We start from the raw sequence: 144,179 nt of genomic DNA on the forward strand, positions 1-144,179 counted from the left end.
TAATTCAACTCAAGTCATGTTTTTGATGTGTTTTAACAAAGTCAGTTTTGCATAATTTAACACCTAAACCTAATACTAGTTATGAATATTATTATTTCCTGACACTTTCCTTACTTTCCTTATTTTCACTGCATTATAATCCACTTAAAATTACACGGGCTCAGCAGCCACCACCTTCTCCTCCAGATCCAACTTAAAATGAGATTAATCACAGGAAACGAGCGCATCGACATGCCTGGTCCACCTGCCATCCGAAATGTGCTGTATCAATCAAACACGCCTCGCTAATGATCAACCCCCCCTGCTGCGGTGGAGGGGAATTGCCATACCCTTAACGCAGTCATTTGCCCCAGAGCCTCCTGCGCTCGCTCTAATGGCTGCGCCGCTTTGTCGCCCGTCACTCAGATGAACTCTGTGCAGCGCTGGTGAGAGCCTGACAGTGTTCACGAGGAGTCCGTTCCCAAATGAGTTGCAGCTAGAGATAGGAAAGTCAAAAGGAGCACTTGAGACTGGATGAGAGGGAGTGGGCTTCATTTCACTGCACACAACAACTGCTTTGCCCTAAACGTGTGAATACAGTGAGACTGCATAGTTCAACCCATGTAAATGTACACTATGTAACTTTTCTGGTGGTCCCAATATAAATTCGAAGGTGCACACTGCTCACTGTAAATAATAAAATATAAAACACCCATAAGGAATAAATGCGGACAGACACAATTAATGCCATACTGTGGAATATTCCAGTCAAAGCAATGGTCAAAATCAGGTGGCAGGTCCTCACCAATGGGTTAGAGAACGCTCCTTTATGGTGGTGTGAAGTTGTTTGAGCAAAGTTTAGATTTTAAATGTAAAGCAGTTTTTGAGCAAGTTTGCTGACCTTTGACTATTATGAGGGTATAAATATTGAGAGGCTGGGACCTCCCCTGTGTGTCGCAGCACATTTTTCGGACTAAATGTTTTGTTTCTCTACGTTTTGGGTCATACAATTTTTAAGATTCCCAGTCCCAAATTGTAACCTTATTAAACCTACTGTCATACCATGGGGCTAGTGGGAGAGTCATTAACTCTCTAGCCTGGACTCTACAGCTCTGCTGCCAGCTGCCACGTGTGTTCATGTTTCTTATAGTTATTGAACATGAAACATTAATGCAAGTGTGCACATAATTATGTTCCAAGACATAGAAATAGAATTAAGTATTCAAAAGGTTAATGTGTAATCAGTCATGGAAATAATTGGTATTTTTATTACAGCTAGGAAACATTTATGTAAAAAAAAGTCCACACAAGAACTCAAAATGACCAGTTTATTAACACCGCAAGCCCATTTGAACACTTCACAAGGCCTGATTGAACTCCCAATGCTGATTTCTGCTGCAGCTTTTATTTTATTTTTTAGAAATGCCTGTAAGCAGCTGCTGGTCTGCTGCCAAAGTGAAGGATGCAAAGGAACTTTATCAGTCTTTCTGCTAACAGCGGGAGCCAGCGGAAGTAGCTTAACTGTGCAGGGCTTGACAGTTCCTCACTTCTCTTTCTTGTTCCACTGAAGCTTCAGTTAGGCACATTTGTAAGGCTGTTCAGCTCACATTTCTCTTTCTGTCTTGCTGCACTTACAGTATAATCTTTTCAATTGTCAGTGCGGTCAAAAGGTACTATATAAAGATCAATAACCATCAAGGAAAATTCAAATTTTTAAGTGTGCAACTTAATGTGCATTTTCTGTACCTAGGCATTATTTTAAGTTCTAAAACATGAGATGTTGAAATAAAGGTAGACAAGAGCTTGCCTTAAGGTGACACAACATTACAAAAAGTACACAATTAGTAGATAACTAGGCTATGTACATTGACAAGTAAGTGCCGAAAACAAATACACATTAATCTAAATATCAGTATTGCCATAAAGTACATTTAATACTGATGTTTCTCCATACAAAACACAACTACTGCCAACAGAGGGCGCATAGACTCACTGTGTGATGAGTAAACGGTCACATTTACATAGCACTTTTCTACCGTCAAGGCACTCAAAGTGCTTTCCATCAAGGAACCAGTCACCCATTCACACACACCAGTGTTCGCAGACACAGAGGGTGAGTCAGGTTAAGTGTCTTGCCCAAGGACACAACAGCAGTATACACATGAGGCAACTGCGATCACACCGCCAACCTGCGGGCCAGTGGATCTGACCGCTCTGATCAAGCGGGTGTCGTACCGCTGACCTTTCAGAAGAAAAGAAAATGCACAAACAAGGCTAAAATAATAGCTTCTAGCTTTGGTGTAGCCATTAGCAAGAGATATGTTGTGGACTGAGGGCGTTTCTGAAATGGTCATGAGTCTTTTGAAACAACTTTGTCTTGGATTTGAAAAACAGCTGGAGGAGCTCGTTATAAAGAACATGACATGAGAACGCCAGAGGCTTGGTCTAGCTAATTCAGAAAGTGCACTTTACAATTTTTCCTATTTACATCCTATCACTTTCCCCTTTGACCAAGGTGAAAGGACACTGCTTTAAATATCCAGCAAATTATACCATAAACTATTTCCATTTTTCACTATTTCTGTTCAAAGAGGGATTTTCTTTTTTTTTTTATGCCTTCTTCACCCCTCTTCCACATCATCATTCTCCCTGCTTAGAATTTGCGCCTCACTGTCTGATTTGTGGCTTAGATGGACAGCCCAGTGTGAACCTGAATTTGCATGCCTTCTGTGTTAATAGTCATTTGTGAAGTGGTTGTTTAGTCACACTTATGTAACGCTCAGTGTTGCCTTCTTCACTTCAAAGCATTGAATGAACTACATGCATTTGCTCTGTTTTTATGTGAGTCCTTAGGTTTGACCAGTTTCTTCCTTAGTGTGTCACCCAGTTTCAAATACACAGGAATTTCATGCTGTATAAAAGTTCTTAGCAGTTTTTGACACGGCCCAGATACACAAGGGATAGAAACCCCATTCCTCCTCAGTTCTGTTTCCATTTGGTCCTTTTTGACGTTGTTTTGAATTGTTGAGAGCCCATTTCGGGTATCCACAGACTGAGAGAGCATTCTGGATATGGTTTATTACTTCTTCATTCCCTCTGAGCTTGTGGAAACACCTTGGCAACATCCTTGGGGTGATTAGGACATTACAGCACACCAACAGACCAAGTTGAAATTGTTGTTTTGTTTGAGTTGACAGGGAGGATTGAGGAGGGATCAGAGAACATGATGGATGATCTGTTATTAGGCTTCACACTGGCAGATTTGTCACACCCACTTTGAAAATCTAGCCAATCACAGCTTAGTTGTTTGACAGCACTGCCAAATGTGAATTGGACTTAAACAAGGACTAAACCAAGTCAAAAAAGATATATTCCAGTACCAGAACCACTGGCACAGAAACCCTACCATGTTTTTGATGAGATTTGACAGAATACAGTTTTGTTCTACTACAGGGGTGGCCAACCAGTCAGAGACGAAGAGCCATATTTTTTACTGTGTTACCGCATGCCATGTGTATGATGCCACATCATACACATGGGCACACATGAACATCACCCCATCCCTTCCTCTTACACACACACCTCTGCTCAGCCAAATTATTATTATTATTAACAATATCATGTCACACACAACCATGATAATGACAGAAATTGACTCCTACAGTACTAAGACTACAAGCCAGTCATTTTCAACAACGAACATTGTGTCTCCCACACACAAACTCTCAGTTCAACAAAGTCCAAAACCAAAAATAATTTACATACCATGTTGATGACCAATATTGCTGGTTTTCTTTTAGATGAGGGCCGTCTTCCCGTATTTTGGACGGGGTATTTTGAAATGTGGACAGGCATTTTCGAGTGTAAGGACGGGGTCAATTTTATTAATAAATCTGAGAAAAAAGGGAATATTATCATTAAATCGGGCCGGGAAGCGTTTGATTAAAGTCCTCCTCGGCCCGCGCCATGACAGTTTATAAGTGAAAATTTGCATGCTGCGCGCTGATTGGCCGACAAAGTTTGTGTGCTTGGCTCTGATTGGCTGCCGAGCTGTGGTCCGGAGAATGCTGAAGCTCCACTTCCACAGCGGCGCACATACTCAGCAACTACTCTTCGTGTTCTGGCGGGAAATCGTCATGCGTGTTGGCCCAGCGGTTAGCGACACGGCTTTGCCGGTTTCAGCACGGCGCCCGTGGCCAGGACCCTGTGGGCGCCTCCGCATACGCAGAGCGCCGTCTGGTACAACACAAACACAAATGTTGATATGAACGTAAAAGAGCCGCATGAAGCCAGGCAAAGAGCCGCATGCGGCTCGCGAGCCGCGGGTTCGCCACCCCTGTTCTAGCACATCTCAAGCCTGAGCTCATATGTTGGGGCGAGTGTAGAGTGTTGGTTCGTGGAGGCTGTCCAGACTGAACAGCTGCAGATAAAAGAGTGTGCTCTCTCTGGCTGCTGCTGCTGCTGCTGCTGCTGCTGCTGCTGCTGCTGCTGCTGCTGCTGCTGCTGCTGCTGCTGCTGCTGCTGCTGCTGCTGCTGGGTCAGGCCTCAGCACGTCCGAGGACAGCTTAAGGCGATGCTTGTTTGTGTGCCGCTCTAAAGTGTTTCACATTTCACACTTCTAAAGTACTTTTCTTCCCCTGCTCCTTAGACTCTTCCATCAGACAAATGCTGGACTCACACTCCACAATGGACGAATAACATATTTACACACAAACCGCAGAGTTTAAAGGGAATGTTTAAAAGGAGATGGTCAAAGCTAGCAAAAATCACATCTCTGCTCGTTATGAGGTAAGGCCAGGGAGCGCTGTCTGCTGGTGAGCATGCTTAGAGAGTGACTTCACGTTGAGCTAACATTATACAAACGGATGTACTGTAGAGCTGGGTGGCCTTCAGCAGTCATTACACCCATTCATAATTAAACTAGGAGTGTAATTGGTGCTTTTCTCTAAACTTCATCAGTAGCAACCTCAATCTTGGTTCCTTTGACTACATCTGAACCAGTGGCCTTCTAACCATCTAATCCCACTGAAAACCACACTAAAACTACATTCATATTCACTGTTGTTTTTATGACTCTTTATGACTCACGTAGGAATGTGTTTTGTCAGTGTGAATTATTTGTAAGTAATTGTTTCTCCTTCTTTGTCTTAAGACAAAGGCAATACATTGCTAAATTATCAATGTACAAATATTCAATGTTAAATGTAACTTTAAAGTTAAGTCATCTTTTCAATTTTTATTTTTTTTATTACTTTTCTTGACCATTTGTTTATTTTTTGTCCTCCAAGTATTCATTTAGTCTATTCGTGGTAGGAGTGTTGAGGCCAAAATACATAGTTCTGAGGTCAAATTTACCTGGCATTTGGCCACATCAGGGACATGAGCCAGAATCTATTCCCCTGCATTTTTGATCTGGCAATGTCCCTGGTAATTTACTAAGAGTAATGTGTGAATAAATCTAGAAAATTGCCAGTATCATTGCTCATTTCTTTGGTTATGAGCTTGGTTTCACAGCTTACACTATGCAGTTAAATTCCATTTTCATTTAATTGAAATGATGCGGCACATTGCTATAGTGACAGAACAGTGAGAGACAAATGCAGGTGAAGGGTGAACAGAACAAACCTGTCAATGTTCTGGGACTGATGCCTGAGTGAATGAGGGTCAGAGCTGAGTGTTCTTAACATGACAATTTACTGGGAATTATGGCTTTGTTTAAAAGTTTAGAAAGAAAGTTAGTGTGGGGGTTTTATCACTAGCTTTGTCAGTGGGTTTCAGAATGATGAGAAATTAGGACTGTTGCACTAGCGATGAACACTTTAAGATAAAATATCCTATCTTTTGGAATGGGAAAAGACTTCCAGATGTTGCAACAGGAAGATGAAACCCATGAATGTGACGGTAAACATATCTGTTTCCATGGAGACCAGTGGGCTGAGTCACAAGGTCTGATCTGTGGAGAGGCAAGCCCGCTCAGATTTTTTTTCAAGGTAGTTCAAGGCAGTTAATTATTTGAATAGGAAGCCCTGTAATTGAAAAAAATGAAGATAAGCAAGTGGTAGACCACACCAGAAAAGGTACATAGTGCCCCTTTAAACAAGCTTGACCCATTTTTATGGAGTTGTATGGTCCACTGTGTCTGTCATTCTGTTTTGTTTTATTTATTGTATTACTTGTTTATTTTTTACACACCTTGTACTATATTTATATTAAAAAATGTTTTTTTTTTTTTTATCATTATTGCTATTTTTTGTTGTCATGGTAAAAGTGTAATTCTCCACAGAGCTCATCCATTATGTCCAACAGATGTTGATGAGCACATATTTGCATATTTCCAACTCTAGCTTATTTAAGGTCTTCATCTAAATTGGGGTCATGCCTTTGCCATGTGTTTTTCTTCAGCCTCCTGTCAGTTCTGCTGCTCTGTGCAACTAAACCCCGGCTGTTCAATCAATGTCTTTGAGCTCAGAGAAAGAAGGAGGAGGCAATCAGGTAGTATGTTGAAGGGCTGTCAAAAAATAAAATCAATACCCAGATACTAATCGCTAGAAAACTACCATCAAAACTAGGTCCTCATTTAATCGATACTGAAAAAATGACAAAATAAAAGAGTTATTTTATTTTGTGTTAAAGATTATGTTCGATCTCAAAATAGGTAAAGAGTGTCAAATCTACAGTGAGTCATTAACTCGTTCCTGCTTTTTTTAGGTGAAATCGATGGCTCTGGTTTGGGATTCACTGTTTCGTAGTTTAATGTAGCTCAATACATCAGGAGCCCTGTTGTAGGCAAACATCGCAAAGCTGTGAACGAATTCCAATGTCAACCAGTAAAGCTATAAACCGTAAACTCTGCTGATTGGAGACTTCTTTCAAGTGTTTTCTCGATTGTGGTTGTGGGCAAAGACAATAGGGTCTTGGGTTAAGCATTTTAGGAAGTTTTAGGGGATTTTCAACACTCAAACTCACTTCCTTTATTATCACTGAATTAATTTAGATAGCACAGCCAAGCACAGCACAGCATCACATCAGCATTTATCAGATTGTGCAATTAACAATGGCGCTAAGATTAAACTATTAATATCTTGACAGACACCAGACTCTGCTCCATTTAAAACTAGCAAGTTATGCCAGTCTGACTGCTTTATTTTAGTCCGGTTTAGATAGGCTTCGTTCTCATAGTTCCATGTTTAAGCCTATTGTAAGTTTCCTTAAAATAATAATTTCAGTGGCCTCTGACAATGAGGAGTAATGTGAATCTGCTGCATTAAATATTGGAGTCATATGAGGCTCGTTTATCTACTGACTAACTTGCATTTTTTTTTTCTTCAAACCTTTTTGCTACAATCCCAGAGACAAAGTGTAAGTGACATACTTTATTGTATAAAACATCAACCGTGGTCAATCTGTGGCCCTGAATTTGTGTGCCTTCTATGCTGGTAAAGCCTCTTGTGCTCTTTCCTCACTGCATTGGATTGATTACACCGAATTGCTCTGTTTTTTGTGTAGGCTGTATACATTTTGCCCAGTTTAAAAAAACAGGGTTTTGTTTTCTGTTTTCCTTTTGTCCTATTTTTTGGTTGTTTTAACTTTGTTAGGAGCCTAAGCGGAGTAACCACAGGCTGAGAGAGCATTCTGGACATTTAAGCGACCTTGAAGAGGCAGATATCAAGAAATCCTACCAATGGCGGGACTGAAGGACCGCACAGAGGCAATCATTGTGGTTGTGGGATCTACCATACCAGACAAGGCTCAAGGTGTAGGCTGTGCAAAGAGGCCCCTGAGACAATCCAGCACATAACTGCAGGGTGCAAGATGCTGGCAGGGACAGCATACATGGAGCGCCATAACCAAGGGGCTGGCATAGTGTACAGAAACATCTGTGCAGAGTACGGGCTGGAGACCCCAAGGACAAGGTGGGAAACACCTCCAAAAGAGGTAGAGAATGGCTGAGCCAATATCTTGTGGGACTTCCAGATACAGACAGGATGGTAATGGCAAAACCAGACATTGTGGTGGTGGATAGACAGAGGAAAGCCGTAGTGGTTAACAAGTGATGACAACATCAGGAAAATGGAACAAGAGAAGTTCTAAACCCCTGTCAATAAAAAGTATGATTACTTTTCTGCATCATCGGCTGAAACTATTTAATCACCTCTCATCGTGTGGGAAGCTCAGACATCTCATTCCGAGCGGACTGTTTAGAAGCCGTCAGCCTGTCCCTAATTAGGTTTTAGCTGAGCCTTTGGTCCATGTCAGTGTGTGGGTATTACATGTTACTGCTCATTTGGAGAGTTGACAGACTTCTGTAGCCACCATGGACACTCATAGGAGCTGCCATGCTTGCATGCATTTTTCAAACTGGTCCATTTCTATTATAAGTTTTCCAGGGACACAAATGGAACATAGTTTTTTATCGTTAGAAAAAACTGCGAGCTACTATAGGTTAAAAGTAAAAGAAGAAAAAAATGTAAAAGCTTTGTGGCAAAAGAATATATATATGTGACTCGCCACCGGAATTGTCGGACCATGTCGGCCTCGGTGAAACTGAGAAAAACAGCATTTTACTTTTTTTTCCCCAAATTTGTGATTTTCGTTTTTTTGCAGAATGTGCTAGTTGAAGATATGGACCAGCCATTCGATGTATCAGATAACAGTATTTGCAGCATTAAAAGCATAAATAAAGCCGTTTAAAATGTGGTGTTTTCGGGCGCTCTCTGGACGTGCAGAGGGGTGTGACCGCATTTCCATATGAACAGCTGCGCTATTGTAGTCAGCCAATGGGCTGAGCCGCCAGCCGCATGGCTACTTGATAAGCAGCAACACAGGGAGCAACACGCGCTGTGTAACATCAGTTGAAAAATGGATCCTTCTGCTATCGCTCCGTAACTTTGACTGCAAATGTTACTCAAGAAGAAAAGAAAATTCTCTACTCTCAAGCAAATCGTGTAGCGGGAAACTCACTCCAGAACTCATTAGCAGCAGAAAGAGAGTGGCAGGATATGAGGATTATCGGACATATGGAAGCAAACAGACGTTCTGTCGTAACTTCTGAGCTGACGACGTCCACGAAAAAGCCCCAGAAGAAGCGCAAGTTTGCCCGGACAAGCTTTTTCATAGGAGGCACGGAAGACTGCAGAAGTACTTTCCTGTTCCTCATGGCGTAAGTAATGATTAATATTAAATACGCCTGTTTTAGTGTGCTGTTGTGGTCGTGTTTGTGTTGTGAGTGCCTGTTTTGTTGAGCCATCACAAGCTAGCTAGCCACGTAGCGCCACTAGCCCCGGCCGTGTCCCGCTCCTCCGCATTTTAAGTCTTAAATACGACGTAAACGTCAGAATGTGAATAATGCAGAATAAATGGCATCACAAACACGCTTGAAAGTTATGTTTTGGTGTGCTGTTGTGGTCGTGTTTGTGTTGTGAGTGCCTGTTTTGTTGAGCCATCACAAGCTAGCTAGCCACGTAGCGCCGCTAGCCCCGGCCGTGTCCCGCTCCTCCGCGTTTTAAGTCTTAAATACAACGTAAACGTCAGAATGTGAATAATGCAGAATAAATGGCATCACAAACACGCTTGAAAGTTATGTTTTGGTGTGCTGTTGTGGTCGTGTTTGTGTTGTGAGTGCCTGTTTTGTTGAGCCATCACAAGCTAGCTAGCCACGTAGCGCCGCTAGCCCCGGCCGTGTCCCGCTCCTCCGCGTTTTAAGTCTTAAATACGACGTAAACGTCAGAATGTGAATAATGCAGAATAAATGGCATCACAAACACGCTTGAAAGTTATGTTTTGGTGTGCTGTTGTGGTCGTGTTTGTGTTGTGAGTGCCTGTTTTGGTCTAAACCTGGTGAGCCATGATATCACAAGCTAGCTAGCCACGTGAAGCGTGTTATTCCCATATTACTGTCAACCCTAATCCTTTTTTCCCCCTTTTCAGAATTGGCAAAGACACCCTGACTGACATAATTAAACACTATGATGAAAATGGAGCAACACCACGGTTGAGGAAGAAGCGCGCACAGCCACAGCCACGTTCACGCAGGTTCATCAGCCATGAAGTCATCCACACCGTTGTAGAGTTTATCAAAAACTATGCAGAAGTCCATTCCATAATGCTACCTGGTCGACATCCTGGCCATAAGGACTGGCATGTGAAGTTGCTCCCAACCCATGTGACTAAGGCCTCAGTTTGGCGTCTCTACGTGAAGTCTGCTAAGGAGCTTGGTAAGTGTAAAACATTATTTTGGTGATTTTCATGTTTTAATGATTAGAGTATAATTAACCATAAGCAACATCTGTTTTTTAGGTGAGCCTGCAGTTTATAAATCAAGCTTCAGATCACTGTGGAAACAGCTTCTCCCACACATCAGAAGCTGCAGGCCATTCACAGATCTCTGTTGGCAGTGTCAGAGCAACAACGAGCAGCTGATACGAAGTGTAAATGTCCCAGATGAAAGAAAATCTGAAGTTGTCCAGAAGCAAGTGCATCATCTTGCCCTTGTGCAAAGTGAGAGGACTTTTTACAACACTTTGATTGCTGCCTGCAGACTGACAACAGAATCTAATGTGCTGTCTTTCGGACCCTCACCGCCAGCAAGCAAAGACATCAGGATGCATTACAGCTTCGACTTTGCACAGCAGGTACTACTAATAGTGCAAATGCAGAATAGCAATTATAGAGACATATACGTCTTAATCAAATGTCATATGTATTAATCTACTCTCTTTTCTCTCTCTCTGTCAACTACAGATACACTTTCCCTCAAACCCTCTGCAGCCGGGGCCAATGTATTTCCTGACTCCACGAAAATGTGGCCTTTTTGGTGTCTCCTGTGAAGGGATGCAGAAGCAGGTCAATTTCCTGATTGACGAAGGCATGTCGTCAAGTAAGGGAAGCAATGAAGTCATAAGCTACATGCATCATTTCTTCAACAACTTCGGGGTTGGAGAAAAATACGTGGATCTTCATTGTGACAACTGCAGTGGCCAAAACAAAAACAATTTCATGTTGTGGTATGCTGCCTGGCGTGTTGGACACAAGCTTCACCACACAATGGACATCCACTTCCTCATTGCTGGCCACACGAAATTCTCCCCTGATTGTGGCTTTGGACTTATCAAGCAAGCATACATGAAGACCAGGGTTGACACTTTGGAAGACATCGCTGAGGTTAGTTTATGTTATCTTCTGTTCTAATTTTTTTTACATTGTCGCCCTTGTCATCAGGTAGTGGAAAACAGCTCTCCTGAGAGTCACCTCAATATCCCACAGCTTGTTGGAACGGCGGATGGCAAAGTGTTCGTCAAGAACTTCGACTAGCAGAAGCATCTGAGTCCCTTCTTCAGACGGCTTCCAAAGATCAAGAGCTATCAGCACTTCAGGTATTTATATTCAAACAAAAAAAATTAGTTAATGAGTGTTTCATGTGAAATAGTTAGCCATTTCTTAAATGTTCTGTTATTTGCTTACAGCTTTGATGCCAAGAGACCAGGTGTGGTGCTTGCGAAAGTCACTGTGGAGCAGAACCAGTGGAATTTCAGCTACTACGCACTACAGCTGTTCTGCCTCCGGTTGACAATCTCCATGTCCTGGTCCCACCTGGATTGAACATTGACAGGCAGACCTACCTGCATGAAAAAATCAGGCCTTTCTGTGCTGACGAGGCAAAAGACATCACATGCCCAGCGCCGAGAGTCACAGCACAGAAGACGAATGTGCAAAAGAGGCTGCGGACGTAATTGGACTCTGATGGTGTACCTATGATGTCTATTATCTCATATGTTGCAGTTAGTATACCTGGCCCTGGCATCTGTTTATAAGAGTTCTTCTATTGAGGGTGTTTTTTAAACTTCCTATAAATTATCTGTCCTTTCCCCCTGTATCTACTGCGTTGTAACATTAAAGGCTATCTTATCTTATCTTTTGTTGTTTGTGTTGAATCATTCAGTGCACCATTGTTGGTGAATCACCTGTGAATTATGTTTACCGACAAATGCAATGAACCCTATTCTCATTCTTATTCTTTGATTCTATTCAGGGCCTTTTGTAATCCAAGTATTTCCATTTTAATATAGTAACTTCTAATTCTGATTCAAGTCCAGTTACCATCAATAACAACACTCCTCTTGAGTCTTCAGTGACAGCTGTAGGGGAAGGTGGTGTCAGTGTGACAGGGGGGAGGGCTTATCTCAATGAGATGCAAATGAGCCCCCCTGTGACTCTGGGCTCACTCCGGTGAGAAACTTTGGAAGCCGTTTTCTCAGTGAATGGGTTTGAGAGTTGTATACATTCAAATGACCACAACTTACTCAAATATTATCAGATCTACATGAGTGAGACATCATTGGAAAGCTTTGAATTCACACTTTCAGAATCTGTGAATAACTCAAAATGTCTCCGGGTAGACATGTAACTGGATTGGCCACGTTCAGTCACATATGTGGCGGCGCAGCCTAAATGCCGGTACATGTCGGCCTCTGTGAAAAAAAGATTTTTTTTTCAAATGTGTGATTTTCATTTTTTTGCAGAATGTGCTAGTTGAAGTTATGAATAAGCCCCTGTGTGCTTCAGATAACACTATTGGTTGTCTTAAACGTATACATTAAGCTGTTAAAAATGTGGAGTTTTCGGGTATTTTTCCTGCTCTCCTGGGGGGCGTCACCTTTTTCTAGCCAACGTGTTGTTTACATTTTCGACCAATCAGCTGTGATCCGCATGGCAGCAGCTGCTCCGTGTTTTCCTCTCATTACTCCAGACCATCTGCAGCGCACAGTCTTCAGAGCTTACATTTCCTGGACTACATTGCAACGGAACTGTTTACTCAGGTACACTTTTACTTTACTACTAAATTATTGCTTTAACGCTGTGTTTTAAGGCGGTCTCGTGATCACTTTAGAATCTTACTTGTCTGCTCCGGTGGAGCTAATGCTAAGCTAAAATGTTGCTTCAGTGCACTCTGCAATACGGGCTTAATGTGACTACTTGCTGTTATCACCATGTTATCGGGTTATTTTTCGGCGTGGGTTGGCCCGTGGGTTGTGTGGGCCGTGCTTTGTGTGTATTTTATGGTGCTAAACCGGCTGTTAGCCCCACAGCCTGGAGCTAAACGCAGCTATTCGGAGCTAAGTTGTAAGCTAAACTTTGCTATGTTATCGGGTTACTTTTTGGCGTTTTGTCTGTACAAATTATATACTTATGTAGTATTTCTTGACCCGTAGGTTGTGTGGGTTGTGCTTTGTGTGTGTTTTATGGTGTTTTGCGTTAGTTTTAGAAAATAAAAAAACTAGAAATAGAAAAAAACTACAATTCCTGATACCACTTCTGGTCACGTGGCTTACGTACGTTGCACGTCACGCACGCACTGCGTCACTTGAACCAATCACGCGCTTGCCTGGCCATTATCAGCTTCCTGTGTGTCTCTCTGTGCACGGTGTTGGGAGAGACAACAGGATGGCTGAACCAGCTAAGCTTTGCGACTATAACACCCGTTTTTAATCACTTTAATGTGCGCCGGTTTTAAACTCGAGTGTATGTTCATGTTTTGTGTGCTGTTCTGCAAGTGTTTTGCTTTTAGCCGAGGGCAGATGTCCCAATATCTCCGCGTTTTGCATCTTAAATACACCGTTAACGTCACAATGTGAACTGTTATCTGTGAAGCGTGTTATTCCCATATTACTGTTAACCCTAATCCTTTTTTTCTCCTTTTCAGAATTGGCACCCTGACTGACATAATCAAACACTATGACGAAAATGGAGCAACACCACGGTTGAGGAAGAAGCGCGCACAGCCACAGCCACATTCACGTAGGTTCATCAGTTGTGGAGTTTATCAAAAACTATACAGAAGTCCATTCCGTAATGCTACCTGGTCGACATCCTGGCCATAGGGACTGGCATGTGAAGTTGCTCCCAACCCATGTGACTAAGGTCTCTACGTGAAGTCTGCTAAGGAGCTTGTTAAGTGTAAAACATTATTTTGGTGATTTTCATGTTTTAATGATTAGAGTATAATTAACCATAAGCAACATCTGTTTTTCAGGTGAGCCTGCAGTTTGTAAATCAAGCTTCAGATCACTGTGGAAACAGCTTCTCCAACACATCAGAAGCTGCAGGCCACGCACAGATCTCTACAACAGAATCTAATGTGCTTTCTTTGGACCCAAGCAAAGACATCAGGATGCATTACAGCTTTGACTTTGCACAGCAGGTACTAATAATAGTGCAAATGCAGAATAGCAATTATAGAGACATATACGTCTTAATCAAATGTCATATGTATTAATCTAATCTCCTTTCTCTCTCTGTCTACTACAGATACACTTTCCGTCCAACCCTCTGCAGACGGGGCCAAGCTTCACTACACAATCGACATCCACTTCCTCATTGCTGGCCACACCAAATTCTCCCCTGATTGCGGCTTTGGACTTATCAAGCGAGCATACATGAAGACCAAGGTTGACACTTTGGAAGACATCGCTGAGGTTAGTTTATATTATTTGACTACTGTAATGTGTAAACATTAGCCTGGCAAAACTTCAGTGCTGCTCTCTGCTTAAGATATGTTTCTTCTGTTCTAATTTTTTTTACATTGTCGCCCTTGTCATCAGGTAGTGGAAAACAGCTCTCCTGAGTCTCGCCTCAATATCCCACAGCTTGTTGGAACGGCGGATGGCAAAGTGTTTGTCAAGAACTTCGACTGGCAGAAGCATCTGAGTCCCTTCTTCAGACGGCTTCCAAAGATCAAAAGTTATCAGCACTTCCGGGATTTATATTTAAACTCTCACATTGTGTTAAAAAAAAAAAAAAAAAGTTAATGAGTGTTTTATGTGAAATAGTTAGCCATTTCTTAAATGTCCTGTTATTTGTTTACAGCTTTGATGCCAAGAGCCGAGAGTCACAGCACAGAAGAGTGCACAGACGAAGAAGAGGATGAGGATGTGATCTCTGATGTAATTGGACTCTGGTGGTGTACATATCATATCTATTATCTCATATCTCATATTCAAAGCCATGGACCCGTTGCAGTTCGTATACCTGGCCCTGGCATCTGTTTATAAGAGTTCTTCTATTAAGAGTGTTTTTTAAACTTCCTATAAGTTATCTGTCCTTTCCCCCTGTATCTACTGCGTTGTAACATTAAAGGCTATCTTATATTATCTTTTGTTTGTGTTGAATCATTCAGTGCACCATTGTTGGTGCACTGAATCACCTGTGAATTATGTTTATCGACAAATGCAATGAACCCTATTCTGATTCTTTGATTCTATTCAGGGCCTTTTGTAATCCAAGTATTTCCATTTTAATATAGTAACTTCTAATTCTGATTCAAGTCCAGTTACCATCAATAACAACACTCCTGAGTCTTCAGTGACAGCTGTAGGGGAAGGTGGTGTCAGTGTGACAGGGGGGAGGGCTTATCTCAATGAGATGCAAATGAGCCCCCCTGTGACTCTGGGCTCTCAGGTGAGAAACTTTGAGCCCTGTTTTCTCAGTGAAAGGTTTTGAGAGTTGTATACATTCAAATGACCACAACTTATTCAAATATTATCAGATCTACATGAGTGAGACATCATTGGAAAGCTTTGAATTCACACTTTCAGAATCTGCGAATAACTCAATGTCTCCGGGTAGACATGTACGTGCTTTATCCACGGTCAGACACACACATATATATATATATATATATATATATATATATATATATATATATATATATGTATTTATTTATTTGTCTATAGGAGTTTTTATTTATTTATGGGAGATCTTCTACTGAAAGTGTTTTTCAGACTTCCTATAAGTGATCTGTTCTTCTGTATATACCTCTGTATCTTTTTGCATTGCACCAATGAAATTTCCCCATGTGGGACAATAAAGGAATATCTTATCTTTTATATATATATATATATATATATATATATATATATATATATATATATAATTTATACAGTACAGACTCATTCAAAGAGTTTTCTTTATTTCCATGACTATGAAAATTGTAGATTCACACTGAAGGCATCAAAACACATGTGGAATTATATACTTTTAAAAAAAGTGTGAAACAACTGAAAATATGTCTTATATTCTAGGTTCTTCAAAGTAGCCACCTTTAGCTTTGATTACTGCTTCGCACACTCTTGGCATTCTCTTGATGAGCTTCAAGAGCTTCAACCGCAACACCAAATAAAAAAAATAATACATATCTTTTTTTTTTTTTTTAACAATCTTGCTTTAGTTTTTGTTTCATTTTACCACTTGTAATGCATTTGCATCTCATATTTGCAGATAATAACATTGAACAAAAGGCAATCAAGGGTGCACGGTGGCAAAGGCGGTTAGCGCTCTTGCCTCCCAAGAAGGAGATCATGGGTTCGATTCCCAGACCAGACCAACATCACATGATCTCTCTGGGTGGAGTCTGCATGTTCTCCCCGTGTTACCGTGGGTTCTCTCCGGGTTCTCCGGCTTCCTCCCACCGTCCAAAGACATGCATGTGTTAGGTAAAATTGGTGACTCTAAATTGGCCCTAGTGAATGAATGTAAGAGTGAACTGTCTGTAATGTCTATGTCTCTGTGTCAGCCCTGCGATAAGTTGGCCACTGTCCAGGGTGTACCCCGCCTAAGGCCCGAAGTCACTGGGATAGGCTCCAGTCACCCGCGACCTCGAAAGGGAACAAGCGGTAGAAAATGGATGGATGGATGGATGGAAAAGGCAATCAAGTTCTATAAACAATATTGGCCCATGCCTTGCTTTGAGATATTCTCCATTGTTAGTTCAGTTCCATTCCATTCCCCCACCTCCCCAACCACATCGCTGCACACAGCAGAGAATCACCCAATGAGGCCGACATCGCAAGCTGAGAAAGTCTTCACAATCGGACTGGGGTCCACCTGTCATCTCTCCCCCACGAGGAGGCAGAAGCGCTGGGGTGTTCTGTGAAAAGGGTCAGCCCCTCATGGAAGTGCAGACGTACACCCATTTACAGCTTCCACAAACGCCAGTGGTACAGGGAAAGGCTGTCACACAAGATTAATCCCACTGCAGTGGTGTACAAAGCGTCATCCACTGCTGATAGAGAACCCATGCCGAGGCCTACGAATGGAATCACAAAGAGAAAAATAGCTGAAGTGTCTTGGATCATGATGACTACTTGGTGTTGTTTTTGGGATATTCTTTTGGCTGATTTGGTCAGGCTGTTCAAAATACATTAGTTACTCTCATCTACGTACATCCGAATCAGAAAAGGTTTGTTGCCATTGTCATTGAACACAGCTCGCAAACATAGGAATTTGTCTTGGCTTTAAGGTCTAACATAAAACATACATTAATTTTCTAGCACTTGTTCCCATTAGGGGTTACAGGTAACTGGAGCCTATTCCAGTGACTTTGGGCCTTAGGTGGGGTACCTTAGGTGGACCATTTAATCGCAGGGTTAACACAGAAGGGTCAGAGTTGCCAATTTTATCCAACACATGGACATCTTTGGACAGAGGAAGCCAGAGAACCCGAACACGAAGCGGACATGCAGACTCCACTCAGATAGGTCATGTGACGATCTCCTATTTGGGAGGCAAGAGCGCTAACTGCTCTGCCACCTTGCACCCGTGGTTTCAGTATGTACACACAGATGATTGGAAATAGTAAGCGAATAGTATTGGTTGACTATTGTTAAAGACGCAGGTGATAAGGGATCTTCTCAAAATAGGTTCAAGCTGAAAAATATGAATTGTTTTTAGTCTCTCTCTTAGTTCCCCCCCTCAAAAGACTAAAAACTAAAATGTCTGGCATCACATAACATTTTACGATCGGGAAATTTCACTTGCTGCAGTATGACGTACACGTTGATAAAACAATGGTAATTTGATAGACCTTGCTCACCTCTAGTCCCTAAACATCCTTTGTTATGTTTATCAGTAGAAGTTATGAACTCTCCAAATAATGTCACCAGTTGCGGCATGTTTGTTTACTCAATCCACATGGTCCACGGGCCCTACAGCACATCATACATACCGGGTTGCATTTTCCTCCAAGGATGGTTTAACGTACCTTCATTATTTCCAAATGTACATGCACCATAAACATACTATTACATGGTGTATTGGCCTACACATACTATTACATGGTGTATAAGCCTAAACATACTATTACATGGTGTATAAGCCTAAACATACTATTACATGGTGTATAAGTCTAAACATACTATTACATGGTGTATAAGCCTAAACATACTATTACATGGTGTATAAGTCTAAACATACTATTACATGGTGTATAAGCCTAAACATACTATTACATGGTGTATAAGTCTAAACATACTATTACATGGTGTATAAGCCTAAACACACTATTACATGGTGTATAGGCCTAAACATACTATTACATGGTGTATAGGCCTAAACATACTATTGCATGGTGTATAGGCTTATCCACCATTAAGAAATTTGAATATTGGCTACTCAAAACTTAATGGAAATGATAAATAAACAGAAAGACATAGTCATTTAAATGTATTACCAATGGACACTGTATAATACACAATCATGAAAGTGTGTACAGTTTTAGCTAATGGCAGTCAGAGCCATGACATTCTAAATATCAGGGGCTTAGCCCAAAAAAAAGGGAGGGGGTTCATTCGGGCCAATATGATGTGGTTTTAGTGCTCCCAATACTGTATTTTCTGTACATACAGTAACCCTCCAAAGGCAAAGACAGACCATGGCCTTTTCTTGGTGTTCTGATTTAAAACAATCAGTGACCAAACAAACATGAAAAAACCTTTCTCCCGATAGGACTCGAACTCACAACCGTGTTGTTTAAATAGTTTGTTCTACCGACTGAGCTAGCCGAACCAATGTGGAGCAATGACTTTTTTTTTTGTAGAAACTAAAACCTTTAGCAGCCACCTGCCTAAATGAGCTGTTTATATATATATATATATATATATATATATATATATATATGTAAATACATGGAACCAGAGACCTACTGATCCTAGAAGGGCCTCCGGTGGTACCATCGGGTATGAGTGGATCCCTGATTATGCAGGCAGCCCAAGGCCATGGAAGACTCAAACTGGAGCACAAACTTCCTGGTTTGGAGCAAAGTGATCCCATTGGTTGCTGAACACCACATGACCTGGATTCAATGGCTTGTGGTTTAGTGTGATATCTAGTGGCAAAAATACTATAAATATATTATAAAATAATGCATAAGTAACTCACTGCAAGGCAAGATTAATATTCTGAATTCAAAATGTTTAAAGAAGATACATCTTAATTATAGCAAAGGTTTATATTAAAAAACAAATATTACCATATTTATTTGTTTGGGGAGTGATTTATGGGAGGTAATTAGTTCTGATTAAAAACTATATTTATGAATGAGAATATGTGTGTACAATTTCTGTATGACAGATTTTGCATACTTCCAAAGCGGGCACAGATCTTTCTCATAATGTGTAAAGTTTGTCTCACAAAGTGCTGCCCAGTGGTCCATGCAGCAGCACGGATCCCCCAGGCTCTGTGTGGCTAGCCTCGGCATCATAAAATCAATTCCTGTGTCCTACATGTGCTGAATGTCTGTTCTTCTCTCCCATTCCATGCTATACTGTCCTATCCAATAAAGCCTGCAGGCCAGAATAATAAGCACATGAACAGAAGTGAAGTTTGCAACATTTTGTGATTTACACACACACACACACACACACACACACACACACGCATGCATGCACGCACACGCACACGCACACGCACACACACACACAAATACTTATTTGCAAATTACAATTTATGAGTTGATGGCACTGCTGAAGATACAATAAGTGGTTTTCTGAAAATAAAAAGAGTTTGCCTACTTTTCTTGAATTGTTTTTTTTTATATACAGCTTAAAATACAGACAGCACAACAAATACACTGGTTTATTTCTCATCATGCCAAGGCTGGTGAACTTGAAATTGTCCTCACCAACACATATCATCTTTGCACACAATCCCCTCAGGCCAAAGTGCTAAACAATGAATACATTTATAAATTATTGTTTCCTGAGAGTGGTGCTTCTCCAGCTGGGTGCACAAATAGTCGTGGAGGTGTCAGCCGCTGTCTGGACATGACGCACTGCACTGGTCCCTGTGTGCTTCAGGTTGTGAATAATGTTTTCTGAGTGGCTGCTGTGACTGCACCAGCCTTATCTAGGCTTTAGTTTCATTTACAAATCATTTGGCGCTAAGACAGAGGGGCATGGGAGAAATACTTCTTAAATGTGTGAAACTGACTATTTGAGCTTACTGCTCTGAACTTTTTTCAGTTAAGCTCACTAATTTAACACTATGCATTGGTTGGCTGGAGTCTCGTGAGACATTGGCAAAAATGTCGTTGATTCACGCTTATGTCTTGCGAGACTCCAAAAACGGCAGATTATTCGACAAAACATTTTATTGGTCGAGCCCTAATTATAACTATATAGCAGACAAAAGCATAATTGATTGATTAAACACTTGAACACATTAATAAAGTATATTTAAAAACATATTGTGAACCAAACACACACAAACTACTCCAATGCTACGCTCTATGGCATGTTTGCCCCTGATTTGAACCCTCAAACTTGGAAGCAGGACCTAGAACGACCCTGTCAGCCAGATGCCACCCTCTGCCGTGGTTATCCCCGCAGCTCAGCTATATTTGCACATTTACGTTGCTGTACTCTCACATTCTGGCAGCCGCTTATTCTTCCAAGTGTTCCATCATGAGGTGATTATTGCCCACACCTGATTGATGGAGCAGCTGACAAAGACTCCTTTTGTTATTGCAGGCCTGGAGACAGTAGCAGTTGGACAATGGTTTTGCTTGCCCAGAGCGGTATCAGTGTGCCAGGCTGGGCTGGAGGAGAGAGAGGGTGGATGGTGGTGGTGTTTTGGCCCGGCACGGCGCTCCACGCAGGCAGTACTCTGGCAGAACGCCTCACTGCTCACTCCCCACCTGCTGCAAGCCCGCTGCAGACAAACATGGCTTTCCTCGGTGGATTTGTGGAGCTGTGAAATGTTCTGTCCTCAGTCACTGCTGACAAAAGGGCCATTGTGACACATGATAGGGAGTGATAACATAATAACGAGGATAATGGTGTTTTTCAGACTAGATAATGGGTGATTACAGGGATGAGGTGTGAATTGAATCCGTCTGACTAATGACTAAACTCTTGACTCATTTTGGGCTACTACGGCTACGGTCCATACGGACCAGAACCTCCCGCCACAAGAACACTTTCTTTCCCTCTACCTTTGGATTTATGTACACTTCAAAGTACCTGAAAAACACCTGTTAATTTAATAATTCTTGTAAATACCTATTCCACTGTTTTGCACTATTGATCTGATCCTGTTGTTGTACATATATCATATTTGAATGTCTTAGCACAGTCTAAACTTTTTCTAATTCTAATTCTAATTCTATGTTTCACCTTGGCGCTGAAACAAGTTTCTAGTTTGTGAATTGGACGATGGAAATACATTTGATTCTGATTCTGATTCTAAAAGTACTGAGAGGAGCTCTTACTGCACATCGTGTACTGCGGTTGAGCCTGCGCAGGTGCCACGGTGCTCTGGAATCTTTCCTTTGGATTTAATTTGTGCCAGACTCCAGAGCCCACCGCAAGCCCTTTCCCTGTACTGATGATAAGTTCCTAGGTGAGCACATAGTCTCAAAAATGTCTTTAACTGCTCCAATACAGCAGTGCAGTATGAGCGAGGCGTCAGCATCGTTATGGGTCATTCTTATAGTTCTCTGTTGTCCTCAGCCTATACAACCTTTAACCTGCTTTACAGGGTTTTAACCTGCTAGCCTAGCATCGGGTCATTCTAACGCCTAGGTGTCCCGCAAGCCAACTCTGGACCAGCAAACAATATGGTCTGGCCTGCGGCCCAGTTTCTCATAATTAAAATATATATATGACATTATTTTTTTGCACAGTGTTTGTTCTTAATGGACTAAATGGGCAAAGTTAGCTCTGTTTGCACCCTACTGTAGGCTACTGGGCTTTTAGTAAGTAATTTGAACCAAATGTTGTAACGAAATATACTTTTATGATATTCCATTAATGCTTTTTAGACCTGGTTTAGACAAGCTTTGTGTGGTTTAAGCCTGACGTTGGCTTTGTTCTAATTTAGACCAATTCTAGACTAGGCCTGATAATCCAAGACCTGCTTTAGTCCATCTTTAGTCCTGCTTTAGTCCTTCTTTAGTCCTGCTTTAGGCCCGCTTTAGTCCTTCTTTAGTCCTGCTTTAGTCCTTCTTTAGGCCCGCTTTAGTCCTGCTTTAGTCCTTCTTTAGTCCTGCTTTAGTCCTTCTTTAGTCCTGCTTTAGTCCTGCTATAGTCCTGCTTTAGTCCTGCTATAGTCCTTCTTTAGTCCTGCTTTAGTCCTGCTATAGTCCTGCTTTAGTCCTGCTATAGTCCTGCTTTAGTTCTGCTTTAGAACTGCTTTGGTCCTGCTTTAGTAATTCTTTAGTGCTGCTTTAGTCCTTATTTAGTCCTGCTTTAGTCCTGTTTTAGTCTTTCTTTAGTCCTGCTTTAGTCCTTCTTTAGTCCTTCTTTAGTCCTGCTTTAGGCCCGCTTTAGTCCTTGTTGTTGTTGTTGTTGTTGTTTTATGGCGGTTGGCATCCGAGTGTTGCATTACCGCCAGACTTTATTCCTCAGACTTTTCGTCCTTCTTTAGTCCTGCTTTAGTCCTTCTTTAGGCCCGCTTTAGTCCTGCTTTAGTCCTTCTTTAGTCCTGCTTTAGTCCTTCTTTAGTCCTGCTTTAGTCCTTCTTTAGTCCTTCTTTAGGCCCACTTTAGTCCTGCTTTAGTCCTTCTTTTGTCCTGCTTTAGTCCTTCTTTAGGCCCGCTTTAGTCCTTCTTAAGTCCTGCTTTAGTCCTGCTTTAGAACTGCTTTGGTCCTTCTTTAGTCCTGCTTTAGTCCTTCTTTAGACCTGCTTTAGTCCTTCTTTAGTCCTGCTTTAGTCCTGCTTTAGAACTGCTTTAGTCCTGCTTTAGTAATAGTCCTGCTTTAGTCCTTCTTTAGTCCTGCTTTAGTCCTGCTTTAGAACTGCTTTAGTCCTGCTTTAGTAATAGTCCTGCTTTAGTCCTGCTTTAGTCCTTCTTTAGTCCTGCTTTAGTCCTTATTTAGGCCCGCTTTAGTCCTTCTTTAGTCCTGCTTTAGTCCTGCTTTAGAATTGCTTTAGTCCTGTTTTAGTCTTTCTTTAGTCCTGCTTTAGTCCAACTTTAGAACTGTTTTATAGTTTATCCATGTTTTTTTCTGGTAGAAATGCTTTGTTTGGTCTTGGTTTAAACCTGGTCTTGTCTTAGGTCAGCTTTGCCCTAGTCAAGTCAGGTTTCTGGGTTTTAGTGAGGTCAGGTAATATTGTTGTATTGTAATATTATCTGAAAGTAAAGTCGATGTGTGTTGTTGAATTGAGCCACTCTGAGTTGTTTGAGGATCTTTAGAGATACAACATTAAATTGTGGTGTGATTTTATAATCCGGGCCCTGGGCCTTAGCCTTCCAGAGAATCTGACCCCCTGGAAAATATACCGGTAATTGGAGACCTCTGTTCTAACCCATCGTTCTTTGCCAGTCTCCCCTAACAGCTGTTAAGTGCTTTAATAGCATTTGACTGGCTTAATATCTCACTTCACCAAGTGGGATAAAAACAGATGAACAAACGTAGATCAGTTTTGGATTGGAACTTCTCCTTTAGGGCAGAATCTAGCACTAACTCATGAATACATTCATGAAATTGTCAAAATACAAGCAAAAGTGCAAAGCAATTATAAGAAAAATTCAGTCTTAATTGAAATTTGAGGATTTAACCTTTCTAACCGTTTCTCCACCTGTGGCTCTGTTTAGGCCTGGTTCAGTCCTGTGTGAGTCCTGGTTTGGGTCAGACCTGGCTCAGTCCTGTGTGAGTCCTGGTTTTGGTTAGACCTGGTTCCGTCCTGTGTGAGTCCTGGTTTGGGTCAGACCTGGTTCAGTCCTGTGTGAGTCCTGGTTTGGGTCAGACCTGGTTCAGTCCTGTGTGAGTCCTGGTTTGGGTTGGACCTGGTTCCGTCCTGTGTGAGTCCTGGTTTGGGTTGGACCTGGTTCAGTCCTGTGTGAGTCCTGGTTTGGGTTGGACCTGGTTCAGTCCTGTGTGAGTCCTGGTTTGGGTCAGACCTGGCTCAGTCCTGTGTGAGTCCTGGTTTTGGTTAGACCTGGTTCCGTCCTGTGTGAGTCCTGGTTTGGGTCAGACCTGGTTCAGTCCTGTGTGAGTCCTGGTTTGGGTCAGACCTGGTTCAGTCCTGTGTGAGTCCTGGTTTGGGTTGGACCTGGTTCCGTCCTGTGTGAGTCCTGGTTTGGGTTGGACCTGGTTCAGTCCTGTGTGAGTCCTGGTTTGGGTTGGACCTGGTTCAGTCCTGTGTGAGTCCTGGTTTGGGTCAGACCTGGTTCAGTCCTGTGTGAGTCCTGGTTTGGGTTGGACCTGGTTCAGTCCTGTGTGAGTCCTGGTTTGGGTCAGACCTGGTTCAGTCCTGTGTGAGTCCTGGTTTGGATTAGACCTGGTTCAGTCCTGTGTGAGCCCTGGTTTGGATTAGACCTGGTTCAGTCCTGTGTGAGTTCTGGTTTGGGTCAGACCTGGTTCAGTCCTGTGTGAGCCCTGGTTTGGATTAGACCTGGTTCAGTCCTGTGTGAGTCCTGGTTTGGGTCAGACCTGGTTCAGTCCTGTGTGAGTCCTGGTTTTGGTTAGACCTGGTTCAGTCCTGTGTGAGTCCTGGTTTGGGTCAGACCTGGTTCAGTCCTGTGTGAGTCCTGGTTTTGGTTAGACCTGGTTCAGTCCTGTGTGAGTCCTGGTTTGGGTCAGACCTGGTTCAGTCCTGTGTGAGTCCTGGTTTTGGTTAGACTTGGCTCAGTCCTGTGTGAGTCCTGGTTTGGGTTGGACCTGGTTCAGTCCTGTGTGAGTTCTGGTTTAAACTTCAGCCCTGATGAGTTAGATCTGGGTTGTTCTGGCTTGGTCCTGGTCTAGGCGCCTACAGCTCACCCTCTGCTCTCTGTAACAGCCTACTCCTGACATTCTCAAAAGAACTGCGCCTCATTTGTCTCCTTTTTGCTTGTCTTTAAATTAAATCAAAATATATACGTCTTTCCCCCCACAGATCTAGCGCAGTCTGCTTTCACCTACAAGATGACTGGGTATATGTAGAAAAAATAAATATTGACATGGAGCTTGTTAACTCGTCTGTTGCCGTCTCTACATGTCCAGCGCTCATGTGAACTGACGTAAGTGGTGGGCATTTTTGGCGAAACGAGAATGCTTTGGCTCAACTGTTCTAAATTTAGAACAGGTCCACACGGGAGACTGAAAGAGGCCCATAGGGCGCCTGGGTGCCCGTGGTCACCGCATTGGTGACCCCTGCGTTAAAGTGTCATACGCAGGCTGAGAAATAGATTTTCAAAGTTAGGGGCCAGGGGGGCCCCCTACCTTAAAAAGTTAGGGACCCCCAAGCAATTTCAGGGGCCCAAAAGCGCGCTCGGCATCGCGGCGTCATAAGAACAAGATAAATGTGTTGTTTTAAACCTCGTTATTAGCACGTAAAACAATTCAAAGTACTTTTATCTTTTATTTGATATGAAGAGCACAAATACTGAATTCCTATAAACCAGAGATCATGATCTTTCAATACTGTTTAATTCATTATAATGTTTCTTAGATACAAAATAAATATTGTATACAACATTTGACACAAGGAGATCTTGTGGAATATATGAAATCACAGCCTACAAAATAAACTACTAACATATATACATTGCCCCAATGCTAACAACTCCAATGGGGGGGGGGCTTGGAGGATGCGGTTGGGGATGGGGGATTTAGCCACAATCCTCCTGCTCAGAGTCTGAGGCCAGCTGCTCCAGTCTCTTCATTGCCAGCTGAACATACTCCTCCACAGGATCATCCTCCTCCTCCTGATCCGACTCTGTGTCAGGGTTGTCAGGCACGGACTCAATGAACCTTCTTGCTCCTCCCTCGTTCCAGAGGTGAATGGCAGGTAGTGGATCAAACAGGGGTACAGAGGGTGTCTCCAACCTGATGGTGATGGAATCTGTCACGCTCTCATCTGTAAGGTTGGTCCTGTAGATGGTCTTCACTAGCTTGAGGTGGCTGAATGCCCGTTCACAATCTGCTGAATGTGCTGGAAGAATGAGGAGCAGGTCGACCAGCCGCAAGAAGTTGGGGAAGAGGTCTCCATAGAGAGCCCAGACTGTGTCCCACTTGAGGGATGTCCTGTCACCGCGCTTGGCCAGCAGGTCCTTGAGCTGGTCAAACTCCCATGAACCCTCGAGCACCCGATTGAGGGTATAGAGCTGGTCCAGTGTTCCACGACCGGGACGAAAACCACTCTGCTCCTCCTGAATCCGTTGTTAAATACCAAAGCTTGTCAAATAAATACCTGTGCCTTGTTGAATTTCTTTTGAGGAAATGCCAAACACACCGTGCAATACAACAATCCAGCCTCCTTGTCGTAGTGATGCCATGGGAAAGGTGTGTCCCAGGACTCCATGTATTGTTCGTCCCTTTCAGTCTTCACATAATCTTGTTTCTTTTTTTTTCTTCTGTTCTTCCGTGACTTTTTGTCTTTTGGGTGGTGGGGGCTTTCCCCCTTCAAGGTATTTCCACATCGAGTTTTTATTTTAAACAACTTAAGTCCGCAATTCAGTCTTCACTTTTGCCGCAAAATTAGACTGGGCATTTCCGAAGACACATGAACGCGACATGAACGCAGCGGCCAATCAGAAGCCTGCTTTCACGGACACCGCTCGGCCAATGAGAAGCGAGAAGACGTGCGAAGTGGGCATGTCTGTCAAAACGAAACTTAAGCGAGGAATTTAGATATGGGGGCACGGCGGGCCCCCTCCTTTTTCAAACCGCGGACCCGCCGGAGATTTGACTGCTTGCGGGCCCTGGGCCCCCGTCTATTTCGCAGCCTGCATACGCTTTAACAAACCAATGTGTAAACAAAAATGTAAAAAGGTAGCAGACAATTAATTTTTTCCTAATTTTACACGTGGTAACTACTGCACCACATGCACATTCATGTTTTGGTTTGGTGGCTGAATTATTTGAAACAAATCAGTGTAAATGTATAACAATGTAATTGATAGAGAATATTTTTTATGTGATCCAGGGTTCAGAATAAGTGGTATCGCATCGCAAAATGCGACACAATTTCTCTCAAATGCGATGCATACGTCAGAAAAAAGTATGTTTGTATCGCAGCTTTTGCGATACAAAAATGTTTTCAATTGCATCACCAAAGCCTAAAAGTACGGATCACTCGTCAATCGATCGTCAATAACAGCTTGACACAATGTAGGACGCTATGTTGACGTGACAAGTCCCGCTGCTGTCTCAGATCGCGAGTCTGAAAGTGGGAGGAGCCACGTGCGGTAAAGTTAGCGTCACAGATACAGACTTCCGAGGTCAATAGCTCCTAAACGCAAAAGCCTTTGCGGATCATACACATGCCAAAATACTCATATTTACACTGCCAAGTGACCACATCCTCGTTTTAAAAATCAGATGCGCATTTTGGGCGCAGCAAATTACACGGCTCCAAATGTGCAGCAGGAGCTGAGACGAGTGCTTAGGGACCGTCATCAAATATGCAGACGGAGCCGAGACGAGAGTACTTAGGGACCGTTATCAAATAGCAAAACGAAAAATGGAATGGGACGTCAAATAGAGCGGTACAATTTGAATAACACATAAAATACACCATGATGGACGCCACAGCAACCTTTATTTTTCCATCAGAAGCTTAATACTCCTGCAAATAGTCATCTGATTGATGATGATATGGTAGAAAGTTGTAAATAAGATAAGATAAGATATTCCTTTATTGTCCCACATGGGGAAATTTCATTGATGCAACGCAGGTAGATACAGAGGTAGATACAGAAGAAAATAACAGATCACTTATAGGAAGTTTGAAAAACACTCTCAGTAGAAGATCTATAAACAAAAACTCCCATAGACAAAACCTCCCATTACCCAACAAGGGATGGAGGGGAAAATAATAAAGATTAAATAAATAAATAAATACATATATAAATACCATTGCATGTGATCACGACAGTAATTGCATATGAATATGTGTCACGACGGCACATGGATTGCACATGAATTTCACAGTAATTGCACATGAATCACGACAGTAATTGCACATATGACGGAACTGCACATGGTTAGGTCTGTATTGCGAGTGTTCAGGACTAACAGTTTTTGTTATAAAGTCTGACAGCAGCAGGAAGGAAAGACCTGCGAAACCTTTCCTTCACACAGCGAGGGTGGATCAGTCTCTCACTGAAGCTGCTCTCCAGAGCGGACAGAGTGTCCTACAGGGGGTGACACTCATGGTCCAGCATAGATGTGAATCTAGCCAGGACCCTTCTGTCCCCCACCTCCTGCACCGAGTCCAGAGCGCAGCCCAGGACGGAGCTGGACTTCTTGATGACTTTGTCCAGCCTCCTCCTCTCCCTCTCTGTGATGCTGCTGCTCCGGCAGGCCACACCATACAGAAGAGCTGATGCCGCCACAGAGTCATAGAAGGTCTTCAGGAGTGGCCCTGTCACTCCAAAAGACCTGAGTCTCCTCAGGAGGTAGAGCCGACTCTGGCTCTTCCTGTACAGTGCGTCCAGTCCAGTTTGTGGTTCAGATGAACACCCAGGTACTTGTATGAGTCCACTCTCTCAATGTCCAGTCCCTGGATGTTCACTGGTAAGGGGGCAGCAGAGTGGCGTCTGCGGAAATCCACCACCATCTCCTTGGTCTTCCCCGCGTTGATGAGGAGGTGGTTCCGCTGACACCAGTCCACAAAGTACTGCGCCAGTCCCCTGTACTCCGCATCATCGTCGTCCGTGATGAGTCCGATGATGGCAGAGTCATCAGAGAACTTCTGCAGGACACAGCTGTCCGTGTCGCGTCTGAAGTCTGCAGTGTAAAGGGTGAAGAGAAAGGGCACGAGGACAGTGCCCTGGGGCGCCCCCACACTGCAGGTCCGAGTGTCAGACACACAGTCCCGTGCTCTCACAAACTGGGGTCGGTCCGTGAGGTAGTCCAGGATCCACTCTGCCAGGTCATACTCCACACCAGCAGTCTCCAGCTTGTCCCTCAGGAGCAGTGGGTGGATGGTGTTGAAGGCACTGGAAAGATCGAAGAACAGGATCCTCACAGAGCTGCCAGGCTTTTCCAGGTGAGAGTGAGAGCGGTGCAGCAGGGAGATGACGGCGTCCTCCACTCCGATGCCAGGCCGGTATGCAAACTGCAGCGGGTCCATGGCTGGGCTCACAGTGGAGCGGAGGTGGTCCAGGACCAGCCGTTCCAATGTCTTCATCAGGTGGGACGTGAGAGTCACCGGCCTGAAGCTGTTGAGGTCTTTGGCGGGTCTGTCTTGGGCACAGGTAACAGACAGGAGGTCTTCCAGACCTGCGGTACCACCCTCAGCTTCAGGCTCATGTTGAAGACATGCTCCATAACTCCACACAGTTCATCTGCGCAGGACTTAAGGAGCCTGGGGCTGATGCCGTCAGGTCCTGCTGCCTTCCTCACGTTAATCCTCTTCAGCTCACTCCTCACCTGTGCTGCTGTGTCAGTGGTTGGCAGGGGGACTGTGTGCTGGGGGGATGGGTGAGTCCAGGCCTGATGGTCCGGGGCGGAGAAATGAAGAGGAACGGATGCAGGGCATTGTCCAGCTGTGGAAGAGGGAGCATGCAGCTGTGCAGGGGGAGGGGCGGGTAACCGATCAAATCTCAAGAAGTGAGCATTTAAATCATTCACCCACTGTAGATCCCCCTCTGTCTGGGCAGGGGGGATTTTGAAGCCCGAGATGGTTTTCAGGCTTCTCCACACTCCCTGAATGTTCTTCTGCTGCAGCTGCTCCTCCATCCTCCTCTTGTAGCCGGCCTCAGCCTGCCTGATCTTCCTCCTCAGCTCTTTCTGCACAGTCCTCAGCTCCTCCTTGTTCCCTGACCTGAAGGCTCTCTTCTTCTCCTTCAGCAGAGCCTTCAGTTCACGGTTAATCCATGGCTCGTTGTTTGGAAAACACTGCACCGTCCGGGAGGGAACAATGTTCTCAAAACAGAAGTTGATGTAGTCCGTGATGCACTCTGTGATGGTGTTGATGTCCTTCCCATGGCCGTAAAGCTCAGTCCAGACAGTGGTGCTGAAGCAGTCCCTCAGAGCCTCCTCGCTCTCAGCAGACCACATCCTCACCACACGGGACACCACAGGCTGCCTGCGCACGATGGGTTCATACACAGGCCTCAGATGTACAAGGTTGTGGTCCGAGCTGCCCAGGGGAGGGAGGGGGGAAGAGGAATAAGCCTCTTTGATGTTGGCAAAAAACAAGTCCAATGTTCTATTGTTTCTGGTGGGGCAGGTAACATACTGGGTGTATGTTGGTAGAACAGAAGAGGGCGAAGCGTGGTTAAAGTCACCAGAGATGAGGACGAGAGCCTGTGGGTGCTGTGTTTGCAGCCTACAAGTGCAGGAGAGCAGTGCTTCACAAGCATATTCAGCATTGGCAGACGGGGCCACATAGACTGCGATCAAAATCACATGTGAGAACTCCCGGGGCAGATAATATGGCCTCATGCCAATAGCCAATAGTTCAATATCCTTGTTACATAGCTGCTCCTTCACTGTGCAGTGTTTGGATTTGCACCAGCTCGTGTTCACATACACAGCCAGACCTCCACCTCTTTTCTTCCCGCATTCTCTCGTTCTGTCCGCCCGCAGCAGATGAAAATTGTCCAAACCTACAATAGAGTCGGGCATTTCTGCTGTTAACCAGGTCTCTGTAAAAATCAAGACGCTGCTGTCCCTATAAATCCTCTGGGACCGCATGAGGCTTGCTATTTCCGTCATTTTATTTTGAAGGGACCTCACGTTACCCATGATTACGGCGGGAACCGACTTTCTATTTCCTCCTCTCTTCTCTCGGAGTTTACATCCAGCCCTTCTGCTTCTTTGCGTTTTCCTTAGGATGTCCGCCGGGATAATTTGACGATCTCCGGGTAAGACGACGGTTCTCCGCAGTTTCATGAGTTTTTCCTTTGTGTAAACACGCACCGGCCGAGGGGGCTCGGAGCCGAGGCACATCGCGACGACACGACGAAAACACTCAATCCAGCCGACCAAAGTCAAAACAAGTTAATTTAAAGCGATTCCAGTGCGTGTAGTTCCTCTTTTATATAAACGTGTACCGCGGCACACCGTACGTCAGCTGCGACCAGAGGGCGCGGGGGGGCCGGGAGCTAGCTCAGAGCTAGCTCACATCACGACGACACGACGAAAAACACTCTATATCCCAGCCGAAAAAGTCAAAAACAGTTGAAATCGTACCGTAAAATAGAAAAAAATATTTACAAAATATAGAAGATGAAGCACAATAAGTGTGAAAAAAGTGGGAGAAAAGAGTGGGGCGTTTACACCGGGCTGCCAGCTGTACCAGCGCCTTTGTAACAAATAAGGCCATCCGTCTGTGTTGATTAATATGTTCAACAACTAATTTTATTTGCAAGTTTTCTGTTATCTTTTTTTTTTTAATGTTTTTAAGTGTTTAAAAGTTAATTTGTTAAGAGTTGTTTTTTTTTTAAAATAGAATGTTTAAAAATACAATTTAAATAAATAATTGTGTTATATCAATGGAAAATATTGATTGTTAGTCACTTTTGTGTTTTGCTATGCAATTATCAAATTGCTATACAAATTAAAAAAAAATAACGGATTGTTTAGCAGCACCGCTATACAAGTGAAAATCCTTAATCTGAGTCCTGTGATCTCATTTTGTTTGGAAACTACTGCGGAGAATGTGATTATTCCCTGTTCTGCACTATACGTGCAGACTGTTTATAATGGTCCCAGACCCAGTGAGAACTCTTGACGAATCCTGTGGCCAAATGCTCGGGTCTCTGGAAAAGACCTCCAGGCCTGACCACATTCAATCTTTAGATCCCAGATAAGAAACAACCAATACACATTGTTTCAAAAGAAAAAAAACCTGGAAAAGACATTCTCAAATATAAAATATCTCAAGATAAACTGAAAGACATTCAAACATTCCTACTTTTATTTAATTTTGAAAAGAGCTCAATACCTTTGTCAATTGCACTGGTTTATGCTGCCATTGTTCAATTGTAATACATCTGCTGACTGTTAAACTTGAAATTCTCTCCCAGACTACAAACTTAAATAAACTAAGCAGGTGTTCCACATAGGAGGAGCTCATTTATTACAAGATAAAACTACTCTCACTGTGCCGGCCCAAGCCTTTAGGGGGCCCTTCACAAATTTTGTCTTGGGGGCCCTTGTCACTTCACGGCCGCTCAGGGTTTGGCATACAGCTATAATCCACCAACTGTTTGTATTGGATTTTTTTTGTAAATAGTGACAGAGAAATAAGACAAAATAGAACAAAGTTGTCTTGCTCAAAGTGAATATTTATTTTAGCAGTGCACAGCCAAAACACTGCCCTTAACAGAGTTGTCTCTGCCTTCCTGGTCTGACTCCAGAACAAAAAAAAGTCCAAACTTATAAAGGCAGACAACAAGTAAAAGCATGCACAAAACCATGTAAAACAAGATGAAAGAATGAACTGAATGTTTACTGCATGTGTCGCATCCTCCAGGTTATCACGCTGATCTCCCAAGGATGATTCCATGTAGAGCCATAAAAAGGCTCCTGTTTATGCCTCTAACTATAAAACCCTGTTTTATTATTAATCCTACCATTAGCAAAAATGTCAACAGTAAATCAATCAATATGAGCAAGTTAACATCTTCAAAATTGGGAGCTGTAAGCCCCAAGTCACAATTAAATGTTTTGCTGTAGTAACCTGAATATCATCTGAAGTAGAGATGAGACAATGACCAAACTGCACATCAGATCTTTTCCAAGAAGACTGACAGTGCATGAGTGAGAATAGAGGGATGCATGTTTGAATGATTAACTACTGGCATTGGAGCATGTTAAAGGTGCCATATTATGCTTTTTTCCCATTTCGTAGTCTATCCTAGGGGCATATTTGATAATAATAAGGGTTGTGCAACACCCATAACATAATAGTTATGAAATATCACCCATATCTTGGACCCGGCTCACAAACTGGAAATGCAGACAGCTTAGTTTGAGATTCGCCCCCACCCTTGCGAAGAGCGATCTGGCTCCCCAACCTGTGACGTAGTCTCAGCGGGAGCATATGTCCCCCGCCCACCCCGTGACGTAGTCTCAGCGTGGAGATGGTGTATGTACAGCTCTTGCGCTCCATCGTTTGTACCAACACTCAAATGTAACTTTGATGTAAGTTCTACAACACAAGTCTAAAGATTCACAGCGCACCAACGTGAATCTAGCCGCGTGGCTCTCTTCCTCATTCACCCGGGGAGCAACTGAACCTCGCGACAGCACTCACCCTCCCTCCTGCTTTCCCCCTCGGCGCAGTCGGGAGAAGAGGGAGGGAGAAGTGGGAATGGTGAGGCGCGGTTGTGGTGATGACGATGTTGTAGCTACCCCCCGTCAATGTGCAGATTCAACGAGGATATAGTCTGTTCTGTAGCTAAAAACTGTGGGAATCAATCAAAAAAACACATTGGGCATACATATGAGGCACAAATAGCACTGTAAGAAGGTTAAAAGTTCTGAAAAGTCAATATTGCACAATATGGGACCTTTAATGGAGATGTTAAGTGTTCCTTTAATGTCTCACCAGACACTGCTAATGAATATTTGTTGCGACCACTTAGCTTGGGCTTTTGTTTGAGTGCTCTAATTCTAGCCATAGAATGTGTGGCCCCTAGGTGGGATCCCTCTCCTTACAGTCAGTCTCACCCGAAATCCCCTCCACGCTGTTGATGTGACTCGAAGGCGAGGTGCTGCTGGCGCACCGCTGCGCACTGCTGCTGGGGCACCGGATATACCTGCTGCTGGGGCACTGGATATACCTGCTGCTGTGGCGCCAGATATGCCTGCTGCTGGCGCACCGGATATGCCGGCTGCTGGCGCACCGGATATGCCTGCTGCTGGCGCACCGGATATGCCTGCTGCTGTGGTGCCGAAACACGTTCCAGTTTGTGCAGTCTGGCGCAAAGAGTCCAATTTGTCCACAGTCATAGCATGCATCTCCCTGCCCGTTCCGCCCTCACGTCCACGGCTATGTTGATTGTTTTGCTGTTGTTGTTGTTGCTGCTTTGGGGTGGCACTTGTGTTGGAAAAGAGCGTCAAGATGGCGTTATGTTTTTCTTTTGCCTTTACCTGTTGTTGTTGTTCTTCTTCTTGCTCGAGCAGCCACGCATGGCGCACGAGACGGTTCAGCCCCTCGAGTTTGGGCTGGTCTTTTGTATGCTCTGAATTATGGACGGCTTCCGGCCTGCGATGATGGCCTGGCAGAGGAATGTCTCATATGGGTGGTTGGGCAGCTGTTTCATGCCTGTTTGCTCCTTGAACAGAACAGTGACTCATCTTTGGACTCAACTGTTTGTGTACAGTTGGCTCACTGCCAGGTCATATTTTAGTGGGGAATCACAGGTGATGGCTGCGCCCAGCCCGGGCATGGCATCTATATATCCAATGTTGTCACTGTATTTGGGATTCTCTGCCTGAAGGTGATTGTCTGGGATGCCGTTTCTTATTCTTGCAGTCACTTGCTGACATGGTCATGCGTTCCAGCCCGGAGGGTCTATATTCGATGCAGAACTCCTTAAGTCTCTCAAAAATCTGCTCCCATCTATTGTTGGGCTGGGCATGGATTTGGCCATAAACATTACATCTTACACTGGACTAGGACCTGTACATGTATATCTGCACCTCCGGTCCGGCCACTTCAACCATTGGCGCTGTTTGCACGGTCTCTGGCTGTACGTTGCTCCGCAAGGTGCGTTTTTCTAGCTCAGTTTTTGGTGCTGTCTCTGTCTCACACACTCACTCACTCTCCCTCTCTTTCACAGTCACTCGCATGTGTGATTTGTTTACACATTCTCTTTCTCTCACGTGATTCCGCCTCAGTCTCCCGTAGTTCGATCTATTTCTCATGCCTCTCCATGTCTCTTACAACCTTGGTTGACACTTTTTTCATTTTTATTAAACATCCCCTCTTTTGCTTCTTCTAATTTTGTTTTTAGTTTTGCTTAGTGATCCTCCGGATGGAAATACAAATTTATTGGACTACATTTACAGGCATTCTGTCCCACACTCTTTCCCATGTTTATTTGACATTGCCATCGTGACAGGTGTCTCCAGGATGGGCACATCGCTCTTAAATGGATTCTTCCCCATGTTTGATCGTTCCCTGGAACGACAGCAGGTTTTTTCTGCCCTGACACACGTCTGCATCGTGCATATGTATCTTTTTCAATGACTCTCTCATCCACTTTTACAGTATGTGTGGGGCTTTTGTATCTTTAATCGACTGACCTAGGCTCGTCTAAACGCTCCTTAGATTTAGGCCCAGCTAAAAACTCATTGTTCCAAACAAACTCAACCAAAGACTTTAGTTTTAAAATTTGCTTGTGGTCAGTGAATGTGTGAGCCAGTGACACCATGCACTGACAATCCAACCAGCGTGTGGTCTAATCGTGACTCTCCTCTCCCCAAGAACCTGCTACGAGGCTGCGTTTGGACACCGGCCCAATGGGCTATGTTTGTTGAGCAGACTTATTTATACGTTCAATTGTAATTGTGCCTAACTAGTAATTTTAGAATTGTAAGAAATGTTTTTGAAGAAAAACCTTTCAGTTTTCAATTACAAAGGTGCTATTTCAAGCTATCTGTCAAATTTAAAGGTGCAGGTTCTATACTTCTTTATAAAGTGTCTAGTCTTAAGGGGCCAAGCTTTCATACAGACTCTTATGTATTTTGAATTGTCAAGAGAGGTTAAAATGACCTTTTGGCTATTCCAATGCTTAGCTTCACAGACTCAAAAACAAAGTCACAACTTATAAAAACCATACAGTAGATGTATATAGATATCAAGTACAAATGTCAGTCCCTAGTTCATACAAATGAATTAACAGTACAATGCCAGTTTTCTCGCCAATAACTTGGCATCCTAAAACAGTTATATATTACTCGGCTGTCTCATTGCTAAAATACTGATTACTGCTGTGCCAAATACAGACGTCTGTGTTTCGAGTTAAGCCGAATACATTTGAACAGCGTCCAGTGCACAAGTTTGTTATTGTCATTTAACCGCGGCTTGGTAGGAGTGATTGTTTTGTCCCCTGCTATCCCTCAGTCTAATCCACGCGAGACATTTCTCCAACAATCAATACAGCAGTGGAACTAAAGGGGTTTTCTGCCTTTGCACCGGCTCTGGGATTAAACCCAAAAATGTCCGCTAAACCACAGACGTCTTTAAAGCGCTCGGAGACACGCAGCCTCCCAGCTTCAGACTCACTTTGAAGTCAAACTCATTTACATGAATTGTTTTCTGGGGACTAACTCTTCCTGTCGTATCAGCCTAATAATTATTGCTTGACATAATTCCTTTGTTCTTTCTTTTTGCAAGTGTTTTTAAGATGTAAACAAGGGCACTTTAGTACAGAGACATGTAAAAAACTCATTTACATTGAACAATGTTGTATTACGCTTATGTAGTGTTGGAGTATACATATTTTAAAGAGTCGTTAACAAAATAAATAATCAACATTTATTCTGCAATTGGGTGGTTTGCACTCTTGTTTCACAGGTTTAAAGACTGGTCTGGGTGGGTCCTGTGGAGTTTGTGTGTTTCATGTAGATTCCATGTGTGTTCTCTGGTCTTCATCACCACTTTATCAAACCAAATCAAACAATGAGAATAGTCTGCTGACAAGACTCATTAAAGAAACATTTCTGAACCCTGCATGTATGCTCCGGGGTCTTCTCCTTTTCCTGTTCTTTTTTAAATAATCACAACTACGCGCAGAGAAGTGGGTGCAGATAGGGGGCACTCAAATGCAGGACACATTTTCATGTCCCATTTTTACAACTTTATTTTCTTGATTCAGAAACTGTATTTTCTCATTTTAACATGAACATTTAACTGTAAAGGGCAAGTCACCGGAGAGCAATTTGTTTGCATCTGCAAGAAAAAAACAGTCGCTTTTCATTTTACGTGTGTTTAGTGAGGCACTTTTACTCAGCTTGTGTCACAAGCTGAGTAAAAGTGCATGTGTACACTCATAAGCCTTGTGAGTTCTGTATCTGGTTATCAGCCACAATTCCTCTGGTGAACAATCTGCGGGGGGGAAAGCCATGCCTGTTGTCACTCCCCGAGAGTGCGCATGGAGATGAGCATTGGGACATCTTTGAGCAAGATCAAGTGTTCAACTGTGCGCTCTAGAAAAACCCTGGTCCACAGGCCTGCGCAGTAGACTCGAACTGAGACAGCGGGCGAGGAATTTGCAGCGTCTTCCAGAGGTAGGTTTCAGTGCAGCGGAATCAGCCCGTCAATCAAAAGAAAATGATGAGGGAACGCAGTTACAACGTGGTGAGAAACTCGAAGTAATTTTCTAATAATATGTCCCCTATAATAGAAAAACACCAAACTAAACTAAAAACGGCTCAGTTTTTGAAAATGTACATTAGCTGAGCTTAAAGGTCCCATAACATGCAAAATCGACTTTTCAGAGCTTTTAACCTTCTTACATTGCTATTTGTGCTTCATATATGTACCCAGAGTGTTTTTTTGATTGATTCCCGCAGTTTTTAGCTATATTATAGACTATCTCCTTTCCACGAATCTCCAAACTGATGGGGGGTGTCTACAAGGCCGCGTCATAACCACAGGCACGCGTCATCATCCCCCGTACCCCTGTAGAATTAACACCAGTTTTATTTAGTCTCAAAGTAGACTCTTTCTCACTCACTCACTCGAGTCCATGGCGGGGGAGCCATATCGCTCTTCGCAAGGGTGGGGGCGAATATCAAATCAAGCCGTCTGCATTTCCGGGTTGGTGAGGGGGTCCACGGTATGGGTGATATTTCTTAACTATTATGTTAAGGGTGTTGCACAACCCTTATTATTATCAATTATACACTTAGGATAGACTACGAAACGTGAAAAAAAAAGCATGTTATGGCACCTTTAATAATGAATTAATGAATAAGAGAATTATTAAGGAAAATGTATATAGTTCTAATCTATGACACCCGTGGATCATTATGTTGTATTTTGGACATTTTAAATTGTAATATTGATGTGTCAAAATCAAATTGCATAGAGCACAGATCAGTGGGCGGGACAAGGGCAGCAGTGAGCATGGGGACTGAGCAATGACGTCTTGTCCACAGAAGAATAACAATTACTTAAATATGCATGAATCACTCTGAATACAACTTTGAGTGGTTTAAAGAAAAGGGGGGACAATTACCATATGCGACGAGTTGGCCACTGTCCAGAGTGTACCCCGCCTAAGGCCCGAAGTCACTGGGATAGGCTCCAGTCACCCGCGCCCCCGAAAGGGAACAAGCGGTAGAAAATGGATGGATGGATGGAATTACCATATGGTCAAAAGCCTTAAATTCTTTAATAAAAATACTCAATCAAAAGAGTTAATAAGAATATAAAAAAATTATCCGGATTCAAGCAGAAAAGTCCCACTAAGATTGAGCCTGTGTTTCAGATTCCTGGGCCCAAACGGGAGGAGCTTGTTGTGCATGTTTTTAGTGCATTGCATCCATAGGTTTCAGTTTGATGAAAATTGGATTGTAATTTTGTAATCAAATGATTTTATCTTTTGTATGGTCAGAATGGACCATACAAACAGGATCTTTTCACTGTTAGGTGGACACAATCATCTGTACAAGAGCTCTCTGCAGACCTGTGTCTCTGCTGAGGGGAAGTCTAGATCACTGGAGAGAAGAGTACAGCTTGAACCTGTTGAACTTTAGTGGTTTTATCTTGTTATATTTTTATCTGTGGAAATAGTCAGTCCCATTTAGAGTCAAAGACAGTTCCTCCTTCGAGTATTTCGGTTCAAGCCGGCTCTCTGTGCACATTTTTCACACAACTTAATGCAACTATAGGGGTCGGCGATACTAACAAAAAAGTGATTATATTTTAATACGCATGTATAAATGCATATTTATATAATCAAATTAACTGTTAAGATAATATTCAAATCGATCACAAATTTGCCAATATAGATGCACTGTGTGACTGTGAAGAAGTATTCACATGCTTTTTTTACGGCTTTGCCAAGATTCTTCCACAGTTTGGCATTCAATGTATCTATCTCCATGGAGACAGCAGGCCAAGTTACAGGCCAGGGGTCTCATCTATAAAAATGTACATGGAAATCTGACTAAAATAGAGTGTACAAAACCCAAACTTCATCTAAGGAGAAAAGTATTCCCATTTAAAAACCCCTCCATTGTCCCCGCCTACCCATTTGAACTAGCGTCTGTTTCTACGTCTTGAAATATGCAAAGGTGGATATGAATATGTTTTTAGTCTTAGTGGACCACTTCACACGTTTTGCTCAGGCCTACCCCTGCAGCATAAGAGCAACCCACACAGTGAGGACTTTGTGCTCAAGTTTGGTTTCCCCAACCGTCTTCACAATGACAGGGGAAAAGAGTTACAAAATAAAGAAGGAAATGGGCAGGTGGTACTTTGTTAGCTATGCTCAGAAACTTGCCAGAAGCAACAAAGGTGGACTGGAAATCCTCACTTGCTAAGGTGGTCCATTCCTATACCTACATGCGCTGTGACGATACAGGTGTAGCAGTGTGTCCATCACGCCGGCAGATGGCGCACATCTGAACTATAAAAACTCCCTAGCTCTTGCGTTCCTCCTCTGCCACTTTTGCCTTCCGGGTCAGTGCGAGGGTTGTCTCGTGAGGGCAAGGTAAACATCTTTCTCAATCTCCCGCAAAATCTATGTATGGTTTAGGATTTTGCACAGCATCGATAATAAGTACTGTTTTGAGCTATTGTGTGTAACTTTTATCACAATATAGTACGTATGGAACGTACTATATTAGTGACCTCATTGTCCTCCCTCAAACCCCTATATTGTCAGATCATTTCCTAATTACCTTTCAGTTTATTCTTAAAGATCATCCAGTCCCACAAAATAAAGTTATAATGAAAAGGACAATATCTGAAAAATCTATCTCAAAATTCTAAGAAATAATAGAGCCAATACTTAGTGACATGTCATGTGATCCTGCTGAGAATAGTTTTAGTCCCAGTATAAGTGATCAATTTGTCGACTTGACCATGAATTCTCTGAAGTCTGCTCTTGACGTTGTAGCGCCGTTAAAACAGAAGGTCATTAGGCCAAAGCGCGCCTCCCCATGGTACAACCAAGAACTGCGTTCACATAAACAAAGAGTTAGAAAGTTAGATGGATTATTTCGTCGCTCTCACACCGAAGAATCCCTAAAAGCATGGAAAAGTTGCCTGCTGTCCTATAAGCAGGCTCTGCGTAAGGCCCAAACCAGATATTATTCAAATCTAATAGAAGTCAACAAAAGTAACACTAAATTCCTTTTCAGCACTGTAGCTAGGCTAACAAACTGTCACAGTGCAGTAGAGCCCTCAATCCCAGCTACACTTAGCTCTGATGATTTCCTCCTATTTTTTAACAATAAAATAAAAACAATCAGAGATAAATTAGATGAAATTACCCCCGCTATTAGCCCTGAAATAGCCCAAGCTGTAAATCTAATGTCCCAGATAAATCCACCTGTAAACTTAGAAAGGTTCACAGCTGTTGATCAAGCAGAGATAACTTCAGCCATTATGTCCTCTAAAAGCTCAACTTGTGTCCTAGACCCCATTCCAAGCAGACTCCTCAAAGACATTCTCCCCCTAATTATAGACCCTATTCTTAATATAATAAATAATTCACTCGAAAGTGGCTATGTTCCACAGTCCTTCAAACATGCAGTCATTAAACCTCTTCTGAAAAAGCCTAATCTAGATCCCGACCTATTGGTAAACTACAGACCTATTTCAAATCTTCCCTTCGTCTCTAAAATCCTTGAAAAAGTTGTAGTAAAACAGCTTTGTCGCCACCTGCAGGATAATAACTTATTTGAAGTTTTCCAGTCAGGGTTCAGAGCCCACCACAGCACTGAAACTGCACTAGTTAAAGTCACAAATGATTTGTTATTAGCCGCTGACGATGGACTGGTCTCAATCCTGGTTCTGTTGGACCTCAGCGCAGCGTTTGACACCATTGACCACAACATTCTACTGCAGAGGTTAGAATGTGATGTAGGTGTTGGAGGAACAGCCCTCAGCTGGTTTAAATCCTATCTATCTGATAGGTACCAATTTGTTAATGTAAACCAGAGCTACTCACCTTGCTCTAAAGTAATTTACGGTGTGCCACAGGGTTCGGTACTCGGTCCAATTCTGTTTACTCTTTATATGCTGCCATTAGGCAACATTATCAGAAAGCATGGCATTAACTTCCACTGCTATGCAGACGACACTCAGCTGTATTTATCAATGAAACCTGATCAGAGCGATCAAGTAGACAGACTTAGTACTTGTGTGAAGGAGATAAAAACCTGGATGACACTAAACTACCTGCATCTTAACCCTGAAAAAACCGAGGTCATTGTGCTTGGCCCTAAGCATCTACGAGATGCTCTATCTGAGCAGATAGTCACACTGGACAATGTCAGTGTAGCCTCCAGTTCTACTGTAAGAAACCTTGGAGTCTTATTTGACCAGGAGCTCTCATTTAAAGCTCATATAAACCAAGCTTGTAAAACAGCCTATTTCCATTTGCGCAACAAGAGCCAAAATCAGAAGAATCCTGCCTAAAAGTGATGCCGAAAAACTTATCCATGCATTTGTAACGACTAGATTAGACTACTGTAACTCCCTGCTTGCAGCGTGTCCTAAAAGCTCCATAAAAAGCTTTCAACTGGTTCAAAATGCAGCAGCAAGATTACTAACAGGAACAAAAAGAAGAGAGCACATTACGCCAGTGCTGAAGTCTCTTCACTGGCTCCCCGTCGAGTCCAGAATCAAATTCAAAATTCTACTCTTGACCTACAAAGCCATAAATGACATGGCCCCATCCTACCTCAAAGATGCTATAGAACCATATCATCCAAACAGAGCTCTTCGCTCTCAGAATGCCGGCCTTCTGGTGGTCCCAAGAGTCTCTAAAAGTACTGTAGGAGGTAGAGCGTTTAGCTACCAAGCTCCTGTGTTATGGAATCAGCTCCCGACCCATGTTAAATATGCTGACACAGTCTCTTCATTTAAGTCCAGGCTTAAAACGTTCCTCTTCGAAATCGCTTATGGTCAGAGTAGTTAGGAACAGAAACATAAACCCACAGCTTTAGCTACGCTGCCCTAGGAGTAACTGTGCTGGGGGAAGTATGACAGCTTGAGCACTATCCTCTTCTTCTGACTACTTATGCTATCAAACAATATTTATTTTTTGATTCCACTTGCAAACTGTTCACCGCCTTCTTTTTCTTTCTTTCACTCCTGAGGACCTGTGGACCCAGATGCCCCTCCCCTGGTGAAGTGGTCCCTGCCCTGTGTGGACGGTCCCTCATCTGCCTGAGGAGTGGGTCCAGCTCGCCTCCGACGGTCCCTCATCTGCCTGAAGAGTGGGTCCAGTTCGCCTCAGTCGGTCCCTCGTCTGCCTGAAGAGTGGGTCCAGTTCACCTCAGTCGGTCCCTCATCTGCCTGAAGAGTGGGTCCAGTTCGCCTCAGTCGGTCCCTCATCTGCCTGAAGAGTGGGTCCAGTTCGCCTCAGTCGGTCCCTCATCTGCCTGAAGAGTGGGTCCAGCTCCAGTCTCCCTCGTGTCCGTCTGTCCGTCTGTGAGAGTCGGATCTCTCCTTCACTGGAACTCCTCCAGGTTTCTACGCTTTTTTCCCAAAGAGGTTTTTTTGTAGTTTTTCCTGGCCGAGAAGGAGAGTCTAAGGACAGAGGACCCTGGGACATCGTCCCTCGCCACCACAGACATTGTTTGACTCCCTCGCCACCACAGACATTGTCTGACTCCCTCGCCACCACAGACATTGTTGATTCATTTCTCCCTGTGGCCCTCAGAGGCAACTGTTGTTATGATTTTGGGCCTTACAAAAATAAATTGATTTGATTTGAGTACCACCCGATTGCCACACAGGGTATGTGCCGTATTTCCTGCCCGTAGTCCATAGCTGCCGATTGACGTAATGTTTGACCTTGAGACAAAAGAACAGAGTTCCTCTCACCAGGACTATGCTGGATAGTGAAGGCCAAATCTGACTGAAGCTTACAAACTGGCCTTAAATTCAACATATGAAGTGGGGATGAAAGGCAAAAAACCTTTGAGTATGCCCTGGATCCAGAGTACTTGTTAGAAACTTAACAGAGAATGGTTGGAAGATCTGGGAAGATCGTGTGTATGTTGTAACTGAGAGGAAACAAAAAGGCAGCCCAGTATATGAAATCAAATCTGAAAATTGCAAAGGACACATCCAAATAATGCATAGAAACTTGCTGATTTCATGTGACCTTTCTCCCTGTGGAACCAGTAGTGCATCCCGATTAAGACACAAAGAAAACTGACGAGATACAAGGAAATTAAGTCATGTTGACACACAGACTGAAGAGCTGAAGCACCTGAGTTTTTACAATTACACGACTCAAAAATGAGTTACAACGAGACTGATGACAACACAGGCGCGCGGCTGGCACCGGTGATGCAGAGGCTGGTGATGCGGAGGCCAGTGATGCGGAGGCCAGAGACAGACGGTGATGGGCCAGGGTGATGTGTTGTCAGAGTCTGGCTCCAGTGACCTGGAGGCTCCTGCCCAAACCCCAGCAGGGACATTATACTTTCAGACAAAGAGGGGAAAAAAGGTGATATTTACCTGGTATGATAGGTTAGGCCACCCTAGTACTTCACATGTTTAGAGATTAAAACATACATTTATACATAGTGATAGTTGTTGCTGAGAGATGATAGATTTGAAGTAAATTAGCAGTGGCTACTAAATTATTTTCCAGTATATGTTACCATTATAGACAGATTCAGATGACATCTTCTGCAGACATGTGGCATGCAAAAGAAGGTACATGCTGTTCTGTGGACTGTAAACAGTTTTGCATCTTTATTGACTTAAATGTGCTCTTGACTCCTGCTAAATTACTATCCTGCTTACATCGAATATATAGCTGTAAACAGGATGTGCTTTACAAGTAGTCTTGTTAGTCTCTCTAAATCTGGTTTTGACACTATATTTTTGATTTTGGCAATGTTTTTTAGACGGTAAAAAGCTGCTGATGTTATTGATTTGACGTGGCTATTAAAGTTCAAGTCTGAGTCCATTATTACCCCCAGATTTCTAATTTGGTTTGTAGGTTTTAGAGCGAGACTCTGGAGGTGACCGCTAACACTTTCTCTTTGTTTCTGTGGGCCAAAAACGATTATTTCAGTCTTGTCTGAGTTCAGCTGGAGAAAGTTGTTTTGCATCCACAAACTGATCTGTTGGATGCAGTGACAGAGTGAATCTACTGGTCCATAGTCACCTGCCGATAGTGAAACATAGATCTGAGTGTCGTCTGCATAATTGTGATAGGACACATTTTCACTGCGTATTAACTGACCCAACGGCAGCATGTAGAGGTTGAACAGAAGGGGACCCAGGACTGACCCTTGGGGCACTCCACAGGTCAGGGTCATGTGGTCTGAGACACAGCTACCAATTTCAACAAAGTACTTCCTGTCTTCCAGATAGGACCTTAACCAGTTTAGGGCAGTGCCAGTGATGCCCACCCAGTCCTCTAGTCTCTGTAAGAGGATCCCATGATCGACAGTGTCAAAAGCAGCACTCAGATCTAACAGAATTAAGACTGAGGCTTTGCCCGTGTCAGTGTTCAGGCGGATGTCATTTGTCACCTTGACAAGAGCAGTCTCAGTGCTGTGATGAGGTCTAAAACCTGACTGAAAAACATCAAATGAGTTGTTTATTAAGAGGAAATCTGTGAGCTGTTGGTAAACAACCTTTTCAAGGATTTTGCCCCAAAATGGCAGATTAGAGATGGGCCGGTAATGACTCAGTACTGCGGCATCAAGACTGCTCTTCTTTAGGAGAGGCTTTATGACCGCAGTTTTCAAAGACATTGGGAATGTTCCAGATTGAAGCGACATGTTAACTATGTGAGTGAGTGGTGCTAACAAACTGTTCAGCACAGACTTTAGAAATTTGGTGGGTAACACATCAAGGCAGCATGTAGATGAACTCAGACTGGTGATGATCTCATGGACAGTTTTGTCAGTTACTGGTGCAAAGTGAGTTAGCTCTAAGTGTCTTGGTGGTTTTAGGGTAATTTTTTGCATTGTGGGATTTATAGCATTTTTAATGCCCTGAACTTTGTCATTAAAGAATAATGCAAACTCATTACACTTGGATGTGGAAATGAGTTCTAACGGCAGCTGAGCTGGAGGGTTTGTTAATCTGTTTACTGTGGCAAACAGGACACGCGAGTTGTTACTGCAGCTTCCAATTATTTCAGAAAAATATCTTTCCCTAGTTCTACATAAGATTAGGTTGTACATGTTCAGCTTTTCTTTGTAAATCTCTTTTTGAACCTGGAGCTTTGACTTGCGCCATTTCCGTTCGGCCCTGCGGCACTCCCTTTTCTGTGCCCTGACCAAATCATCATTTCTCCACGGCGCCTTCTGCTTATTTTTAACCATTTTAGCCTTTATAGGGGCGATGGTGTCCAGAACATTCAAAACACTAGATGTAACAGAGTTCAACAAATCATTTACATTAGAACATGAGACATTTTCAAAGTTTATCATTTCCATAAACAGTGCACCTGTGCCATCACTTATGTGTCTCCTCTGAACAACTGCAGGACCAACCGGAGGTTTGAGAGAAATAGACAGGTCAAAGAAGACACAGAAATGATCAGACAGAGCAACATCGATCACATTAACATTTGAAATATTTACCCCCTTTGTAATTATGAGATCTAGAGTGTGTCCTTTGCTGTGGGTGGGGCCTCTCACATGCTGAGTAAGACTGAAGGTTTCAAGGACAGCATCAAGCTCTTTAGCGTTTCTGTCACAAATATTATCAACATGCACATTGAAATCACCTGTAATGACCAAACCATCAAAGTCTGTGCATATGACTGAAAGCATCTCAGTAAAATCATCAATAAAACTTTGGCAGTGCTGGGGAGGCTTGTATAAAACAATGAAGAGAATGGATGGAGACCGTTTTAGCTCCATTTTAAAGGATGCATACTCAAATGATGAAAACACCCCAAAAGACAACCTGCGGGTAATTATTTCATCTCTAAAGACAGCACAGACTCCACCCCCTTTTTTGTTTTCTCGTGTTTCAGATTCAAACTTAAAGTTGGGTGGAGCAGATTCTATCAGAACTACATTTCCTGTGTTTTTGTCAAGCCATGTTTCAGTTAAAAACATAAAATCAAGATTATAAGAAGAAATACAATTATTAATTAAGAGAGATTTGTTACATAAGGATCTGACATTTAGCACAGCAAGTTTCAGACTAGTTTTAGTGAGACTGGGCTTTATCTTTTCACAGGGAATATGAATCACATTTCTCAGATTGGGCCTGACTCGCATTTTGTTTTTCCATCTGTGTGATGATGTGACTACAGAAATAGCACTAGGGGGGGCTCTTTTTACATAGGGCCCCGGGTTGGTTTGATTTTTAATGTGACAATAAGTCCCGGCAACGCTGAGACCCAGTGCATCCTAGCTATGGGAGATACCAGGTGAAAGGCGAGGTTGGATGGGTGGTGGGGCTTTTGTAGCCAAGGAGAGTTTGGGACCAGGTGAGAGGCGAGGGGGGATGGGTGGTGGGGCTTTTGTTGGTGTAGTCGGCATAGCCCTTGCTATATTGGGCGTGAGTGGAGCCATCTTAATGCCTGATTTGATCAGACTTTCAAAATGGCTGGGAAGGCCCATGGGTGAGAGTGGAGATGAGAAGGAGAATGATGAATCTTTAGTGGGAGTAGATGTTGCAGGGGGAACCCAGGGCTGGTGTGAAGGCAGGGGCGATGACAGGGATGTTGTTGGGCTTGTCACAGATGGGTCCAAGGCCTTTGAAGATTGGAGGTGAATGTGGAGCAGCTGGAGCTGAATCCTTTGCTGATGGTGGTGGAGCAGCTGCTGATGAATCCTTTGGTGGAGGCTGAGGTTGTGGTGCTTTTGATGTTGAAACATTGGCTCGGTCTCTGGCTGATGGAGCAGGAATTCTTCTCTCATTCCTCTCTTCTCTAACTATCTGCTCAGGACCCTGTCCAGGCCCAGTCCAATGCCTCAGAGCGTGGAGCAGGTTCTCTGTCAGCACCCTCACTCCACCTCTGCATAGGTGGGGGCCATTTCTCTTAAACAGGTCCTCTCGTTTCCAGAATAGATAGAAGTTCTCAATGTAGTGTAGTCCTCTAGGGGTACACTCTTTGGACAGCCATGTGTTCAGCTGAAGAAGCCGGCTAAACTTGTTTATCCTCCTGTCGATGTTTGGAAGAGGTCCACTTATGAATGTTTTGATTTCCATTTTATCAAGCACGTCGAATAACTTCAAGAAGTCTTTTTTCAAAACTTCAGTCTGTTCCCGCCGCATGTCCACTGCACCCACGTGCACAATCAGCTGTTTAGCTCCTCCATGCTTAGCCATAATATTTGGAAGGAGTGACGTTATCTCAGAAACAGTGGCGCTTGGAAAAGAATGTGTGTTTATCTTTTCATGCGTCACGTGACTTATCGCGCCGTCCCCAACTAAAACAATCTTCGTGACCTTGGCTTGTGGCACAGATCCTCCTCGCTGTATTTTGGCCACGTCATCTTTCCTTTTTTCATTTAATTCCATCTCTGAAAGTGGTAAAAATCTGTTGGTGAGCTGTATTTTAGGTGACTTCACGTTATCTTTGTATCGTTTAGGCTTTGCTCCAAGTTTGTTCCAAGAAACAGCCTGGTCTTTCTGGTTTTTAGACAGTTTTGGAAACGACACAGAGTCACTGCGGTTTAGGTTGAAAGTAGCAGTTTTTCTTGTAAAAAGTGTGCTCTTCTTACCGTCGGTTGACACAGGAATGGTATCGTGAAGAACTTTTTCAGATTCCAAAACAAATATCCGTGTTTTCAGCTCATTAATTTCTTGTTGATATTTCCGACAGCGTTCACAGTTCTCCCTTCTTCTCACGGACATGTCGCTGGCGTCAGATATGTCGTTAAAACTGGAAAAATGTTCTTAAAATCCTTGGTTTACTTAAAAAAGTCTAAAGCAAAATGTTTGGAAGACAAAAACTGATTAAAAAGCAAAATAAATAAGGAAAGCAGCGATAGCAAGCGGAGCGAGCAAAAAAGCGTGTGCACTCTTCGGAAGCAGGAAACAGCAGGTGTGTGTGCAGCTGGGGGGCACAGAGACACACGATGCAGTGTGTGTGACGGATGTGTGACACCTGTGATGTTTGTGTGGGGCAGAATAAGACCGGGGACAGAGCTTCACTACCGGTCCGGCCTGTGACAGCAGTGTATTTGACGGCTAGACACTGCTTTAGATGAACTTCAGCTTCTGCTTGAATAAAAGAAAATGAGCCCTCACCTCACGCGTTCCTGTGCACTGTCTGAGTGGCTTGTATACAAGTCTCTCCATGGCCTAGCACCAAAGTACATCTCGGACATGTTAGTGCCATATCAACCATCTCGGATTCTGAGGACCTCAGGGACCGGCTTCCTGCTGGTGCCCAGAGTCGGGACTAAACATGGACCGGCCTCCCTGCGTTTTAGTTTTATGCAGCTAAAATCTGGAACAGTCTTCCTGAAGATGTGAGGCAGGGTTCTACTCTGGTAATATTCAAATCTAAGCTAAAAACAGTTATGTTTAGCTGTGCATATGACTGAATTGATTTTCTTTGCACTCTTCCCATTTATGTCTTAAAAAGTTTTGTGATTTTTCGGATAGCCTGAAAATAGCACCTTTAAATTTCTTTAAATTAAAGGTATTTCTTTAGAGAAAGTCTTTACAATTCTAAAATTACTGCTAGACACAATTACAATTGATCATGTAAATAATTCCGCTCGACACAATAGCCCATTGTGCCGTGTCCAAGCCCAGCCGCATAGCAGGTGCCTTGAGGGTCAGAACACACGCTGGTCAGATTGTCAGTCGGCACCAAGGCCACTGTAAAGTCCAGAAAGAGCCTCGAGTTTTGTTGAGTTTTGTCTGGAACAATTAGTTGAAAGCTAAATCTAGGGAGGGGGCAGATGAGACTGGGTCCCTCGGTAAAGATACAAAGGCGGCACACATAAGGTGGAGGCTTCGACAAGAGAGTTGTGGTAGAAGATACTTACGCTCAGTACAGACGTGTGCAGAGGCAGATAGCGCGCTGACGTCTAGGGACGGTCAAACATGGGGAAGAATCAATCTAAAAGCAATGTGCCCATCCCGGAGACGCCTGTCACTCTGGCAATGTCAAATAAATATGGGAAAGAGTGTCTGGAGTGTCTGCAAGAGTGGTCCAAAAGATTTGGTTTTCCATCTGGCGTATCACTAAGCACAGACAAAATGTATGACTCATGTCAGCAACATTTTTAAATCAGTCTTGTATGTACGCACCTTTTACCCCCGATCTGTAGACCAGGCTTTCTCAACTAGGGTGCCATGGCACCCAGGGGTGCCGTAAAAAAATGTAGAGTTAGATGGAATTTTTAGAATGAAGACAAATTAACATATGCAATTATTGATTCAGGAAATATTTTTGCATAAACCATTCAATAGAATGACATTTTGTTTTGGATAGAAAAAAATCGTAATTTGTTTCAAAATACATTTCTTCTGAGTGGCGTGGAGTTTCACAGAGAACAGCTCTCTCAGAGCACTGTGATGAGCCTGAGCGAGAGGAAGCATGGAGCAAAAGCTCACATCAGAAGAGACTGAAACATTTTTAAAATGTTTTACTTAATGTAAAACAACCCAAGAACCTTGGAAATATGATCATCTTAAGCGAGTCTTAATTACAGTTTTTCACAGTTGCTAACACCAAAAAAGCAAAAATTTGGCACAATTTGCACAACCTTCACTTCATGTACCAATCGCTCGCCCCAAGTTGGCACTACTTCACACTCCCTTATCTGCATTAGACTCTGACTTTCCTTCTGTAAAACTGTACTACGGGCGCATGGTGTGGATAATTGCAGTCGATCAGCAACGCAGAAGTCAATGATACTTAAACGTACATCAATTATATTCGTCTTGAAATATGAACAAAAAAAGGCACATAACTTGCTTCCCATAACTGTAATTGTACTGAAAGAGAAGAGAGGAGCATGAGAGGAGGAGAGAGGAGTAGAGAAGAGCAGACATGAGCAGAGAGGAGGAGAGAGGAGCAGAGAGGAGTAGAGAAGAGCAGACATGAGCAGAGAGGAGGAGAGAGGAGCAGAGAGGAGGAGATAGGAGCAGAGAGAAGAAAGGAGAAGAATGGAGCAGACATGAGCAGAGAGGAGTAGAGAGGAGCAGGGAGGAGATTAGAGGAGCAGAGAGGAGATGAAAGGAGCGGACATGAGCAGAGAGGAGTAGAGAGGAGAAGAGCAGAGAGGAGCAGACATGAGCAACGAGGAGGAGAGAGGAGACTAGAGGAGCAGAGAGGAGAACACATGAGCAGAGAGGAGCAGAGCGGAGGACCGAAACAGAATCCTGTTTGGAGCAGATCAGACCAGTCTTTCTGCTTTACAGTTTAATCAGCGTTTAGAAACACAAATACTGTTTATAGGTTCCTAAGGCTTCGGTTTGGTTTGGTTTTGCCATTATATTCTCAAATTCCTTGCCAAATTCAAATTGCTTTATTGGCAAAATTCTAAACTTGATGAGTCAAAGCAGCCTCAGCATATGCGATTTACACAAGATTTAAATGTATTTAACATGAACTGGGCTAATTTAAATATCTTACTGGAGGCAAAAAATTGTTTAATAAATGAAAAACCAGATCTCAAAATAACCGCCACGCCTGCTTTATTATATGTATTTTATCACACAATGTAAATCTCAAAAGGGTAAAAATAAAATAAGCAACAAAAGCAACCACAAAAAGTAAATGCAGGGTAATTTACAAAAACAAAATCCATTATCATGATAAAAGGTTGTTAAGTTTTGTAGTGGAGGCAGTTTGAGCACTGAAATAATTACATTTTGATGAAGGCGTATGGTCTTTAAAAGCACAGAGGAGCAGTTTTCTTCCATTATTCCAGTTATTATATATATAAAACACAAACATACATCTCAACACGACCAAAGAAAGGCTACAAAAACATCTGTATTGTTAAACTATCTATTTTAGATGCTTCCAGTAAAATTGTTGTTAAAATCAATACTTAATTTTCATACTTTTGAGATGATTCCACTGGAGAGTTATGATTTTTTTGGCTGCAATAAAGATTTCACTTGGGTTTTCTATTATTATGCAATGGATTAGCCTAAATGTTTCACCTAGTATTCATCATCACCCTCTAGTAACACGGATACTTCTGATCAGTTTGAGCAATACTAATGATGGCTGACTTGATACATTTTATACTCAATCGACCTAGAGCCCTTCACACTCATGGAAACAGAAGTGCTTTCCAAAGAAAAACAACAATATAATTAAAAGGTGGAAATGAGCACAAAAAGTAAAAGTACTGTACTTTGGATAATTTTTCCGTTTATTTCTCTCCAGTTTGAGAGCAGATTTCTGTACTTTCTACTCCACTGCATTTTTGAGCTGTATTAAAAAGTAAAAGTATCTAAAAAGACATCACGGCTACATTTTTAGAGTTCTGCGTCCCGGCTTGAGAGAACAATAAAAGCCTAGAACTTAGTGGGAAACAAACAATAATCAGGGCAATTCTTCATCTAGGTTGAAGAAAAATTTGACATGTAAATTACTACTTAATGACTACAGACCTGTGGCGCTGACGTCTGTAGTCATGTATCTTTATTTTTACTCTATTTTTTTTATTTCATTTTATCTGATAGCTTATTGTTACGACATATTCATTGTTCATTGTTTTATTGTTTTATGTTGCATCAAACCACCAAGACAAGTTCCTATGTTTTTGAATTTTGTTCATTGACAATGGCAATAAACCTATTCTGATTCTGATTTACTTACTTACTTACTTTTACTACTCTAAAAGTACATTTAAAATACTTTAAGTAGCGTGTGCACCTGTATCTGTACTTTTTACTTAACAGGTAACAGAACTGTGTATTTCCTCCACCACTGAGTACTAGGGATGTTATACTGTAGGTGGTATAGCAATATGGTGGTGGTAAAATAAGCTTGATATTGCCTTTGTCACATATCTCTGTTCGTTTGAGCCTGCATCAGCATTGCATTAGTAACTACACATAACGATAACAGCGCCGCTGTTTTGCCAATAAAAAAGTATGCTGAACTCTGCCCACACATGTGGTAGAAAATCAGGAATATCGTGAAGAATAGATTTTGAATGTCCCTATGGCGTAACTCTGATGTGTGGAAGCATTTTGGTTTCATTGTTTCTTTTTCTTTTTGCAAGCAAATGTATTTTATTTGTAAAAAAAAAAAACAGACCAGAAAGAAACAAAAGGGTTAAGGTCCAAAATAACTCCTATAACTCCTATTTAGTCCAGTCTCTGTCAAATTTGCGAGTACTTAGGTGCTTTTTCCCCATTTGCTTTATGTTTCATCGTTTCAATAAACCATTAAGGGGAAAGGGGGACAGACGATTGACAATATGTAATTTGGGGAATACAAGTAACATGCAAAGTCATTTCAGTAAGTTTCAGGAATCTATCAGACAGAACGTATCAGCCAGTGCAAAAAGTGTACAAGAGGTATTTGAAAATTGCAGAATACGGTGGTCTTGGTTTCAAAAGGTTAGAGGCTAAGCTTGAACCAAAGCACAAAATCCCAGCACAAGCACACTTTAGTCAAGTGGTCTTTAGCTACTTCAAGAGCGACCCAAAGCTATAATCATGTTACTGTACATGAATGAATGAGAGATGACAAGTTACGTTCTTCGCTCAGTGAATCACATGCCGTTGCTGTTAAACTCTGCTGTAAAAGAGTGGGACCTGAACAAGATTAACAATAGGACAGGGATTGTTGTTGTCAATAACAACACAAGTAAAATGAGAGTAGCAGTAAACAAGGCTGGACTGTCTCCTCACATTAAGGTTTCACTCACATGCTTAACCTCGCCTCCCAAGAAGCTTTAAAGTTAAACCCTGTGAGCCGCCTCCTCGGCAGACTCAGATGAGTTTTTTCATCACAGTTCTACTGCCAAAACTACTAACCCTCCCTGTGCACCAGCGGAAAATCGATGTAGTGACTGGACGGAATAACTCACTTGAACACAAGCCCTTGTGGGTGACGAACTGAGACACAAATTACGTGAAATAGACACTTTGGAAAATATCAGACAACACAAAGGCCTCTAGAGGACCTTGAAAACCTTCTCACAGCCATTAAAAATCAACAACTGTCTTTGCTCTTGACTGGGCCATTTAAACACAAGAACATGTTTCCATTGTAGCTCTGTCTTTATGTTTAGGGTCGTTGTCCTGCAGAAGCTGAGCCCCAGTCAAAACTTTGGCAGACGCAAACAGGTTTTCTTTCAAGATCTGAGCAGCTTCTCTTTCCTGCTGAGGAAAAGCAGCTACACAAGTTACACATAGTTTTACTTTTAGGCAAAAGGTTGAGTTTCGGTCTGATCAGAGCAGAGCACCTTCTTCCACATGTTTGCTGTGTCCCCCTCATGACTTCTGATGAACTGCAAACAGGACTTCTTATGGCTGTTTTTCAACAATGGCTCTTCCATAAAGGCCAGATTTGGGTAGTGACGACTAATCCCAACAGTTTATCCCTGACCTGGGTCTGCTGTGTTCTTTGGACTCCATGCTGCTTTTTGCTAACCACTTACCTAAGGCTGTGCAGGAAAAAGATGAATAGTTTTCCATCTGAGGCAAAAAGCTGTCTGTTTTTAAAAAATATTATTTTATTAGCACATTTAAGAACACAAATTATTTTGTGTTTCATTATGTGCTAGTATGACAGTATAGTCTCTGTTCATCCTGTTATAATCACATTTTCAACTCTGTGTAACTTAATTTAGAACAATATCCAACAGCTGAATGCTTTTTTTGTTTCCCCTCCAAAACAAACAGGTACGTTTTTCTCCCTTAGCGATCTGCCGCTCCAATAACACACTTCTTTTCCTCCAAAGACTCTCTTCTCTCGCTCTTTCTCCTCCCGGTAGCTCTTTTTCTCTCTCTTCTCTCGCTGTTGTCAGCACACAGAACATCATATTACAGTCTCACAGCAGGAGACACCAGAGATATCATCTTACATGAGCAAATGTGCAATGCTTCAGATGCTTTGTGTTGTTCCCTAGCAACAGTCTGAGTTGAGGCATCCTTTACAGACCTCGAGATACCAGGTCACTAACAGGCACGAAACCTCTGACATAAAACTTTGCAGTTAATCACGTAAGCCCTTCATTCACTGAAAATGAGCAGTACAGCCGACTATGTGCTAGTGATTAGCGGCTTTTATGTAATAGTTTCAGAAAAATAAAAAATAATCTAGGGGATTGCGTCTTTCCTTTGCATCCTGTCTCGCTCTCTTTTTACCACTTGCTCGCTCCTGACGCAGTAGCCCAGTCCAGAGAGGAGCACGTTCTCTGCATGTTAAGTTGTAAAATCCTGTGTGTAACATCTATACATTTGTATAGGACTGACCCGCACACAGACAAGGACTGACCCGCATACAGACAAGGACCGACCCGCATACAGACAAGGACTGACCCGCATACAGACAAGGACTGACCCGCATACAGACAAGGACTGACCTGCATACAGACAAGGACTGACCCGCATACAGACAAGGACTGACCCGCACACAGACAAGGACTGACCCGCACACAGACAAGGACTGACCCGCACACAGACAAGGACTGACCCGCACACAGACAAGGACTGACCCGCATACAGACAAGGACTGACCCGCATACAGACAAGGACTGACCCGCACACAGACAAGGACTGACCCGCACACAGACAAGGACCGACCCGCATACAGACAAGGACCGACCCGCACACAGACAAGGACTGACCCGCATACAGACAAGGACTGACCCGCATACAGACAAGGACTGACCCGCACACAGACAAGGACTGACCCGCATACAGACAAGGACTGACCCGCACACAGACAAGGACTGACCCGCATACAGACAAGGACTGACCCGCACACAGACAAGGACTGACCCGCACACAGACAAGGACTGACCCGCACACAGACAAGGACTGACCCGCACACAGACAAGGACTGACCCGCATACAGACAAGGACTGACCCGCATACAGACAAGGACTGACCCGCACACAGACAAGGACTGACCCGCACACAGACAAGGACTGACCCGCACACAGACAAGGACTGACCCGCACACAGACAAGGACTGACCCGTACAGAGTGCAGCAGAGAGGACAGTTATCAGACGCTGGTCAGTGACTTTGCCCATCCTTCGTGTTCCTTGTTACCTCTTGTGATGGGTACTTCTTAACAAATAAATTATATGGCAAAGTCAAAGAATAGTGTGCGTAAATTTATTCCCGGACCAGTGCAGAAAATAAGTATTTACAAGTATATACAGCGATAGTCCAAAAAATGATGACCAGCATTGTCTTTTTTATACCAGGAGGCTCCTCCCCCAAATCAATTAACAGAAAAAAACAATTTTCCTCTACACACAGAACCTGAATACTTTAATAAATAATACCAAATACCAAAAAAAACGAAATATATTCTACACAACACTACCACTTTGTGTGGAAGTTTAACGTAAAAACAAAAAAACCACGTCACCAATGACGTCACCCATGTGCGCCCGTCATTGACGCGTTTATAATGCGGAAGTCCGCGGAGTTCGTGTTGGCCGGCCGAAACACGGAGGGGATGATGATGTGGATTTGGGACCGAGTTATGGCGAAGGAATGTGGTTAAACAGCAACCAAGTGTGCACCCGTGATTACTGCTATGGAGAAAAGGAACCAGGAACAGTTATGGGACAGGTAAGGGACGTGCCGGTACCGGTGTGTGCGTGCGTGCGTATGTGTGTGCGTGCGTGCGCTGGCGTCATGCCGCCCTGGTCTCCCCGGGCTGGCTGACGAAGCTACTTCGTCACACCTCTCGTGAGCGTGACACTGCGCAGATGCAATAGAATTGTTGCCTCACCAAATGCAAAACTCTAAAGCGTGCCTGTCACTAATGGCATTACAGTGGCATAAATGCACAGCCAAAAAGCCAATTCCAAATGTTGTATTTGTATACAAGCCTACTGCATGAAGAATCTCCCAACATGACGTGATGTGATACATATCACGCTTTTCCATGTTCTAACGTTGTTGCCTCAACAAAAACACACCTGGAGTAGCATCTAGCTTCATTCATGCTAGTTTGATAAATCCTGGTTAGAAAGTCCTCTCCCCTCCGAGCGTCACAAATACACTGTTCTGAATCTCCTCGATAACTGACGTTTTCTGAATCTGTGTCTGAGAATTTTCTTTGCTGTTTTTTAAGTCCATAAATCATCACCAGACTTGCCTTGTGGATTTTTCAGAGATTGTAATAGACAATAGATGGAAAAAATACCATTCTAACTTAATTTGGAAATAAAAAGAATTGACAGGCTTTTCACCAACTGCAAAATCGTGTGCCATGATTTTGTTCCAGGTTTTCACTCTCTGGTCACGTTTTGTGTCATTTTGTTTGTTATATTAAAATACATTTTTAGTTCTAAAACATATCTAACCCAAACTCACTAAAGGATAATAATGATACAAGTAATACAACTAATCTTCCTGTGGTGTTTTAAAAATTATTTACAATTTGAAAGTTCATCTAGATATGAAGCCTGCGTAAATTCAGCCTGGAAGACCTAACTCCACCCATCTACGTCAAGGCCTCCATGGAAGGACCCCTCTCCCCAGCGCCATCATCGCACTCAAGCGGGCGCCCACCTGTCCGTCTGTGAGAGTCAGATCCCTCACTTCACCATGGACTCTCCCAGGCTTCTGCGCTTATCCCAAAGAGGTTATGCAGTTTTTCCTGGCCAAAGAAGTAGGGTGAAAGGACAGGGGACGTCTGAATCATGGCCCTCGCACCTGCTCCTCATCCCCAATCAACGCTCTCAAGTGACTCCTCCCCGCTCCCAATTAGCGCCCAGGCAGTCGCATTTAAGCCCTCAGGCAGATGGCTCGGCCTTTCAAACCGTACTGCGACCCACCACCTCCCCAGCGCCTCCTCTGCATTCCCCTCATCCTCTACCGTCTCTTCACATCTACCACCACCAGTCTCATACAAATAGATCATGGAGTGCCCATGATCGCAACGTCTTCCGCCGGGGTCTGAGCGCCATGTAATAAAGCTTGCTAAACAGTCCATTCTCGTGGTCTCTTTGTCTCTCCAGGGTGAAATGTCTTAAAACAATATAAATAGTACTGCCTTTGTACAAAACAAATTATTACCATTTAAACATTTTGAATATGCAGTTTATCTGGGCGGCAGTCGATGGCAGGGGCCTCGGCGACCAGATCTCCAGACACAGAGACTAACTCTGGGGACATGGAATGTCACCTCGCTGGGGGGGAAAGAGCCTGAGCTTGTGCGGGAGGTTGAGCGATACCGACTAGATATAGTCGGCCTCACCTCCACGCACAGTTTGGGCTCTGGAACCCATCTCCTCGAGAGGGGCTGGACGCTCCACTTCTCTGGTGTTGCCCGCGGGGAGAGGCGGCGGGCTGGTGTGGGCTTGCTGATAGCCCCTCAGCTCAGCCGCCACGTGTTGGAGTTTACCCCGGTGAACGAGAGGGTCGCGTCCCTCCGCCTTCGGGTGGGGGACAGGTCTCTCACTGTTGTGGCGGCCTACGGGCCGAACAGCAGTGCAGAGTACCCGGCCTTCTTGGAGTCCTTGGGAGGGGTACTGGACAGTGCACCGACCGGGGACTCCGTTGTTCTACTGGGGGACTTCAACGCCCACGTGGGCAATGACAGTGACACCTGGAGAGGGGTGATCGGGAAGAACGGCTTCCCCGATCTGAACCCGAGCGGTGTTCAGTTATTGGACTTCTGTGCTAGCCACGGATTGTCCATAACAAACACCATGTTCAAGCACAAGGGTGTCCATCAGTGCACGTGGCACCAGGACACCCTAGGCCGGAGGTCAATGATCGACTTTGTTGTCGTGTCATCAGACCTCCGGCCGCGTGTCTTGGACACTCGGGTGAAGAGAGGGGCAGAGTTGTCAACCGATCACCACCTGGTGGTGAGTTGGATCCGCTGGCGGAGGAGGAAGCCGGACAGACTTGGCAGACCCAAGCGCATTGTGAGGGTCTGTTGGGAACGTCTAGTGGAGCCCTCTGTCAGTAGGGTATTCAACTCGCACCTCCGGGAGAGCTTCTCCCATGTCCCGGGGGAGGCTGGGGACATTGAGTCCGAGTGGACCATGTTCTCCGCCTCCATTGTTGATGCGGCTGCTCGGAGCTGTGGTCGCAAGGTCTCCGGTGCCTGTCGTGGCGGCAACCCCCGAACCCGGTGGTGGACACCGGAAGTAAGGGATGCCGTCAGACTGAAGAAGGAGGCCTATCAGGCCACTCTGGCTTGTAGGTCTCCGGAGGTCATCGACGGGTATCGGCAGGCCAAGCGAGCCGCGGCTCGTGCTGTCGCAGAGGCAAAAACCCGGGCCTGGGAGGAGTTCGGGGAGGCCATGGAGGAGGACTATCGGTCGGCACCAAAGAAATTCTGGCAAACCGTCCGGCGCCTCAGGAAGGGGAAGCAGTGTCTCACAAACACCGTTTACGGTGCGGGTGGAGGCCTGCTGACCTCGACTGGGGATGTCGTCGGACGGTGGAAGGAATACTTTGAGGATCTCCTTAATCCCTCAGTCACGTCTTCCGAAGAGGAAGTAGAGACCGGGGACTCGGAGGCTGGCTCATCCATCACCCAAGCTGAAGTCACTGAGGTTGTTCGCAAACTCCTCGGTGGCAGGGCTCCGGGGGTGGATGAGATCCGCCCTGAGTACCTAAAGTATCTGGATGTTGTAGGACTGTCTTGGTTGACACGTCTCTGCAACATCGCGTGGCGTTCGGGGACCGTGCCTCTGGACTGGCAGACCGGGGTGGTGGTCCCTCTATTTAAGAAGGGGGACCGGAGGGTGTGTTCCAACTACAGAGGGATCACACTCCTCAGCCTCCCGGGTAAGGTCTATTCCAAGGTACTGGAGAGGAGAATCCGACCGATAGTCGAACCTCGGATTCAGGAGGAGCAGAGTGGTTTTCGTCCCGGTCGTGGAACACTGGACCAGCTCTATACCCTCCATCGGGTGCTCGAGGGTTCATGGGAGTTTGCCCAACCAGTCCACATGTGCTTTGTGGATCTGGAGAAGGCTTTCGACCGTGTCCCTCGGGGTGTCCTTTGGGGGGTGCTCCGGGAGTACGGGGTCCGGGGCCCTTTGCTCAGGGCTGTCCGGTCCCTGTATGACCGGAGCAGGAGCTGTGTTCGCATTGCCGGCAGTAAGTCAGACCTGTTCCCAGTGCATGTTGGACTCCGCCAGGGCTGCCCTGTGTCACCGGTTCTGTTCATAATTTTTATGGACAGAATTTCTAGGCGCAGTCAGGGGTTGGAGGGGGTCCGGTTTGGGGACCACAGGATCTCATCTCTGCTGTTTGCAGACGATGTTGTCCTGATGGCTCCATCAAACCCGGACCTGCAACATGCACTGGGACGGTTTGCAGCCGAGTGTGAAGCGGCTGGGATGAGAATCAGCACCTCCAAATCCGAGGCCATGGTTCTCGACCGGAAAAAGGTGGCTTGCCCTCTCCAGGTGGGTGGGGTGTCCTTGCCCCAAGTGGAGGAGTTCAAGTATCTCGGGGTCTTGTTCACGAGTGAGGGAAGGATGGAGCGTGAGATCGACAGGCGGATCGGTGCAGCGGCTGCAGTGATGCAGTCGCTGCATCGGACCGTTGTGGTAAAGAGGGAGCTGAGCCGAAAGGCAAAGCTCTCTATTTACCGGTCGGTCTACGTTCCTACCCTCACCTATGGTCATGTGCTTTGGGTAGTGACCGAAAGAACAAGATCGCGGATACAAGCGGTCGAAATGAGTTTCCTCCGCCGTGTGGCTGGGCGCTCCCTTAGAGATAAGGTGAGGAGCTCGGCCACACGGGGGGAGCTCGGAGTAGAGCCGCTGCTCCTCCACGTTGAGAGGAGCCAGCTGAGGTGGCTCGGGCATCTGTTCCGGATGCCTCCTGGGCGCCTCCCTCGGGAGGTGTTTCAGGCATGTCCCACCGGGAAGAGGCCCCGGGGAAGACCCAGGACACGCTGGAGAGACTATGTCTCTCGGCTGGCCTGGGAACGCCTCGGGATCCCCCCGGAGGAGTTAGAGGAAGTGTCTGGGGAGAAGGAAGTCTGGGAGTCCCTGCTCAGACTGCTGCCCCCGCGACCCGGCCCCGGATAAAGCGGCAGAAGATGGATGGATGGATGGAGTTTATCTACTAATATAGCAACATAAAAGTTTTGAACATATCATCACCTACAGTTATCCGACATATCGCATCCATAAATATAAAAAAATAGAATCTTGCTTGTTTGGAAGAGTTCCAAGCTTTCATGACTCTATAGAGCACTTGAGTTTAGTGCTTGATTCAGCAGAAATCTCAGTCCTGATTCTTTCTTTTATACTAAGCCTTTTATAGCCTCAATGACCATGCGTTTCTCTGATTGGTGAATTCACCAGTCAATCATTTAGCCATTATTTTATCAAAACCAATTATACCCCATGGTTATATTGCCATAATTTCAGCATGTTACCATTCACAGCCATGCTGCCAATTTTAAATTTGATCATTTTCATATCCCACTTTAGCAAGCAGAGGCCGATACACACAGTATCTAATTGTTTGTATAAATTAGAATGTTTATGCTGACATAATCGCTCATGGTTTGCATTATTTTCAAATTTCCTACACCTAATCAATTAAAGATAAACTAAGCCTCATTTGAATTGCTTCGCTCCACAGTGAACCAGCAGATTACATTTTATTCCACAGGCACAACCTCTTTCAATACACATATGCACATTATTTATATATAATATAGTATAATACCACGTTTCATTTTGCATTGGTGAAAGTTTCTGTTCAGACTTGGTGTTACTGCAGAACATGTTCTCTCAGTTTGCTTGTAAGTGCAGCATGTACCAGCTTCACTGTCTACTCTCCCCAGCACTGAGTTGGTGTTTGCACACTGGGGATAATGAGTGTTCCACTGTTGAAGAGTTCACTTCCAACCCCCGCTCCTGTTTGTTTCATAACTTTTATCTGCATCATTTAGCCTTACGCTTTAAAACTCATCCCAGGGGCCACTGCACCACAAGCATTTCAGAAGTACAAAACAGGCCTGCTTAAAGTCTTAAAAACTGACACTGACTGTAGAAGAAGACGTCAGTGGACAGTTTCAAAACACTGTGCGTTTTATTACAATCAGTCTCATATTCACAGAGAAATGACTTGAATGAGGAAGTGAATCAAGACACGGCTGAATGCAAAGACACTTGGAGCGCGGCCATTCGATATACAGCAGTCTGTAGTATAGAACTTACCGCATTGAAATGAGACTTTCTGTGTAAATGTCATCACAAATGTAACAACACTCACTGGCTAAGCACAAGCTCAGGAGCAGATGAACCAGATGAAAAGACACAGACACAGGTAAATCACCAACTTATTTTTTTGGAAAAAATAAAAATAAAAAAACAAAAAAATCGTTTTAATACGTTTCTCAGTCATATAGACTGAGAAATTGGTCTATTTAGACCCACGCCGCAGCATCAAATACAACCGGCGTGTGTAAATATCTCATGTTACTACAGGGGTGTTTTGAACATATTTTTTACCTTCAAGAGTCACCTGAAGAGTCTTGTATGCAATATTTCAGCTTCTGATAATGGTGTATATATTTCTCGATTAATACTTTCTTTTGGAAAATGTTACGGCAATATATAACTGTAATAGAAATGAGGATTTTTTTACTATATAATCGTAACAACATTACCTCTATAGCACATTGCGGTAATAGCTTTATTGATGCAGAGTATTAGGCCAAGGCCTTTACAGATCTATACACCAAAACATTAAAATATATCTTAAAGTGCTCCAAACATTTCTGAAGGAACGAAAAAAGTTTTGCTTTCCGTATGTCAGAGGTAATGATTTGGACAGCAATTTAGCGAATCAATTCCTTTCTGTCTTAACAGTATGCTTCCTATTTGCACAGCTCTTAAGTGTGGAAGGCAGAGCGCAGCGTGCCACAAATCTCTTCAAACACAGTTTTTTCCTGCACCAGATAATGTTCTTGCAGATTCCAATACAAAATAGTCCAAGATCATTTTGAGAACACACACGGTTGCCTGTGGTTCTGTTTTCATTCTTTCACCGCAGAAAAGTGTAACACCAGGAGGGCTAAGATAATCATAATAGTTTTTTTTCCTTGCAATCTTGTGCATGCCATTGCATCTGGTCACACTGCAGAATACATTGTTTCAGAATGATACTCCTGATCTGAATAGTAGTTGCAGATTTTGTCTTAACTTTTATTTGACTAAACCATCACAACTCAACATTTCAGTCAGTAAATAGAACCAAAAATCCCAGAAATGGAACCATGAAATGTACATACAAAGTTTGATAATCTGCTATTGACACTAACTGCACAGATTTTGTAGAATGGTCTTAGTAAACATCAACATTGACTCTAATCATGAATTTACCATCGTCACTGTCAATTGTCAAAGTTTTTCTCTTTTGCTGCTTCATTACAATTAAAGGAATTGGACATTTATATCGGTACCAAGCTGTGAGAACTATAAACATGTCACTTCAGGAAGGGCCTATAGATCATTCTTAGTGACGTCAAATCCTTTGTGTACGCTGACTGACTGGGTTGCAAAAAGCCATCTGAAACGCCAACCTCACTATGAGAAAATAGTTGTTTCTCTCGTTTAGAGCTGAAGACACATTTTAGCCAGATTTTCTGCAGAGTTCGTCGCTCATCTCGCTGGGTTATGTACTTTTTGTTGTGCCCTTAGCCAATCAGAGACTGGTCTGATGTAGAGAACCAACTAGTAACAGATCAGGGGCTTCATCAAGAAAGGAAGCAATCTGTAGATTTATAATACACTCACTCGCCACCATGCAATTTGTGCTTTATAAATTCCACTTGTGGCTTGAATCTGTAAACGGAACCCCACATCAGGCCCTCTCCACACCGACAGAACGCCATAAAAGTTGGCCAAAATAGGGCGATACAAAGTGAAATGAAAGAGATTTACATAAACATGAACCGATAATCAGTGGGTTTGACTGAGGCATGAGGGACAGAGAGCGGGGCAGACAAATCTTAAATCTCAGCGTGGAACATAAAAACTCAAGTTATTTCTTGTGAGTGTGGGCGCCTGGGTTGGGTACAGGTTGGACAATTTAAATTAGTAACAACAAGCTCTCAGCTACAAAAGCTCTCTCTTACAAAATATTGATGGGACAAAACTGGGTTGGGTCAGCTTTCGACAGTAGGCGAGGTTCAGGTTAAATCCTTTGGGCCAATCTAAACTCCTACGCACGGTGCAGGGTAAAGACAAATGTAGCATGTTGTGTCAGTGCTTCATTAAGAGGCCTGAAGGAGTATCTCTCAAGGCTGATGAAGTTTCATAAATTCACAGATTAAACAGAACTTCTGCTTTGGGTCACAGACTGTACAGGGTCACCGCACATTCTATGTGTTGTTCAGAATAGACTAAAGAGGAATAAACAATTCTTCTCTGTGTTCAGGCATAATTGCAGAAATATGAATGAAATTATTTTGTAAAATGTATTTGCTGACAACTTCCTGCGTCAAATACTTCCTGAAACTCGCTTCACTTCTGCTCCTGTCCGTGAGGGTTGTCTTTACCCGTGTCTCCAGACTTTGCGCAGAGCTTATAGGAGAGTCTCAGTTTGCACTGAGATAAGCAAAGTCCTGAAGTTTTATAAATGCAACGGATGACACAGAGGGCGGCCTATGCACTGCACAGTGAGCAAGCAAGATTTATAAATGAGGCCCCAGGTATGAAGGTGAAAATGGGATCTAGTGGCAAAATCGTCCAAATTATAGCCAAATAATGAAGAAAAAAAAATATCTTCTGACTAGGACACTATGAATGGCAAACGGCCACAATTACCATGCATTAACAAGCCGACCACTCTACCAACTGAACTACTCAGTATCATATTGACTACTCATACTGTGAACACTTATTTGAAGACATTGTGATACATGTTTAAGCTAGAAATAACTCCAAAGCTATTGTGAGGATATACAGATAGTAAATGAAATCAAAACTAGTGTAATACAAATCACAGAATGCTTGAATAATTTGTTGGTATGTTTGGTGTTTTTTATTCACTCATAAAGTAGCTTGCGCAATACTTTTCTTACCCCAACAAACATATTTCTATTGTTCAAAGGTGGTTTTATGCACATTTTAATGAGTAAATCTTGAGCACTTGATGAAAATGAAAAATAAATAAAAAAATCAGGTCAGGGATTGAACTCAAAACTCCCCTTACACTTCAGAGGGTTAATGTTGTATTCTTATTTCAAATACATTTTGCATCTCCTTTCCAGATATTTTAGCTCAGTGCAAATTGTCTAGTTTTTATGGTGCCACAGGCGAACAACAGCTGTTATGTCTTGTGCTTTGTGGACATGTTGGTTGGCAGCAGTTTGCAGGTAGACTATTTCTGCGCACTCGTGTGTGTGAGTTGTTGCTGTGCAGGTTTGGCTGTGGATGGAGCGCTCTGGCCAGCTGCTCTTCACACTCCCACTCACTGTGCATTGTGCTCGGGAACAATTGCCGCTTGGCCCATCAGCTTGTGGAGGTTGTTTCTCTACATAACAATCATATTGCGCATAAGTCAGGGTTTGGTACTTCTACCCACAAAACTAAAACAATAGCTTCAGCAAGTGTATGGAAAAAAGTGAATGGACTTTTGAACTCACAGGCGCACAATAGTAAAATTGTTGATGACAGTAGGATACACTTCTTAGTTGCTTAGATTCAAAGCTGTTCACACACTGTTTTCTTGCACCAGGTAATGTCCTCATCCATAAAATAAAACACATAGTAGCACAATAGTAAGATTGCTGAAGACGTTCGGGCCCATCCAAGAGGGCTATTAAAAAAGAAAAGCAAAAAAAGGATACTGAACAATACCCATACCATAGTAAACATTTTGATTTTTTTTATAATACTACTATATTCTATATAAAAAAAAAAAAAGACAAAAAAGTCACCTTTCTTGAACAGTTTGAGAAGGGTCTTAATTTAGTTTTTTGTTGTATCATTCATCTTATCTTAGAGCAGGGCTATTCCGTTCAAATCCAGCTATGGTGTGGCCCATCATGGCAAAATGATCGACCACATTGCAACCACTGGCAAACACGTCATCTCTGGCCTAGCAGCAGCAGATGCCACGTTTAGCGTCAAACAAAAGGGTCCACCCCCTCATGGTAAAATGGACCATGGGCTGGACCATATCGCTAAGTAAGACGTGTTTTTCCTTGGTGCACTCACTGTGTTAGCTCTGTTATGCAGTACCCTACTCTATATTTTTTCAAACTGAGTCCAGATTACTACAACTGAAGCTTTTTCTACTATGGAACACGCCTGGACGAATGAGGGATTACACCGACATACCCTACTCTATGCTTTTAAAATCAGTTGAATCATACTATTTTTAGCATCAATTGAATCAGATTCTTATTCTGCCCCACCCACTTTTTTCCCTTTTTGGCTCAGCCCTTCTGTTGTTTTGGCACTTCCAGCCGAGCAGGAACGCCATTCACATAAGTGGCAAATAAGGGAAAAATCGGGCAGCTAAAACATGCTATACAATAGATTGATTTGTGTAAAATATTCATGTGAACAACAAGTCAACAATGCACCGATTCCCTGGGCCTGAAAACTAGAACTTTTTGTCTCTAGAGTTCAGCAGCCCTATTTTAACTAATATAAGAAGAAGGGGGATTATGTGGGCTCAAGGCAACTTCCAGAATAAGGTGAATAGTCCTTGTTCAGATTCGGTAGTCTAGATGTAGTTTAATGTATGTGACCTACACTATGTTTAATCTTGTCTATGGTCTATGATCTGCTCCAGTTCAAGTCTGGTTATTGATTGACACTGGGTTGGTCTTTGCGTAATCCTGCTTTAGTCGCGTTTTCATGCAACATTTCATGATATTTTTATTTAATTCAGTGAAACAATAGGTTTCTGTTGAATAGTACCATTGTGAGTTGTTTGTGGGTATTGGATATACATAATTGTATCCAGTACAATCTGATACAGACAATAGCCTTCCTAAAAATATGGCTCAATGGAAAGTATTAATCTTGTCTTCTTAATTAGAATGATGTTGATTTTTCTAGATGGCCGTGGCTGCAGAGCCGCGGCGCGGTCAAATGGCCCAGCAGTTTCAGGTTCCGCGGCACTGCCATACGGCCTCATGGCTAACCCTAACCTTAACCCTAACCCTAACCCTAACCTTAACCCTAACCTTAACCCTGACCCTGCCCTTAACCCGGCGCGATCAAATAGCGCAGCAGTTTCAGGAGCCGCAGCACAAAATTTCGGCCGCGCGCCGCGGCTCTGTAGACACTCCCTTTCTAGATATGAAGGCAATTATATCATCTTTTGCCTATTGTCTGATATAGAGGAAACAACAAAACTATAATAATGGCATAGGCAGAGGTTTGTGGTCTACAACAGTACTTTCAGAAAAAAAAAATAGAACTGTAGCCTTTTGAAGTTGTCAACGTCAAAATATAGCCAAAGTAGTGATGAATAAGAAGGGATTCACCTTTTATTTATCAACCTTTATTTAAGTAGGTTAAACCCACTGAGATATAGGTCTCTTTTGTAAAGGTGACCTGGGCAAGTGTGGTCTTCAGTGCATCACAAAAAGTAAAGCTACAAAACGGGGTCTCTTAAACCTTCTCACTCCAGATTGATATATGAATCACTCTGAATTGAGTTCTACATAGTATCAATCTGGACAGGCCGAAAGCAGCCGGGGAAATATTTTAATCTGATTGGTCAAAGCTGGGATTGAACTGCCAACCGTCAGACTGCCAACACTCTACCAACTGAGCTACTACCAAGCTGTGGGAGCAGCATAACTAAAAGCTTGCTTCCCCAAATCTCAAAAATACCAAAAAACCCACATTATTTTTGACAGAAAGAAAAGTATACAAAATGGAGGCCAAGTCAAAGTCCCAGAACCACTGCCACCACACAGAAACATCATTGATACACAACATGACAAGATCACAGAGAAAGCAGGAGTTTGCAGACAGAGAATTGCATGTTACTGAGGTGCAAATAGATGCCTTGTCAGAAGCTGTATTTCTTCCAATCTGTGGATTTAGTTGACACGACTGTTCACAGAAAGTGGGATGGGGACTAACGAGCTGAAGTTGTTTTAGCTCCAGTGTTTGTGAGCACACTGTCACGCTATGAGAATGTGAGACAGGACGTCACAGGGCTAATCGCTGCAGTTTATGCTTCCTGTACACTGCCTGGATGGTATATTCAAAACGTCTACGCAGAAGATACAGCCCAGCGCTAACTTAATAGTAAAGAAAAAGTCACTTTTCAACCTGGCATAACAAGTAAATGTTGGAAGAGCTTGATAAAACATATGAGTAACAGAAAGTATTTTAACTGGTTAACACACTATACACCAAACTAAAACAGCAAGAATATCATCTTTCCACTAAATTGTCAAGTTTATTTGTCCAATTTTCCACTTGTTTTAGTTCTGTTTCACTAAATAAGTTACTTTTTGTTGAAGTGTGGCCTTGTCTAAAGATCAAGCCAGCAAAGTCAGATTTTGGATATCTATTTAGTATTTCAGCAAACTTTATTTGACTGAAAATTGGTATAACAATCCAAATTTTGCCTCATGTTTTGGAATTAAATCTTAGTTTAATCAGACTTGGATTTATAAATCAACAAATCCTTCTGCGTATTCCATCAAACTTTTGTTCAGTTCAAGGTTGTAAAGTTTGCTGTGTGTAAGTGCTACGTTAAGGGCTGAGCTTTATGTCTCTGTGGGAGAAAAAAAAAAATAAAATAAATAAATCTATGAAATAACAGACCGTCTTTAGGTGTGAATTGGACGATGTTGTTTCGAGATGAAAGCTTATGAGAGAGCAAACAGACCAAAAAAAAAAAGAAGGGTTTTGTCTGTAGTGTAGTGAGATATGGAAAAGTGAATTAGACTTAATAGAATGAAGGAGATTCTAGAAATTAATTCAACTGAAATTGGCAGATAACTTTGTTTGAAATCTTATTTAAATTTTCTAAACTTTGCCAACTGCCTGTAGTCTAAATTCCCTCACCTACTCATGGTTTTTTTTGCCATGTTTTGTTTGTCAGTCTTCTTTGGTCAGAGTGCTCCAGGAGCTCTGCAGGGCCAAAACCAGAAGTGAACCAGGGTGTTCTTGTTTGTTACGTTCACAGCTTCACAAGAAGGAAGCGCATCAGAGATGGCCCCAATCATAGCAAGTGTCAACAAGTCTTTAAAAGACCTACAAAAAGTTACTAGTGCTTTTATTCATTCACGTCTCGATTACTGTAATGCACTATATGCAGGGCCGGCCCAAGCCTTCAGGGGGCCCTAAGCAAAAACATTTTTGGGGGCCCCTCACCACGTCATCAGAATCAGTTTTATTGCCATTGTCAGTGAACAATTCACATATGGGAACTTTCTTCAATGCAAACAAAGCGCAACAAAACTCCAGAGCATCTGTTTGCCTGTTAGTTTATTCTCAACACCTCACAAATTCAAATGTTGATAACTTAAATCCCACAATGCATCTTGGTATTCCGCTGACATCACCTCTACTCCCTGTACAAATAACACACATCCCAGATATGTTTTTGGGCGTATTTGTGGGCGTTAAGGGTCGACAGCCACATTAGCTCATTAGTTTAAATTAATGAACAGGGGGGTCTGGGGGCCCTCCCCCAGAAATTTTCAGACCTTTTTTGGGTCTTCTGCTGCATTTTAATGTGGTCCAGCCGGCTAAAGTAAGAGTAAAATGTTGAGGTTGTAATGCTATAAAATGATGATGAGATGAAACTGTGCCAGGAGAAAATGACTAAAGCCAGTTATTAATACAATAGTGTACTTAATTACTCAATACAATATTGGCTATGAAAATAATTATGGTCAAATTGATTCATTTTAACTGAAAATGTAAAAGTAATAGTTATCCTTACTAATTTATCTTTTACAGCTCCCAACTGTTCCTTCTTGCCAAAGTGACAAAACAAGTTATATTAAATTAAACAAATGGCATAAGCATTGCTTGATTAACAATTAACATTGATAAAACAGTGCAAAAATGTTATTCCCAGAGAATGAACAGAACGATAAGTGAAGGTCCAAACCTAGCTATAGTGAAGAGACTGCATTTCTGCAGCTTTGCCACTTTTGTATAAAAATATATAGTATTATTCTATAACAGACGTAATTATAATATGTCTGGTTATTTTTCACTATCAGTTTATTATAATTTATAACAAATAGTCTAATGATGCTTTTTAAATAAATTGAAATGTTTTATTGCTCTATTAAAAGTGAATTACAATATAAATGTTTGTTCTGATCAGAACATCACACACTCCTGCATGAAACAATGCTGCGATGTGATTGGCTGATGGACCTTACACGCATAAACCGTTACGTTCCTCTTATTGCACTTTAAGAAGTAAAACAGACATCACGAGTCACGATTGATCTCACACATGGTGATGTGAGAGAGAGGGACGCAAACTCAAACCGCTCATCTCTGACTGAGGCTGCACAGGGGCCCGGGACAGGGGCCCGGGACAGGGGCCCGGGACAGGGGCCCGGGACAGGGGCCCGGGACAGGGGCCGCACACTGTTCACTCCAAAGTCTCACGTCAGAGGTTCTGGACGAGACGGCGCTCGTCCAGACCGGATCTCCGCCTCTTAGTGACCGGGGCATAGACGCTCCTCACCGGCCTCACCTGCAGCTAACACTACCGGGCTGGTGTAAATGTTAAGCTTATTATCTTTCATTCACACATATTATTGTGCGCGGGGCAGAGCTCTCGTCGCCTCCAGTCTGAGCGAACTAACGTGACAGAATCGTGATGTTTCAAACAGCAGCATTAACCGTCTCTTTGTAAGAGAAGTTCACTACCTGGAGAGTGTTGTTGAGTTTGCAGTTTCTTTACATCGTCAAGAAGTTTCTTCTTTCGTTTTTCGGCACCAGGAGATATATTCCTCTGGACATGAGGACCACGCAGGGACCACGTTCTGTTGTGTTTATGTTTTGCTCTCGTTCTGCTCACGACCAATCAGCGCAGGTTTGGTGTCTCGGTTGCCAGATTGTCATTACAAATAAATGCAGTTTGTGTGTTATATGTTACCGCTGTGTGCGCTGCCGCGCCAGCAGCGCTACTACACTAGTGGCGCACGCTGCGCTTGCACTTCGCATAAAACGGGTTGCCAGATTGGGGGCCCTATTAACGCCTCGGGGCCCTACGCGGCTGCTTAGTTCGTTTATAGGCTGTGCCGGCCCTGACTATATGTAGGTATCAACCAAAATGCCATTCATCATCTCCAAATTATACAGAATGCTGCTGCCCGTCTTCTTACTGGTGGTAACACATTTGAGCATATTTCCCCCACTCTTAAATCCCTTAACTACATATACAATTTCAAATTGTTTTAAAATGTTGTAACTTCCTTTTAAAGCTATCTGACCTCCTCACCCCTTATGTCCCCTCCAGATTTGTTTTAACCTGTGTTGTGTGAGATTTATTATCATCATTATTAATAGAAGAGCCCGACCACTGTGTGCTGTCGTCGTCCACATCGAATTGTAAAGTGTTTTCAACATTACTGGCTTAAACTCTGTTGTGATCTGAAAACCAGATTAGTATCAATAAAAAGTGAGGAAACTTGAAATACAATAAAATGCAGTACTGATTGAATCCATAGTAGAATTGTGTTCAAAATATCGATGCTGCGATATATCGCCACGGACTCGATATCGATACTAAGTCACAGTAATTTTTTAAATTTTTTTTAAGATTTTTGTGGTCCGTAGACTTTAAACAAGGCGGAATAGTACTTTTGATCTGATGTTTGGGCTGCGCTCCTCTCGGCCAAGGTGAGAAGGAGCTGTGGACCTGATCAGAAGCTGATCTGTGCAGAAGATGCTGCTGCAGCGTGTTCAGACCATGACAATTGTTTGGCATGAAACATGCAATACTTCACTTGAATGTGTTCCATATATTTCTATTTGGATCAGTTGGTTGGATGTATGAAGTTATTAGAGCAGAATGGATTTATAAATAAGTGCTTTGTGGATATACGTATCGTATCTCGAGGGTCTTGGCAATACCCAGCCCTATTCCATAGTATTTCTCCAATCAGCCTGCTTCAACATAAACATATATATGTTTATGTTATATATGTTAAAGTTTCAGATATCCTTTAGCTCTTTAATTAAGTAAATACATTGTCAAAAACTGTGAACAAATTGCCTTGAAACCTGCTGCAGTTTGGCTTAGTTTGGAGTGTTTCTGGGAGTGCAAATTGAAATGTGGATTCTCTAAGTTTTCAAATTTGCACAGACAAACCGGAAAAGCCTGGGAGGTTGACAATTGCAAATTCAAATTCCCTTTGGATTATGTGAACTGGCACAGTTTTTTCCAGGCAGGAAGCAGTCGCGTATCTGTAAGAGGCTTTTGGGACTTTCACAAACACAGCATTGTTTATTCGGGGTTTTGTTTTAGGGATTATACAACACTTTTTACAGGAAAAATGAATAATGAGAAATCATACATGAATAATAAGAAAAGCTAACCAGAATCCTACAGTATGGGCCATATTTAGTAAGTTGTGCTAAGTGCTAAATTGCGAGTACTACTTAAACTATTCATGTGCTACTTTGTGGGCGTTGCACCTAATTTATGTATTTTTAGTGGCTCAAATCTGATATGTAAATTAGTTTACTGTGTTCACTGGTTACTATATAGATAATTTGACCTATATCAATGTTTTTTTTCCATGAGATTTAAAGGTCCCATATCATGCAAAATCGACTTTTCAGAGCTTTTAACCTTCTTACAGTGCTATTTGTGCCTCATATGAATATACAGAACAGACTATATCCTTTCCTTCATTCTGCACATTGACGGGGGGTAGCCAAAACCGCGCGTCATCACCACAACCGCGCGTCATCACCACAACCGCGCGTCATCACCACAACCGCGCGTCATCACCACAACCGCGCGTCATCACCACAACCGTGCGTCATCACCACAACCGCGCCTCACCATTCCCCCTTCTCCCTCCTGATATTTCATAACTATTATGTTATGGGTGTTGCACAACCCTTATTATTATCAAATATACCCTTAGGATAGACTACGAAACGGGAAAAAAAGCATGATATGGCACCTTTAAAGGAAAAGACTGTCGGGGAATAGTTTCTGTCTTCTCCAAACATTTGAACCTACATCAGTTCAGTGTGATTCAGATGAGGATTCAAGCCAAAGTGTCACAGGTAAGTGTGTTATTATAATCTCTACCCTCAGTCAAAACAACACATTAAAATATATTTGTAAATGGGCCATACACAATGATTTGAAATCCTTTGTATTGCCACATTAATGAGTAAACTGCAGTAATTTGTTCTGTTAAAGTTTAATACCTGTTTTCTTTAATACCAACTTTTCATGCCGTGTTTCATGCCTTGATAAATCAGACAGCAGGGGTGCAAAACATTTTCATTTTCATTTTCTCTGTCTCAAATTGTGCGTGTCGGGACAAACTTGCTGTGTTTAGCATATACATTAGATCCCATGTGCTAAATTGGCGACAAATTGTACTAAACACGCTTGTTGCTCCAGTTTAGCACAACCCATTTTAGTTAATCTGGCCTTATGTGTGCGAGGGGAACAACAGTTTAAATGTGACTATACATAATTTTGGCCCATAGACAATTGAGTGAGCAGCTGGAAATTGGCAAGAACATTTCCTGGACAATCGTAACCTAACAAAAGCCAGACTATTGTGAGAGTTCTCTTTTGTCGAAAGTGAAAAAGGTGTCATGTTCATTTTACCATGTGAAGCTTGTTTGTTTCCTTGGTGTAAAAGTGGATGAATCGTAAACACGAAAGCCTCATGAACGCTCTGCCGTCTGCCCCGGCGCCCTGCGTGCACGCTCCGCCGTCTACCGACCCTCCCAGTCCACGCTCCGCCGTCTGCCGACCCTCCCAGTCCACGCTCCGCCGTTTGCCGGCCCTCCCAGTCCACGCTCCGCCGTCTGCCGGCCCTCCCAGTGTACGCTCCGCCGTCTGCCGGCCCTCCCAGTGTACGCTCCGCCGTCTGCCGGCCCTCCCAGTCCACGCTCCGCTGTCTGCCGGCCCTCCCAGTCCACGCTCCGCCGTCTGCCGGCCCTCTCAGTCCACGGTCTGCCGGCCCTCCCAGTCCACGCTCCGCTGTCTGCCGGCCCTCCCAGTCCACGCTCCGCCGTCTGCCGGCCCTCTCAGTCCACGGTCTGCCGGCCCTCCCAGTCCACGCTCCGCTGTCTGCCGGCCCTCCCAGTCCACGCTCCGCCGTCTGCCGGCCCTCTCAGTCCACGGTCTGCCGGCCCTCCCAGTCCACGCTCCGCTGTCTGCCGGCCCTCCCAGTCCACGCTCCGCCGTCTGCCGGCCCTCTCAGTCCACGGTCTGCCGGCTCTCACAGTCCACGCTCCGCCGACGCTTTCCAGTCCACGCTCCGCCGTCCGCCGACGCTTTCGTGTCCACGCTCCGCCGTCCGCCAACGCTTTCCAGTCCACGCTCTGCCGTCCGCCGACGCTTTCCTGTCCACGCTCCGCCGTCCGCCGACGCTTTCCAGTCCACGCTCCGCCGTCCGCCGACGCTTTCCTGTCCACCCTCCGCCGTCCGCCGACGCTTTCCTGTCCACGCTCCGCCGTCTGCCGACGCTTTCCTGTCCACGCTCTGCCGTCTGCCGACGCTTTCCTGTCCACGCTCAGCCGTCTGCCGGCGCTTTCCTGTTCACGCTCAGCCGTCTACCGACGCTCTCCTGTTCACGCTCAACCGTCTGCCGGCGCTTTCCTGTCCACGCTCAGCCGTCTGCCGACACTTTCCTGTCCACGCTCAGCCGTCTGTCGACGCTTTCATGTCCACGCTCAGCCGTCTGCCGGCACCTCCATTTCCTGTCGTCTACCGCCTCCTCTGTTTTTTGGGGGTATTAGAAGTCTATTATAATCTAACTTTCAAAATCCCTAAAGGTAAAGCCCCTGCATCATCATAGCACACACATGGCTCATTCTGCCTCTTCAAGCATCGGTTAAAATTGCAATCGGGTCAAACCACTGCGCACCTCATTCCCCATTGCTCCTGACTCCAGAAGGCCAGTCCATGACGGCAGCATCCTGGTTTCGGAAATATCCGAGGGTAACATCGATCCTATGCAATCCGCCCCCTCGTCTTCACACCGGGCACTGCTTTAGAATAGGAGCCGCTACATCCGCGGCCACTCCTCCACAGGGCATATCCTCCACAACCCTCTAACAACTCGGGCTACAGTCTCTTCTGCCCGTGCCCGTATGTTCGTCCCTACCTGCCTCCGATCTTGGTGGCTTGCATCCCTAGTAAGTCTTGTCTCGCAACAAATACTGGTGGTGGTTCAGATTTTCTCATTACATGTTCCTTAGTCTTCCAGGCCATTCCTGCTCCATCCTTCCTGCCTGCTGTCTCCTCTTGCTGTCCCGTCCTGCTCGTGACCGACGTCTCACAGTCAACCCCTTCTGGCCAGCTTCCATTTGTGTCCCATCTCTCAATTTCTGCTTCCTTTCGTGACTCATGTTTCACCTCAGTCAACTTCTGCTGCTTCTGCTGTATCTGTGACCCATGTCTCTCAGATAACCTCTGCCTGTCTTCGCTCTGCACTTCGCCACACTCGCTGGCATCCTCTAGCTCTCCCCGTGTCTACGTACTTCCTTATCTACTCCCTGGTGCTTCATATTTCTGTCCTCGGTCCTTCACCACATCTCCTGTGAATAGAGGCCTCCATTTCAGACGCTTCGAGTTTTCTGGGCGTCTCCCCCTACTCCCCCCGTCACTACGCATTCCAGCATCCGCCCCTCTCGGGCCACCATGCGGTCAATGGCAGCCTCGTGGCCCGACCATTCTACTCTATAGTAGAGTATCTGCTGTCATGTTCTTTCTGAGCATCAGTAATAACCTCGACACATGGCGCTCAGACCCGAGTTTTTGGGGGAGATCTAATACAAATAGATTATGGAGTGCCCATGATCGCAATGTCTTCCGCCGGGGTCTTGTCGAAGTTTAGTCTATACAGAATGCGAGAGGCGAAGATCGTTCTCAAGTTCTTTATTTGATGAAAACATGGAAAAACAGGCAAAACAGTAGCGTGTTGTTCGTCTTGTAGCTGAGATTCGACCCGTCACAAGAATTAGCTGTGTTTTATAAAGCTGTTGCTTGGGTCTGATAAAATGGCCTGACGTTGATATGACGTCCGCTTTTAGATTGTTTAGACTAGTCCACGGATAATCAGAAAATACACAGAAAGTTCATCGTGACCCATATGCCGTAAGATCGTCGTGACTCATGATAAATAGGACACAGACATGACAATAATTTGATCAATATCCACAATTCCCCCTTTTGATCACATCCACATGTGATCACACTAAAGAGGCGCCAGACGCAACCTCACAAAATAATAGAACGTAAAACCCCCAAAAACATACTAATTGTTTAAAAATCATATTAAATCATTGTATAATATTGCAACTCAATAAAAGAAAACATTTATTAAACATAACCCATCATGGACATAAAACGGTGTGAGACAAGGAGCAGCCCCAGTTAGTGTAAACACATGGTGGGATATACTAATCAGATTAGTCAGATTCTGGAAAAAGTATAGGAGTCTTGTCACTTGTCAGAGTTAGATTTGTGTTTGGCAGAGTAATAGCGTGTGTAGTCAGGGTCAAAAGATAAGCAGGTTGCCTAGTAAGAGCAGATGCAATCAAGCGTTCTATAAGGGATCTAAGACAGCACAGCATCCAATCATAATCAATACATAGGCAATAACAATAATATTGGTGAAAAACAGAAACAGTGCCAGCCCAAGGCCCAAAGATGTGGATGTGGTATCACCAGGGAGACCACAAGGGGCAAGGGTAGTGGTAGATGATTCTGGCTTGACATAGGTTGGCTCATATTCATCATTTGAGGTCTTTGAAATTGGCCAGGTTGGTTTGGGGCCATTTGGTGTTGACCTCTTTGTGTCTGCCCTCTGGGGCAGTCTCGAGCCCAATGTCCGGTTCCAAAGCAGTTCAAGCACTGATCAGGAGTCACGCTGAACCTGTTTTGTCCTCTTCCAGCTCCTGCCCCACGTCCTCTTCCACGAGAGAATGTGTTACGTTCACGTCCTTGATTCTAGATGATTTCTGAAGCAGGTGTGTTGTTCTTTGGTCCTGTGGCGGATGGGACGGCCTGTGGTTGTGTCATAGTGGGTTGTACTTGTCCCAGGACCATTTTAACCGCCATAGCAATCTGTTGGATACTGTCTGACACTGGGGTCTCTTCTGTTGCCGCAGTCATTACCTTGGCAGACTTATTTTCCTTCTTTTTATCATTCACCTCTTCTTGGAGCTTTTTGAGTTGTAATTTGATCTTTGCCATTTTAATTTTTTCCATATCCTCATTCCGTCCCTTTTTTTCCTTCAGGTACTTAGCAACGTGATGTTGGCAGTTGGCATCAAACAATTTTTCTGTCTTTGAGCAAAGACCAACAACATCAGCCAAATGATCCTGGACACATTTAGGTAGTCCTTTCACCAGAGTAGAAAAGAACATGATAGTGTTGCCAGTACCAGGTTGTATGGGCTCTCCAGTTGCATCATGGAACTGTGCTTTAGCTCTTTGCTTATATGCAAAGTAGTCTTCATCATGTTTCATTTCCAGGGCCAACAGTGCGTCAGGAAGACAGGTGGGATACATTCCTTTAAGTACCTGAGAAATGATGTGGATGCTCGAACTGGAGCATGAATCTGTTTGGATACTTCAGAACGGATCCTGGCCGTCGTATTCTCATCCGTTACCCTTATAAGAATTGCAGACACATCTCCCCAGCAAGTGTTTCTCCTGCTGTATTCATGGTTAATGCTCTGAGGAAGGCCGGCGCACCTTGTGTCAGTTTGGGCAGTTTTAACATCAGCCCTTCTAGATCTTTCAATGCGAATGGTTGGTACACTCCTTGGTTACTTGCAGTCATTCGGAGAGGTGCAACGAGAGGAGGAGCCTCTTCATTGCTAGAAACCTCATCCTCTTCTTCCTTGGTACCTTTGTGGACGGGGAGCGGGTGAAGTTCTCCACTCAAGAAAGCGTTGTCGTATCCATGCTCATCCACCATTCCTGTGAATGCTCCCACCACATATTGATTTGGTGTTGACACAAATGGGTCTAAACCCGTTTTCTTCTGTTGTTCCACTCCTCTTTGAATGTGGAGTTTCTGCTGTACTTTCTTCTTACTTTTAGCTTCCATTAGCCCAGTTCCTAGGACTGTTTCCCCCTTTTGTCCACGTTTTTTTCTTCTTGTTTCCTGAGTAGATCAGCCGCCACTTCTCGTTCTTTTTCTTCCAGTAGTCGTTGTAATCTTCTTTCTTCATCTGTGTCTGAAGCCAATCCAGGTGGTGACCATGCATTGGTGGCAAGTTGATCTTTTTGAGCCACTGTTTGCTCGAGCATGAATTTGGAGATGTGATTTTGGCTGGAAACCAATGTTGTCAGAGCTAACACCTATTCCTTCAAATCCTGCATCTGTCTTTGTTCTTGAGTGGGTTCTGACGGTACCATAGTCAGAGTACCCGAGACTATAGCATGTTTCGATGGCAGCTGTGGTATGGTTCTGGTTGTACCTTTTATCAGAGATGAATCCATGGATGAGCACTGCAGGGGAGGAGCCGCTGGAGTAGAAGTGTGGGGAACTGGTTTTTCTTGTTCCGTTTCTGTCATAATTTTCTTCAGTTCTTTCGCTAGTTGTGTATATGCGCTATGATGTTCGTTTCCAAAGGAGGGGCACTGCAGTTCTCCTTTGGCCAGAGGTGGAGGGGCGCTATAGCTGTGACGTGGACCTTGTACCCCAGTCTGCTCGCTCTCCTCATCTGTTCTAGAGCCTCCATCTTTGTTATTCGCTCCAAAAGGGATGCGCTTATCGCTTCTGTTTTTCTGTTTCATTTTGTTTTTTCAGATTGTTTGATGCTCTTCTGGTTTCACCTGAATATTGGCCAAAAATAGTCTCTCTTTTCTGATTAAAATGTCTTTTGCCATTTTATGTAGTTTCACTGAAAATGATAATTTTTCTTCATGTTCTTTATGTTTCTTTTTGTCAACAGTTTTTTCCTTTCACTGTCCAAATTTGATGTGTTTTGTAATGCAGGACCTTAGATTAATGATATTCATGAATACAATTCCATTGTTGTTCTGTGGGAGCCACTGCTTCATCACCGTGATTAATACATTTTTTCTCTGCATATTTTTGGAAGAGGTTCTTCATTTGTGTTGTTTGCTTTTTTGCTTCCTTTGGGTTTTGTTCATTTGCACGGATTGTGTTTTCGAGATCCTTCAAAAATGTATTCATTTTGAATGGAATAAGGTTAATTTTATTTAATTTATCTATATCTTAATTTTTGATAATTATTATTATTTGATAACAAAAAAGTGTGGCAGTCAGTGGTATTTCAAAAACAATAAAAATAATAATAATAACTATTATTATTATAATTCGAACAATAATTATAACAATTATAATGAAATGAAATACGTTTAGGGAAAAAATTTTTTTAATTTGAAATTAAAGATTCAAAATAAAAATTAAAAATGTAAATAGAATACAAACTTGAACTAGTTAAATTAACTAAATAAATAAAAAATTCCACCTAGCCACAGAGGGTAGTTAATCTTGTCAGTAGAATGCTTTAAGCCAAGTAATAGCTTTCTTATTCCCTTTAGTTACCTACACGTCCCACGTTTCTTTTATTTTTATTTTTTTCCTGGAGTCCAACTCCCTTTTAAATCAGTCCAACTGATTTGTACGCACTTTTATACATGTCCAACGTGTTTTGGAGTCCAACTCCTCTTTAAATCAGTCCAACTGATTGTCTAAACTATCACTAAATCCATACTTGTATGCAATGTGGAAAATTTAGGTCAAGTTTTGGTAAATTTAGCATTTTCAATGTGCAGATTTTTGTAATAAATACAAGAGGTTTCTGCCTTACTTTTGTTGAATGGTTCCAGTCACAATGGTAAGTCAAAAATAAACTGGCAATGTCTCCTCTTGTCTCTCTCTCGTCTCTTCTTGTCTCTCTTTCGGCTCGGTGTCCTTGTTCTCCCATAATTCCCAGCTGAACCGTTACTGGAAGCTATGCGTCGTCAGCCGACATCCAGAAGAGAATTGTTTAGAGCAAAATTCAGATGTTTCCTTTCCAAGCACGATGAGAGACCCGCATCATCCACCAATTCTGTCGAAGTTTAGTCTATACAGACTGCGAGAGGCCGCTTCAGAACATACTGCGACCCACCACCTCCCCTCCTCCTCCTCTGGATCCCTCTCATCCTAATAATCTACCCTCTCACCATATCTACCACCACCAGTCTCCAGGCCCTGGGGGGAGACATCTAATACAAATAGATCATGGAGCGCCCATGATCCCAATGTCTTCCGCCGGGGTCTGAGCGCCAAATAACCCACGTAATAAAGCTTGCTAAACAGTCCTTTTTCTGTGTCGTCTGAGTCTCTCCAGGGTGAATTATCAATAAACATTCTTTCATATTGTTGTTGTGGCGTGGTCCTTGCTAGTGAACAGGAAGTAGAGCTGAGATTCTAAAACAGAATGTCTAAAGCAGCCTGACCTGGGAATTTACCTGACATTTTCCAGAGCAGGGACATTAATGAATGAAGCCAGAACTGATCTCTGTAGTGTCTCAAAAGGGAAATATCTAATTTAGTGACTGTGGAAATGATTTAGCGCTATAACTATAAAAACGGTGCACCAGAGATTTCACTCAATAGCTAAATGTCAACTTGTAAATCAGCTGCTCATTCAGTCTGAAGGGAGAGTTCCAGTTTAGGGGCTTGTGCAGTAATCCATAAAATCAAAGGAACCATTAAAATATCCAACAAGTCAAGTTAGCAAGTTATAGCACAATATAACATAAGTTAGGATTTGTTTAAATGGGAGTTTTAACTACATGATGAAAGTAGAAGAAAGGCTGTAAATGAGGGAAGTTTGAGCTGGGATTTATTAGAAACTAGGAAAGTGTTCAAATCCGCAAAAATGAGGGTCAAAGAAGTGAATTTATTGACCCGGATTGTGTAATTACATTTATAAAGCAGTGTTTGAGATGCTAGCAACATTAGCATAATAGTGTATTCAGGCCAAATAAAATAGTGTGTTTCCAGTAACATTGGGAAAAAAATTCCGGTAGGTAGGTTGGATTTTTTTTTATACATATATTTTATAATCCTCGCACAGGTTTTGCAGACAGTTTTATTTAGTTAGTAGTGAGCGCTTCACATTGAAGTGGCCTTATTGGTATGCAGATATTGAATAAAATAGTTACATCTATACGCGGATCCAGACCTTCTCACCATTGCCCGCTGTAGAAGTTTTCTTGCGGAGACTGTTTCAAACTGCTGTAGCGCCTGCTGCACAATTTACGATTGCGATTGCGCAGCACATTGAGCGCTGTATTGACACTGAAACACGGGCACAGAGAGGAGTGCGGAGGACAGCGGAGGGAGGACAGACAAACCGCAGCTTTTGGATTCTGTAGCCCGGGTCATTTTGTTGTTCCTCCTCTTTATTTTCCTGCCTGTTGCTCCCGTGGTGCGAAGTCTTGCGAGATTTGGAAGCGCTCCCACGAGAGTTCCCGCAGGATTTGCGGGGCTCACTGCCGTGATTAAGTTCGCCCCTCAGCTGTGTGTGCGTGTGTGGGTGAGAGAAACCTCAGAGCAGCTTCTCAGGCGCCTCTACCATCTGATGACATATTGTCAAGTTACAACTGAGCTTGAAAAAACAAGAGGGACTTGGCCAGGTTCCACTCATCTCTTCATTCTGTCCATCCATTCTGTTCCATTCATCCATCCATCCGGGGGATTTGAACTTCCGATGGCGAGCTGCCCAAATCGAACACAACCATAAGACTACCTGTCTACAGTGCGGTAGGAGGCGCAGTGGCCTGCTCTACTCACACACTACACCTCATTGTATACAAACGAACTCTGGAACACTCAGCCAGTGAATTTCTATGGACAATTCTTTAATTCTTTAATGTAAAATTTATTGTGTATATTGTAAATATTCCCTGTGTGTCATTCACAATTCACAATACAACATCTCATGCACCATATTGTCTCTGGTTTGTGTTTTTAACTCTTCACTTCCCTCCATGAGCCGAACCACTTCTGGTCACTTCAGCCCAACAATTTTAAATACAATCACTGTTTAATACATGCTACAATTCTCGAAACATACGGCCAGTAAATATCCGATTAAATGTTTAAGGTCGGGTTTTTTATTTTGAAATTCAGGTCGGTCGGGTTACATGAAACACACAATTGGCCTTATAACTGCACAAGAGCAAGTGGTTCACTGACAGCAGGGGGCAGAGTGATAAAACGACACATGTACTATCGCTAATGAAGCTGTCGGGTGTCATGTTTGATTTTCTAACTCTGAAATGTTCTCACACTTCGAGTTTCGACAGGTTTTCTGGTAAAAAGTGCAGAACGGAATGCACGATTACCTCTACCTATGATACCCACGTCCAACCAGGAAGTACAATTGTAAACGTCCAACAAAATTACAAAACTGGGAAGAATAGTCAGCATTTTTAGCCACAACTTCCAAAAAAATATATATACTGTATTTTCCAGACCATAAGTTGCACCTTTTTTCATAGTTTTGGGTGTTTCGCCAGGGTGTGACTAAACTCCAGAGTGACTTATATGTTATATTATTTGTTATTTTCACACTGACAACCGCTTCTAACATGTCGATTATTTTCAGACTGACAAACGCAAGAGGGCGCTCTAGGGTCTAAGCGACACAGAAGAAGAATCGGCACTTGTTAGCATTTTCTTTATGCTATAGTTATCTGAATAACTGTTAATATGTTACGTTAACATACCAGACACTTACCACAGTTCTGTCTGTGCGTCATGTAGCTGAAGGTGTTAGCGTTAGCATACGTCATGTAGCTGAAGGTGTTAGCGTTAGCATACGTACACCTATTCACTATGTTCTCTAATCTGTTATTATTTTAATAAAAATTGCATTTTAAGATGAAATGTCTGTTCTTGGTCTTGGATTTATCAAATAAATTTCCCAAAAATGCGACTTATATGTTTTTTTTTTCCTACTCTATTATGCATTTTTTGGCTGGTGCGACTTTTAGTCCGAAAAATACTTTATATAATCAAAACTACGGTATATAATCATTTTTAGTCAAATGTGGAGTCAAATGTGGAGTTTACGTAGTCTGTCCTTCTCACACAGGGAGAAGGAGGACGAGGAGTGAGAGGTGAGCATGGTGTATCTCTCAGCACACTGATGTAAAGCTTTCCACAGTCATTTGCGTGATTTGAACAGCTGTAACTCCCACAGACGTTGGCTAAGTGAGGATCTGCTCCGTTCTGCTCTTTGAGCCGCACACTGAGCCTATTGACTACGAACGGCACAGATCTAGCAGAGAAAATAAAATAAGTCTATTATCTTAACTACCTCATTTGCCCACTGACAAAAGCTGAAAAAGGACAGACAGCCACAAGGAGTTTGCTTCAACTTTTCATTCAAGCGATTATGTCGTCTTATTACGAATTTTCATGTCTTTCATGTCTGCTCCTTCGCCACAAATTATTCTTTTCATATTATGAATTGAATCTCTTTGATTGATCTTTACCTATGAAGATGAAAAATGAATATTGTATTGTTCTGAACTCTGCTTTTCCAAGTCGTTAGGCTTGATGCGTGAGACGAAGCCAGTCAAAACTTCAGAAGTCGCTAGTGTTGCTATGGTAATATTGTAAGGAACCGTCTTCAAAATTACATTACTAAAGTAGGAGTAAAGAAATTAGAAAGCTAACGACAAATATGATGCTTTTAACTATGTTCTAACATTGTTCTCTCGTTAAAACATACCTGGAGTTGTGTTTAGGTGAATCCCGTTGAATAAATCCTCTTCCTTCTGAGCCTCAGAGAAAAACTCGACTCAAAATGTCCCTGTTTCGTAACGTCATAAGTAAAGCTCTGAGATCTTCTGTGCTGTTTTTAAGTCGGTAAATCATCGCTTTTATTTATATCTCTTTTATAATTCCCTACTTCTGCCAGAAGAAGCTTTAACACCATTCTTGATGAAGGAACACAGATATAAAGTAATGTCTGAGTTCAGTAGATACAGTCCAAAAAAAGATACTCATGAGCGTGTTTAAAGGTCAATAATAACTAAGGCTGTCAAAGTCAACACATTAACGCATGTGATTAACAATGGACGCATTAACCACAGATTGAAGCTGATTAAACACGGTCTAACGCAGAGCGAAGGAGGAGCAGTGCTGACATCACAAGGTCAAATTTACACATAAAATCAATCAATCAATCAATCAATCAAATGTATTTATAAAGCACAATTCATACAAACTGCAATTCAAAGTGCTTTACAGTGTTAAAAACACAATTTAAAACAAGTAATAAATTAAAAACACAATGCAGTTTATACAAATGTAAAACAATGCACATCAGAGTAAAGTAAAGAATAAAAATAATGTAGTATTTTGAAATATTAAAAAACAGGTCAAATCAGTCATAGGCGCGGCTAAACAAAACAGTTTTTAGTTTGGATTTGAACACAGCCGGGGTGGGGGCCTGTCTCACGACTTCGGGGAGGCTATTCCAGACCTTTGCCCCATAGACCTGGAACGCAGATTCTCCGTGTCTGGTCTTGGCTCTGGGCATCAGCAGGAGGCCAGTCCCTGAGGTCCTTAGAGTCCGAGGTGGTTCGTATGACACACACAAGTCTGTGATGTATTTTGGTGTTAGGCCATGGAGAGACTTTTACACAATTAGAGCTGTTTTGAAGTCTATTCTCTGAGCCACAGGGAGCCAGTGCAGAGACCTGAGAACAGGACTAATGTGATGGTACTTCCTGGTTCTGGTCAGGACCCGAGCAGCAGTGTTCTGAATTAACTGCAGTTGTTTGACAGCTCGTTTGGAGAGACCAGTGAGCAGGTCGTTGCAGTAGTCTAGTCTACTGGAGACAAATGCGTGGATAAGTCGCTCCAAGTCTGGTTGGGACAGTATGTTTTTAATTTGGGCAATGTTTTTTTAGATCTACATCTACTGATGTTATTGAATTGATGAAGCGGTTGAAATTCATGTCTGAGTCCATAATTACTCCTAAATTTTTTACGTTGGCTACGGGTTTTAGAGAGAGAGACTGGAGGTGGTCGCTAACACTTTCTCTAAGTTGTTGTGGGCCAAAGACGATGATTTCGATTTTGTCTGGATTCAGCTGGAGGAAGTTGTTTTGCATCCACTCACTGATCTGTTGAAGGCAATGACCGAGTGAATTGACTGGTCCATATTCACCTGCCGTCAGTGAGACATAGATCTGAGTGTCGTCAGCATAATTGTGATAGGACACACCACTGTTTCGTATTAGCTGTCCCAATGGCAGCATGTACAGATTGAACAGGAGGGGTCCAAGGATTGACCCTTGGGGCATCGCCCACAGGTCAATGCCATGCTCTCAGAGACACAATCACCAATCTCAACAAAGTATTTCCTGTTATTGAGGTAGGATTTCAACCAATTTAAGGCCATGCCGGTGATGCCCACCCAGTCCTCTAACCTCTATAAAAGTATCCCGTGGTCAACAGTGTCATATGCAGCACTGAGGTCCAGCAGGACTGAAACAGACGCCTTGCCATCAGTGCTCAGACGTCATTTGTCACCTTAATGAGAGCCGTCTCAGTGCTGTGATGCGATCTAAAACTGGACTGGAAGACATCAAAGGAGTCACTTATTAGGAGGAACTGAGTAAGCTGTTGATAAATAACTTTTTCAAGGACTTTTACCAGGAAAGGTAAGTTTGAGATCGGTCGATAGTTGTCAAGTATTGTGGGATCGAGGTTTTTCTTTTCTTTAGCCGCGGCTTAATAAGATAAGATAAGAAAAGATAAGATATTCCTTTATTGTCCCACATGGGGAAATTTCATTGATGCAACGCAGGTAGATACAGAAGAAAAGAACAGATCACTTATAGGAAGTTTGAAAAACACTCTCAGTAGAAGATCTCCTATAAACAAAAACTCCCATAGACAAAAACCTCCCATTACCCAACAAGGGATGGAGGGGAAAAAATAATAAAGATAAAAATAAATAATTAAATAAATACATAAATACCATTACATGTGATCACGACAGTAATTGCACATGAATATGTGTCACGACGGCACATGGATTGCACATGAATTTTACAGTAATTGCACATGAATCACGACAGTAATTGCACATATGACGGAATTGCACATGGTTAGGTCAGTATTGCGAGTGTTCAGGACTAACAGTGTTTGTTATAAAGTCTGACAGCAGCAGAAGGAAAGACCTGCGAAACCACTCCTTCACACAGCGAGGGTGGATCAGTTTCTCACTGAAGCTGCTCTCCAGAGCGGACAGAGTGTCCTGCAGGGGGTGGCACTCATGGTCCAGCATAGATGTGAATCTAGCCAGGACCCTTCTGTCCCCCACCTCCTGCACCGAGTCCAGAGCACAGCCCAGGACGGAGCTGGACTTCTTGATGACTCTGTCCAGTCTCTTCCTCTCCCTCTCTGTGATGCTGCTGCTCCAGCAGGCCACACCATACAGGAGAGCTGATGCCACCACAGAGTCATAGAAGGTCTTCAGGAGTGGCCCTGTCACTCCAAAAGACCTGAGTCTCCTCAGGAGGTAGAGCCGACTCTGGCTCTTCCTGTACAGTGCATCTGTGTTATGAGTCCAGTCTAGTTTGTGGTTCAGATGAACACCCAGGTACTTGTATGAGTCCACTCTCTCAATGTCCCGTCCCTGGATGTTCACTGGTAAGGGGGCAGTGGGGTGGCGTCTGCGGAAATCCACCACCATCTCCTTGGTCTTCCCCGCGTTGATGAGGTGGTTCTGCTGACACCAGTCCACAAAGTCCTGCGCCAGTCCCCTGTACTCCACATCATCGTCGTCCGTGATGAGTCCGATGATGTCAGAGTCATCAGAGAACTTCTGCAGGACACAGCTGTCCGTGTCGTGTCTGAAGTCTGCAGTGTAGAGGGTGAAGAGCAAGGGCGCGAGGACAGTGCCCTGGGGCTGCCCTCACACTGCAGGTCCGAGTGTCAGACACACAGTCCCGGGCTCTCACAAACTGGGGTCGGTCTGTGAGGTAGTCCAGGATCCACTCTGCCAGGTCATACTCCACACCAGCCGTCTCCAGCTTGTCCCTCAGGAGCAGCGGCTGGATGGTGTTGAAGGCGCTGGAGAGATCAAAGAACAGGATCCTCACAGAGCTGCCAGGCTTTTCCAGGTGAGAGAGGGAGCGGTGCAGCAGGGAGATGACGGCGTCCTCCACTCCGATGCCAGAATAATAACTAATAACTGCAGTAACTTAATAACTAATAACTTAATAACTGCAGTTTTCAAGACCGTTGGGAATGTTCCGGATTTAAGTGACATGTTGATTATTTCAGTAAGTGGAGTCAGCAGACTACTTAGCACGGATTTTAAAAGTCTAGTGGGCAACATGTCAAGGCAGCAGGTAGAAGAGCTCAGGCTGGTGATGGTCTCTTGGACCGTTTTTTCAGTCACAGGTACAAACTGAGTCAGCTCCACATGTTTAACTGCCTGTTGAATTAGTATTTGCACTGTGGGATTGATGGTGTTCTTAATGTTCTGGACCTTGTCCTTGAAGAATGTGGCAAACGTGCACTTTGACGTGGAAATGAGTTCCAACGGCATTTGAGCTGGAGGGCTTGTCCATCGGTTTACTGTCGCAAACAGAATGAGGGAGTTGTTATTATTTCCAATTATTTCTGAGAAATAATTTTCTCTTGTTTTACATAATAATTGGTTGTATACCAACATTTTTGTGTTGGTATACAACCATAGTGAACTTGGAGCTTTGACTTTTTCGCTCCGCTCTGCGGCATTCTCTTTTCTGTGCCCTGACTGATTCATCGTTTCTCCATGGAGCCTTCTGCTTATTCTTAACCACCTTAGTGGTGACTGCGGGGCCATCGGATGTGCCGCGGCTTGGGACCGTGACACCCCCGATGGCGGCGAGGGTGCGCGCAGTGCTGGGGAAAGCGGCAAGACTGGAGCCAGAGCCCGAGCACCACCACTGGATCGCCTCAGGACTGCCTCTCTGATCACATTCAGTCTGGCCGAAGATTTTGTGTGCCGTTTAAATGTTTTAAACCCGGTGGAGTCAGAGGAGGTAGAGGTGGAGGTGGCTACGGCTGCCTCGGGACGCACCGGGGCTTGTGGCGGGTCCTCGGTCTGCATGGACAGGTGACTTGGGACACTATCCTGGAGCGCCGGGAAATCAACAGATGAGTTCAGACTGGAAAGCGTCTGAACTGGAGCGGCTGGAGCAGGTGAGTAATTTGCCAGTGCAGCAAAACGGTTAGTGAGGCTTTGACTGGGAATAATTGTAGCTCCAAGTGTGCGTCTTTGTTGGTTCTTTTGTATTGTTGAAGTATTTCGGGCGGATCTGGAGTGAGGAGTTGAGCAGGAGGGCTGAGGGGAACCATGCGGGTCCCACACCACGGTGTCTATGAGGGCGCTGTTGAGTGATGCAATCTTTGTTTGCTGTCCGGTGGCAATGTCCGTAAGTTTTGATATCAGTTCTTCTTTCTTTTTAAGTTTGTTGGATAGTCGAATGATTTCTTCTTCCAGATGTTGATGATGAGTGATGGTGTCCGAATCAAGTGGTAATTTTGTTTCTCCAGGTGGCATGGTTGGCAGTGTAGGCCGCCCTGGGCCTATGCAGTGTGGCATAAAATAATTTTAAAAAGTGCTCAGTAATTAAAATTGCCCCGTGTATCACAAAGATTTTGACGGATTAGTTTAAAATTTCTATTTGATGTAGACAAATGTTTGACCTGTTCAGGCAAGATCAGTCTAACCACACACAAGTTTGATTCTCTCCACAGAGCACACTTGGATGGATCTGGATCTCTACAGCGTCTTTAGTTTGATCCGTTGAGTAAATCAAAGCCGCTCTCGTCAGCATCAGCCGCTGAGTAACCTGCTGCTGATGTTTACGAGCGCAGAGACGGATCAGACCCAAGACCAGCAGAGACCCGGAGCCGAACACGCTCCAATGCCACCAAAATAAAACCTGTGCGTGAGCGCTAAAACCAGTGAAACATTTGTAGAACACAACAGAAGACTTGTAGAGCTCGGCCCACACCAGCAGCTCCATGTCACCACCTGTTTGATTCAAGTACAATGTGTTGGGAATGTGAAAAAATTACATTATTTAATCTTATCAAGAACATGTGTGTAAATACTTCCAAAGATACATTTAAATAATGATGTTTTTGAAAGTGCGCTATGCGATAAATCCTGATTAATCAATAAAATAATAAAATACAGATAATGCAGAATGTCTTTCCTTTAATCTAATCCAAAAAGTTAGAAAAATCCATTGGTACAATTTTAAAATAACTACACCATGAACAAACACATAATTCATACTAAACAAAGTGTATTAAGAAAGAGTCAGGTAGTAAGTACTTATGCGTATGTACTTAACACTTCATGCTTTCTGAATGATGATAGTTGCCATGGCGCCGGGCCCCCAGAGCAGCTGATTCCTCTGTGTGCCGGACCTGATCCGACACACTCTGTGCATTCATTTAGTCTTTGTTATGTGCAATTGTGGTTATTAGTCCTAATGAGTTTAGTTTAGCTTATTTGGATTTGCAACTTTATTATGAGCTTCTTTTTTTGTATCATTTGTAAATGGAGGTTTAATTCACATGGATTTATCACCGTTTTATTACCTGATAACACTTTAAAAAAAGGAAAATGGCAATGTAATTGGGTGTACGCTATATGCCATCTATACTTATTTAATATAATGTCATGTTGCTTAAAACATGTTACACACCCATCTCTGGCAGACAACCTGAGAGCATCATACCTAATTTGTTTTTATATATTTATGCTGCTGTTCGACATCAGACCATCAGCCGTCCATCTTTCCGACAGTGTATTTGTAAGTTTGCTTTCAACATGATTTGCAGATGCAGTCTAAAACACGACCCGTCTCCTTTCATTCCAAGCCCCGCATTTAATATTTCTAGATTTGAGATGGAGGAAAACACACAGAGCCAGCGTGCGACTCATCTGCAGCGTGAAGAGCAAAGCAATCACCCTTTCAGAGGGACAGCTCATTTTGCTGTTGCGTCTTGATGATTAATCCCCCCGCGGTGCATGTTTATACTCTTTAACAGACGTGCCGCACTGGCCTTGAAGTGCTCGCTGCCACATGATGCGCAGGGACTATTAGAGCATTTTGGAGGCCTCGTGCAAAATGCAGGCCCCTATTTGTGAAAGCTGTATGTGCATAAAGTCACCAGAGTCATTTATATAGTCTCCTCACCAATGACATGCAACTGGAAACAAATAAAACGTTGAGATTCCGGCTAAGTCAGTTAACCTTTAGCTCAGATGCCAGTTTTACGTGCTAATTTATATCTCAAATCAAACAACAAAAGGTTTACACACCCAACATTGACTTTTACAGAAGCTTGACTTAATTTGTGGTTCATGGGTTAGTACCATTCCAAACACATTTGTGCTTTTTTTTTTTTTTTTGTGGGCTAATGCTAACGGTTATTGACGGATCCACCCGGAGTCCAGCAAACCTTTCCGTACTAACCTTGTGTTGCTAATGTGAGCTACATCTACTTCTGCTGCATCCATTTGCTCCTCGCAAACTTGAAACAAAACACACAACAAGCTTCCGTGCAGGTTCAAGAAGGCAAACGTAATGGTTAGCTCTATGAAATGAAGACTCAGTGATTTTATTGTTGGCGACATCAAAATCCAGACTTTCTGAGATAAAAACACATGAATGCAAACAAGTCGGAACATTGACTTCTCATCCCAGAATCTCAAAGACAATGAACGCAGCATTATTTATGTTTTATGAAAATCTGCTGCTTGTGACGAGGAAATGTCACTGCAGTTTGGAACAGGAAGTCAATGAACCTGTTGAGTTTATAATGAACGGAAAGTAAAGTAATGATTTATTATATTATTAATGATGGTGTGATTAATGATGGTGTTCCTTAGCTGTTGATTTTTGTATATTATTATTTGGGCCATTATATGATTGAAAATAATAAAATTAAACCATACCATTTCACTGGGAGCTTGGATTTAGTCTTTACTCACTCCTTCTATTCATGTTTTTTTAATTTATAAAAAAATTCAAATCCATATTTTTAGTGAGAATTTACATCATCAATTGTTTTTCACAACAAAAATATTCCAGTGACAAAAACTATTAAGAAATCATGTACATTAGTCAACAAAATGAACGCTGCAGATATTCTTTTTCGAGTGAAAAGAGGAGGAGGTGTGGAGTTTGCACGGAAAGCAAGAGGATAAAATGATCCGGCTCCTCTGAGACCTGGCACGCTCCAGAACAAGGTGTCTATTCAGATTAAATTGACGCTCACTCACCGCAGGTTCTTGGAAACGTCTTCTGAACGGAACACTGTGTAATTTCAAGCTTTGAAATGAAAGACATTGTAATTCCAGGGAAGATCACAAGTCTCTTGCACATTTGATTGATTTTTGATTGTATTTATACTTGTTGTAAATATAAATTATAGTTTTGCACTAATCAGGTAGCTATTGTTGAGAAAGGTTGAAAAATCACACCTGGGACGGTCATACCATCCCGAATAGAAAAAGCTTCAGTTGTAGTCATCTGGACTCAGTTTGAAAAAATAGACGTTTCTCACAAAGACAAAGAGGATTCTAATAGGCCATTAAAATTCTGAATAGGCTAGCTCGGTAGATACAAGGGGGGAGTTTCTGTTGAAACAAACAACTTTTTCTACTTCAGGAAGGCTCCTCCCAATGGGCGGGTCTTACCACAGAACAGTATTAATATCGGAGTTTTCGATCTAAATTCTTTTGTTGACAATGACTCTTGGATGAGAGTCGAAACGTCTATTTTTTCAAACTGAGTCCAGATGACTACAACTGAAGCTTTTTCTACTATGGAACACGCCTGGACGAATGAGGGATTACACCGACATACCATCCCGAAGTTGATTTTTTTGACCCTCTATCCATTCATTCAACTGTAGCCGTGTGTACTCATGTACTAAGAAAAAAAATAATCGAAAAAATGTTTGGGTCACAGGGTAGTACCTAAATACAGTAGGGACTGAATTAACACCAGAAATGTCCATTAAAATAAAGAGTAAATTATCAGGTTTCCCCAGCAAACACAGCAATGCACAGCAAACTTAACTGCACACAAAACGCAGCACTTGTTGGTGTGTAGTACAGATTAAGTACTCAATTAATAAAGTCCTAAAGCCAGCATCTGAATACACCCTACGTTGCAGGCCTGTGTCGATGCTTGTGGGCGATGTGACCAAAAACTCGTGTTCACTTCACTCCATGTGCAAAATAAAATAAAAGCAGAGTACCTTGTGTAAACGTGTTAATTCCACCAGATTCATCCGGTCCGTTCCCGCGTAGTCCTCGTCTCCTTCCCCATCAGAACAGCTCGGGGCTCTGGGTTACAGCGTGGCTCCTATGGCGCTGCAGGTGCGTGGCCCTCACCTGTTCCAAGATGTCTCGTTGTTGTCTGCAACGTGGCCAGAGGTCCTCGCTGTCTGGATCCGTCTCTTGTTGTCAAGTCCGGCAACGATTCACTGTCCGCTCGTGGTCCCGCGTAGTCGACGAAACGCAACAAAACAGTCGCTTTTCACTTTTGTTCTCTAAGAGCTTAATTACCTAGTAACGAATGGTAAAAACACTGTCCACTCGCTTCACGTTGAAACTGCAGTGTCTTTAATCACACCTCACACACTAGTCTTAACAGTGGATTCTCTTACAGACAAAACCACGGGACAAAACATTAAAAAGTCACAAAATGAGAGTGTTTTTCTATAACTCGTGTTCCCCGGGCCTTCTCGCCGGATCTCTCTCTTTTTCCTTCTCTTTCCTCACAGAGAACTCACGTGACATTCACAGACAATTCCAGCAATAGGAAAAAACACTTTACAACATGTAGGGTATTGAAAATTAAGTGTCACATGTATGAAGTGTCACATGTATGAAGTGTCACATGTATGAAGTGTCACATGTATGAGGTGTCACAAGTATGAAGTGTCACATGTGACAAGACATATATGAAGTGTCACATGTATGAGGTGTCACATGTATGAAGTGTCACTTGTATGAAGTGTCACATGTATTAAGTGTCACATGTATGAGGTGTCACATGTATGAAGTGTCACATGTATGAAGTGTCACATGTATGACGTTTCACGTGTATGAGGTGTGACATATATGAAGTGTCACATGTATGAAGTGTCACATGTATGAAGTGTCACATGTATGAAGTGTCACATGTATGACGTTTCACGTGTATGAGGTGTCACATGTATGAAGTGTCACATGTATGAAGTGTCACATGTATGACGTTTCACGTGTATGAGGTGTGACATATATGAAGTGTCACATGTATGAGGTGTCACATGTATGAAGTGTCACATGTATAAAGTGTCACATGTATGAAGTGTCACATGTATGAAGTGTGACATGTATGAAGTGTCACATGTATGAAGTGTCACATGTATGAAGTGTCACATGTATGAGGTGTCACATGTATGAAGTGTCACATGTATGAAGTGTCACATGTATGAAGTGTCACATTTATGAACTGTCACATGTATGAGGTGTCACATGTATGAAGTGTCACATGTATAAAGTGTCACATGTATGAAGTGTCACATGTATGAGGTGTCACATGTATGAGGTGTCATATGTATGAAGTGTCACATGTATGAAGTGTCACATGTATGAGGTGTCACATGTATGAGGTGTCACATGTATGAGGTGTCACATGTATAAAGTGTCACATGTATGAAGTGTCACATGTATGAAGTGTCACATGTATGAAGTGTCACATGTATGAAGTGTCACATTTATGAAGTGTCACATGTATGAGGTGTCACATGTATGAGGTGTCACATGTATAAAGTGTCACATGTATGAGGTGTCACATGTATGAGGTGTCACATGTATGAAGTGTCACAGGTATGAAGTGTCACATGTATGAGGTGTCACAAGTATGAAGTGTCACATGTGACAAGGCATATATGAAGTGTCACATGTATGAAGTGTCACATGTATTAAGTGTCACATGTATGAGGTGTCACATGTATGAGGTGTCACATGTATGAAGTGTCACATGTATAGTGTCACATGTATGAGGTGTCACATGTATGAAGTGTCACATGTATGAAGTGTCACATGTATGAGGTGTCACATGTATGAAGTGTCACATGTATGAGGTGTCATATGTATGAAGTGTCACATGTATGAAGTGTCACATGTATGAAGTGTCGTATGTATGAAGTGTCACATGTATGAAGTGTCACATGTATGAGGTGTCACATGTATGAAGTATCACATGTATGAGGTGTCACATGTATGAAGTGTCACATGTATAAAGTGTCACATGTATGAAGTGTCACATGTATGAAGTGTCACATGTACGAAGTGTCACATGTATGAGGTGTCACATGTATGAAGTGTCACATGTATGAAGTGTCACATTTATGAAGTGGCACATGTATGAGGTGTCACATGTATGAGGTGTCACATGTATAAAGTGTCACATGTATGAAGTGTCACATGTATGAGGTGTCACATGTATGAGGTGTCACATGTATAAAGTGTCACATGTATGAGGTGTCACAAGTATGAAGTGTCACATGTGACAAGACATATATGAAGTGTCACATGTATGAGGTGTCACATGTATGAAGTGTCACATGTATGAGGTGTCACAAGTATGAAGTGTCACATGTATGAGGTGTCACATGTATGAAGTGTCACATGTATGAGGTGTCACAAGTATGAAGTGTCACATGTGACAAGACATATATGAAGTGTCACATGTATGAGGTGTCACATGTATGAGGTGTCACATGTATGAAGTGTCACATGTATGAGGTGTCACATGTATGAAGTGTCACATGTATGAAGTGTCACATGTATGACGTTTCACGTGTATGAAGTGTCACATGTATGAAGTGTCACATGTATGAGGTGTCACATGTATGAAGTGTCACATGTATGAAGTGTCACATGTATGAGGTGTCACATGTATGAGGTGTCACATGTATGAAGTGTCACATGTATGAGGTGTCACATGTATGAAGTGTCACATGTATGAGGTGTCACATGTATGAAGTGTCACATGTATGAAGTGTCACATGTATGAGGTGTCACATGTATGAGGTGTCACATGTATGAAGTGTCACATGTATGAAGTGTGACATGTATGAAGTGTCACATGTATAAAGTGTCACATGTATGAAGTGTCACAAGTATGAAGTGCCACATGTATGAGGTGTCACATGTATGAAGTGTCACATGTATGAGGTGTCACATGTATGAAGTGTCACATGTATGAAGTGTCACATGTATGAAGTGTCACATGTATGAGGTGTCACATGTATGAGGTGTCACATGTATAAAGTGTCACATGTATGAGGTGTCACATGTATGAAGTGTCACATGTATGAAGTGCCACATGTATGAGGTGTCACATGTATGAAGTGTCACATGTATGAGGTGTCACATGTATGAAGTGTGACATGTATGAAGTGTCACATGTATAAAGTGTCACATGTATAAAGTGTCACATGTATGAAGTGCCACATGTATGAGGTGTCACATGTATGAAGTGTCACATGTATGAGGTGTCACATGTATGAAGTGTCACATGTATGAAGTGTCACATGTATGAAGTGTCACATGTATGAGGTGTCACATGTATGAGGTGTCACATGTATAAAGTGTCACATGTATGAGGTGTCACATGTATGAAGTGTCACATGTATGAAGTGCCACATGTATGAGGTGTCACATGTATGAAGTGTCACATGTATGAGGTGTCATATGTATGAAGTGTCACATGTATGAAGTGTCACATGTATGAAGTGTCACATGTATGAGGTGTCACATGTATGAGGTGTCACATGTATAAAGTGTCACATGTATGAGGTGTCACATGTATGAAGTGTCACATGTATGAAGTGCCACATGTATGAGGTGTCACATGTATGAAGTGTCACATGTATGAGGTGTCATATGTATGAAGTGTCACATGTATGAGGTGTCACATGTATGAAGTGTCACATGTATGAGGTGTCACATGTATGAAGTGTCACATGTATGAGGTGTCACAAGTATGAAGTGTCACATGTGACAAGACATACAGGTGTCACATGTATGAAGTGTCACATGTATGAAGTGCCACATGTATGAGGTGTCACATGTATGAAGTGTCACATGTATGAGGTGTCATATGTATGAAGTGTCACATGTATGAGGTGTCACATGTATGAAGTGTCACATGTATGAGGTGTCACATGTATGAAGTGTCACATGTATGAGGTGTCACAAGTATGAAGTGTCACATGTGACAAGACATATATGAAGTGTCACATGTATGAAGTGTCACATGTATGAGGTGTCACATGTATGAGGTGTCACATGTATAAAGTGTCACATGTATGAAGTGTCACATGTATGAAGTTTCACATGTATGAAGTGCCACATGTATGAGGTGTCACATGTATGAAGTGTCACATGTATGAGGTGTCATATGTATGAAGTGTCACATGTATGAAGTGCCACATGTATGAGGTGTCACATGTATGAAGTGTCACATGTATGAGGTGTCACATGTATGAAGTGTCACATGTATGAAGTGTCACATGTATGAAGTGTCACATGTATGAGGTGTCACATGTATAAAGTGTCACATGTATGAAGTGTCACATGTATGAGGTGTCACATGTATGAGGTGTCACATGTATAAGTGTCACATGTATGAAGTGCCACATGTATGAGGTGTCACATGTATGAGGTGTCATATGTATGAAGTGTCACATGTATGAAGTGTCACATGTATGAAGTGTCACATGTATGAGGTGTCACATGTATGAGGTGTCACATGTATAAAGTGTCACATGTATGAAGTGTCACATGTATGAAGTGTCACATGTATGAAGTGCCACATGTATGAGGTGTCACATGTATGAAGTGTCACATGTATGAGGTGTCATATGTATGAAGTGTCACATGTATGAAGTGTCACATGTATGAAGTGTCACATGTATGAAGTGTCACATGTATGAGGTGTCACATGTATAAAGTGTCACATGTATGAAGTGTCACATGTATGAGGTGTCACATGTATGAGGTGTCACATGTATAAAGTGTCACATGTATGAAGTGCCACATGTATGAGGTGTCACATGTATGAAGTGTCACATGTATGAGGTGTCATATGTATGAAGTGTCACATGTATGAAGTGTCACATGTATGAAGTGTCACATGTATGAGGTGTCACATGTATGAAGTGTCACATGTATGAAGTGTCACATGTATGAAGTGTCACATGTATGAGGTGTCACATGTATGAGGTGTCACATGTATAAAGTGTCACATGTATAAAGTGTCACATGTATGAGGTGTCACATGTATGAGGTGTCACATGTATAAAGTGTCACATGTATAAAGTGTCACATGTATGAAGTGTCACATGTATGAGGTGTCACATGTATAAAGTGTCACATGTATGAAGTGTCACATGTATGAAGTGTCACATGTATGAGGTGTCACATGTATGAGGTGTCACATGTATAAAGTGTCACATGTATAAAGTGTCACATGTATGAGGTGTCACATGTATGAGGTGTCACATGTATAAAGTGTCACATGTTTGAAGTGTCACATGTATGAGGTGTCACATGTATGAAGTGTGACATGTATGAAGTGTCACATGTATGAAGTGTCACATGTATGAAGTGTCACATGTATGAGGTGTCACATGTATGAGGTGTCACATGTATGAAGTGTCACATGTATGAAGTGTCACATGTATGAAGTGTCACATGTATGAGGTGTCACATGTATGAGGTGTCACATGTATAAAGTGTCACATGTATAAAGTGTCACATGTATGAGGTGTCACATGTATGAGGTGTCACATGTATAAAGTGTCACATGTATGAAGTGTCACATGTATGAGGTGTCACATGTATAAAGTGTCACATGTATGAAGTGTCACATGTATGAAGTGTCACATGTATGAGGTGTCACATGTATGAGGTGTCACATGTATAAAGTGTCACATGTATAAAGTGTCACATGTATGAGGTGTCACATGTATGAGGTGTCACATGTATAAAGTGTCACATGTTTGAAGTGTCACATGTATGAGGTGTCACATGTATGAAGTGTCACATGTATGAAGTGTCACATGTATGAAGTGTCACATGTATGAGGTGTCACATGTATAAAGTGTCACATGTATAAAGTGTCACATGTATGAGGTGTCACATGTATGAGGTGTCACATGTATAAAGTGTCACATGTATGAAGTGTCACATGTATGAGGTGTCACATGTATAAAGTGTCACATGTATGAAGTGCACGCACCACCACGAGCCGCACGCACCGACACGAGCCGCACGCGGCACCGCTTCTCCTCCGCTGCACCGGCGTTTCCACGCCCGATCACCGGCACCACCACGAGCGGCACGCACCACCACGAGCGGCACGCACCGACACGAGCCGCACGCGGCTCCGCTTCTCCTCCGCTGCACCGGCGTTTCCACGCCCGAATACCGGCTCCGCGCTCCCGCACCCGCCGCCCCGGAGGTCTGTACCTGGGCGAAGGTGTGGCCCCAGCCCGCCACAGGAGCAGACACGGAGAGCGGGGCACCGGCTCCACCCGGAGAAAAGCAGCCCCATACAACCAAGCAGGGCCGGCCCAAGCCTTCAGGGGGCCCTAAGCGAAAACATTTTTGGGGGCCCCTCACCACGTCATCAGAATCAGTTTTATTGCCATTGTCAGTAAACAATTCACATATGGGAACTTTCTTCAATGCAAACAAAGCGCACCAAAACGCGAGGGCATGCGTTTGCCAGTTAGTTTATTCTCAGCACCTCACAAGCTCAAATATTGATAACTTAAATCCCACAATGCATCTTGGTATTCCACTGACATCACCTCTACTCCCTGTACAAATAACACACATCCCAGATATGTTTTTGGGCGTATTTGTGGGCGTTAAGGGTCGACAGCCACATTAGCTCATTAGTTTAAATGAATGAACAGGGGGGGTCTGGGGGCCCTCCCCCAGAAATTTTCAGACCTTTTTTGGGTCTTCTGGTGCATTTTAATGTGGTCCAGCCGGCTAAAGTAAGAGTAAAATGTTGAGGTTGTAATGCTATAAAATGATGATGAGATGAAACTGTGCCAGGAGAAAATGACTAAAGCCAGTTATTAATACATTAGTGTACTTAATTACTCAATACAATATTGGCTATGAAAAATAATTATGGTCAAATTGATTCATTTTAACTGAAAATGTAAAAGTAATAGTTATCCTTACTAATTTATCTTTTACTGCTCCCAACTGTTCCTTCTTGCTAAAGTGACAAAACAAGTTATATTAAATTAAACAAATGGCATAAGCATTGCTTGATTAACAATTAACATTGATAAAACAGTGCAAAAATGTTATTCCCAGAGAATGAACAGAACGATAAGTGAAGGTCCAAACCTAGCTATAGTGAAGAGACTGCGTTTCTGCAACTTTGCCACTTTTATATAAAAATATATAGTATTATTCTATAACAGATATAATTTTAATATGTCTGGTTATTTTTCACTATCAATTTATTATAATTTATAACAAATAGTCTAATGATGCTTTATAAATAAATTGAAATGTTTTATTGCTCTATTAAAAGTGAATTACAATATAAATGTTCTTTCTGATCAGAACATCACACACTGGACTCCTGCATGAAACAATGCTGCGATGTGATTGGCTGATGGACCTTACGTGCATAAACCTTTACGTTCCTCTCATTCCACTTTAAGAAGTCAAAGTAAAACAGACACAACGAGTCACGATTGATCTCACACATGGTGATGTGAGAGAGAGGGACGCAAACTCAAACCAGCTCATCTCTAACTGAGGCTGCACAGGGGCCCGGGACAGGGGCCGCACACTGTTCACTCCAAAGTTTCACGTCAGAGGTTCTGGACGAAACGGACCGGATCTCCGCCTCTTAGTGACCCGGGGCATAGACGCTCCTCACCGGCCTCACCTGCAGCTAACACTACCGGGCTGGTGTCAATGTTAAGCTTATTATCTTTCATTCAGACATATTGTGCGCGGGGCAGAGCTCTCGTCGCCTCCAGCCTGAGCGAACTAACGTGACAGACTCGTGTTGTTTCAAACAGCAGCATTAACCGTCTCTTTGTGAGATAAGTTCAATACCTGGAGAGTGTTGTTGAGTTTGCAGTTTCTTTACATCGTCAAGAAGTTTCTTCTTTAGTTTTTCGGCACCAGAAGATATATTCCTCTGGACATGAGGACCATGTTCTGTTGTGTTTATGTTTTGCTCTCGAGCTCCTCGCGCACAATGAAGTTGCCCAATCAGCGCAGGTTTGGTGTCTTGGTTGCCAGATTGTCATTACAAATAAATGCGGTTTGTGCGTTATATGTTACCGCTGTGTGCGCTGCCGCGCCAGCAGCGCTACTACACTAGTGACGCACGCTGCGCTTGCACTTCGCATAAGACGGGTTGCCAGATTGGGGGCCCTCTTAACGCCTCGGGGCCCTACGCGGCTGCTTAGTTCGCTTATAGGCTGGGCCGGCCCTGCAACCAAGGTACAGCCCCGTTTCTCTGCTTTCCCCGGCTCCACAGACGGGGGCGATCTGGTCACAAAACTGGACTCAAATGCGTCTTGATTGGGCTAGAGCAACGCCGGCGTCTGGTATGTGGACTGCCGCTTCTGTCCCAACGTCTTTGTTTTGTTAGTCGTTTCCATTGTTTTGTTTTGTTCCCGCGTCTCTGTGTTGTCTTCTGTCTACATCCCTGTTCCTTAACTTCATCGGACATTACTGCACCGTCCATCACTCATCTCTTCCCTCACTCCTGGACTATCTACTGCCCTAGCCGCCAGCTAACAGCTGGCTTAACACCTGCTGAGGTCCGTCATGGTATCGCGGGGCCTCCCTGCCATGCAGACAAGGTCTGGGGCAACCAACGCCACTCACTCCACCAGCTTCAACACCCGGTCCACTGCTGCTTTTTCACAACTCTCTGCCCACCAGCTTCTAGTTAACCAGCTTCTAGCCACCGCCAACATACTAACTGGATTACTCTCATCTGCTGCTACGTTTCATCTCCTCCTCGGACTATCCCTCCCGCGTCTCCAGGCCACCGCTCCACCAACTTCTCGCCTACTCACCTACACCGCTGCTGACCTTCACCTCCTCAACCATAACCACCGTCTCCCAGCTGCTGCTGTCTCTGCAGCTAGCTCAGCTGGGATCCTTCGCCGGCCCCGCTACATCCACCGGGGCTCTGGTCTCTCCCATAACCAACACTCCAACGACGGCTCACCTATCCCCTCACTCTGGACTAGTTTTCGCCCCCCCGTCACCCCCACCTGCCGCACTGCCAACCTCAGCAACCTCCGCCCCCCCACCCCTGCGCCCCCATCCATCTCCGCGCCCCCATCCATCTCCCTTGCACTGCTGAACTGCCGCTCCCTCTCCAACAAATCACCTGTTATATCTGAACTGCTACTGGACAATAACATTGATCTGCTTCTCCTCTGTGAAACATGGCAACAGCCCCTGGACTTCTATGCTCTCAACCAAGCCACTCCCTCCAACTACACTTACACTGCCAAACCCCGCCTCTCCGGGCGTGGGGGAGGTCTTGCTGTTATTCATAAAAAATCTACATCCATCACTGAACTGAACCTCAACCTTCCATCCATCTCATCATTTGAATACCTCGCCTTCTCCCTCCCCAACTCTATCACCGCTATCCTGATCTATCGTCCCCCAAAGCCCCACCCCTCTTTCCTCACTGAATTGTCTGAACTCCTCACCATCGCATCCTCTCTCTCTGCCCGCCTCCTACTCACTGGTGACTTCAACATCCACATTGACTGCCCCAACGCCCCACTGACATCCGACTTCCTCTCTCTCCTGGACTGCTTCCATCTCACCCAACACATTGACTTCCCCAAAGGCCACACTCTGGACTTAGTCTGTTCCTCTCTCCTACCCATATCTAAGCCCCACCCCCTCCCCTTCCCTCTCTCTGATCATCTCTGCATCCTTTTCTCCGCCCCCCTACCCTCACCCCACAACCCCAAAAAACGCACCATCACCTACCGCAATATCAAGTCAGTCAACCCCCTCACGCTCTCCCAGCTCATATCCTCTGCTTTCCCCCCTGACTCCCCCCCCTCTTCCCCCGACGACTATGCTGTCATGCTCAACACCACCCTCTCCGACTCCTTTGACTCCCTAGCCCCCTGGAAAACCTCCTCCGTCTCATACATCAACCCCGCCCCCTGGTACACCCCTGAACTCCGCACCATGAAGCAGACTGGGCGCCAACTCGAACGACTCCTCAAAAGAACCCGCCTCACCGTCCACGCCGAAGCTTTCAAATTACACATCTCCTCCTACCGTGACGCTCTCCAAGCCGCCAAATCTGCCCACCTCTCCACCCTCATCAACAGCTCCCACCGGAGCCCTCGCACCCTGTTCTCCACCGTCAACAAGCTGCTCCAGCCACCGGACATCACTCCACCCTCCTCCCCTGACCTCTGCAACTCTTTCCTCCTTGCCTTCAATGACAAAATTTCCAAAATCAACAGCTCCATGACTGCCGTCTCCATTAACTCCATCACCACCCCCACCCCTGCCCCCCCTCTCCCTGACCACCCACCCTTCCCTCCCCTCACCACCTTCTCCTCTGTTAACTCCTCTCATATCATAGACCTCATCACCGCTTCCAAAACCACCACCTGCTCTCTCGACCCCCTCCCAACGACCCTAACCAAGGCTTGCCTCCCTGCTCTCATCCCCCATCTCACCACCCTCTTCAACCAGTCTTTATCCCTCGGCCATGTTCCTTCCATCTACAAACTGGCCTCCATCACCCCCATCCTCAAAAAAACCACCCTAGACTCCGCCAACCTCTCCAACTACCGCCCCATCTCCAACCTGCCGTTACTCTCAAAAACGCTGGAACGCATCGTCGCCGCCCAACTTCACACCCACCTCCAGTCAAACAACCTCTATGAACCCCTCCAATCTGGCTTTCGCCCACTTCACAGCACTGAAACAGCCCTGGTCAAAGTACTCAACGATCTCCTCACCTCTGCAGACTCCGGGTCCCTCAACATCCTGTTACTACTAGACCTCAGCGCAGCCTTTGACACTATAAACCATTCCATCCTCCTACAAAGGCTGCGCCAACTGAGTGTTGAGGGCTCTGCACTTGACTGGCTCACATCCTACCTCACCAACAGGCAAGAGTTCATTTCCCTCTCCGGTCACTCATCCACCCTCTCCCCAGTAACGCAGGGGTCCCCCAGGGCTCAGTCCTCGGCCCCCTCCTCTTCATCTGCTACATCTTCTAACACCCAGCAGCTTTCTTTGATAAGCATTTATGTCAGAGTTTTGTCAAATATAAAGTACATGAGGAAAATTGGACTGACCAAGTATTTATTATAATTATTTCCTTCTTATAGATCCTTGGTTCGTCAATTAAAAATAATAAACTCTAGGCGATAACGACAAAAACTAAACCAGTTTCACCTTTCACCGAGAGTGTACGTCGACATGTCCGAGTGTCGAGCCCGTCGCACTGAAAATACGCGCACACTCACAGCAACTATAGCCACAAGCTCACGTTCGTTTTCTTTACAGGCCGGTGAAGGGAGGAGGCTAGATGAAACCAGGACCTGAAGCCAGTCAGCAAACACCTTCTGACGCTCTTAATCACCCCTCCGTTTGTAAAGCCGCTCACACTGACAGAGATAGACACTGGTGTTTCACGGTTCTCATCCAGCAAGGCGTCTGATTCCCGGACCTTCCTTAAGGTTCTCATTTTGATTGTGAAAGAACTCTAAACCTGATGTTTCCCTGGTCCAGAGCAGGCGTCGTGTGGCGATTGACATTTAACCAAACCTCTTTTCACTGACAGAAAACTCTGAGTTAAACCTGAACCGACTAAACTTAACTGACATGCTTGTGAACGGGGGCGGGCTAAGTGTGCTAAGTGTGTTTGAGGATATTTTTTTTGAACAGCCATTATGCTTAATACATTTGATTATGGCAAGTAATAATAACTGTACAAATATATGAACTATAACCATGGTTTATTAATCATACTTAGCCCATTGATACCAGTCGTCCCTGTGTCTGATTGATTCCAAAAATTGCTGCTGCTGCTTCGGCAATATACTAAGTTTATGAAGTGAAATGTATCTTTCTGAACTTGGAGAAAATAAATTATAAGTGTATAATTTGTGTGACACTTCATACATGTGACACTTCATACATGTGACACCTCATACACTTTATAAAGATGGACCGTTTTAATTGGTCCCTTCTGACTACATTCTGCATCATTATGCTTTTAATTAGCATTGGTTGTCGAATGTTTTTGAACTGCTAAGATTCGATCTATGATAGAAAATATCTTTGAAACTTTTTCCATGATGGATCCCGCCTGGATGAAAGTGAGAAATTAAGGATTTCACTTGTATTCAATCTAATTTGGACTGGATTCACCATAAGTGCTTCACATTAGTGTTTGATTTCTCTTTTGTTTACACGTACATAGTTATAATGCATGTATAAATTCTATAGTTACATAAGTTCACACCTGTAAAAAGTCTCTCTCCACCACAAACACATGCATCCCACCTGCCCGCAGTGACCGGCACCCACACATGGAGTTATGCAATACTGTCCAATATATATCCTGACGAATAAAGACATATGCCATATTATGAAAACACTATGATTGTATAACAGCTTTAATTCATGTGGGAGGCTAATCGTAATTCAAGTCTTACAAAGGTTTGTCTAGAGGCATCTTCTTCTGATCATAACAGAAGAAGTAATTGTGTGCTCTGGGATGATAGAAGGTCCAATGCAGAAAGAAAAAATACAATAACGGGCTATAAAAAAAAACATATTCACATGTTTCTGTAGTTTCATCATATCAATAATATATCATAGTCCATACAATCATCTATTCTCAGAGTGATTAGCAGCACATTGGTGCATCCAGGGTAAATGTGAACACTGCAAACAACAAACAGCAACAGCCAACTTGAATTTAGAATATTTACATTCAGACTTGAAAGTTGACATTTGACAGACGTTGGACTAAGTGGGAATTTCATGTTAAATGTGTATATATATTTTTTTGTATTGTCTTCATAGAGCAAAATAGCTTTTTCTAAAACCAGTGAGAGCCAGGGAAGTTTTAGACACATTCAAATACCTGCTTCTGCTTTTGCTGTGTGAAACTGAAGTACTACAGCTTCAAAGAAAGGCCAGTTTAAACAGGATCTTTTTAAACTGTGATTCAAAGTTCTGTAATGAGTCCAAAATGAAAGTTCAAAAGGTCAAAACATATTTCAGACTATTTCATTATTTCTTACCTCAAGGCAAAACAATAAGTAGGAATTATTATTTCTTTTGACTTCATATTAGACTTTCTTTAATACAATGTGACCAAATATAATCTATTGACATTTAGTAACGTATAACCTGACCTGTTACTATCATTTTAAGACAGTAAGTACAGCAATATAAAGTGTGACCCAAAAAAATAAATCACTATTTTAATTAAATCTAGTTTTAAAATAAATACAAAGACAAATAATGTGGGAGGAATAGAATTACACAATATGAAAAATATACAATAAAGATATTCAAGTCATTTTATCCTATATAAATATGTGTTTATGTGGAGTTCCTTCCTTCCAAAAGGTCCTGGTCTATTTCAGTCAAGGGTCAGAGGGCATATGGCAGGACAGATCCGGCGGGACAAATCCAGAAGGGCGCTCCTCACATAATGGGCTGTTAAAGCGGGGCCCTGTTTATTCGGCGGCTGACCCTGGACCTCGGGCCCCTCAGGACACACTGTGATTGGCTGTTATCTGCTGTGAAGCTTGGATGGAATGGTGAAAAGGTGAATTAGAAAAGAAAAGCTACGCGTGGCCTTTGAAACCACATCTTTGCTTTGAGCATTCACAGGAAGGAGTGGCCCTTGGCTCTTTGCGCGGATGGCAACTTATTCTGTTCTCCGTAAAGTGAAAGTAACAGCTTCCCAAAATTATTTACGGATACAGTTTAAAGAAGAATGGCAAAATGAACTGCTTTAATGAGTCTTAACCTTGTTGCAACAGTGTTTTCACCTCATTCGTTTTTTGGTTGTATTTTGATTGATTCCTTCATGTTTGAGTTAATCCTGTTTTGTCCTGCAACTGAGAATCCAGTGCTCAGACAATTTCTGTTTTCACCTACCCCCTATCCCCGCCCACATCCATGTATATATTTGGGATTAGACTCAGAGTGACACATGGAGTTCACGTTGCCACTTTTCTAAAATAAAAAAAAAACATGTACATGACAATCTGCTGCTTCGTTGTGAAATGTCACAATGAAGAGGCGGGGCTTATTAGTTCTGTAGTTTTGAACAGGAAGTCAATTGAGCTATTTCTATAACTAGGGTTAGGGTTAGTCTGTTTTAGATCAGTACTGCAGTTTACTATGAACAAAAAGTAAAATGATGATTTACTGAGGTTATACTTCAAGACTAAGTACCTTAAAAAAGGCACAATATATCTCCTTTAAATATTTAGTATGTTCGAAATTGTGACATACAAATACAAGTGTCATTTTCATGATCATGATCATTTTAAAAGCCCCAAATTAACGTGAGTTTTAAACCATGTTGTTTCTTCATTCATGCTTATTTAGTCTAGTGAAGTTCAGTCTCTCAATCTCAAGAGCTTGAAACATTTTGTTCACTCTCCCTCCTCAGGGAGACCTTCTCTGCGTATTTAAAGTCCATGCAGCTTTACTACAAAGTATTTTAAGTCTTGTACACAGCTTGCAGCTATAGCTTCAATATATGCTGCCAACAAGGGTGTTTAGTATGCACAGAAAGTAGGACTGGAAGGCATATCTGTTTTCCATGCATAGTATATGTGCCTACATGAATTGTACTGGCACAAGATACTAATATGTACTTAAAGAAGAAGTATTGTGCTTTTTGGTATTTGTTATTTCCGTTTAAGCATTATTTGGCACTTCAGGTTTCAGAACTTGGAAAAACCTACAGTAAACACACATGGATTAATTTCAGCCAAGCATTTCTCACTTCAGAAATGGAGTTAAAACTCCCTCTTCTGGCAGCAGAGGGAATTACAGAGTGGAGATTAATAAACCTTGATTGTCCCTGACATGTTAATGTAAGCATGCAGTTGTATAGAGGATTGATTTATGGACTTAAAAACAGCACTGAAGATCTTGGAGCTCTACCTAAGATGTCACAAAGGTTGTGAGTGTTGTGAGGCAGAGACAGACTAGACAGGTAAACAGGATTCATCAAACAAGCATGAACCAACCTAAGTACAACTGCAGGTGTGTTTTTGATGATTGAACAATGTTAGAACATGGTTAAAAGCTAATATAATTATATATATATATATATATATATATATATATATATATATATATATATATATAATTATATTATATATATATATATATATATTTGAAGAATAATGTATAACAATATTTTACCATCAAGAGCGTGTAATCCCTCATTCTTCCAGGAGTGTTCCATTGGAGAAAAACATTCAGCTGCAGTCATCTGGACACTGTTTTTAGAAACTCTCACGGGGCAGGAGAGGCCCTGGCCATTCTGATGCTAATCAGGTACTCATTAGTGATGAGAGAGCTACACGAGGATGTCCATAGGCCGTTACAGGGCTGTTAGGGGACTAGATCTACAGATTGAAAATGACTCTTGGATGAGAGTCGTCTTGTTTTTCTAAAAAAAAACTGTCCAGATGACTACAACTGAATATTTTCCTAAACATTTCCTAAACGTTTTAACCACTACCTGACATTATTACCCAATAGTCAAGACTTTTCTACTATTAAGATGTTTATGTGAAATGTGAACCATTCCAGTGTATGGTTTTGCTTTTCTCACAGGAGTTTGTACTTGAGTGGTTTTCCAAAAGTCAGGTGTGGAGTTACAGTCTTCTCCTTGTGTCTGGGTGCTCCAGTTTCACCCATTACACCCGCCAATCAAACTATATCATGTACAAAGTCTCCACAGGGTGCTCCTTTAATTCCGACTTAAATCTATTTGTAAGCTGCCTAACCCAGCAAGGCCATAAGAGTATATATACATTTTATATCAACCCTCCTCCTATTTTGTTTCGATTGGCTCCAAAATGAAATGTTTCAGAGCTCAACAGTAGTTCAAACACACTGCAGAGATAATGGAAAAGGTTTGCGTAATCCTGCTGCTAAAATGACACTGTTCTGACGTGGAGCAATGGCATAACCTGGTGAGGTAAAAACATTTTTCTCTGAAATTATCATTTTTCTAAGAAGGAAGAACATTGTGTAATTGCTTTTAAAATAGCTTGTCAGTGAAAATGACTTGCCCGGCTCACGGAAAGTAGCATTATCCTTTTAGTCCTGAAAAATGAAAGCTGCTGCGTGTGCTCACTCGCGGTGATGCAGATTTGCTTCAAAGGCAAACAATCGTATTTGTGTGATTTATTTAAGACAGACCCAGCCTCCCGCTGACATGACTATGTAGATTGTTGTATCTCAGTAGCCAAAGTTGTGAAGCTTCTGAGTCAACAACTTCGTAGCTTTAGGCCATGTGCACATTTCAGCTAAAGACACTTTGTTGTGATCACATTAAACCTCCTGCTGTGCAAATTTGTTAAAGGGACGATGAAAAAAAATCACTTGGAGTTCATGCCATTCCTTCAAAGAACTGCCTCTCTCACAGTAATGATTAAAACAAGAGCATTTGCATCAGACTAATGGAAGATAAAAATGGCTTTAGGCTTCAGAGGGAGTCGCCACATCTTCATCTCCGAGGTTTAATTCATCAGTTGAAGCCGTTGAGATATGGGGCTATGCAAAACAAAAAACAATTTAATACAAAACTCTGCATCATGCATTAGGGACTATTTCATGATTGAATGGCTTGTAATATGCAAAATAGACTTTTGGAGCTTTTAACTCTGCTTTAATGTTCTATCCTTCTCAAAAACATGCCTGGAGTTTTGTTCCATTTACGCCTGCCGCTTACAATCGTATTATACTGGTATTTCAGCAAGTTGGTATAAATGGAGACGTTTGTTTTAAGTCCATTGCAAACTCAACGTATATGAGCTTTTAACCTTACAGTGCTGTTTCCTCCTCATTATCTTACTCAAAGTTGTATCTTGATTGATCGCTGAGTGGTTGAGTCAATCCCGTATTGTCCTGCAACTGAGGCTCACCTGCCCCCTATCCCCGCCCACATCAAAGTACTTCATTTTTCAAATAATCATAACAAGACTCATGTAGAGTTCTAAAATGTCACGTAACCACTTTTAGAAACTGAAATCTAAATGACAATCTGCTGCTTGTTACAGTAAAAGGTCACTTTGAGGAGGCGGGGCTTATCAGTTCTGCAGTGTTGAACAGGAAGTTAATGGACCTGCACAAATCACACACTGATGATCTGCTTATGTCATAGTTCAATACTAAGTACCTGAAAAAAGCATAATATGTCTCCTTTAAGTGCACTAATGGTTTTCCTGCTAACTTATGTTTTTTAGCTTAAAACTGATTCCTACTGCAGTTCTTTAGCAGATGTAGTTCAGTGTCCTCTAAGTACTGATGTCAAATAGTTGCTGCTAAAATAAAAGTAGCTGGTTTAATTTGGAAATTAAAATGTCATTACTCTGGTGATAATCCAAAAGTGAGGGCACATTTGAATTTCCACCAGATGAAGCCTCGAGTAAGAGTTAAGGTTTAGACACACCATGTTTACAGCAAAACAGAGAACAGAAGGGAAACATAAGCCTCCCAATATTCCGGACAAAGGCTTCAAAAAACACTGCAGGCCAGACTGAACTTTTGTCTCACGCTGTAGGTCAGGTTTGTCTTCTATAATAACAAGTTTGACTTTGCAAGCGCTCAGAGAAGTGACTTTGGGGAAAGGAGGGATGTAAAGTTTGTGCAGGTCTCTAAACGGAGAGAAAGCACAAAAGTACCACATGAGTAATGACTAAAGTACACATCATCAGTTTGTAGTGAGCATATACCTGCATATCACGTAGACTACATGAAACAACATTTGGTTAAAACATGGTTACATTATTATGCAAAATGTACTTTTAACTTTTAACCAACTTTTAATCATGTTATAAACATACCGTTACATAAAGCTGTATTCACACAAGTTTGATGAATCCTGTTTAGTTATTAATCTCCCTTGGATTCTCAGAAAACACTCGGTTCCAAATGTCTTGTATTAGTGATGGTCAAAGGTAAATCTCCAAGATCTTCTGCACTGTTTTTTAAATTCTGAATTCATCTCATGTTTTTTACAACTGCATATATTAGCATGTCACGGGACATAACGCATCAGATTTGTTCTTTAATATTTTAAGAATAAACATTGTTTTGTTTTAAAAAGCAAAAATAACTCTTGGATATGCTGGTTATTAGCATGTATCCTCGAGCACAGCTCTGTGTTTGAAAACGCCTTGGAAAGAGCAAACAGCCGGTTCAGCAGATTTGACGTGAAGGATAAGCAACATGATAGATCACCTTGAGAATGCTCTTGGCCGCTCACAAATCCATCCATTTCCTGCAACAACTTCTGAATTTAACATGGGAATGTAAATATCTCTGGCACACAGAAGAGGCAGATCCACACTAACAAATGCATGCGCACGTGTCTACATGTATGCCGTCTACATGATTAATTACAACCCTGGGAACTCACAAAGACTTTTATTGTCAGAGGAATTTCAATTGTGCGTTTCCTGTGCGTCTCCTGGACCTCTCTGACTTCAGGACCTGTGCGTCTCCAGGACAAGTGTGTCTCCAGGACTTGTGCGTCTACAGGACCTGTGCGTCTCCAGGACCTGTGCGTCTCCAGGACCTCTCTGACTTCAGGACCTGTGTGTCTCCAGGACCTGTGCGTCTCCTGGACCTCTCTGACTTCAGGACCTGTGCGTCTCCAGGACAAGTGTGTCTCCAGGACTTGTGCGTCTACAGGACCTGTGTGTCTCCAGGACCTGTGCGTCTCCAGGACCTCTCTGACTTCAGGACCTGTGCGTCTCCAGGACCTGTGCGTCTCCAGGACCTCTCTGACTTCAGGACCTGTGCGTCTCCAGGACCTGTGCGTCTCCTGGACCTCTCTGACTTCAGGACCTGTGCGTCTCCAGGACCAGTGTGTCTCCAGGACTTGTGCGTCTACAGGACCTGTGCGTCTCCAGGACCTGTGCGTCTCCAGGACCTCTCTGACTTCAGGACCTGTGCGTCTCCAGGACCTGTGCGTCTCCTGGACCTCTCTGACTTCAGGACCTGTGCGTCTCCAGGACCTGTGCGTCTCCTGGACCTCTCTGACTTCAGGACCTGTGCGTCTCCAGGACCTGTGCGTCTCCTGGACCTCTCTGACTTCAGGACCTGTGCGTCTCCAGGACCTGTGTGACTTCTAGACACACCGAGGTCCAGTTTTAGCCAAGGTCCGGAACTACACTGTGTTTTTTTTATGATACATTTATATAATACATATTATATTATAACATAAAGATAATTATAATAGGCGTAGTTTTGACAATTTACATATCGATTATATTTCATATCAAATAGACTAATGATCATTTTAAAATTATTAGAAATCTGATCAGAACATCCCACACTGGCAGACTTTCCTCTGCACAAAACTTCACTTGGCTAATTGGCGTTACATGCAAAACCTTTTCCTTCTTTACGTTCCTCTCATTATTCTCAAGAGCAGAAACATTAAGTGATGTTAAAGCTGATCTGCTGATCATGGGTTTGGGTCGGGCCAAGAAAGGATAATAGCAGGACGAGTTGGGGGGGCTCATAAAAGGCTGACGGCTCGCATTGCCTCGGTTTTCATCTGCACTTAGCACTTTACATTTAGCGCTGTCTTAATTAATTTCCTCCTGACGCTCGTTTCTTCATGTATATGAGTCAGATTGTAATGAACAATCCTGGAGTCCGTCTGTCAGTGACATGGTGTATAGGGATTTATTTAGCATTCTATTGGCAAGCAGCACATAAATAAACTTTTTGAGCAGTTGTTTTCTTTTTTGTACCGTTATTTATACTGTATTTCCTCTAGTCATGTTTGTATCTCCTGTTGAATGCTTATTTTCTGCATACGTGCTTCTATTACATCACATTTTACTCAGCACATCTCTCAGATAAACTTCAGAATTAACCTAATTTGTTATTATTCTTTTTGTGATGAAATACCACACTTATCAAACAGTCAAACTCTCGTTCTAATGCACGGGCTTGGTATTGCATGAATGCTGCCCACGTTAAATCCAATGAAAGAGCCCATACTTTCGCTGACTGTGTGGGCAGCATTAGTCACTTTTAGTCACCTTTTTTCAAATCAATCCCATGAGCTCCCAGGGGCCCTGTTTGCTCTGCCGGCTCAGCTTTTAACACTGGATGAGTTAAGAACTAGACTTTGCCTAAAGAAACCGAAGACCATTTGAACTTACTTTGGTCTTTTCTTTTCTAAAATTAGCTTGATAATATTTTTTAAAGTAATTGTCCAGGTTAGTTAGAAGACCTGTATCATTTGCATTGAGGCTGGTTAGAGGAGATGCAAAGTGACAGGAGCATGCTGTTGTATAAGATTAGTGGACCAGGAAAGGCTAAATACCTGGGGAGACAGTTTTAGCAGCTAATGGACAATCACAGGTGTATATATCCAAAATGATGACACCCAACCCTGAACCATGGAGAGAAGATAATCAACATAATCCCTCATCCAACGCTCTGCTCGATCAGAGTAAAAATCCAACCCTACACACCAGTGGCTTCAATTTTGCGACCTGAACTTTTAAAGATCCCATAACATGCTTTCTTTCACGTTTCGTAGTCTATCCTAAGTGTATAATTGATATTAATAAGGGTTGTGCAACACCCTGAACATAATAGTTAAGAAATATCACCCAGACCTTGGACCCCCTCACCAACCCGGAAATGCAAACGGCTTGGTTTAATATTCGCCCCCACCCTTACGAAGAGCGATCTGGCTCCCCCGCCCAACCCGTGACGTAGTCTCAGCGAGAGCGGGTGTCCCCCGCCCACCCCGGAGACAGTGGGGGTGTAAACAGAGGCAGAGGTGACAGCGTGGACACAGCCACTTTTCACGTACTGTGTCATCTTTCGGCAAAGTAAAGAGTTTGACGCAATTTTTACAGTCGAAAGGGGGAGGGGGAGGGGGGTGGTGCCTGCGGTTATGACGTGGTCTTGCACCCACCCCCCGTCAGTTTGGAGATTCGAGGAAAGGCTATAGTCTACTATAGCTAAAAACTGCGGGAATCAATCAAAAAACACTCTGGGTACATATATGAAGCACAAATAGCAATGTAAGAAGCTTAAAAGCTCTGAAAAGTCGATTTTGCATGTTAAGGGACCTTTAAAATGACATGGTAAAATCTAGCTTGGCCAAGCACAGATACACGTGATTTATTCTCTTCAAAGCAGGAAGTGCGCTGTTAACATGCTAGTTTTTGTTAGTTTGCCATGACGACAGCACACGCTCTAACTCTGCCAGTTTTGAAAAGCGCTTATGAACGCATCACATCACGGTGAATAATTACAGATCTCAGAATGCATTAGATAAGTGAGGAATGCATGTGGACCGCTGCAAAGAGTTAAATCACACTTTGTTATGTGGAGGACCGTTTGATATGGCTAACGCACTCAAAGGAAACAGCGCAGAGATTTTTGGAGGGTTTAGGACCAAAGCAGCGTGGATCATGCAGACGCGATGATCTGAGTCGCTTCGTTCACGCTAGAGCAACATTTGTGAAGTTAAGATGTGTTTAAGACTGTATTGATAACATGCCGTGCGCACAGAACATGTACTTTTTCCTTCTTCGCGTGCTTTTTTTTATTTTAGCTTGCATATAAAAAAAAGAAAGATGAAAAAGCCCTCTTTGTGCATTTAAACACATGCAAATACAAACGTCATGTGCACTAGCTTGTTAGCATTAGTCCAGATGTGGTCAATGGAAGAAACTGTTTCAAATGCAGTTTTTTGGACCCGTTTTAATTACATTACAACACATTAAAAACAATATCCAGATATATTTCAAACCTTCTACCCAGGACTGAAGAGAAAAAAACAATATTGTAGAGAATGAGTTAAATTAATCTTGTAGAATTTGCATCATAATACAGTACACGATACAATACATTATACTATACTTTAATGTCCCTTTGGTGAAATTTGTCCTGGACTCATGCTGTAGTGCTTTCAGTTAAAAATAATTTCAGATGCAGTGAAGGAGCCTATATTTCTCTTTAGGGCAGGTTACGTGTGTAATAATTGTATTGTTTTAACACAAATAATACAAATACAGAATATTAAAAAAGTGAAAGTAATGTGGACTAGATTGATCAATGAAGAATATTCTTATATATTTTTATTTATATTCTATCTATTTGTCTATCCCTTTTTGTTCAATCTTGCCAGGTTCGTCAACATTTCTTCCACCTTAATGGATGTACAAAAATATACATATATTTACAGAAATATCCCAAAAGATTAAAAAAAATACAAATTTGAAGACAATTTCTACCACAGAATCCGTGGCTGCACTCCAATTGAATTTTATTCTACAGGCTCTGCAGAATGTAATTGTCATGTGAATTTGCATTTGTTGAATTCTGTGCTTGGAGTTTAACACTGATGCTTTGATTGTTCACACTCTGGAGGTGGAAAGAAGGCGAGTGAGCTGCTCGATAATGTGTGTTCACACTCGGCACGTGTGCTTTATTCATTACCTCTCCACCATGTTGTTGAAAAGCTCACAAGTCAACATTTTAGCCAAGTAAAAAAACTAAATCATGCACAACATTAATTGTATTGCTCAAAAATACTTTGTTGAAAAATAATCTTTGGGAACATTTAGACTTAACTAGAATTCACTAGCAAGGACCACGCCACAACAATGGAATATGAAAGAATGTTTATTGATAATAGTGATGATGTATCGATGATGGATCGATGATGGATTGACGATGGAGCGATGGTGGCTCGATGATGCATTGATGATAGTTGTCTGGGTAGAGACTCAGGATGGGGGCTCTGTCTCGGGTAATCAGCCCAGTGGATTCAGAATCCCCCCTCTTTAGATGGTGATGTGTTGAGGTGAAGATGATAGAGACATGGGGTCGGAGGGTGGGGTCGAGAGCAGAGACAACAAGAGATGCTGGGATAGGCCTGTATAAATTGGGCTTCTGGGTAATTAGAGGTGTGGTTAAAGAGTGGAGGTGTGGTTGCTGGAGGAGTAAGAGGTTGAGGCGTGGTCCTGCTCCTGAACCCAAGCTAACCAATAATATTGTCAACTACACATTGGACAAATTGCTTTATTTTGGAGTTTGTGTGCCTTTTGTATTATAGCTGGATGTTTTTTATCATGATTATCTTTCTTCTCTCTGGTTTCTTATATTTGCTAAGTGTTTTAAAAAATGTTGAAAAAGGGAGGAAAAAAACATAAAAACAACATCATTGTTGCATGCATTCTCAGTAAGGATGCATTTTAGTATAGCCCCATTTATAGACTGAGCATTACAATATGCTATGTTAAGTGTAGATAAAGATAATAAAGTAAGTGATCCAAAATAACTGAAAAAAGAAAAGAAACTACAGCTCTTTTTGGCTGCAACATCGGATTTCTCTGTCAGTAAAGGTATTAGGCAGAACAGTTTGCAAAGTGCACACCATTCATTACCCTAAGAACAAGTTACAGGTCAGATCTGTGGAGAGGCGACCCCGCTCACAGCAATGCATCTTTTTCTATATATATTTTTTTATAAATAAAATCACCATACAAAGGTGTTTAATGGCATGCATAGAAGATTCTAGGCATAGCTGGCATCTCCACACAAACCAGCAGAAAAGTTACACTTTAACTGAACATGAGAAGGAACCTGACCTGCATTCCTCATGTTTGAAATACAGCTTATAATTGTTTATGAATAATGTATTGTACATTCATATATAGTGATTGGACATATAATTACATGATTTATTCAAAACTGCTCTTGTTTTAAAGGTGTGCCGTTGCCCACATAATAACATATCGTTATTATTACTGTTATTTTATTATCATATGAGGAGCTCAAACATTGGCTTAATGCTTATTGCTGCAATAAATATCATAGTTTGGTACAACCACAGACAATATTATTACAAACAATATCCAGACTTAACTCAAATTGCAAAAAAGTCTGTATAATGTCCATTCCACATAAAAGGCTGTGGCCCTGAGTCTGAAGCGCTGACACACAAGGTTTGTCACAGTTGTGCTCAGTGAGCAGGGACTGGATGCATAAACTGCACAAATTGACATCCTTGAACTCCTCATCTAGAAAGTCTATAGGCCTAAGCTTGTTTTTGGGACTATCTCTATGTATTTATTGTTCAGTGTTTGATGTTTGTGTTGCACCGAACCACCAGGACAAGTCCCTATGTCCGTGAATCCTGTTCATTGACAAATGGCAATAAACTTTATTCTGATTTTGATTTTGATTCTGATTCTGATGATACACTTTGACAGGATGTGTTAGGGTGATATGGTGATAAGTGAGAAGGGGAGACGTGAAAAAATTCTCACAACTCACCACACAACTCAAAATGCTACATAGTAAACAAGATAAACTCAATAACTCAATATGCTGATACCTCCAACAATCTAAAATATGTTTTAACCTGACATGAGTGAAGTGAAATCTCGCCCTCACACAAAGACTGGACGAACAGCTGGTGCGCAGATGTGAACCTGAGATGGCACCTCGTCAGCGCAGCGCTCCGAGCCACGTGCCAAACTCCTCACCTCTGTCAGGGCTGGAGTCTGAGCGCCGCGCAGAGACGGGCGTCACGTTCACAGGGAGGCGCGCTGCATAAATGTGTTCTGACAGCTTCACCGGGAACCCGCATCAGCTGAGAACTTTCCTCTAACAACGCTGTCAGGAAGAAAACATCAGCACGTTCTACTGCAAAGTGTTGTCTGCAGTGTGTATGAAATATTTTATGTTATGTTTGTCAACAGAAAAAAGACGCAAAGACGTCTCCCAAGGGACAATCGTTTTATTCATTCATAAGTAAAGTGGTGAAATGTCCTACGACAATACAACAATATGCTTTAACCCGCATTCTTCACTTGTAAATTCAAACAGAAAACTCCTCCTCACAACTCCTCCCTTTGCATCTCAGAAACAGAAACCTGCAATCTGTGACCAATAAGCTTAGTCGCTCATCACTTCCCTCATCTCACCTCACAACTCATTGACAAAAAAAGTAGTAATTATAGTTACCTGTTTTTGCTCCTGTCACAAAGACCTCACCAAATGCTGAGGAATACCTTTTGGGAATATGTAAGATCTCGTAACGCTGCCTCTGATTGATCACCGTTCTCGATATCCTCGCCTCGCCTCACTCCCGTTTACTTCCAAAAACAAAGATGTATAGTTATTATTATCTCCAGTTTTGGGGAAACGCATTCACCTTTCAATGGATATTTGAGGAAAGATTTCGAAGGATCTGGAAACTATCTGAGAAATGATAATGGGATCTGGAAACTCGTGACATCGGTCCGAAAGCATTATAACAGAGGAAATAGTAGTTCATTTGATTACTTGTTACTGATAAAATAACATTGTTGACTTGTGAATTCTGCAGAACTCTGTGTTATTCTTTTCCTTTTGGTTTTACTCGTACACCACCATGATTGTTTTGATATGGACCATGGGTTTCTTGCTAATCCGCCTGTCCATCCCCCCCATCTGAACTCTGGGAGATAAAAACAGGGCCCAGACTGCACATATTTGTAGCCTTTGTTGGTCAGGCTACACCACACTGGTTCTGTAAGTTCATTTTTCAACCAAAACTTAAAATTAACACTCCAAATGATGGTGGATTTGCACTGAAAAATCCTAATTTGAGTGTTTTTGGAAATTGTGTTAGCTTGACTATATTTTTTTTATCATTTAAATAGCCAGAAATGGTTTAAATGTTATCTTTCAGTTGTAGCCTTTGCTCGCCAGGTATTTAAGTTAAATTGAGTTTGCAAAGAACTCTCAATCTCAAACACATTTAAAAAAATTGGCCTTGAAATTGAAGTTTATTTGCAGTTCAATGTTGCTGTTTCATGAAAACGGGCTTCTATTGAGGTTAAAATATACATATGTTTAAATAGTTCAATATTCTGACAGCATAGTTAGCTGTAGCCGTAGTAAGAGACCAACGTGTGTGCACATGTGCAGAAACATCTGACTTGCGCAGAGTGAATTTTGACGCAATTCAGCTCTGACTGAAATGAGGGAATCACAGGCCCAACCGAGGCATCTACACAGTAGGCAACTTATGATCAACTAATTGCATATTTTATATATATTTTCTCTGAGTCATTTGTAAGGGTATGGAAGGATGAGATGTGAGTGGTGTTTCATAAATAGAAAGAAGAATTGGAGGAGCGGCAGGTGCTGACAGGTGTCCAGGACTGGCAGACTTTGCCCGTGAAATCCCTGCAGGCATCTTGAACACACTTCAGGCAGCTGGGAAAAGGCCATCACAAAAAAACTGTGCCGACGAAATGAAACTAAATGGGACTGTAATTTAGGACTTTATGTGGCTTAACTTTATTTTTCATTGGATGCTCCACCTTTGTGAATTCTTATTTTATCTGATTTGTTTGTCTCTGGTCTCCAGATCCGGCCTTAACGTCATCAATAGGCAATGTATTCCAGGATAAATGTGACAATTCTCAAAGCGCCAGATGAAGGAGCCGAAAACAGTGAAAACAGTGGAAAACAGTCAGTGGAATGATCGCAATGACAACGGAAATAAAAAACCTCAATAAAAGGAGCGAGAGAGACCGGAGAACCTGCCCATTTTACGCCTGTTAACACAGTTTGCTCCGTGTGACCATGCGTGTGACGTCGTGTTCTTTTGTGCGCCTCATACCGTGCAGTGTGAGCGTAGCCTCAGTGGAACTATTGTACTACTGTCACAATAGTAGTGATAATTACTTTCAAATGGTTCATATTTGAAAAAGAAAATAACCACCTATAATAATGAATCACTTTTATATTACAAGATGATTAGCCTCACTGAGCAACTGGAGGAAACCTACGCTACATACAATAAAATGTTAGTTTATGTTAGTTAGTTAGTTAGTTTATTGAGTGGCAGGTAAACCAGACAAGGCAAGTTTATTTGTAGAGCACAATTCATACACAAGGCAATTCAAAGTGCTTCACACAACAAGAAAAACTGGCGTTAAAATCACAAAGACACGACAGAAATCACAAAACAGTTTAAGACATAAAACAGCATGTTTATAAATTAATATATGGCCAATATGTAATTTATCCACATTGAGTAGAACAAGTCTCAGTGGAGCCTAACAGGAGGACTCGGGGCCGTGACAGCGCTTAAAAAACAAACTCAAATATTGTTTCCCCCAAAGCCTGTCAGACCGCTCTTCAGACATGCTAGGAATTGTGGATTGTTCACAGGTTATTTACTCTCCACAAACACGTGTGGTAGTTTTCACTTTCACCAGTCAAGGGGAGCCAGGTGAACTCTGGAGACACAACAGGGAAGCTCACTCTTTCTTCTAAGCCACTATGACCAGCCTTGATAGTTTTCCCTCTTTTCGATTTATCTTTGAGGTAAGATAAGATAAGTGAACCTTTATCTAGCCTAAAATGGGGACATTTCAGTGTTGCAACACACAGTTCATGAACAGCAGGAGAACAGGGACATCCAATAAAAACAAGATAAATAACTTCAACTTAAAGTCTTACTTAAAATCTTACACACTGTGCAGGTATAACAAAAAATAAAAACTCTTATGTACAGTAGGGACAATGTAGCATAGGGACAGAATAATAGCAGATAAAAAGCAGGAAAAGTGATTATAATTATGTTATAATATTATATACAGCAAGTGGCTATGACTATGATTATTTGCATTGCAGAATGCAGCATATAGACATAATCATTTACAGGTAAAGTGACTTCAGTGAGGATTGCACCAGAGATGATTGACATAATGTGACAGTAATGCAGATGACTATAAATAACAGATGGATGACACTTGTTCAGGGCTAACACTGTCAGCAGTGTTCATTGTACAGTCTGAGAGCAGCAGGAAGGACAAACCTGTGAAAGCTCCTTTACACAGTGAGGGTGGATCAGTCCATCACTGAAGCTCCTTCAGACAGAGCGTCCTCAGAGGGCGGGACTCATGCTCGGGCATACACTAGACTCAAAGGTCACTTTTAAGGCTTGCAGAATTGCATTTAGCTTCATTCAGTTTGATAAATCTTGGTTTGAAAATCCTCCACCCAAAAACTCTGAATCGATAACTGACATGTTCTCAATCAGTGACTGAGAATCTTTTCTGCTGTTTTTGTGTAGATTATTATAGCCAGACTCATTCATACAACATTATAGCATGGTAAAAAGCTCTAAAAGTCATTGCACAAGATCGCAAGATGCAGATTTGTGTCAGAGACGTGTGTCACCAGCGTCTGCCCTCAAAAGCACCGTCAAACAATCGGAAGCGTTGGTGCCGCGGTCTGAACTTAGATAAGGTGAGGGTGGGAAGAACACTGGAGGAACTATGTCTCTCTTTGGCCTCGGAGCAGCCCAGAATCCCCCCGCCAGCTCAGACTGGTGCCTCTGAGACCCGGCCCTGGATAAGCAGAATAAAATGGATGGCAAAAAGCGTAACAGAAGCACTTAAAGCAGTAATAGATACATGCATAAATACACACATAGAAGACATTGTGGAAAAGACATCATCAAACTCATCATGTATGCACACTCGCTTCGTTAATTTCAACATTCAATTAACTTAAATACCTCTGTACCATAAAAGGGTTGATCAAATCCTCTTATAATAACATCCACTTCTATTATAATTCATTTCGCACTCGCGAATATATTTGAATTTAAATAACATTACAGCAATGGATTGAATCATAAGCCCTATACTGTACTGTTGGCAAAAAATATCAACGTGATGACGGAAAAGTGAAAAGACAAGCACTATTTTACCAATATTCCCTCAACTAATTAGTAATATCTCACACAGAAAGCCAGTTAAGGGCAATAGCGGCGTATAATGGATCGGTACGGCATAACTCAGAAATGAGATCCGGAATGATGGATGATAATGACACACACCCACGGTCCCGTTGCCGTGGAGCCGACTCTTATCTCCACTGTGAAAATGCACACAAAGTCTCCTGTTAATTTAACTACTCCAGAATTCAGATATGAAGCATTAGCCTAGCCTTAGTGCGCTACAGACAGAGCCTCAGTGGTGCAAGTGCCGCAGTGAGGCTCACAGCGTGACGGAGCACTTTCTGGTAAATGGCAATCTGCTGCATTTGAAAACACAAGACAGACTCATGCTTGTGACTCTGGGCTTTTAGGGCTTTCATTAAAAGTATCCATATTATGCAAAATCAATTTATAAACTTTTAATCTTGTTTCCTTCATCATTAGTTTTCTCAAAGTTGTATTTTGATTGATTGATTGATTTATTCATGCATGTTTAAGTAATCCATTGTCCTGTAACTAAGGCTTAAGAAAATGTCTGTTTTTACTACCCCCTATCCCCGCCCACATCCCTGTGTATAGTTGTGTACATGTGAATGATAATCTGCTGTTTGTTACAGTGAAATGTCACTGCTGTTTTGAAGCCAATGGACCTGTTTCAATGACTAAGCTGTTTTAGATCAATATTGCGATTTACAGTTATGAAAATGTAAAATGATGATCTACTTATTCTTCGGTTCAATACTAAGTACTTGAAAACACACACACACTCACGCACACACACACACACGCACACACACACACTCACGCACACGCACACACGAACACACACACGCACGCACACACACACACACGCACGCACACACACACACACACGAACACACACACTCACCCACGCACACACGCACGCACACGCACACACACGCACACACTCACGCACACGCACACACACACACACTCACGCACACACGAACACACGCACGCACACACACACACACGCACGCACACACACACACACGCACGCACACACGAACACACACACTCACCCACGCACACACGCACGCACACGCACACACACGCACACACACACACACACACTCACGCACACACACACACGAACACACACACACACACTCACGCACGCACACACACGCACGCACGCACGCACACACGAACACACACGCACACACAAACACACACGCACGCACACACACACACACACACAAACACACACGCACACACACACACACAAACACACACGCACGCACACACACACACAAACACACACACTCACGCACACACATACACACACGAACACACACACACTCACGCACGCACGCACACACACGCACACACAAACACGCACGCACACACACACAAACACACACGCACACACACACGCACACACACACGCACGCACGCACACACACACACACGAACACGCACGCACACATACACACGCACGAACGCACACACACACACACACGAACGCACACACACACACACACACGAACGCACACACACACACGAACGCGCGCACACAATATGTCTCCATTAAAAAAGTGTAAATAGTGAATTGACTTTTTCATCTAGTTGTTTATTGATTTATCATCTACCTATTCAAGTTAGCATTTAGACCTTTTAATCAACTCAATGAAACGTGGAAAAAAAAGTGTGACCCAACCACATCGTGCAGCTCCCGCTCTGCTGCATCACAGAACGCACAGTCTGAGGCCACAGACCCTCGCTTTTTGGATGTGTTTGTCTTCTCAGGGCTGCACCTTATACATTTTTTACTCAAGTGTAATTACGCATTTCCCAAACGTTTCCCATCACTGCCTTAGTAATACTGGTTTAGTCCGAACCAGTTCTATGAGTCAACAACGTGATTGATGCTAGTGAAATGTGTGTAAGAAATAGTTTATGTCAGTAGCATGTGGTAACTTTTATGGATGACTTTTTTAATGGCATATACATATATAATGACATATACTACTGAGCTAAACCCTATTACCTGTAAAATGTGCTGAATGGACTGAATAGTCTCACTTCACCGATCAAATCATTACACAAATTAGCACTCTATGTTGTTAAATGACTGTATTTGTAACATCTAATCATTAGAAACGTTCCACAGTAAAGGAGGGATCCAACTCCCTCAGTTGGACAGGCGGACGCGAGATAGACGAGCGGAGCTGGACCCATTCAGGAGGAGAACCAGTTCTTCCAGGCAGAAGAAGAACTGATCGTATGGAGTAGAGACCGTTTCTCCAGGGATTCGGGGAACATCTGCTTCAACAGGTCATCAATGTACCTGTTCCATTCCCGGCGGGGAAGTGGGAGAAGAAGAAGAAAAGGCAAGAACATGCTTCCACTGAGTGTGCTCATTTGTGTTTGGAGTTTTATTCACTGCTGAAGTTGTAAAACAGTTCCTCGCTCTGTCGCACAGTGACATGATTTTTGGAGCGAATATTTTGAAGTTTTGAAGGCATTTCTTAGCAAATACATGTTAATTTTTATTTAGATAAACATTTCAATAGGTCGTTTGTAGCCGCATGTTCTTGAATTTGGCGAAACTTTAATTTGAGAAGGGATTTGGCTTCATGTCAAGAATATTGAAGTTATGAACATTTTCTAATAGAACGTTCTTGAATGAGGCCCATTGTTCCATCACCAAAAACATAGCTGGAGTTAATTATAGCTTAATTTCCGCTTGTTTGATTAATTTAGTCTCACTTCTCCCCTCAAGCCTCAAATGACAAATTCTCCAGTGTTGATACATCAGGTGATCTGGAGGTCTCCTGTGCTGTTTTTTAAATCCATAAATCGTTGCTAAACTCGTTCTGAGCCTTTCTGCCTTCCTTACAACTGAGTGTTTGTTTATTTACCCTTTGTAATTCCCTTTGCAGCCAGTAGACAGAGCGCCAACCATTTTCTTTTTGCATAGGAAACACCTTATAAAGACTAATAAAAACCCACATTACTTCATATTAAACACAGTATTATAAGTTCTAAAACATGACATGCCAAAGCAGAGGGACATGAACAATGCAAAATGGTCTTAACTTTTCAGACTGCCACACATTTCCACAGAGAATGGCGCTGTGCTTAGCCGTATAGTCAGCAGTTGCGTATCTCACCTCATTCACCTCTTTTTCTTTTCTGGAGATTCCAAATGTCAGCGATTCGTATCAGCCCACGGCCCTGAGCCTCACACGGACATCAGAGTGCAGGAGGAATTGGCCCACAAAGTAACAGCCATACAAAACACACCTCTGGGTACGGCCCACCGTTATGATCTATATCACAATTATGAATCAAAGGTCTCCCCTGCCCAAAAATGTCAGTTCACATCTTTTTCTGCAGCCGTTTGGGACGAGATGTGTAAAGGGTAAATGCTAATCGGTCTAACAAACTATTTTCTTGACATCTTCTTGACCTCCTCCGTTTGATATGGCCAGCCTTTGGAGACTTGTGGAGATCCAACGATGTTGAAAGTGTAAATTTTAATAAAACCCCAGCTAAAGTTAATGCTGTAACAATTATATAACACTACACTCGCCCAGAAGTGCTCTTCTGAAGCTGTTTCCGTCACTTTGATTAGTTTGATTATTAGTTTGATTTACTCCACAGTGGCAATCACAGAAAGATATATTTGATCTTGTGACGAAAATGACTGTTATGAGTCATGAAGGCCAAAGTGCTCATTAGAACTTGAAAGATTGATGGGTATGCTTGTAGTTAACAGATTGTGTTTAAATAGTTGGAAATATAAGGCAGATATTATTTCTATCTGAGGTTTATTTGAAGTCATATGGATTCTGAAAACAAATCCCCACATCCTCCTCCTCACTGGAACATGATGATGGTGCAGATAAAGAGATTGAGGAGAGTCTGAGGAGGCTGATGGTTCTGCTGCAGTGTTGGAGATGGGTAACGCACGGCTGTGGTATATAGAAATTGAATCTTGATACCAATTTTATCACCACACTAATAATAATAATTTAAAAACATTATATATATATATATATATATATATATTATATATATATATATATATATATATATATACACATTAATTAGGTTAAGAATTTAGACCATAGACTGACATTTTCAACACAAAATAATACATTCTCATTCAAGTGGTCTAGAACAGATAGTTGAAGACCATTTTAAAATTGTTAAGGAAAGGTCGAATTGTGTCTCATTAAAGTCATAGTTTTAGTATTGATACTTGTTCAAATGAGTATTTAGGTTAAATACAAATTTTATTCTGGTATTCTTTGACTCTCCTACTCTCGAATAGATATACTTTATTGTCACTGCTGGCAGGGGCGACTCTGTGACCTTGTGTTTAATGTAGCGCTTGGATTAGGCACAAAAAAAAAATCACATTCACGCACAAACCAGTCCTGTATAATTCCAAGGCCCATGCACTCAAAGAACCTCGAGTACAACAAGTTTTAACGTTCCGTGCAGCGTTTTATTGGGAGAATAAACCCATTCTGCTCGGGGTTCATTACATGCTGAAGTGTTCTACCTGCAGTCTCTTCAACCACTGACCCGAATTATCTCCACTCGCTCTGTCAGGGCAACTGCCTCGTCTTCTCAGCTCAGCGACAACCTGATTTTGACCACTTTATTTCCTTCTGAGTTAAACATTTTGTCTTGAGAGAAAAGGAGAGCATCGTGATCGTGAGCTTTGCACCCTCCATAGCTCCTAATAATAAATGCAAGAGCGTTTGACTTTATCTGGTTAATTTGGTAATGCAGAAGTTCCCGGATTATATATTATTATTATTTTTCTAATCATTCATTTAAGCCCTGCCCATTGTGATATGTGTCCTATGCATTTGACCCATCCTTCAATGCAACTGGGGCAACCTGTCAGGAGCGGGACCCATCTCCAAATCTTGAACTTGTCTTATCGTCTTAGTCAGGACCACCTTGGACTGAAACATTGTAGTGAAGAACCACTGTCAGACAGAACATTGACATTAAATGGGGAGAACTGAAATAACATTTGTAGAGGTCATGCCACACAGAAAGACCCTGAAGTTGACCCTAGAATATTTTTGAGTCTAGGGACATGTAACCTATTGTTGAGAATAGTGACGCTAATGAAGTTAATGCTCTCTAGCTCTGCACGCGTCGCTTCAAAATAAGGGTGAATCTGAGCATTACTCACTTCTATTACTGGAGGAGCCTTAACATGGTTACGCATATAAGCTGCTTAGCGAGGCAACACAAATGCCAGCTGAAGACTTGGGTCAGTGATTGTAAGCTCAAACGCTGATGCACATCGATGTCAGTCACTACACATTGCACTCTGCAGTTAAACAGAGCAGAAAGGAAAGGGATCAATTAATTAAAAGACATCAACTAAGAAGGATGAACTCACCCTGGATAGTACCCTAGATAGTTTAAAGTATGGCTGCCCTCTCAGAAAGGAAAATAATATAAGCTATGTGTAAAGCTTATGTTCCGTGCTAAGATGCTCTGCTGATGCAACATACGGCTGGACGGGGTCAGGCGTTCGGGGTATACGGTGGGGCTGGTTGGGGGTGTAATGCGCTTTCCATGTACTATCAGAATTGTCCCCTCCCCTTTATTTGAAGATCGCTATTAAAACGGTTCCAGACTATGAATGACAGACAAACTGATGAACTCTGCCCCTTTTGTGAAGTGAAATTAAAGCCACAATTTTAAAACTAAATAAATTCATAATCCTTGCGCAGATCTATTGCCTTTGTCAATCAATTTTACTTACCTTGTTGGTTTTATTATTTGGTTTAGTTTATAATTTCCAGCTAATACAACACCCATTGGCTGGATAAGTGTTGGATCAGGTTTGTCTTGGGTCCCTGCCCCAAAAGTCCCTTTCTCTGCTCCGTCCCTGCAACAGCTGTAGATCTTCTCTATGAACCTTATTTGACTGGACTGTGTACACTAGAGGAGCACACATTCCTGTCAGGAGAACGTCTGAACCTATGTTTATCTTGCTTTGATGGTGATGGTTTGAACTTCAGTCTGACTTCACCGCTGCAATGACACGCCCTCATTGACATGAAGTATATGATCATTTCTCTGTGAATATGATGTTGTTTTTGTAAATTAAAGACTGATGAGTAGCTCTGAGGAGGCTGATAGCAATTGTGAATTCGTCAGAACCATGATCTGTGTGTGTGTGTGTGTGTGTGTGTGTGTGTGTGTGTGTGTGTGTGTGTGTGTGGGTGGTGTGCGCGTGTGTGTGTTTTTGAGCTGCTGCTTTCTCACATGCACGTTCCAGGTGAGACTGGGGGGAGGTGTGCCTCTCTTTTTAGTGTAGAAAAAGGTTCAGTTGTAGTCATCTGGACTCAGTATTAGAAAAACAAGACGTTTTTCTGAGTCATCTTAGTCCAGATGACTACAACTGAACCTTTTTCTACAATGGAACACTCCTGGACGAATGACGAATGTTTTAGTGACACAAAGCACCATAAACACACATTTGTCTCGCTCTCCTCTCTGTCAGTTATTGGCCTCACTCTGGCGCAGGTTCGGCAGCTCAGGAGCGGACTGAACCATTATGAAACATACAAACCTTTTTTTATTTGTTAAACACACAAACTAGAGGAACATAACATGCAATGAGGGCCCCATATGCTGTAATGAATACTCTTTTCTCAAATATAGCTTAAATGAAATGTGATCTGATCTTTTTTAGTCCTTAGTCCTTAGAAGCTTTCTAACCTCCCCCCCACCCCCACCCTGTGTGGAACATCTATGAATTACCTACGGAAGCCAAAGTCAAGAATGTCGCAGCCCTCAACCATTTATATATTTCTGTAATTCAAAGGATTGTGTAACATAACAAATATACTTATTAAAAGCGAAATATGTATACGTTGTTTCAAACTTGTATGCATTGGAAGTTGGCTGGAGTAGCTCAAACTGTTTGCAGATTAAAGAGAGCTGGTGAAATAAAAAATTGACGGGGGGAACAATAATGTCACAGTCACTTTATTGTTATGGGCTGCCACTTTGACCCAGTCCCAATGGAACTTGTACACCAGGCACCAGCCCTGAAGAAAATAAGAAACAAAACAGACAAATCAATTTGAATACACCAGCTATACCATCCTAACCCTGGCCCTCACCTCAATCATAACCCATCATAATCTAAAACTATGTCTAAACTATGGACCAAGGTACTTTTTTAGGAATCAAACTATCTGTGTTGAGTGACAGGGACCTACAGCTTTTACTTAAGTCGAAGGGCTTTTTCTCTTATTCCACAACACATAATGTTTAACTCCTAAAAGCACTTATGTTGTTCAGAACTGATCGCATGGCGCATGTTTCTATCGTCACACAGCCCGTTTTGAGGAAGTAAATACTACGCCAATTTTAATTCAACTTCCAGACCTCGTAATACTCCCACGGGCCCTGTAAAACACCTGTAATTGAATACATGCACATACATTTAATGCCAGTGTGGAGCATTCCAGGCATAGCAGTAACTCTTCTATAGAGAGAAGCTGGCGGACGCTCCTCCAGAAGAAGATTGATAAAAAATTACTCCAATTCAACACATTTTAATTTTGTTTAAATCTGTAACATTTGATTCATTACTTCCCCTTCGAAAAATAACTCTCAAGAGCGCGAGTCAATTTCATTTTGACTCTAAAAAGACTTGATTTCCGCTCTGCCGTGTACGTCTCTACGGACTTCTACGCACCAACTGTGTCTGATATCGCCGCGCAACAGACGAGCGTCTACTTATGCTAACACAATCTGTCCAATAGGACCGTTATTAAAGCAAAGGGCCTCTGACAAGGGGTAAGTAAATTAGCAGATGTAAGCAATGTCATTTATTTCTTATTCACTGACTTATCTCCTCTGAGCATATCCCACACCCTGCAATTTCCCTTAATCCGTTTTGTATTTTCTTTTATTAGTTTTATCGCTGCTTCTATTTGAGCCTTTTTATTAAACATTAGCGTAGCATTTCCTGCAACGAATGGCTTCAACAACTGGTTTCAAATGCTCATTTTCATCGAGTTGCTTTCCAAAGAGGTAGTCGTAAAAAGGCAGATTGCCCCGAGGCCGTCGTGTTGATGGCTGCGCCGGCTGAGGAAAAGCAATATGCCCTGAAACATAGAACATCTGGTCCGAATGTTAGGGAGGTTTTAACTGAGTAAATGTTTGGCAATCACAGTATCCAAGGCCCTTTTCACGCCAGAGGAAGTTATTATCATTGTGGGAAAGCCAGCAGTTTATTGATTAAAACTTAAGAGAGTTTTAAGGCACACAGTTGGAATTATGTTTTTTTAGGAGTGTGATGTTTTTTGTTTTTTAATTTAAAAAAGAACATTGCACTGCGGTCACACACCGCTTCTGACAGGTTGCAATATTACTTTCTAAACAGTAAAGTGTACTTCAAGAGAGGTTTTCTACCTGTAGCTCTCAGGCATTGTCCCCAAAGCCCCAAAAGCTTTTTGAATGAAGTTTGTGGCAGTATTTTAATGTTTATGATATCTCAAAATTAGCATTAGCATTAGAATGGAGACACAAACATACACTAAACATATACGTGTCCTCAGTCACCAAAATGTGGTCAGTGGCAAGTTCAAACTTGCCCTTGTTTGGTCAAAGTTTGGGTCAAACTGAGCTATGGTTTTCTGACAACCGCAGAGTTTGTGTTGGGTTGTTTTGGGTTGTTATATCTTATTGACTATGAGTTCGTCCTTTGTTTTTAATTATTTAAAGTATGTAAGTAGATTATGTATACTTAGAGGAACTTTACATGTACATGGTTTTGTTTTACAGATATTACAAAAGACCCAAGACAACGAAACATAGACATTGGAAAAAGTGTGAAAACTCTGAGTGCTCGGAGAAGTGTTCGGAGAAGAATCAGAATCAGAAAAATGTTCATTGTCATTGTCAGTGAACAGCATCCACAAACATATAACTTGTTTTGGCATTAAGGTGTGACGTACAACAATCAATATTAATAAAGTTTATAAAATCAAAAGCTTGCATGCATATATTGAGCAATGCAATGAATCATTATTGGTTTGAATAGTTCTTAAAGTGGTGGTGTTGAGTGTTCATGAGTCCAATGGCAGAGAGAAAGAAACTCTGCCATTATTCAAGTTTGGAGAATATAGAAAACCAGAGTAAGAACTCAACAAGTGCAGTGAAGGCACAGGTGATTGGGGCATTGATCTGGTACTGCAGGCTGTCACACTAACACAATGGCTCTGAGACGAAAGGGCCAAATATGTCCCGGAGCCAGGCCTTAACAAACACTCCAGTGATCAATCAAATTTGAAAATCAATCACGGAAACTGACAGCCAACCAATGTAAGAATGCCAGAGGAAGAATAATGTGCCGGCCAGTCTTTGAGCTGATTAAAAAGCCACTCTCCTGCTCTCACCAAGGAACATGAAGCGACAATAGTTGCCCCTAAGGAAGAACTGTATTAGACTAGACTCTATGATGTCACCCTGGCTACTTTAAGTTCAGGTTAGGACCCAAAAACTATAGAGCTGTCACACAGAATATAATGAAAATAATAAAAAGATCACAAAACAAACAAGTAAAAATAATTACGCCTTGATTTCTTTTTGGTTTGTAAATTAATTGTTTATGGTTGTTTGTGTTTCTCCAATTGAAGTAGTAGTAGTAGTAGTAGTAGTACTCAGAGGCCCTCAGAGGCGACTGTTGTTGTGATTTTGGGCCTAACAAAAATAAATTGAATTGAATTGAATTGAATAGTAGTAATGAAGCCTGCGTAAATTCAGCCTGGAAGACCTAACTCCATCCATCTACGTCAAGGCCTCCATGGAAGGACCCCTCTCCCAGCGCCATCATCGCACTCAAGCGGGCGCCCGCCTGTCCGTCTGTGAGAGTCAGATCCCTCACTTCACCATGGGCTCTCCCAGGTTTCTGCGCTTATCCCAAAGAGGTTATGCAGTTTTTCCTGGTCAAAGAAGTAGGGTGAAAGGTCAGGGGGCGTCTGTACCATGGCCCTCGCACCTGCTCCTCATCCCCAATCAACGCTCCCAGTGACTCCTCCCTGCTCCCAATCAGCGCCCAGGCGGTCGCATTTAAGCCCTCAGGCAGATGGCTCGACCGCTCAAACCGTAATGCGACCCACCACCTCCCCAGCGCCTCCTCTGCATTCCCCTCATCCTCTACCTCCTCTTCACATCTACCACCACCAGTCTCCAGGCTCCGGGGGGAGACATCTAATACAAATAGATCATGGAGTGCCCATGATTGCAACGTCTTCCGCCGGGGTCTGTGCGCCAAATAACTCGCAAATAAAGCTTGCTAAACAGTCCATTCTCGTGGTCTCTTTGTCTCTCCAGGGTGAATTAGTAGTAAATATGAATAGTGTACAAAAAATGGTGCTGTGTCCAGTATGACTTGCTACACCTTTGGTTTTGAATATTGGTCAACCTGACAAGTTTTGCTTCTGCTTGTGTTGTTTTATGATTTATTTGAACGATTATTCTGGTTGTCATTTGTCCAATTGACCGAAACAACAAATGCATGAGCATTGACTGGATAATCAAAGGAGAGTTGCATGTAGCCTACTCTGAAAATTCACAAACCCGGGTTCAAATGTTTCCGAAAACGTGATTTTCAGGTCCAATATTTCATCATAAGTCATTCTGAGCATGTCTGTCGTCAAATGGCGTTCATTACAACTGATATCAATACAAAAAATGCATTCCTTTAAATCTCAAAATTGCACCCTTCTCTGAGCCTTACAAACCACTCAAATTGAACAGATTTTTAGAAAGGTATATTTTCCGAGATCTTCTGCAGTGTTTGTAAGTCCTTAAATCATTGCTAGGCTTGTTCAGAACAGTTCTGCCTCAAATTGCGTGTATTAATACTGCATGTCGAGGCAAGCTAGCCTTTGTTTAGTTCTCCTTGGTCATTCCCTTTGCTGCCAGTAGAGCGAGTGCTAACGCCAAGTCCTTCTGTGTTCTTTTCATCACATACATGCATTATTTGAAGTTCTAAATCATGAGATGCTAAAGTAAAGGTTCTCCAGAGCATGTTTAAAGGCCAATAACTACAAATAATGTCAAATATGTGTTCCCATTCGCCCTGGAGACCGCTACGGCCCAAGTGGGTCTCAAAGTTCCTAAAATCATCTCAAGTTCCTCCATGATGTGTGCTGTGTCACTGTGGTTCGAGGGTAGCGTTCACCTCGGTCCATTCTTTGCTTACCGGCCTCAGCTCCAGGAAATTACTGTGAATTCTGTCAGAGAAAAAGATGATGTGATTTTTTTTGGCAGAAATAACCTTGCATAGGCTACAGCACTGGCGCTAGTGTAACCTCATTTCAATGCAGGATCTGGGCTTTCTTTGCAAGCTCGGCTCCACTGATTTGTTTTCAAGATTTTCTATTAATCAAGCTTCCTCTTCACAATGTGGGTTTGTGAGGCTTATCTGACAGCCTCCCACACACTGAACATAAGCTTAAGTATGTCCACATTAGTCATGAGAAAACCTCTGATGATTCATTAGAGAATGATTGAACACACTTGGATGCATTTTGGAATAATTGGAGAAGAATGAAAATGTTGATAATTACACAGATATCATTGGCCTATTGGAATACATTGGTGCTTTCTTGTAACGCTTAAGTTCTTGTGGAAATTATAGACACTTTAAAATGATTGAAATGTAATGATTAACTGAAATCAGCTCTAAATGCCAAGGATATTAGATCTTTATAACAAAAAATAAATTACATGTTTTAACTTCAAGGGTAGAAATGTCAGTTAGCTTCACAAAAAGTAAAATTTTGCACACATTTTGCACTTTGAGATATTGCCATCTGTATGGAGGTATGGAGAAATTTCAGGAGACAAACAATTACCGTATTTTCCGCACTATAAGGCATGTAAAAGTCTTTAACGTCCTCAAAAGCCGTCTGTGCGCTTAATAGTCCGGTGCGCTTAATATATGGTTTATTTCTGGTTTTGCTTACTGTCCGTAAATATATTTTGTGTGGTACATGGTGTATAAAGAAGATTTGGGACACGAGACGCCAATGCGCGACTAGATTTACAGTACTCCGGAACCGGAAGTCTCAACAACATGTGTGCAAAGCATTCTGGGAACAGTACTCTATCGCTACACGCGGCGCACGCGAAACTTTGTCAAAACGTAAACAAAATTTTCAGTCAGGCAAAGCAGACACCTACCGGTAAATAAAGGACCCCAAGAAACTTGGCCCAAGATGGCTCCTGCCAAGAGACCATTGGATCTGTTATCTCAAGATAATGGGCTAAACTATCAGTCAACTGTGGGAATCAAAAGGCCGGACTCATCACTGAATTGCCGCGTGGATCCGAGATGCGGGATCACATGACCAAAGAGATTTTAGCACGGAGCACTATCGGCGCTTTGGCTGCTTTTACCATTATGCGCCCCAGCAGACATTAAACCGGGACACACGGGACGAAGTCTGTGCGAAACCCGGACAAATGCATCGGGACACGGGACGTAAAAAATCGGGGCTGTCCCAGGTAAATCAGGACGTCTGGTCATAGCTATGCGGGATGCACACTGGCATTTGTAGGATTTGAGTACGAGGAATGAACTGAAAAAGTGAGTGTATTGTGTTGTATTTTACGTGTTGCAACTGAGCGAGGCTGGGAGTTGTTGTGAATACGCTAACGTGTCTTTTAGCGGTAGCAGAGTGCATTCTGTGTTTGTATTTTACGTGTTTACGTGACTGAGAATTGATTTGGATATGCTAACGTGTCTGTTAGCGATAGCAGAGTGTGTTTTGATGTTGAACAATGTTGATCTGAATGAGTTGATCGCGTTTAATAAAGCTCAACTTACTCTGACTTGTCTGTTTTGTTTATCTTATGCGCTTTATGGTCCGGTGTGCTTTATGTATGGACCAGTACACATGGTACACAGATAGCTGATGGTGCGCTTAATAATCCGATGGATTAAAACAACAAACTACAAAATATTTTTTTCCAAGTGGTGTCATTCGGGCATTTTTTAAGACCTGTTGTTGTGGAACATTCTAGTCTTAGCTTCTTCTCCACAGACAATAACAGAAAATAGGGCTGGGCGATATTGAGATAAAATGGATAATCCCAAAAAATCTCAATATTTTTGGGGATTAGCTCGAAGCGTTGTTATATATTGTGTTAAAACACAATATGACCGTAAAATTCACCCCAGAAAAACGGCAGAAATGTCTCACTTCTCTTTGCTTTAAAGATTACATGGCATGTTTGTTATTATTCTTAATGGCTTATTTTTCAATGAATCGACTTACCCTGACTAGTTGACAATAAATATGATCTATCTTCAGTCTTCATTTATTTCACACATTTCAACCTTTATTATGTTAAAATGTGTTAAAAATGTACACAATCACTGAAATGCATGTCTTCTTTTAATATATTTTTGTTTGTTTGTTTTTAAGACAAAGTAGGTTGTGTTACTTTTATCACCTGCGGCCAGTCGGACGGTGCTCCTTGGCCACGCCCCCTGCCGTCCGAGACATGAAAGCTCCTTCGTCTCAGTTCATTGTCAGGGACATGTCACAGCAGTCCGATGACTCCTCTGAAGGAGAATGCTGCTCACCGAACATATCAAGGTAAAAACAAACCTGCTGTGTCTTCAAAACAAACTAACAAAAGTCTCTATGTACAATAGAAATTATACCATTATTATTTATTGACTGGTTACGTACCTTTATCCTGATAAACAACTTGTGATGCAATTGTAGTACTCGCGGGTATGTTTTTCTCTTTCTCAGTCGCATTGATCGAGACATTCATATTTTGTACATATTATAATGTGGTCTTTAATAATGAAATATTGAATTCCCATTTGCCCTCTCCAGCTGTTCACCTGTCCATACATATGAAATAAATGAAAGAAACGCGGGCCAGTTCTGACTGCAAAAAAAACTTAAAAGAGATTAGTGCACTTTTGTTACATTTATGAAATTAACTTTGTGTGTGTGTGTGTGTGTGTGTGTGTGTGAGTGCTTTATGCTAAATTCATTTTGTGCCATATTACAGATGTACTAGCTCCAATATGTAAAGGGAATTGTGAAATACTATCAAGCATCCGCTCACCTTGTATAAAATATATTATTTAAAATCAATTATAAGCCTTATAGAAACTTTATACTACATAAATAATTAATCCACACCAGTCAATTCTTTCACCTTGAATAATGTCACACCACAGCACTGTTGGTGGTTTTACAATGTTGCAGGTGAAAAAGAACTAAATGAGATAGATATTGATTTGAAACTTCTTCTGTAGTTTCCTCATATAAATGTAAGAAAAATATATATTATACATTTTTCATCATGTAACATTTTTCTTCTCATTTCAAGTGCTAAAATGGCCAAAATTGCACATATTTTGGACAACCCACGGTGACACGGGGAGGACATGCAGACTCCACCCCGAGAGATCATGTGATGTTGGTCTGGCCCGGGTAACGAACCCATGATATCCTTATTGGGAGGCGAGAGAAACATGATGTGGATTTGATGTGGAATGAGGTTTGGTGGGAACCTAATTACAACCCATTGAATCTGGTGTTTTTCACCTTTTGTAAAACAAAATTCAACTTAATTATTACATTGTATGATCTAACAACAACTATATTTCCAGTTTCCGCAAAGTGCTACTTGCTCCATCTGAATTGTGCGTCATGCACATGAAAGCAGAATTTCTCTATCAGGATCCCAGATGCTTTCTCCCCACGAGTCTTTCGGAGCAGCATGACGGGCCCCGCCGAGGTCAGCACACAGAGATAGACCAGTCCAATGTCTCCTCTTTAATTGTTACCTTGTGAAATTGGAACGGCGCGAGGCTAACCGTATCTGGATGAGTCGCTGGCGAGTGCAACCCACACCTAACCTTCTTTCAAACTTCAGGAACAATTGTTTTTGCTGAGACGTAAGCACAAAGAATACGTCTGCTTTCTGTCACAAATGTTGATTAATAGATGGATAATATAAAGTCTACGTCGCCGACCAATTCATTACACAAAATACAGTTCTGTGCCATTAAATGACTGTATTTCTAACTAATGTCTAGTAAACAGAGCCTTAGCTACAATCAAAGACTTGTCTCTGAAAGATAGTTTTAAAGTCAGCTTGTTGAAACTTGGCGCTGCTGTTGCTTCACTTCACTTCTCCTATGCACATGCTCAGTTAGGGAAAAACCTGCAAACATCCTTGATTCCCGCACAGGTTTATTCAGCGTGGTTTGAGGCTGCGTGGTCCTCAGAACACATGTGCAGACCTCTAAAAGAAGCTACTTTCTGCTCTGGTTCTAAAGGCTCATGTTAGAGAGCGGAGCATGAACGGGCCTCTGAACACAGTCCCAGCCGAACCAAGCTTCCAGTGCAGTACTGCCCAGCAGCCTGTAGAGGCCACTAATAGACACTGTTCAACCAAGCTTCAGCAGCAGAAGTGAAGGGAAAACGGGCTTATTTTGATATATTTTAGATCAATTCATACGGTAATTTGAGATTTTATAGGCCAATCACTGATTGTCTTGATTGCCTTGACTGCACGCCACTGATATAAACATATGTACAGGATGAATTCTCTCGATTTTTCTAGTTCATAATTGAGAATTCATCTTGCTAGGCTAATTCGTTTGCAGTCCGCACCAGTTGCAAACGGGCCAATCACATGGCATTTTGTACATTTGAAATTGAATGCTTCAGTACATTGTCAACATCCTGCCAACGTAACGACACAACTGTAGCATTGAGTTAGTTTTAATCAATTATACAACTTTTAGCTGATAACCGAAACACCGTAAAAGGGTGCGCCTCCTAGACAATAATGGGCCCAGGACCGTGCTAGAAAGGAAAGGCTCACAGATATTTCTCACTTTCACTCCACTAAATATTGATGAACACCCCGAGTCTGCTTGTCCATTCATAAAAGTCACTGCACACTGCTGCTTGCCATGGTCTGTCCATATACTGAGAAAGAGAAACAATGTGTCATGTGTTCTGTTGGATTAAACAAGCAAAATTTGACTTTGTTCTCAACTGCTTTGGTGAGAAAATATCACTTCAGCATTCCACATACCTTGAGTAGAAAAACACACATTGACTTTGAAAACAAAATGTAAACCTCTGAAAAAAATCTCAAAAGTAAAGCTCTAAAATGCAAAATGTAGGGGCATTAACAAAACACCAGGACACTTTCACTTATTTTCAATCCATTCTGAGAGCCTGTGGTGAGCTGGATGACATACATTATATGAGTCATCATAAGAACTACTGTTAAACCTGTGGCACAGGTCAGAGAGTACAGGTAATGACACTACTGCCTTGTATTGTTAGAAAAGATGAAAGAATTACTGTACTTTTCGGGCTATAGAGCGCTCCTGAATTTAAAAATAAAATAGAAATTGTACATATAAGGGGTCGCACCTGTAAATAAACTGAAGGTGCCCCGTTGTAACATGAGATTTTTACACATGAATGTAGTACACAGTAGTGACACACCAGTTGACTTTTGAACCGGGGGCTCGTGGCTTGACAATTGTGCCGGCGCACCGGAAATGCCGGTACATGTCGGCCTCGGTGAAACTGAGAAAAACAGTGTTTTAGTTTTTCCCCCCAAATTTGTGATTTTCGTTTTTTTGCATTATGTGAAAGTTGAAGTTATAAAGGAGCTCCTCCGTGCTTCAGATATCAGTATTCATGACCTTAAAAGTACACATTAAACTGTTAAAAATGGGTAGTTTTCGTGTGCCGCGTGGGGGGCGTTACCCTTTTTTCAGCCACGTACTGTTTACATTTTTCAGTCAGGCAGTCTCGTGATCACTTTAGAATCTTACTTTTGCCTCGGGCACCGGAGCAGACACGGAGCAATGCTAAGCTAACATGCTGCTTCAGTGCACTGAATAGGGTTATTTTTCTGCGTTTTGTCTGTTTTATTATGCTTTACGTTAGTTTTTGTGGCAAAACCTGCGTTTAGCTCCGGGCTGTGGGGCTAAGTTGGAAGCTAAACTTGCTATCAACCTGTTATCGGGTTATTTTTCTGCGTTTTGTCTGTACAAATTATATACTTATGTATTATTTCTTGACCCGTAGGTTGTGTGGGTTGTGCTTTATGTCTGTTTTATGATGCATTATGTTAGTTTTCGTGGCAAAACCTGCATTTAGCTCCGTACCAACCGATTATTTATCTTAACGAAAGATATTTATATAATGTATTTATACAATTGAATTGATGAATGTACTGAAGTATTTACTGCATTATTTGTTAATTTGAAGAGATGAACTAAATGACATAGAAGCTAGCTAATGTTTGGGTATTTCACTGATGGTCCTGTCTATTGACCTCAGGCCAGGTGTGCCCAGTGGGGTACCAGAACAAAAGATTGAATTGATGGCGAGCTGAGACCAGCCTGGACCCGGAACCAGCCTGGACCCGGAACCAGAACTGATTCACTGAACTTTACAAACCTACAAATCCTTCAACATGAGTCGCCTGCGGTATGGTAGGGGCTGATTCAGCCGTCCGATCCCACCCAAAAGACACCACAGACTTTGCAAACTCTCAAATCAGTCACAGCGCTATCTTTTGGACAATACAAAAACTCTGCTTGCTCTTTCATGGACACTTTATTGCTTTTTCATTGAAATGTGCAAATGTTATTTAATATGTGTGTGCACTTCCTACACTGGATGTTTTATGCTGAATCTCGTGTTGAACTTTGATTGCTATTTATACAACCATAGATTGTGAACCTTTCAGTATTTCAGTATATGAAACCATTGAACATCTGCAGATTGTACATTTTGTAAATATTGGATTAATTTCACATTCTTGGATTAATACATTTTTATTATGTACTGAATCACCTGTGAATTCTGTTTCGACAAATGGCAATAAACCCTATTCTGATTCATTGATGCTATTCGGGGCCTTTTGTAATCCAACTTCTAATTCTGATTCATGTCTGTCAGTGTGACAGTCAGTGTGACAGGGGGGAGGGCTTATCCCAATGAGATGCAAATGAGCCCCCCTGTGACTCTGGGCTCACTCCGGTGAAAAACTTTGAGCCCTGTTTTCTCAGTGAATGGGTTTGAGAGTTGTGTACATTCAAATGACCACAACTTACTCAAATATGATCAGATCTACATGAGTGAGACATCATTGGAAAGCTTTGAATTCACACTTCCAAAATCTGTGAATAACAAAATGTCACCAGGGTGACATGTAACTGCTTTTCCCACTGTCGGTCACAATTTCCTCTGTGAATATGAGTCTGATTGTAGTAAAACACACAGCGTTTGGAAGCTTAAAATACAGAGAGCACGCTGGACAGTGCTGCCACTGACGTCTTCTTCTATTGTCAAATGCTTGCGCTTCCTGCTAGAGTACCTCCTGGCAGCCGTTATCAAGTAAAATCTATAGGTTAAAAGCACTGCTGTATCGGCCGTAGGGTTCAATACGTGGGAAAAACATTGCGGCTTAAAGTCCCCAAAGTACGGTACAAGGCAGCAGGAATGCAATTTTACATGGGGGTGTAGATTTTTATTTAATAGAAAAGGAATTTATAATAAAGGCATACTTGCCTTGAAGCTTATACCTCACAGATATAAACTAAACTTCTGTGACCATTAATATGATCAACTTAAGCAAAATAATGAATCATGCTGCAGGCAGTGTCTGTGCTCAGCACGGACGCACATGCATCGACAAACAAGCGACAAACAGATGTGTCTATAACAACATGTCCATGACAACATGTCTATAACAACATGTCTATAACAACATGTCTATGACAACATGTCTATAACAACATGTCTATAACAACATGTCTATAACAACATGTCTATGACAACATGTCTATAACAACATGTCTATAACAACATGTCTATAACAACATGTCCATGACAACATGTCTATAACAACATGTCTATAACAACATGTCTATAACAACATGTCTATGACAACATGTCTATAACAACATGTCCATGACAGTATGTCCATGACAGCATGTCTATAACAACATGTCTATAACAACATGTCTATGACAGCATGTCCATGACAGCATGTCTATAACAACATGTCCATGACAACATGTCTATAACAACATGTCTATAACAACATGTCTATGACAACATGTCTATAACATGTCTATGACAACATGTCTATAACAACATGTCCATGACAGTATGTCCATGACAGCATGTCTATAACAACATGTCCATGACAACATGTCTATAACAACATGTCTATAACAACATGTCTATGACAACATGTCTATAACAACATGTCTATGACAACATGTCTATAACAACATGTCCATGACAGTATGTCCATGACAGCATGTCTATAACAACATGTCTATAACAACATGTCTATAACAACATGTCTATAACAACATGTCTATGACAACATGTCTATAACAACATGTCTATGACAACATGTCCATGACAGCATGTCTATAACAACATGTCTATAACAACATGTCTATAACAACATGTCTATAACAACATGTCTATAACAACATGTCTATGACAACATGTCTATAACATGTCTATGACAACATGTCTATAACAACATGTCTATAACAACATGTCTATAACAACATGTCTATAACAACATGTCTATGACAACATGTCTATAACAACATGTCTATGACAACATGTCTATAACAACATGTCTATAACAACATGTCTATAACAACATGTCTATAACAACATGTCTATAACATGTCTATGACAACATGTCTATAACATGTCTATGACAACATGTCTATAACAACATGTCCATGACAGTATGTCCATGACAGCATGTCTATAACAACATGTCTATGACAACATGTCTATAACAACATGTCAATAACAACATGTCTATAACAACATGTCTATAACAACATGTCTATGACAACATGTCTATAACAACATGTCTATGACAACATGTCTATAACAACATGCCTATAACAACATGTCAATAACAACATGCCTATAACAACATGTCCATGTCATGATGACTCAATCCTGACTCATTAACTTCATTTTCCTCGGCTTCGCAGTGATGATCAGGTGAAGCCAAAATTGTTCTTTGTGTAAAGGCTATTCAGTTATGATGCAAATCCAGTCTGTAACTCAACAGCAAAGTCTAAACCTTTAGGCATCCACATTGTTTGTCCAGTCCAGGTTAGCAATGTTCAATACTTTCCACCATGTTCAATACTTTTCTACCATCATACCATCACCACCATACTTTTCCACCATCCACCACAAGAATGTATAAAAAATCAATAAATATAAATAATCACTACTGTGTGACATCCATTCTCAGGTTAGTCAACCGCAGGTGCAAATTGCCCCCAACTCGCATTCTGGTTTAGTTTACCCTTAAATTAACCTTCAAGGACAAGGTTTAGTACAGAAACGGTCCTGTTACCATTCACCTGCGTGCCGGTGGACATTTTCCATATCTCAAATGTTCTCTTACATCATCACTCTTATTTCCGTGGTCAATACCAGCAAGCTATACATCATTTTAAAGCTTATTTTCTCAACAAAACAAAATGTCATTGATTGAATAACATGCCCCCAAGAAGCAATTGCCAATAGTTTTTGAGAAAGTCTCAACTTTTACAAACGCATGTCCTACCTGTTTGCTGTTTATGACGGATGAAACGGCTTTAATTCTGTACATTCTTCGGCTCAGTCTGTCCATAAGGAACCATAGAAAAATATCCACTTGTATTTTTCCTGAAGTTATCCGATTTCGAGATATTTTCAAGTAAAGAAAGTTTTCTTCTCTGATGATATTCAGGATGACCTGTTTGACTTATAAGATGGTGTTTGGCATCAATCTTTTCTTACGTCTCTTCCGACGCACAAGGTTGCATTGTTTTTAGCCACATAGTGCTAGCATGCGGTGACGTAGCAGACTTTGATTGACATATTATTCTAGCCAATAAGAATAGCTTTATAATGGTGGTTCACACAGAATAGCCTCTGCTCTCGTGCGTAAAGGAGGCGAATATATTTTACGCATAACGTTTTCTGATTTTATTAGCCTTTTGGACGCGCATTTTGTTAGATATATGTATTATTATATGCAAAAATAAAATACAAATATTGTAATTTTCTTTTTTTTAGCCTCTATAATGGGAAATTCAAGGGTAAACTCATATTTACACATTTTCACATACATTGTTTTTAGCAGTTATAATAGATATTAGTGGCCTACAAAACATCAAAATGTATGTTTTATGATCATAGAGGAGCTAAAATTGTAATAAAACAGTTTGGCACAGTTGGCACATATTTGGATCACTTGTTCCGAATATACTTTTTGATACAAAAAGGTCAACAGCACCAAAATGCCTGTTCCTAGAGATCTGAAACTTTACACAGTTGTTGTCAACAAGATAAACATCATGTACAGTGAAGCATAAGCACACAATGAAGTATGTCATGCTCAGGACCATTACAAATATACAATATTCAGGTGAGACTAAAAAAAGAATGTTTTGTTTATGTTTGGGCTTTTGTAGTGTAATGATGCATCACACTTGCATGTGGGCTGTAAGATCCTCTTTTAATAAGCAATGCCATTTGGGTATGTCCAACCATTGTGCACAGGGCGAAATAGGTGGATGGTAACAGGATAAAACAATGACTCAAGCTTAAAATAAATATTTCTTGGATTTATGTACAACAGAGTGGTAACAATTTGACATTATTAAAAGCACATAAAATATGTTTGATTTTGATGATGTCATTCTCCCAGATGGGGGGCAAGAGCCAGATTTTCCTCTTAATTACATTGTACTTTGCCATGAAATATTCAAAAGATAAATTAACAAATGTTGAACCTGATCATTTCTATCAGTATTACAAAACTTAGTTGCCCCACATCTGTATTAGATGTTATTGATGTATGGATTGTTGTGATGTCATCTGCAACCCAGCAATACATGTTTTTGACACAAGTTCTTCACTGGTGTCGCGCCTCCTGCTGGAACTTTGACATATTTCTAATTAAGTATTTTTGGTGGTTAAGTTGTACTAACGGATATACTGAGCTAAGGTGACCAAAGTGTATTAGTTTCTTTATACCGCATAGATTATGAGGCATTTGTTTAGAGACGTTACAAAACCTACAAGATTTTGTACGTTTGTATACTTGATTTTTTTTCTCTGCAGCTGGAACCATGTTGAATGCTTGACTGCCTCTGAAAGGTGTTTATTAGCGTATGACAACTGCAGTGGAATGGCAGCCAGACCTCATGCATTATTGAAGAATGTCAAGCGTGCTGTCCACCTCACGACTCACTGTGAGGGGACTGGACAGAGGAAGTGCCTCGAGGAGAGGGAAACACAGCCAGGAGGAGACAAAAAGATGTTTCAGGAGTGTACAGCAGCCATACACAAAGTCCTACAGCACCACGCTGATAATAATTAATATTCTAGTCAAAATAATTTGTTGTGTTTTAATTTTTCCAATGACACTTGTAGATTGAGCTCACATGTTTAGCAAAATAAAGCTAGCACATGTTTACCGTTTATCGATGCATGGTGAGATGGAGAATATGTTATTTGTGGTGCAGCTAATATTTAATGTTTGAAAAATGGCCATGTGACATTTTTGTACCCTTGTCATAGTAAGTACAGAGTAGTGGGAGGAGATAGGTGAAAACAGAAAAGCTAAAGGTATATAAGTGTAACCTTTAAACCTAACCCTCACTTCATCCCCTGCCTCAAATGCAGGGCAGTGTAGGATTACTCAAACATTACACAGGAATAAGCAATGAACATGTAATTTAAGAGTGAAGTGATCATGAGGGAACGAGGTTATAGCAGAGTTAAAACTTCAAAAAAGTTTATTTTCCCTTGTATCTGCCCTAAATACTTGTCACACCATTTACCAGGTCATTGATAGATTTCGTGGATATGATACATACATTTTTAATGGATTCACTCTGTCACTAAAACCAACAGATCTGTGTGTTGATGCAAAACACAAAACACTCTAAAACAAAGAGAAAGTGTTAGCAGTCACCTCCAGTCTCTCGCTCTAACATTTTTTTTAAATTATTTTTATTTATTGTGGTTTGGTCAAAAACAAAACAAAAGGTGCTCAACATTCAAGCACAAAACTAAATTCGAAAAATCTAAATCTTGGGGTAGTAATTCAGACTTGAACTTTATTAGAAGATTTTTAGCTAGAGACTTATCCATGCTTTTCCTCTCCAGTAGATTAGACTACTGTAATGGCCTGCTCATAGGCCTCTCCAAACGAGCTGTAAAACAGCTGCAGTACATCCAGAACGCTGCTGCTCGGGTCCTGACTAGAACCAGGAAGTATGATCACATTAGTCCTGTTCTCAGGTCTCTGCAC

The sequence above is a fragment of the Eucyclogobius newberryi genome, unplaced genomic scaffold (assembly GCF_026437365.1).
Source record: "Eucyclogobius newberryi isolate DKJ021-1_F unplaced genomic scaffold, fEucNew1.0.hap1 SCAF_11, whole genome shotgun sequence".
NCBI lineage: Eukaryota > Metazoa > Chordata > Actinopteri > Gobiiformes > Gobiidae > Eucyclogobius > Eucyclogobius newberryi.